Here is a 124,755-nt window from a genome sequence, read left to right on the forward strand (position 1 = left end):
ATATAGATTGTGTACACGGTTATTAGATCTGAACTATATAGATTGTGTACACGGTTATTAGATCTGAACTATATAGATTGTGTACACGGTTATTAGATCCGAACTATATAGATTGTGTACACGGTTATTAGATCCGAACTATATAGATTGTGTACACGGTTATTAGATCCGAACTATATAGATTGTGTACACGGTTATTAGATCCGAACTATATAGATTGTGTACACGGTTATTAGATCCGAACTATATAGATTGTGTACACGGTTATTAGATCCGAACTATATAGATTGTGTACACGGTTATTAGATCCGAACTATATAGATTGTGTACACGGTTATTAGATCCGAACTATATAGATTGTGTACACGGTTATTAGATCCGAACAATATAGATTGTGTACACGGTTATTAGATCCGAACTATATAGATTGTGTACACGGTTATTAGATCCGAACAATATAGATTGTGTACACGGTTATTAGATCCGAACTATATAGATTGTGTACACGGTTATTAGATCCGAACAATATAGATTGTGTACACGGTTATTAGATCCGAACTATATAGATTGTGTACACGGTTATTAGATCCGAACAATATAGATTGTGTACACGGTTATTAGATCCGAACAATATAGATTGTGTACACGGTTATTAGATCTGAACTATATAGATTGTGTACACGGTTATTAGATCCGAACTATATAGATTGTGTACACGGTTATTAGATCCGAACAATATAGATTGTGTACACGGTTATTAGATCCGAACTATATAGATTGTGTACACGGTTATTAGATCCGAACAATATAGATTGTGTACACGGTTATTAGATCCGAACTATATAGATTGTGTACACGGTTATTAGATCCGAACAATATAGATTGTGTACACGGTTATTAGATCCGAACAATATAGATTGTGTACACGGTTATTAGATCTGAACTATATAGATTGTGTACACGGTTATTAGATCTGAACTATATAGATTGTGTACACGGTTATTAGATCCGAACTATATAGATTGTGTACACGGTTATTAGATCCGAACTATATAGATTGTGTACACGGTTATTAGATCCGAACAATATAGATTGTGTACACGGTTATTAGATCCGAACTATATAGATTGTGTACACGGTTATTAGATCCGAACAATATAGATTGTGTACACGGTTATTAGATCCGAACTATATAGATTGTGTACACGGTTATTAGATCCGAACAATATAGATTGTGTACACGGTTATTAGATCCGAACAATATAGATTGTGTACACGGTTATTAGATCTGAACTATATAGATTGTGTACACGGTTATTAGATCTGAACTATATAGATTGTGTACACGGTTATTAGATCTGAACTATATAGATTGTGTACACGGTTATTAGATCTGAACTATATAGATTGTGTACACGGTTATTAGATCTGAACTATATAGATTGTGTACACGGTTATTAGATCCGAACAATATAGATTGTGTACACGGTTATTAGATCCGAACTATATAGATTGTGTACACGGTTATTAGATCCGAACTATATAGATTGTGTACACGGTTATTAGATCCGAACAATATTGACGAACGTTCTAAAAGCCGCATTTCCTCACATTTGTGAGATAGCCATTTATTTCATGTAGTGTTCCATATGCCTCTTGTCATTTTCCTAACTTGGAAATTAGGTTGCCAACAATCACTGAGAATATTTTGGTATTCAATTATTGTCTTCCTCTCGACTCCATATTGTTTTACCAGCCAGCGTTAAATCTGGTGGCTCATATCGCTAAAAATCGAGTTTCGATACCCACGACCCTCACAGCTCAGATTGTCCATTATGTAGCTTTGTGCTTAACGACAAAAAAAAAAAATCTTTCTTCGAGTTCTCTCTTTGGTTTCTTCTAGAACCATTTCCAGTTAGCAACTTTCTCAAGAAATCATGGTTCTTACTGACAGGTGCAATGCAATTTTTAACGGAGTATCCTTATCAAACCCATCCTGTTACTACTGTACTTGTTTCGTCAAACCTATTCAGATACATAGTCTAAACACGTGTTATTTTCCCAGTTTCAAGTTTCACCTCAGTACTCGAGTTTCACTTCCGCACGTTGGTTTCTCTCCACAGTTTCCTCTCATAGCAAATATACTAGAACGAAACATCATTCAGATCTGCACGTGCGCTTCAAATAAACATCAATATATTTTCTTACGAGTAACGATCCTCGTTTTAAATACATTTTCAAAATATTGGAACAATAAAAAAAATATACAAATGTTTCAGCAATGGAAGAAAAGACGAACCTTCAATAAAAATCACTCTATTGGCGCAGCAATATAAGACAAATAGAAACTATAATAAAAAATATTATACAACTGTTCCAGTAATTCAAGAATGGATAGAACCTTTAATAAAAGGGATACAGTTATTATTTATTATATCAATTCAATAAAAGATGGAACCTGGAAGATGGAAGACTGACTTTAGCGATCATTACTGATAATAATTAGGTTTTGAGTGTAAACTGCTCTGGCCCGGCATGGCCAAGCGCGTTAAGGCGTGCGACTTGTAATCCGAGAGTTGCGGGTTCGCATCCCCGTCGCGCCAAACATGCTCGCCCTTTCAGCCGTGGGGGCGTTATAATGTAACGGTCAGTCCCACTATTCGTTGGTAAAAGAGTAGCCCAAGAGTTGGCGGTGGGTGGTGATGACTAGTTGCCTTCCCTCTTGTCTCACACTGCAAAATTAGGGACGGCTAGCACAGATAGCCCTCGAGTAGCTTTGTGCAAAATTCAAAAACAAACAAACAAACAGTAAACTGCTCTATAAACTTAATTACGCGGGAATTTTTACGAATATCAATATTCCAAATATTGTTGTAATGTTCGGGTAATGGACAACACTGCTACGTACAGGCGAAGAGAAAAAACGTATCTTCTACCATTGTTAAAATGAATCTAATCCCCCCTTGTCAACAACTCATGCATGTGAGGGGTCCCTTCGACACCTTTCACAATTATTAAAATAAATACACTTTTTTTCCCTTTCCAACAAAAATCATGGGTATAGAAAAGTGTATCCAGAATAGGACGTCACTGCTTAACTCCAGTAGAAGCACGTGCGTAGAGGTGCAGTCCTATTGGTTATCTGATTGTTAGATGTGAGACCACAAACCAGATTTTGTCTTCTCCTAATTAATGCTTGTCTTATTCTAACTTTCGCTCTTCAAAGACACTGAGTTCACTGTACTTTCAGTACACTACTGTAACAATACAGCGAACACTTCTTTCGTTATATTTATGGAGTGTGTTTTTTTTCATAAAGTGCTCAGAGTTTGAACATTATTTCCTCTTGCCTTTTCATAACGAAGTTTGTTTAGATTCCTCTCTATGTGGCCCTAGCTCAAAATAGATATCTGAGTTAGTGTTAGACAAGGGTTTATTCTTCGTTCATAGTACCTTGAATTATTTCATCACAAATATGTTTATGCATCCAAAGAGTTGTTATATATGTAATCAGAGATCTAAAGAACCAGTTCTTCATCGAGTTATGTAAACATTAGATGTGGCTCCTACTCTGAATCTACACTTTACTGTCAAGGAAACAGGCATTAAATTACATATTGTAAGAAACTATAGACTCGTGTTGTCTCTTCACTCGCAAGACCTAAATAGTCACATTGTATTTATGGATATTAAACCTGCTAAACATACAAATTTATTTTCATTAGGAGCTTCCAAATGATAATAACCTATATACTATTCTCTCTAATATAATATTTCTAGGCCCAGCATGGCCAAGTGATTAGGCTTTCTCGACTCGTAAACTGAGAGTCGAGGTTTCGAAACCCCCTCACAGTAAATATGCTCGCCCTCTCATCCGTTGGGACGTTGTAACGTGACGACCAATACCACTATTCGTTGGTAAAAGAGAAGTACAACGGTTGGCGGTGGGTGGTGATGACTAGTTTGCTTTTCCTCTAGTGTCCTAGATTAGAAACGACTAGCGCAGGTAGCCCTCGTGTGGCTTTCCATGAAATTCAAAAAACAAACAAAAAATAACTATTCTACATAGAATAAGTTTGTTACATTTATTATAAGCTTATTCTACCAATTGGTGTAAACAGCAAAACTTTGTTTCCTCTCTAAAGTTAATTAAGATTACAAAGACACATATCAACGTTTCAAGTATTTGTCTCTAACGACTATGAACCACGTGTGTGTAATTTCATATCTAGACATATATAAACCACGTGTGTGTAATTTCATATCTAGACATATATGAACCACGTGTGTGTAATTTCATCACTAGACATGTATGAACCATGTGTCTGTAATTTCATCACTAGACATGTATGAACCATGTGTCTGTAATTTCATCACAGGACATATATTAACCAGGTGTCTGTAATTTCATCACTAGACATATATGAACCATGTGTCTGTAATTTCATCACAGGACATATATTAACCAGGTACTTGTAATTTCATCACTAAACATATATTAACCAGGTGCCTGTAATTTCATCACTAGACATATATGAACCATGTGTCTGTAATTTCATCAATAGACATATATTAACCAGGTACCTGTAATTTCATCAATAGACATATATGAAACATGTGTCCGTAATTTCATCACTGGGCATATATTAACCAGGTACCTGTAATTTCATCACTAGACATATATGAACCAGGTGTCTGTAATTTCACCACTAAACATATATTAACCAGGTGCCTGTAATTTCATCAAGAGACATATATTAACTACGTGCCTGTAATTTCATCAGCAGACATATATTAACCAGGTGTCTGTAATTTCATCAACAGACAAATATTAATCACGTGCATGTAATTTCTTGATGGTAAGGTCACTTTTCTCAGCTACAAGTTTTTATCTCGATATGTGATATTAACATATACCTGTTGTATACTAATTATAAAGATTTGTTTTTAATGTTGGGCCCAGAAAGCCTTAATTCAATCACAATATCAAGGTAATTATGTAATGAAAAACAACAACAGGTATCTCATGTTGCTAAAAAAACAAACACGTTTAAAATACAAAATTCGTGTTCTAAACAGAGCTCTTGGTTACATTTTATAATTCTATTTTGTTTGTTTTTTCTTTATTTACTTGGCAGAGATTGTTGCCAAAATGAGGACAGCGTCAAATTCGGTCTTCCTCGAATTTTACTTAGGTTTATTTTCTTCTGTCGTTTGGCAGACATCCCACACTTGTGGGTTAACACAATCTATTCTCCTAAGCGCATGCGCACTATTTAACAGGCGGCTCTTTTTCAATGGTGTTATAACTTATTATATACTAATTCTCTTCACAGTTGCAGGAGTTTATGTTGAGCGATAAATATATTACTATACTTTCAGATCAAATCATATCCGGTAGGCAAAATCTAAAATATACTAATGTCAAAGCGGAAGACCCCCCCCTTTCCCCAGATGTTACACAAAATTAGATTCAAACTTACTTATTATCAAGTGAGGGATCACCAGTGACTATCGCCCAGTGGGAACATGCTAAGCCTTAGGCTTCACGTAGCTGACAGGTGTTTTAAGAGGTTATCGAACAAATATGTAAGTTTTCATTTGTTAAGGTTAATCTGAATTTAAGTTATTAGTTATACTAAACAAATGACTCACTGTAATAGTTTAAGCCCGAAGAGTGATTTTCAAATATCACAGTACAACGTAATAGTAAACGCTTATTAAAGACACAAATAAGTCTGTTGTGTTAGGGTGGAAATTATCAAACTCCTTCTCTGTAAGATTAGCCCCCAACAACAGCACAGTCTGCGGACTTAAAATGCTAGAAACAGGTTTAGATACTCATGATGGGCGGAGCACAGATAGCCCATTGTGTAGATTTGTGTTTGACTTGAAACCAACTGTAAGGTTAATAAATTTCAATTTGATTTGTCCAGATATAGCTCATTGTTTAGCTTTGTGCTTGATTTTAAACCAGTTGTAAGGTTAATAATAAAAGATTAAAAACAATGTATACATTGTGAAACGTAAGGATTGTTAAACAAGTGTAGTTTGATTGGTCCCTTTCCAATAAGGGAGTGAAACACTCATCTTCTTTACATATGCAAAAACGGCTCGTTTGGGTTGAGAAAATATTTTACGTGGAGGAGCGAACAACGTTACGAACTTCTTCGGTCATCATCAGACTTGAAATTAAAAGAGTCTTTGATGAATGAGCTGGCTGATGTTACATATTTGGAGAATGCCCATGCTATGTATTTACCAAGATTGTAATTAAACGATTCATATGTGGACATTATTGGTCGTAATGGACAATCTGGTTTATGAGGTTTGGGGATGCCGTATATTTGCGGTGTGCGTGAGTCGGTTTTGCGTAGGTAGGAATAAAGTGTTTGTGAAATTCTGTTGGCTTTTTTCATTTTTAGTAGTAATTTGTTCAGTTGCGTCTCGTGTGTCTTTGTTGGATTTGTGTGTATTGGTTTAAATTTGTTCGTGTCTGATAGGATGTTCTTCATTTTTTGGATGTATTTATTCGTGTTCATTTTGACTATAGCGTTACCTTTATCTGCTTTTAGAATTTTTATGTTTTTGTTTTGTTTTAGGTTTTTAATGGAATTAATGTCTTTTTGTAAGATTGTTTTTTTAGCTTTCTGTTTTGTGAAATTATGTTGATGGTTTTGTAAGAAAATTCTTTGAAAAAATCGTTTAAGATATTGTTTTTAGGTGTTTATGGAAAATATAAATTTTTAATTTTACTTGGGAAGTTTGGCTGTTGGATGTCAATAAAATTATCTAAGTTGTCTTCTTTTTGTTGGTTGTTTTCTTGTTTTTGCTTTCTGTAGAAAGTATCACAAGTCTCCTGGCTAGATCTTCTAAACATGTTTTAATTTCTAAGGTTGGAATGTATCTAGGTGCTATTGCGAAGTTGAGTCCTTTGTTAAGTAGATGTATCTCGTCTGTGTTTAATTGTCGGTCGGATCTGTTAATTATGAGGTTTGTCAACGGTTTGTCGTGTTGGTGTCTTTTCTGTTGTTTGCACCTTAGTTTTTCTAGTTTTTTGTTGTGGCAGATCTTTTTGTCTCTGTCGTTCTTGGTATTGATTTGGTTTATGTTTCGTTGTATAATTCCGTAAATCTCTGGTTTGATGCAGCATGCCAGTTGATGGTCTAGGTTCATTTTTTTGTTTTTGTAAGTCATGTAAGACTGGTACAGATATGTAGATGACACGATTGTGGGATTCAGATCTACAGAACACATACTTAATTTTTTCAATCACATTAAATCTATACATCCCAACATTAACTTCACATGTGAACAGGAAGAAAGCAATCAAATATCATTTCTTAACCTCAAAATTATAAGAACCGACACACAATTTAAAACAGAAATCCACCGAAAAATCACCCATACTGGACTATACATTCCTTGGGACTCAGCCATGAAACAAAACAAAAACTCAACATACTAAGAAACCAAATAAACACAGCCATAAAACTATGCTCACCAGATAAAATTAACAACGAATTAGACAAAATAAAACAATACTTCATCAACATCAATAAGTGTCCTCCACAAACCGTGGAAAACATTGTACGCACACACCTAGACAGAAAGCAAAATCAACCAACAAAAGAAGTATATATCACGAATCAAAAAATCACGAAACCATATACTGCTGTATACCATATATTCTTGACATCAGCAGACAAATAACCAACACTTGGCAAAAACTAGTAACAAAACACAACATTCCAATAAATACCAAATTTATTCAAAAACCAGATACAAAACTAAAGTCCATACTATGTAGAAACTACACTGCCAAACACCACACCAACATTATTTATAAAATACGATGTGATAACTGCCACGACTTCTATATTGGAGAAACAAGTAAAAAAATGGAAACCAGATTTAAAGAACATAAAAAGTCACCTTCACACGTTTTCGAACACTGCAAGTCAAATAAACACAACATAACCATAGAAAACACTCAAATACTAAATAAAGAAACAAACATAAACAAACGCAAAATTAAAGAAGCCTTACTTATACAACAACTTACACCCAAAATAAACCAATATAAAGGAACGCCTTTATACCTATATTAATGTAATAAAATAAATAAAATTATATATTCAAACATCTAACACCGCCCTCTACATTCCGACACTCAGTTACACAACCCCTTCCAAACATGTGGTCAGCTTCCGATCAGTTACCTCTTTCTTTCTTTATGAACGTGACGATGACCGAAGAAGAGCGAACAACGTTTCGTAAAATATTTTCTCTGTCCAAACTAGCCAAAGTTTTTCATATATATTTCTCTAAAAGTGGATTTTCTCGACATCATTGACTTATCTTGTTTTTAACGTTCTAGGGAGTGCTGGTGAAGGATTCAGATGATTGTATTAAACGATGGGATATGGTTGCTATGGAGCGTTATATGTGTGATCGTGCAGATGAAAATTTAGCTTTAGGACTTCTGTCGTCTGACCAGGTTAGAACAATGCGCCGTAAACCGGAGCCCCTGCCGCCAGAGTGCAGTGATAACAGTATCACAGAATGTGAAGAAAGTCCTGAATGTGAAAGTAGTCCATCGTGGGCATCGGACAGTATGGGAAACACACCATCCTACAGCAGTTCCGGACTTGCCTTTGAATTTAAACAAAAATGTTTGGTGAGTTCTGAAAGCAGTCAAGTTAATGACGAAAATGTAGAAGGTCACAGAGGTCATCTTTTGGCGGGAAGAAAATTGCGAATTTCTGGTAGTCTCAGCACTGACCAACTGTCCAGTTACAGTGAGCGTGAGCCTAGCATGGATTTCCACCACGACTGGTCAAGAGAAATCCGTGACAAAAATCATAAATTATGGTACGGTAACAACAAACCGCTAGAGGGTGCCACTGGATCTATACCCTCATCCAAATCTACCGGAGGAAAAATCTCTCGATTGTTACGCAGAACCCACAGTGCCAGCTGTTCAAAAGAATCTATTGCCTATTCTTTGTTGCCACGAGAGAAAATGGTACGTATGTTTCTATGTATGTATGTGTTTCATTCTTCAAATCCTTATTTAATGGAACAAAGATGAAATCTCCCGTAAGGTTTTCAACTATATATCAGCACTCTTTCTTGACAAGAATGTCTCAGGGCTTGTAACGCTAAAAATCGCGTCTTGATACCAGCATACTTTGTTGTTTTGCGTTTAGCAACAGCAGAAAAACACATTTTCTTGTTTAAACACAACACATTGTAAGAAAGTTAAAGAGCTTATCCATTAAATAGTGGCTATTGTTGAGGGCTCACCGTGTGTGGTATGTTATTCTTAACGTGAAACTGTTGTATTTGTGTGAATTGATGACGGCTCACCATGTGTGAGAGGTGATTTTAAACCGTCAATTTGATGTATATGGGTGTATTGTTGAAGGCTTACAATGTGTGAGAGGTGATTTTAAACCGTCAGTTTGATGTATATGGGTGTATTGTTGAAGGCTTACAATGTGTGAGAGGTGATTTTAAACCGTCACTTTGATGTATATGGGTGTATTGTTGAAGGCTTACAATGTGTGAGAGGTGATTTTAAACCGTCAATTTGATGTATATGGGTGTATTGTTGAAGGCTTACAATGTGTGAGAGGTGATTTTAAACCGTCAATTTGATGTATATGGGTATATTGTTGAAAGCTTAGAATGTGTGAGAGATGATTTTAAACCGTCAATTTGATGTATATGGGTGTATTGTTGAAGGCTTACAATGTGTGAGAGGTGATTTTAAACCGTCAATTTGATGTATATGGGTGTATTGTTGAAAGCTTACAATGTGTGAGAGATGATTTTAAACCGTCAATTTGATGTATATGGGTGTATTGTTGAAGGCTTACAATGTGTGAAAGGTGATTTTAAACCGTCAATTTGATGTATATGGGTGTATTGTTGAAGGCTTACAATGTGTGAGAGGTGATTTTAAACCGTCAATTTGATGTATATGGGTGTATTGTTGAAAGCTTACAATGTGTGAGAGGTGATTTTAAACCGTCAATTTGATGTATATGGGTGTATTGTTGAAAGCTTACAATGTGTGAGAGGTGATTTTAAACCGTCAATTTGATGTATATGGGTGTATTGTTGAAGGCTTACAATGTGTGAGAGGTGATTTTAAACCGTCAATTTGATGTATATGGGTGTATTGTTGAAGGCTTACAATGTGTGAGATGTGACTTTAAACCGTCAATTTGATGTATATGGGTGTATTGTTGAAGGCTTACAATGTGTGAGAGGTGATTTTAAACCGTCAGTTTGATGTATATGGGTGTATTGTTGAAGGCTTACAATGTGTGAGAGGTGATTTTAAACCGTCAATTTGATGCATATGGGTGTATTGTTGAAGGCTTACAATGTGTGAGAGGTGATTTTAAACCGTCAATTTGATGTATATGGGTATATTGTTGAAAGCTTAGAATGTGTGAGAGATGATTTTAAACCGTCAATTTGATGTATATGGGTGTATTGTTGAAGGCTTACAATGTGTGAGAGGTGATTTTAAACCGTCAATTTGATGTATATGGGTGTATTGTTGAAAGCTTACAATGTGTGAGAGATGATTTTAAACCGTCAATTTGATGTATATGGGTGTATTGTTGAAAGCTTACAATGTGTGAGAGGTGATTTTAAACCGTCAATTTGATGTATATGGGTTATTGTTGAAGGTTTTCAATGTGTGAGAGGTGATTTTAAACCGTCAATTTGATGTATATGGGTGTATTGTTGAAAGCTTACAATGTGTGAGAGGTGATTTTAAACCGTCAATTTGATGTATATGGGTGTATTGTTGAAGGCTTACAATGTGTGAGAGGTGATTTTAAACCATCAATTTGATGTATATGGGTGTATTGTTGAAGGCTTACAATGTGTGAGAGGTGATTTTAAACCATCAATTTGATGTATATGGGTGTATTGTTGAAGGCTTACAATGTGTGAGAGGATATTTTTAAAACAGAACTATATGTGTGTATATTTTTGGCAAATGGCTTTAGTATATCCCGTTTTATTCCTACATGACAAAGTAATATTTAACAACCTGAGACACTATCTTTAGCAGAGATAACACTAGCTCTAATTTTAATGCTAAAACTCTTTTATTTTGATTAGTTTCGAAGTTTGTTTATTAAGTAACTTGATGTATTGGCACTGGTCACAACCATGTATACGTTTTACAGGCAGTCAGTACAGCTGCAAGTAAAAGTTGGTCTCAAACTTGGTGTTTTCTCAAACGTGCCATACCTAAACACGTGTATCTTTACACTGTCTTTATTTTGATCTGTTACAACAACCACCAAACGATATTACATAGGTTTTGGAATTGGTTAATTCTACAGTGATCATTAACAATATTGGTTAATTCTACAGTAATCATAACAATATTGGTTCATTCTACAGTAATCATAACAGTATTGATTAATTCTACAATAATCACAACAGTATTGGGTAATTCTACAGTAATCATTAACAGTATTGGGTAATTCTACAGTAATCATAACAGTATTGGGTAATTCTACAGTAATCCTAACAGTATTGGTTAATTCTACAGTAATCATAATAGTATTGGTTAATTCTACAGTAATCATAACAGTATTGGTTAATTCTACAGTAATCATAACAATATTGGTTCATTCTACAGTAATCATAACAATATTGGTTCATTCTACAGTAATCATAACAGAATTGGTTAATTCTACAGTAATCATAACAGTATTGGTTAATTCTACAGTAATCATAACAATATTGGTTCATTCTACAGTAATCATAACAGTATTGGGTAATTCTACAGTAATCATAACAGTATTGGTTAATTCTACAGTAATCATAACAGTATTGGTTAATTCTACAGTAATCATAACAATATTGGTTCATTCAACAGTAATCATAACAGTATTGGGTAATTCTACAGTAATCATAACAGTATTGGTTAATTCTACAGTAATCATAACAATATTGGTTCATTCTACAGTAATCATAACAGTATTGGGTAATTCTACAGTAATCATAACAGTATTGGATAATTCTACAGTAATCATAACAGTATTGGTTAATTCTACAGTAATCATAATAGTATTGGTTCATTCTACAGTAATCATAACAGAATTGGTTAATTCTACAGTAATCATAACAGTATTGGTTAATTCTACAGTAATCATAACAATATTGGTTCATTCTACAGTAATCATAACAGTATTGGGTAATTCTACAGTAATCATAACAGTATTGGTTAATTCTACAGTAATCATAACAGTATTGGTTAATTCTACAGTAATCATAACAATATTGGTTCATTCAACAGTAATCATAACAGTATTGGGTAATTCTACAGTAATCATAACAGTATTGGTTAATTCTACAGTAATCATAACAATATTGGTTCATTCTACAGTAATCATAACAGTATTGGGTAATTCTACAGTAATCATAACAGTATTGGATAATTCTACAGTAATCATAACAGTATTGGTTAATTCTACAGTAATCATAATAGTATTGGTTAATTCTACAGTAATCATAACAGTATTGGTTAATTCTACAGTAATCATAACAATATTGGTTCATTCTACAGTAATCATAACAGTATTGGGTAATTCTACAGTAATCATAACAGTATTAGGTAATTCTACAGTAATCATAACAGTATTGGTTAATTCTACAGTAATCATAATAGTATTGGTTAATTCTACAGTAATCATAACAGTATTGGTTAATTCTACAGTAATCATAACAATATTGGTTCATTCTACAGTAATCATTAAAAGTATTGGGTAATTCTACAGTAATCATAACAGTATTGGGTAATTCTACAGTAATCATAACAGTATTGGTTAATTCTACAGTAATCATAACAATATTGGTTCATTCTACAGTAATCATAACAGTATTGATTAATTCTACAATAATCATAACAGTATTGGGTAATTCTACAGTAATCATTAACAGTATTGGGTAATTCTACAGTAATCATAACAGTATTGGGTAATTCTACAGTATTCCTAACAGTATTGGTTAATTCTACAGTAATCATAATAGTATTGGTTAATTCTACAGTAATCATAACAGTATTGGTTAATTCTACAGTAATCATAACAATATTGGTTCATTCTACAGTAATCATAACAATATTGGTTCATTCTACAATAATCATAACAGTATTGGGTAATTCTACAGTAATCATAACAGTATTGGTTAATTCTACAGTAATCATAACAATATTGGTTCATTCTACAGTAATCATAACAGTATTGGGTAATTCTACAGTAATCATAACAGTATTGGATAATTCTACAGTAATCATAACAGTATTGGTTAATTCTACAGTAATCATAATAGTATTGGTTAATTCTACAGTAATCATAACAGTATTGGTTAATTCTACAGTAATCATAACAATATTGGTTCATTCTACAGTAATCATAACAGTATTGGGTAATTCTACAGTAATCATAACAGTATTAGGTAATTCTACAGTAATCATAACAGTATTGGTTAATTCTACAGTAATCATTAACAGTATTGGTTTATTCTACAGTAATCATAACAGTATTGGTTAATTCTACAGTAATCATAACAATATTGGTTCATTCTACAGTAATCATTAAAAGTATTGGGTAATTCTACAGTAATCATAACAGTATTGGGTAATTCTACAGTAATCATAACAGTATTGGTTAATTCTACAGTAATCATAATAGTATTGGTTAATTCTACAGTAATCATAACAGTATTGGTTAATTCTACAGTAATCATAATAATATTGGTTCATTCTACAGTAATCATAACAGTATTGGGTAATTTTACAGTAATCATAACAGTATTGGTTAATTCTACAGTAATCATAATAGTATTGGTTAATTCTACAGTAATCATAACAATATTGGTTAATTCTACAGTAATCATTGACAGTATTGGTTAATTCTACAGTAATCTTTAACAATATTGGTTAATTCTACAGTAATCATAACAATATTGGTTAATTCTACAGTAATCATAACAATATTGGTTAATTCTACAGTAATCTTTGACAGTATTGGTTAATTCTACAGTTATCATTGACAGTATTGGTTAATTCTACAGTAATCATAACAGTATTGGTTAATTCTACAGTAATCATTAACAGTATTGGTTAATTCTACAGTAATCATAACAGTATTGGTTAATTCTACAGTAATCGTAACAATATTGGTTCATTCTACAGTAATCATAACAATATTGGGTAATTCTACAGTAATCATAACAGTATTGGTTAATTCTGCAGCAATCATAACAATATTGGTTAATTCTACAGTAATAATTGACAGTATTGGTTAATTCTACAGTAATCATAACAATATTGGTTAATTCTACAGTAATCATTGACAGTATTGGTTCATTCTACAGTAATCATAACAATATTGGTTAATTCTACAGTGATCATTAACAATATTAATTAATTCTACAGTAATCATAACAGTATTGGTTAATTCTACAGTAATCATGACAGTATTGGTTAATTCTACAGTAATCATAACAATATTGGTTAATTTTACAGTAATCATTAACAGTATTGGTTCATTCTACAGTAATCATAACAATATTGGTTAATTCTACAGTGATCATTAACAATATTAATTAATTCTACAGTAATCATAACAGTATTGGGTGATTCTACAGTAATCATAACAGTATTGGATAATTCTACAGTAATCATAACAGTATTGGTTAATTCTAGAGTGTTCATTAACAATATTGATTAATTCTACAGTAATCATAACAGTATTGGTTAATTCTACAGTAATCATAACAGTATTGGTTAATTCTACAGTAATCATAACAATATTGGTTAATTCTACAGTAATCATTAACAGTATTGGTTCATTCTACAGTAATCATAACAATATTGATTAATTCTACAGTAATCATAACAATATTGGTTAATTCTACAGCAATCATTAACAATATTGATTAATTCTACAGTAATCATAACAGTATTGGTTAATTCTACAGTAATCATAACAATATTGGTTCATGCTACAGTAATCATAACAATATTGGTTAATTCTACAGTAATCATAACAGTATTGGTTAATTCTACAGTAATCATAACAATATTGGTTAATTCTACAGTAATCATTGACAGTATTGGTTAATTCTGCAGTAATCATACAATATTGGTTAATTCTACAGTAATCATTGACAGTATTGGTTAATTCTACAGTAATCATAACAATATTGGTTAATTCTACAGTAATCATTGACAGTATTGGTTAATTCTGCAGTAATCATAACAATATTGGTTAATTCTGCAGTAATCATAACAATATTGGTTAATTCTACAGTAATCATTGACAGTATTGGTTAATTCTACAGTAATCATAACAATATTGGTTAATTCTACAGTAATCATTGACAGTATTGGTTAATTCTACAGTAATCTTTAACAATATTGGTTAATTCTACAGTAATCATAACAATATTGGTTAATTCTACAGTAATCATAACAATATTGGTTAATTTTACAGTAATCATAACAGTATTGGTTCATTCTACAGTAATCATAACAATATTGGTTAATTCTACAGTGATCATTAACAATATTAATTAATTCTACAGTAATCATAACAGTATTGGTTAATTCTACAGTAATCATGACAGTTTTGGTTAATTCTACAGTGATCATTAACATTATTGATTAATTCTACAGTAATCATAACAGTATTGGTTAATTCTACAGTAATCATAACAGTATTGGTTAATTCTACAGTAATCATAACAGTATTAGTTAATTCTACAGTAATCATAACAATATTGGTTAATTCTACAGTAATCATTAACAGTATTGGTTCATTCTACAGTAATCATAACAATATTGATTAATTCTACAGTAATCATAACAGTACTGGTTAATTCTACAGTAATCATAACAATATTGGTTAATTCTACAGTAATCATTAACAGTATTGGGTAATTCTACAGTAATCATAACAGTATTGGTTAATTCTACAGTAATCATAACAATATTGGTTCATTCTACAGTAATCATAACAATATTGGTTAATTCTACAGTAATCATAACAGTATTGGTTAATTCTACAGTAATCATAACAATATTGGTTAATTCTACAGTAATCATTGACAGTATTGGTTAATTCTACAGTAATCTTTAACAATATTGGTTAATTCTACAGTAATCATAACAATATTGGTTAATTCTACAGTAATCATTGACAGTATTGGTTAATTCTACAGTTATCATTGACAGTATTGGTTAATTCTACAGTAATCATAACAGTATTGGTTAATTCTACAGTAATCATTAACAGTATTGGTTAATTCTACAGTAATCATAACAGTATTGGTTAATTCTACAGTAATTGTAACAATATTGGTTCATTCTACAGTAATCATAACAATATTGGGTAATTCTACAGTAATCATAACAGTATTGGTTAATTCTGCAGCAATCATAACAATATTGGTTAATTCTACAGTAATAATTGACAGTATTGGTTAATTCTACAGTAATCATAACAATATTGGTTAATTCTACAGTAATCATTGACAGTATTGGTTCATTCTACAGTAATCATAACAATATTGGTTAATTCTACAGTGATCATTAACAATATTAATTAATTCTACAGTAATCATAACAGTATTGGTTAATTCTACAGTAATCATGACAGTATTGGTTAATTCTACAGTAATCATAACAATATTGGTTAATTCTACAGTAATCATTAACAGTATTGGTTCATTCTACAGTAATCATAACAATATTGGTTAATTCTACAGTGATCATTAACAATATTAATTAATTCTACAGTAATCATAACAGTATTGGGTGATTCTACTGTAATCATAACAGTATTGGATAATTCTACAGTAATCATAACAGTATTGGTTAATTCTACAGTGATCATTAACAATATTGATTAATTCTACAGTAATCATAACAGTATTGGTTAATTCTACAGTAATCATAACAGTATTGGTTAATTCTACAGTAATCATAACAATATTGGTTAATTCTACAGTAATCATTAACAGTATTGGTTCATTCTACAGTAATCATAAGAATATTGGTTAATTCTACAGTAATCATAACAATATTGGTTAATTCTACAGTAATCATTAACAATATTGATTAATTCTACAGTAATCATAACAGTATTGGTTAATTCTACAGTAATCATAACAATATTGGTTCATTCTACAGTAATCATAACAATATTGGTTAATTCTACAGTAATCATAACAGTATTGGTTAATTCTACAGTAATCATAACAATATTGGTTAATTCTACAGTAATCATTGACAGTATAGGTTAATTCTGCAGTAATCATACAATATTGGTTAATTCTACAGTAATCATTGACAGTATTGGTTAATTCTACAGTAATCATAACAATATTGGTTAGTTCTACAGTAATCATTGACAGTATTGGTTAATTCTGCAGTAATCATACAATATTGGTTAATTCTACAGTAATCATTGACAGTATGGGTAATTCTACAGTAATCATAACAATATTGGTTAATTCTACAGTAATCATTGACAGTATTGGTTAATTCTGCAGTAATCATACAATATTGGTTAATTCTACAGTAATCATTGACAGTATTGGTTAATTCTACAGTAATCATAACAATATTGGTTAATTTTACAGTAATCATAACAGTATTGGTTCATTCTACAGTAATCATAACAATATTGGTTAATTCTACAGTGATCATTAACAATATTAATTAATTATACAGTAATCATAACAGTATTGGTTAATTCTACAGTGATCATTAACAATATTGATTAATTCTACAGTAATCATAACAGTATTGGTTAATTCTACAGTAATCATAACAGTATTGGTTAATTCTACAGTAATCATAACAGTATTGGTTAATTCTACAGTAATCATAACAATATTGGTTAATTCTACAGTAATCATTAACAGTATTGGTTCATTCTACAGTAATCATAACAATATTGATTAATTCTACAGTAATCATAACAGTACTGGTTAATTCTACAGTAATCATAACAATATTGGTTAATTCTACAGTAATCATTAACAGTATTGGTTCATTCTACAGTAATCATAACAATATTGATTAATTCTACAGTAATCATAACAGTGTTGGTTAATTCTACAGTAATCATAACAGTATTGGTTCATTCTACAGTAATCATAACAATATTGGTTAATTCTACAGTAATCATTAACAGTATTGGTTCATTCTACAGTAATCATAACAATATTGATTAATTCTACAGTAATCATAACAGTACTGGTTAATTCTACAGTAATCATAACAATATTGGTTAATTCTACAGTAATCATTAACAGTATTGGTTCATTCTACAGTAATCATAACAATATTGATTAATTCTACAGTAATCATAACAGTATTGGTTAATTCTACAGTAATCATAACAGTATTGGTTAATTCTACAGTAATCATAACAATATTGGTTAATTCTACAGTAATCATTAACAGTATTGGTTCATTCTACAGTAATCATAACAATATTGATTAATTCTACAGTAATCATAACAGTACTGGTTAATTCTACAGTAATCATAACAATACTGGTTAATTCTACAGTAATCATTAACAGTATTGGTTAATTCTACAGTAATCTTTAACAATATTGGTTAATTCTACAGTAATCATAACAATATTGGTTAATTCTACAGTAATCATAACAATATTGGTTAATTCTACAGTAATCATTAACAGTATTGGTTAATTCTACAGTAATCTTTAAGAATATTGGTTAATTCTACAGTAATCATAACAGTATTGGTTCATTCTACAGTAATCATGACAATATTGATTAATTCTACAGTAATCATAACAATATTGGTTCATTCTACAGTAATCATTGACAGTATTGGTTAATTCTACAGTAATCATTAACAGTATTGGTTAATTCTACAGTAATCATAACAGTATTGGTTAATTCTACAGTAATCATTAACAGTATTGGTTTATTCTACAGTAATCATAACAATATTGGTTAATTCTAAAGTAATCATAACAATATTGGTTAATTCTACAGTAATCATTAACAGTATTGGTTTATTCTACAGTAATCATAACAATATTGGTTAATTCTACAGTAATCATAACAATATTGGTTAATTCTACAGTAATCATTAACAGTATTGGTTAATTCTACAGTAATCATAACAATATTGGTTAATTCTACAGTAATCATTAACAGTATTGGTTAATTCTACAGTAATCATAACAATATTGGTTAATTCTACAGTAATCATTAACAGTATTGGTTAATTCTACAGTAATCATAACAATATTGGTTAATTCTACAGTAATCATTAACAGTATTGGTTAATTCTACAGTAATCATAACAATATTGGTTAATTCTACAGTAATCATAACAATATTGGTTAATTCTACAGTAATCATTAACAGTATTGGTTAATTCTACAGTTATCATAACAATATTGGTTAATTCTACAGTAATCATAACAATATTGGTTAATTCTTCAGTAATCATAACAATATTGGTTAATTCTACAGTAATCATAACAATATTGGTTAATTCTACAGTAATCATAACAATATTGGTTAATTCTACAGTAATCATTAACAGTATTGGTTTATTCTACAGTAATCATTAACAGTATTGGTTTATTTTACAGTAATCATAACAATATTGGTTAATTCTACAGTAATCATAACAATATTGGTTAATTCTACAGTAATCATTAACAGTATTGGTTTATTCTACAGTAATCATAACAATATTGGTTAATTCTACAGTAATCATAACAATATTGGTTAATTCTACAGTAATCATTAACAGTATTGGTTAATTCTACAGTAATCATAACAATATTGGTTAATTCTACAGTAATCATTAACAGTATTGGTTAATTCTACAGTAATCATAACAATATTGGTTAATTCTACAGTAATCATTAACAGTATTGGTTAATTCTACAGTAATCATAACAATATTGGTTAATTCTACAGTAATCATTAACAGTATTGGTTAATTCTACAGTAATCATAACAATATTGGTTAATTCTACAGTAATCATAACAATATTGGTTAATTCTACAGTAATCATTAACAGTATTGGTTAATTCTACAGTAATCATTAAAAGTATTGGGTAATTCTACAGTAATCATAACAGTATTGGGTAATTCTACAGTAATCATAACAGTATTGGTTAATTCTACAGTAATCATAATAGTATTGGTTAATTCTACAGTAATCATAACAGTATTGGTTAATTCTACAGTAATCATAATAATATTGGTTCATTCTACAGTAATCATAACAGTATTGGGTAATTTTACAGTAATCATAACAGTATTGGTTAATTCTACAGTAATCATAATAGTATTGGTTAATTCTACAGTAATCATAACAATATTGGTTAATTCTACAGTAATCATTGACAGTATTGGTTAATTCTACAGTAATCTTTAACAATATTGGTTAATTCTACAGTAATCATAACAATATTGGTTAATTCTACAGTAATCATAACAATATTGGTTAATTCTACAGTAATCTTTGACAGTATTGGTTAATTCTACAGTTATCATTGACAGTATTGGTTAATTCTACAGTAATCATAACAGTATTGGTTAATTCTACAGTAATCATTAACAGTATTGGTTAATTCTACAGTAATCATAACAGTATTGGTTAATTCTACAGTAATCGTAACAATATTGGTTCATTCTACAGTAATCATAACAATATTGGGTAATTCTACAGTAATCATAACAGTATTGGTTAATTCTGCACCAATCATAACAATATTGGTTAATTCTACAGTAATAATTGACAGTATTGGTTAATTCTACAGTAATCATAACAATATTGGTTAATTCTACAGTAATCATTGACAGTATTGGTTCATTCTACAGTAATCATAACAATATTGGTTAATTCTACAGTGATCATTAACAATATTAATTAATTCTACAGTAATCATAACAGTATTGGTTAATTCTACAGTAATCATGACAGTATTGGTTAATTCTACAGTAATCATAACAATATTGGTTAATTTTACAGTAATCATTAACAGTATTGGTTCATTCTACAGTAATCATAACAATATTGGTTAATTCTACAGTGATCATTAACAATATTAATTAATTCTACAGTAATCATAACAGTATTGGGTGATTCTACAGTAATCATAACAGTATTGGATAATTCTACAGTAATCATAACAATACTGGTTAATTCTACAGTAATCATTAACAGTATTGGTTAATTCTACAGTAATCTTTAACAATATTGGTTAATTCTACAGTAATCATAACAATATTGGTTAATTCTACAGTAATCATAACAATATTGGTTAATTCTACAGTAATCATTAACAGTATTGGTTAATTCTACAGTAATCTTTAACAATATTGGTTAATTCTACAGTAATCATAACAGTATTGGTTCATTCTACAGTAATCATAACAATATTGATTAATTCTACAGTAATCATAACAATATTGGTTCATTCTACAGTAATCATTGACAGTATTGGTTAATTCTACAGTAATCATTAACAGTATTGGTTAATTCTACAGTAATCATAACAGTATTGGTTAATTCTACAGTAATCATTAACAGTATTGGTTTATTCTACAGTAATCATAACAATATTGGTTAATTCTACAGTAATCATAACAATATTGGTTAATTTTACAGTAATCATTAACAGTATTGGTTTATTCTACAGTAATCATAACAATATTGGTTAATTCTACAGTAATCATAACAATATTGGTTAATTCTACAGTAATCATTAACAGTATTGGTTAATTCTACAGTAATCATAACAGTATTGGTTAATTCTACAGTAATCATAACAGTATTAGTTAATTCTACAGTAATCATTAACAGTATATGGTTAATTTTACAGTAATGATAACAATATTGGTTAATTTTAGAGTAATCATAACAGTATTGGTTAATTCTACAGTAATCATTAACAATATTTGTTAATTCTACAGTAACAAATTCTCCATTTGTCTTTTAGTTTTTAAAGATGATCTCAGCACCATCATTTGTCTTTTATTTTTAAAGAGGACCTGTTCACCAACATTTGTTTTTTACTTTTTAAAGAGGACATGTTCACCAACATTTGTCTTTTACTTTTTAAAGATGACCTCTGCACCAACATTTGTCTTTTACTTTTTAAAAAGGACCTCTGCACCAACATTTGTCTTTTACTTTTTAAAGAGGACCTGTTCCACAATTCTTGTCTTTTACTTTTAAAGAAGGCCTGTTCCCCAACACTTGTCTTTTATCTTTTAAAGAGAGTCTGTGCATAAAGACATGTCTTTTACTTTCAAAAAGACCTGTGCAAAAATGGCTGTATACAGCTTCGGTAATTTTTCCGTCCTTTGTCATTGTCAGCGTTAGAAGAATTGACATTTTACAGTCGTGGTATTAGATTTAGTTCGCTCGTGTGTATCTGCTCTGTGCCAACCACGGTTACCGAAACCCACTTTTTTGGCATTGTAAAACCTCAGACTTACCGCTGAGCCACTGGATGGTTGGTTCGAGTGGAATGTGTAACATCATCAAACCATTGATAGTATAAACCAGATGGATGTTGATTAGACTGTCTCACGCATGCTCCTTTGCCTATTCCATCTGGATCATTGGACTGTGATCAAATACCACGTTCCTTCTGAGTCGTTAGACTGTGACCAGATACCACGTTCCTTCTGAGTCGTTAGACTGTGACCAGATACCACGTTCCTTCTGAGTCGTTAGATTGTGACCAAATACCACGTTCCTTCTGAATCGTTAGATTGTGACCAAATACCATGTTCTTTCTGAGTCGTTAGATTGTGAACAAATACCATGTTCTTTCTGAGTCGTTAGACTGTGACCAGATACCACGTTCCTTCTGAGTCGTTAGACTGTGACCAGATACCACATTCCTTCTGAATCGTTAGATTGTGACCAAATACCATGTTCTTTCTGAGTCGTTAGATTGTGATCAAATACCATGTTCTTTCTGAGTCGTTAGATTGTGATCAAATACCATGTTTTAGCTAAACCCTTCGCAGTGTCTGTTACATGCGATTTTTATTAATAACTTTTCAAAAGCTTTCGGACCTGGAATTTCTGGTAGTTAAAGCGCTCGACAAGTAATCTAAGAGTCACCGACTATGCTCATCCTTTCAGCTATGGGAGCATTATAATGTGACAATTAATCACCCTATTCTTTGGTTAAAGAGTAGCCCAACAGTTGGGCGGTGAGTGGTGTTTTCTATCTGCTTTTTATCCTGTTTATCCTCACTAAATCATGGACTGGTAGAGGAGATAGCCCTATCCTGACTTTGTACGAAATTCAAAACAAATGAAACTGTCTTTTCTTATGGTTTCTTCTTTGGTAATTTTTGGAACAAATAAAAACGTATTCGATCATCCTTAGGTTCTTAGACTAAATCAAATATAGCGTTCTGTTTACTGCTGTTTTGTCACTGACAGATCATGCGCTTCTTGTTATAATTAAACATTCGATTAGAAACATGTTTTAGTGTACAAAAACTTTGTGTTACAAATCACTTTTAGTAAATATTTATGTTTTTCGTTCATGAATTATCTCACACACAAAAAAACAGAATAAAAAACAGAGCATTATTACTGACACCCAATCCCCATTTGGAGACTATATGGGTGATGTAGATTTTTTATGCCCCTCGCTGGTACATCGGTAAGTCTACTGACTAACAACGCTAAAATTAGGGGTTCGATTACCCTTGGTGGACTCAGCAGATAGCCCTTTGTGACTTTGCTATAAGAAAATACACAGAGATTTCTTTATTTTAAAATAAAGCCTCATTGATTAATTGTTCATTAATAGCATAGAATCGAACGCTGGATCTTGGTGTTGTAAGTCCGTAAACTTACTGCTTCCCCACCAGGGAGCAGACAGCAAAAGTACCAGAAGTTTACACAATGTTATCACTCCGCTCGTTTACGACAGTTTTTGTCGAAATGAAGTAATTCGTTTTACTTATGCGATGTCAGTATTTCTCAAAATTCTCAACATAGTTTTTAATCTTTGTCTAAAATATCATTAAGTTATTGTTCATATGCAAAAGTCTCTCTATTCCGCTCGTATTAAATGAGTGTTTGATTTTGGAATTAAGCACAAAGCTACGCAAAGGGATATAAGTGCTGTATCCACCACGTGTATCGAAAGCCGGATTCTAGCGATGTGCCAGTAGGAGATCGTATTAAATGAAAGACTACCTCTGGAGGAAAGTTAATATTTTATGAAACGTTATTAAACTAATAAAATACTTCATTACTTTGTCCTCTCTCTCTCTGTTTCATTTTTTTAGTTTTTAATAAGTTTTTCTTTTAACACTTTTTTCGATTCGCGGTGTTCACAATAAAACAGTCACTTTGTGGGTTATGAAACATTATGTTTTCCTGGTACTAGACGACTGCTGTTGTAAAATTTAATACCAGTTGTTAACGTGAGTGACTATAACCATCATCTACTGTGAGTTTTCTTCGTCCATATAGAAAATTTCCACAAATTTTCAGATTGGCGGTTGGCAGTTTTTCTCTGTCCAGTTCCAAAGTTCCAGCCCTGCACGGCCACACGGTTAAGGCACTGGATTCGTAATCCAAGGGTATCGAGTTCAAATCCTCGTCAGACCAAACATGCTCGCCCTTTCGGCCGTGTGGGCGTTATAATGTGACGGACAATCCCACTGTTCGTTGGTAAAATAATAGCCCAAGAGTTGGCGGAATCTGGTGGTGACTAGCTGCCTTCCCTCTAGTCTTACACTGCTAAATTAGGGACGGCTAGCACAGATAGTCCTCGTGTAGCTTCGCGCGAAATTCAAAACAAACAATCCGAAGTTCAAAGACTTTTACAGTATTAATGAGCAACATTAGTTGTGTTTTGTGTGTTATTAAAAGCTTAAGAAACAGTTTTACCAAAATATTTACTGACTGTCTATTTAATTTGGTGTAACATAACTTGAAACGAACAAAGAATTAAACTTAAATATGTTTCTATTTTATAAGGCTGAACTACTGTTTACTACGCCATATTAGAGAGTTTAAGACTCGAGTCGCGATGTGCCACTGAATAGACCTTACACTTGCAGTTGTGATGCTATTATAAACGTGATAGCCAGTCCTACTATTTGGTTCGGAACAAATGAGTAAGTAGTTCCAAACAGGAACGGCTGTGATTCAACTTGGGTTCTCTGGTCTGGTTGTTCAGCTCAGGTTCTCTGGCCTGGTTGTTCAGCTGAGGTTCTCTGGCCTGGTTGTTCAGCTCAGGTTCTCTGGTCTGGATGTTCAGCTCAAGTTCTCTGGGCTGTTTGTTCAGCTCAGGTTCTCTGGTCTGGTTGTTCAGCTCAGGTTATCTGGCCTGTTTGTTCAGCTCAGGTTCTCTGGTCTGGTTGTTCAGCTTAGGTTCTCTGGCCTGGATGTTCAGCTGAGGTTCTCTGGCCTGGTTGGTCAGCTGAGGTTCTCTGGCCTGGATGTTCAGCTGAGGTTCTCTGGCCTAGTTGTTCAGCTCAGGTTCTCTGGCCTGGTTGTTCAGCTCAGGTTCTCTGGCCTGTTTGTTCAGCTCAAGTTCTCTGGTCTGGTTGTTCAGTTCAGGTTCTCTAGTCTGGTTGTTCAGCTCAGGTTCTCTGGCCTGGATGTTCAGCTCAGGTTCTCTGGGCTGTTTGTTCAGCTCAGGTTCTCTGGTCTGGTTGTTCAGCTCAGGTTATCTGGCCTGTTTGTTCAGCTCAGGTTCTCTGGTCTGGTTGTTCAGCTTAGGTTCTCTGGCCTGGTTGTTTAGCTCAGGTTCTCTGGCCTAGTTGTTCAGCTCAGGTTCTCTGGCCTGGTTGTTCAGCTCAGGTTCTCTTGCCTGGTTGTTCAGCTCAGGTATTACATAAACAGGTTCTCTGCTGTACGTGGTGTAAAAAGTGAGACACAACTTATTTTCTCTATGAATATAAAGAATATGAATATATATAAGTGCACTCAGTAAATTGAATATCCAGCCTTGACAAAAGATAGATTTTGAACTTAATGTACCATTAAGATAAATATTTATTTTTTTCATTATTAACTCCTATGGTACTTTGTCCTCATAACTTAGTTGGATGAAATGGAAGTCTGCTTCATCTATAACTCAAAAACGTTGAAACAAATACTTTGTTCAAACTGTAAACGGACCATTACTCCTGACCACTGTAGTAACCAGTTATCATCTTTTGTTCTCGTTAAATATGGCGACAGTTTTTCGATAATTTATAGGTAAAGAGACCATAGAATTGAAAGGAACCGAGTCAAATAAAAAATAATTTAAACTGACAATAAACAAGCTTCCAAATCATAAAAAGAGAATAATTTCGTTTTTTTAATCTTTATAATTTGCACGTTTTTTGCACGTTACAGAGTTTCAGCCGCTAAATTGATTTGCTTGCTGTTAAGCACAAATGCGCAAAATGTGCTATCTTTGCTTTGCCTGCATTTCTCAGTTATAAACCCTCAGACGTGACGCTGTGCAACTGTGTGAGGGTTGTGGGGGAGTATCTTTATAAACCCTCAGATGTGACGCTGTGCAACTGTGTGAGGGTTGTGGGGGGTATCTTTGTAAACCCTCAGACGTGACGCTGTGCAACTGTTTGAGGGTTGTGGGGGACTATCTTTATAAACCCTCAGACGTGACGCTGTGCAACTGTGTGAGGGTTGTGGAGGGTATCTTTGTAAACCCTCAGACGTGACGCTTTGCAACTGTGTGAGGGTTGTTAGAGGGTATCTTAATAAACCCTCAGACGTGACGCTGTGCAACTGTGTGATGGTTGTGGAGGATATCTTTGTAAACCCTCAGACGTGACGCTGTGCAACTGTGTGAGGGTTGTGGAGGGTATCTTTATAAACCCTCAGACGTGACGCTGTGCAACTGTGTGAGGGTTGTGGAGGGTATCTTTATAAACCCTCAGACGTGACGCTGTGCAATTGTGTGAGGGTTGTGGGAGGGTATCTTAATAAACCCTCAGACGTGACGCTGTGCAACTGTGTGAGGGTTGTGGGAGGGTATCTTAATAAACCTTCAGACGTGACGCTGTGCAACTGTGTGAGGGTTGTGGGAGGGTATCTTAATAAACCCTCAGACGTGACGCTGTGCAATATGTGAGGGTTGTGGAGGATATCTTAATAAACCCTCAGACGTGACGCTGTGCAACATGTGAGGGTTGTGGAGGGTATCTTTGTGTACTGATGCTGTTCCAAGTTTCTACTTTGATGCTTAACACAAATGGTTCTAAGTGGGAGCTTTATTTACGTGTTCGGATTGTGAATAAGATGATTTATGGTTCGCGTCCTGTTGTATCAACACACGCTCCGCACTCTTAGACAGTGAGAAAGCAACGAGAGTGGCGGGAAAACCCGACTATCCGATCAGACAAGAGTTGACAATGGGAGTTATGGACTTGCTGACTTCGGTCTTGTTTCTAGTGGAAAGGACAAGGTGTATCGTGGGGGATTATAGGAAAATTTTGAGAAAATGTTAATGCTAAAGCTATTTTCTGCAAGAAACAATGGGAGCAAACTCACATATCAGACCAGAAGATCATTAGACTAGATTGACTACTAAACTATTCAGGTTTATTTAATTTGTGACAGGTTTAACACTTGTTTAAGTTCCACTGAATACTAACTGTAAAAATGTCAAAATTATCTATCAGAAAACAGTGTTAATTTAAAATAATCATAATTCAAGATGTCCCTAGCTGGCTTTGAGGGTCAGGACTAGACGAAAAATCTACGATGTAAAAAAATTGAGGGTGACTGCAGTCTAGTCTATCAGTTCAAAATCACTGACAACTATGCACAGACAGTTCTTGTGTAGCATTACATAAAATCTCACAGCGTGGGACTTAAAACTTTAAAATCCAACATTCGATTCCCAATGGCGGACTCAGCAAATAGTCCGATGTGAATTTGCTCCTGTAACAAATAACTTTTCAGAAAAAAAATAAATAAATAAACCTTCAAACCTAATTAATGATATAGAACAAAAGTATTACACCCGAAACTGTTAATGTTTATTTAATGGTAAATATAGAGTCTCACAGAAGACGGTACACTACAACACTTGGTAAATCAGTATGTGTTTAGTAAACCTAAAGAACAATAGTGTGTATTAGTTATACTAATTAAAGGAGACTTATTTTAATTAATTACTTTAGGTAAAGCTGTCGAATGTTGTGTTTGGTTTGATGTCCTGGCTTGGCGTTTTCTGTGCCCAGAACATTCGTTATTAGGATTATAAATCTCCCAGTTTGCCCGTGAAAAAGACAGTTTCACCTTTCGTAAGAGCTCGGGTTATAGTTTTTATTTATTTCTATCAAGCCGTATTTTTTTAACATCATGAACATTGTAATTCTGTAAGTGCATTACTGACCACCAGGGGACCAAACTGTTTCAACTTTGGCTAAAACAACAGCTTTGTGAAACTATTCATGACCGACCAATCGTAATGTTTTATTTATCGACAGTACAAGGACTGTTTAACATATCAAACTTGCTTTCTTAACAAATACTGTTTTATACTGCACTATTTAAATAGATGAATATATACAGGGTGGCCAGTAAGTCCCTATCCATCCATATATCTTATGTATCCAGTGTATCTGTGTGCTGTCACCAGTATTTTTGCGCTCATGTACCCACGTACTTGTCACAATAAGCTCTTCAAGTGTAAATGGGCTTACATCGGTCATATTTCTCTGAAAAAAGAAACAAATTTATAACACATGCGGAACTGAATATAACATAATAACATATGGATGGGTAGAGACTTATGGGCCACCCTGTACATTTGATTACTACATATCAACCTTAACTATTTAAACCTTAATTAGCTTTAAAAATGTCATTCGTTTCTCTACTACAGCTAATGGTCTTTGCTCACTAATTCAGTTTAAGCCCTATTGTTTTCAGAATCCCGGGAATTGTTTGGTAAAGGAAACAATAGTGTATTAAATGTTAAGGACATCGTTACATTAACCTCCCACGTTCCATGGAACTTTTACAATAGCAGCAAACAAACAAAAAACCTGTGTTATCCTTAAATTACAAATTTATTTTTAAAAATATGTGTTTTTTATTCTGAAAGCTAGAATATTATGTAGAAATGAATGCTATATATTTTGTAATGTTTAGTTCTTGTGGAATATGTTTGTTTTGTTGTTTTCTTTTGCACACGCTATTTGTATAAGTAAATTTTGAACAATTTTGAATATGTGAATGTAATGTCTTGCCGACGCATAGCCACCATATTCAGCATGCTTAGCATCCTCTGAATTTCCGACCAATAACACCAAAGGGAATCTACGTTGCACATCAGAAGGTTAAGGACAGCAACGGTCTGCCAAAGCAAATTCCAAACGAATATGAACCAGTTTCCTCAACTGCAAAGTTCAAGCTATAGTTACGAAACAGAACCTTTTAACCTCAAAGCCAATGAAATGAAATAGGGTATACCTGCGGGTGACATTACCGAGAAATAGACACGGATCACAAGGTACACAAAGCGGTAGTTCACAAGTTTCCGGATACATATAAAAATCTCTGATATTTTCATAAAGAAGGTGGCTGAGCAAATTAGTATCACGTAAATGTCACCAGAGCACACATCGGCAGTTTACGTAATACGTCGTTCATAGACTGTAATGCACTTTAAAAAGTATCTACTGTGATGTTTAACGTAATCATGTTGAGTAATAATTCAGAAACGGAGTTTTTTGTTTAATAAACAACGACCAACCTGCTGGATATAAATACATACACGTGGAGAAGTGCTTACTTATTCTATCACTAATAAATCTGGTTTTACAAACGTACTCAGAATACTGGTGAAAATTTAGATGTTTTTAACTGTAAACATGTTTTTAGTTCGTGAATGTCAAGGATAAAAATATTTTGTTTACGTGCACTCTGGTTTTGATGACGTGCCAATACTGAGTGAAATCGCATGACGTGATTGGCTAGAATTATTATATTCCAACTTTAACAGTCTTTCAGATGTTTAATTTAGTAAGTAGTTTACGTATGATACAATTTAAGTTTTCATTGCTTACCAATGCATGTTTAGGTACCAATGGCTGAGTTTCTTATTGTTGCCGCTAGTTTCAGAGTAAAATGGTTTTTCAAGAAGATTATTCTCAATAACATTCATATCTCAAACAGTTTTCATTTTCAGTGAATGTAAAAATAGGCGTATCTCCACTGACGTGTGATTATCCACTGACTGAGATTAGGGACTCCTTGGATGATCCGGGGATTATAGATAAACCTATTGTCTTAGTTTTGGTTTGAACGTTTTTTTCATTTGATAAGAAACGAGACGCACGTTCGTACGGCCCTGGCATGGCCTAACGCGTTAAGGCGTGCACTTCGTAATCTGAGGGTCGCGGGTTCGCACCCGAGTCGCGTCAAACATGCTCGCCCTCCCAGCCGCGGGGGCGTTATAATGTGACGGTCAATCCCACTATTCGTTGGTAAAAGAGTAGCCCAAGAGTTGGCGGTGGGTGGTGATGACTAGCTGCCTTCCCTCTAGTCTTACACTGCTAAATTAGGGACGGCTAGCACAGATAGCCCTCGAGTAGCTTTGTGCGAAATTCAAAAACAAACAAACAAACGTTCGTACGGGTCATATTTCTTAATGTTTTTGTTATTAAACATAAAAAAATACACCATGGGTTATCTGTATTGTGCCCATCAACGTATCGAACCCCAGACCTTAGCTGAGATTGGTGGTGACTATTTAAAACAAATATGAAACCAACATGAGTTGAAAATTAGGCTATCATGAAACAATATCACAAACAGTATGTTGATGTAAACAAAGCCCGTGCGTGCTTTAAATACACAAAATAAATAAATAAACATTGTGTTGAAACATAACATTAAAAAGTGTGAAAACTAAGCAGAGGTGTTTGTTTGTTTGTTTTCAATTTCGCGTAAAGCTACACGAGGGCTATCTGTGCTAGCCGTCCCTAATTTAGCAGTGTAAGACTAGAGGGAAGGCAGCTAGTCATCACCACCCACCGCCAACTCTTGGGCTACTCTTTTACCGACGAATAGTGGGATTGACCGTCACATTATAACGTCCCCACGGCTGAAAGGGCGAGCATGTTTGGCGCGACGGGGATGCGAACCCGCGACCCTCAGATTACGAGACGTAAGACTAGAGAGAAGGCAGCTTGTCATTTTCACCCACCGAGGCGAGTGTCATAACCACCTGGCTAGGCCGGGTCCCCAGAAGAAAGAAAAGGAATTTCCACACAATGTTTTTTCTGTTGGAGAAGCAAGTTTGAAGTTTAGTAGAATCAAATGTTAGCGTAAGACAATGGAATTTCTCTACTTAAGATCTTACTGTATGTGGAAAGTAATGCTCAAAATTTATTCATGAGTATTACGCCCCCTAGTGGCACAGTGGAAAGTGTGTGGACTTACAACGCTGGTAACCGTTTTTTTTTTGTTTTTTTTTCAATACCCATGGTGGGAACAGTGCATAGGGCTTAACTACAAACAAACAAACACGAATGTTGAAAATAGTTTATTGAATATCTAGTTCTGAAGAGATATATCGCCAGGATAGAATAAATTCAGTGTACAGTTTAGTATAGGAAAAGTTTCTAACGAAAACATGTGCTACTCAATATTATAGCTGTAGTCTTAAACAAAAATGCCTGGGTTATAAGATTTTTCCAAACTGTACGAACTGATAAGACGAATCGATAAATAAAATCTAAATGGTCTGTGAGTGAAACGCGCGAATGTCGTTTCTCTGTTTGCCGTTTTCTCTATTTTATTCGTTAAGAAATAAAATATTTATGTAATGACTTGTAACGTACTAGAAGGTGTCCAACCTTTTAAAATCGTCCCTGAAGGGTGGTGTCCAGAAACGCCCTCTATTAAATGTACATACACAAACACCCAACTGCTTAGGCCCCGTATGGCCAGGTAGTTGGGGCGGTGGGTGCATGCCTTAGAATCTGAGGGTCGCAGGTTCGACTCCCCCATCACACCAAGCATGCTCGCCCTTTCAGTCGTGGAGGTTATAATTAAACTAAAACAACAAGAGATTCCTTGAATAGTTTATCTATAAACTATATAATTAATAATTTAGAATATGAATGCACTTGTGAGATCTGTAGAGACAAAGGAAAGAGAAGTTGATATTATAATTTTTGTTCCTAAGTTTGGTGACGTTTCGCAGTTTGGTGCGTCAAACCCAAAACTACTTGAAAATTCTGGGCGGGAAATTCCACGAAAATAATATGTACGGTCATACTCTAAATCTATTTGTCTACAGAATACAATATGTACGGTCATACTCTAAATCTATTTGTCTACAGAATACAATATGTACGGTCATACACTAAATCTATTTGTCTACAGAATACAAGTAAGTGTAATTTCCTCACTAATAAATATTCGTACCCGTCAAATGAAATCGTCAAAAATCAAACTAAAATACATTCGTAAATTTTGCGTTTTCGTCGCAAACGTTAATGCTTATTATCAAATAAACGGAAATATTCAGTGCGGTGTAATTTTGGTTTTAGAAACACAATTAGGCCAAAAGCGCAACATTAAAAACATAATAGTTCTTAATAAAATAAAGGATCCGAATGTGGCCCAGTGGTCAGCGTGCTGGGCTACGTATCACAAGGTCTGATGTTTGAACTACAGTACTGTTTAATACGCTTTACACTTCCAGTAGCCATGAACGCGTTATAAAGGTAACAGCCAATCCAGCCGTCTTTCCAGCCTGTATTTAATTGTTCTAAATCGGGAGACTATTGGGAATGAAATATATAAAAGGAAAATAGATTGTGGCGCTCCAGTGACACAGTGGTATATGTGTCTTCAGTTTGACACCGCTAGCAACCGGGTTACGATACTCGTTAGTGACCAGAACACAGACAACCCATTGTGTAGCTTCATATTGATTCTAATGAATCAAACCCTATTTTGTAAAGTTATTTGTAAAATATTGGTCTTAACGACATATTTACTACTTAAATAAACAGTTGTAAGAGAATGGAAAACATAAGAATATTTTCGTTTCGTATTTCTTTGCAGAATATTAGATGCTGCATATGTAGAAGATACGTTTTAATAATAGAAAACTATTTATAGAAAACACTAGGAAGGGTTACCGAGTTATTTCTGAAGGCCGAATAGTTGTAGTGTTTTCTGTTGCCACATTTACGTCGAGATTATGGCGTCACAATGACGTCACTGTTCTTTAAAGCTGTATTTCTTGACCCTGACACCAAAGTTTATCACTCAAATTACGGTAGGTGTGTATTTTTAACGAAGCACGTGCTATGTTCAGTGCTAAGCAAAAGTGTCAGGACAAAGTCAAAAATTACATTTCAGGCTACTTTGAAAAAACAATGAAAGGAAAATCACAGGTCAAACATCAACGTTTTATCAGTTTTCATATTTAATACAACACAAGCTCAATTCTTGAGTTGAGTTGTCTCCTTTTTGTTATAACAACTGCAAACAGTCTTTCAGACATTGTTGCAACATATTTAATCAAAGTGTCTTTTGGGATTTTACTTCAAATGTCTCTAATACATTCCCATAAAGTTTATTTGGAAGTAACTTTTGATTTGTCAAATTTTTGATCTATCAAATTTCAGATCTGCTCAGTTGGGTTGAGATCGGGGCTCTGTGGGAGCCATTGTATCATTTGAATGATTCCAGCAACTTCTTTCTTAGTTAACCATAGGTTGGATGAGTGTTTGGGGTAATTGTCTTCTTGGTAGTAGAATCTTTTACCAATAATACCCAAACCACTGGGTGTACCATGATGAATCAGTATCTGATGGTACTTGTGCTGGTCTGTTATTCCATCTATTTAGCAAATATTTCCTATCACAACACCCTCACACTACCTCCCCCAAGCTTCATGGTGGAAGCTGTGCATTGAAGTAAGTATCTTTTACCTTTTTTCTGTCGGACGTACAACCTACACTTTGAACCAAATATTTCAAACTTGAACTCATCTGTCCACAACATCCTTTTCTAATCATCAGAAATCTAATTTTTGTACTTCTTCTTAGCAAATTTCAGTCTCTTGACAATATTGTAAGATTGAAGTAAGGGTTATTTAACTGCTACACAACCAAATATTCCATTCTGGTTGAGTTTTCTTGATAATGTAGATCTGGACAGTTTTCTGTTATTTGGTACATGGTTGTTTATCCATGCTTGAGATCAGTGGTAGTCTTCCTTATGTCTCAAAAGCTACATAAACAAAGATACTTAACATCAGTATCATTGAGTATAAGTGTTCTGTCTCTTACTTTACTATTTACAAATTTATCTGGTCTCATGATCTAGGGTGTACTTGATAAGTGTTTGGGGAGCATTTCAAGTCTGCAGCAATTTGTCAGAGAGCCCAACCAGAATCATGTGAAGCTTTCATGCAAATTCTCTGTTATACTGACAATTGTCTATGCTTTTTTGGGCTGTAGCATGACCATAAAACTTGATATGTGATAATAAACCTGTTTTTTTTCAAGGTTTATTTCTGGTATGCTATTAACTTTATTTCTTCTAGCATATATGGGTACCATATGACAGTTCATTGGTAGCTCCTTTCCATACATCTAAGACATTGCATGGGGTACCATAACAGTCATATCAGTTAGATTACCAGATTTTGTTTCATATAACAGTACTTTAGTTAGATTACCAGGTTTTGTTTGATATAACAGTACTTTAGTTAGATTACCAGGTTTTGTTTGATATAACAGTACTTTAGATAGATCACCAGGTTTTGTTTAATTTAACAGTACTTTAGTTAGACTACCAGGTTTTGTTTGATATAACAGTACTTTAGTTAGATTACCAGGTTTTGTTTGATACAACAGCACTTCAGTTAGATTACCAGGTTTTGTTTGATATAACAGTACTTTAGTTAGATTACCAGGTTTTGTTTGATATAACAGTACTTTAGTTAGATTACCAGGTTTTGTTTGATATAACAGTACTTTAGTTAGATTACCAGGTTTTGTTTGATATAACAGTACTTCAGTTAGATTACCAGGTTTTGTTTGATATAACAGTACTTTAGTTAGATTACCAGGTTTTGTTTGATATAACAGTACTTTAGTTAGACTACCAGGTTTTGTTTGATATAACAGTACTTTAGTTAGATTACCAGGTTTTGTTTGATATAACAGTACTTTAGTTAGATTACCAGGTTTTGTTTGATATAACAGTACTTTAGTTAGATTACCAGGTTTTGTTTGATATAACAGTACTTTAGTTAGATTACCAGGTTTTGTTTGATATAACAGTACTTTAGTTGGACTACCAGGTTTTGTTTGATATAACAGTACTTTAGTTGGACTACCAGGTTTTGTTTGATATAACAGTACTTTAGTTAGATTACCAGGTTTTGTTTGATATAACAGTACTTTAGTTAGATTACCAGGTTTTGTTTGATATAACAGTACTTTAGTTGGACTACCAGGTTTTGTTTGATATAACAGTACTTTAGTTGGACTACCAGGTTTTGTTTGATATAACAGTACTTTAGTTAGATTACCAGGTTTTGTTTGATATAACAGTACTTTAGTTAGATTACCAGGTTTTGTTTGATATAACAGTACTTTAGTTAGATTACCAGGTTTTGTTTGATATAACAGTACTTTAGTTAGATTACCAGGTTTTGTTTGATATAACAGTACTTTAGTTGGACTACCAGGTTTTGTTTGATATAACAGTACTTTAGTTGGACTACCAGGTTTTGTTTGATATAACAGTACTTTAGTTAGATTACCAGGTTTTGTTTGATATAACAGTACTTTAGTTAGATTACCAGGTTTTGTTTGATATAACAGTACTTTAGTTAGATTACCAGGTTTTGTTTGATATAACAGTACTTTAGTTAGATTACCAGGTTTTGTTTGATTTAACAGTACCTTAGTTAGATTACCAGGTTTTGTTTGATATAACAGTACTTTAGTTAGATTACCAGGTTTTGTTTGATATAACAGTACTTTAGTTAGATTACCAGGTTTTGTTTGATATAACAGTACTTTAGTTAGATTACCAGGTTTTGTTTGATATAACAGTACTTTAGTTAGATTACCAGGTTCTGTTTGATATAACAGTACTTTAGTTAGGTTACCAGGTTTTGTTTCATATAACTGTACTTTTGTTAGAATACCAGGTTTTGTGTAATATAACAGTACTTTTGTTAGATTACCAGGTTCTGTTTGATATAACAGTACTTTAGTTAGATTACCAGGTTTTGTTTGATATAACAGTACTTTAGTTAGATTACCAGGTTTGTTTGATATAACAGTACTTTAGTTAGATTACCAGGTTTTGTTTGATATAACAGCACTTTAGTTAGATTACCAGGTTTTGTTTGATATAACAGTACTTTAGTTAGATTACCAGGTTTTGTTTCATATAACAGTACTTTAGTTAGATTACCAGGTTTTGTTTGATATAACAGTACTTTAGTTAGATTACCAGGTTTTGTTTGATATAACAGTACTTTAGTTAGATTACCAGGTTTTGTTTGATATAACAGTACTTTAGTTAGACTACCAGGTTTTGTTTGATATAACAGTACTTTAGTTAGATTACCAGGTTTTGTTTGATATAACAGTACTTTAGTTAGGCTACCAGGTTTTGTTTGATATAACAGTACTTTAGTTAGACTACCAGGTTTTGTTTGATATAACAGTACTTTAGTTAGATTACCAGGTTCTGTTTGATATAACAGTACTTTAGTTAGATTACCAGGTTTTGTTTGATATAACAGTACTTTAGTTAGATTACCAGGTTTTGTTTGATATAACAGTACTTTAGTTAGATTACCAGGTTTTGTTTGATATAACAGTACTTTAGTTAGATTACCAGGTTCTGTTTGATATAACAGTACTTTAGTTAGGTTACCAGGTTTTGTTTCATATAACTGTACTTTTGTTAGAATACCAGGTTTTGTGTAATATAACAGTACTTTTGTTAGATTACCAGGTTCTGTTTGATATAACAGTACTTTAGTTAGATTACCAGGTTTTGTTTGATATAACAGTACTTTAGTTAGATTAACAGGTTTTGTTTCATATAACAGTACTTTAGTTAGATTACCAGGTTCTGTTTGATATAACAGTACTTTAGTTAGGTTACCAGGTTTTGTTTCATATAACTGTACTTTTGTTAGAATACCAGGTTTTGTGTAATATAACAGTACTTTAGTTAGATTACCAGGTTTTGTTTGATATAACAGTACTTTAGTTAGATTACCAGGTTTTGTGTAATATAACAGTACTTTAGTTAGATTACCAGGTTTTGTTTGATATAACAGTACTTTAGTTAGATTACCAGGTTTTGTTTGATATAACAGTACTTTAGTTAGATTACCAGGTTTTGTTTCATATAACAGTACTTTTAGTTAGATTACCAGGTTTTGTTTGATATAACAGTACTTTAGTTAGATTACCAGGTTTTGTTTGATATAACAGTACTTTAGTTAGATTACCAGGTTTTGTTTGATATAACAGTACTTTAGTTAGATTACCAGGTTTTGTTTGATATAACAGTACTTTAGTTAGATTACCAGGTTTTGTTTGATATAACAGTACTTTAGTTAGATTACCAGGTTTTGTTTGATATAACAGTACTTTAGTTAGATTACCAGGTTTTGTTTGATATAACAGTACTTTAGTTAGATTACCAGGTTTTGTTTGATATAACAGTACTTTAGTTAGATTACCAGGTTTTGTTTGATATAACAGTACTTTAGTTAGACTACCAGGTTTTGTTTGATATAACAGTACTTTAGTTAGATTACCAGGTTTTGTTTGATATAACAGTACTTTAGTTAGATTACCAGGTTTTGTTTGATATAACAGTACTTTAGTTAGATTACCAGGTTTTGTTTGATATAACAGTACTTTAGTTAGATTACCAGGTTTTGTTTGATATAACAGTACTTTAGTTAGATTACCAGGTTTTGTTTGATATAACAGTACTTTAGTTAGATTACCAGGTTTTGTTTGATTTAACAGCACTTCAGTTAGATTACCAGGTTTTGTTTGATATAACAGTACTTTAGTTAGATTACCAGGTTTTGTTTGATATAACAGTACTTTAGTTAGATTACCAGGTTTTGTTTGATATAACAGTACTTTAGTTAGATTACCAGGTTTTGTTTGATATAACAGTACTTTAGTTAGACTACCAGGTTTTGTTTGATATAACAGTACTTTAGTTAGATTACCAGGTTTTGTTTGATACAACAGCACTTCAGTTAGATTACCAGGTTTTGTTTGATATAACAGTACTTTAGTTAGATTACCAGGTTTTGTTTGATATAACAGTACTTTAGTTAGATTACCAGGTTTTGTTTGATATAACAGTACTTTAGTTAGATTACCAGGTTTTGTTTGATATAACAGTACTTTAGTTAGATTACCAGGTTTTGTTTGATATAACAGTACTTTAGTTAGATTACCAGGTTTTGTTTGATATAACAGTACTTTAGTTAGATTACCAGGTTTTGTTTGATTTAACAGTACTTTAGTTAGATTACCAGGTTTTGTTTGATATAACAGTACTTTAGTTAGATTACCAGGTTTTGTTTGATATAACAGTACTTTAGTTAGATTACCAGGTTTTGTTTGATATAACAGTTCATTAGTTAGATTACCAGGTTTTGTTTGATATAACAGTACTTTAGTTAGATTACCAGGTTTTGTTTGATATAACAGTACTTTAGTTAGATTACCAGGTTTTGTTTGATATAACAGTACTTTAGTTAGATTACCAGGTTTTGTTTGATATAACAGTACTTTAGTTAGATTACCAGGTTCTGTTTGATATAACAGTACTTTAGTTAGGTTACCAGGTTTTGTTTCATATAACTGTACTTTTGTTAGAATACCAGGTTTTGTGTAATATAACAGTACTTTTGTTAGATTACCAGGTTCTGTTTGATATAACAGTACTTTAGTTAGATTACCAGGTTTTGTTTGATATAACAGTACTTTAGTTAGATTACCAGGTTTTGTTTGATATAACAGTACTTTAGTTAGATTACCAGGTTTTGTTTGATATAACAGTACTTTAGTTAGATTACCAGGTTTTGTTTGATATAACAGTACTTTAGTTAGATTACCAGGTTTTGTTTGATATAACAGTACTTTAGTTAGATTACCAGGTTTTGTTTGATATAACAGTACTTCAGTTAGATTACCAGGTTTTGTTTGATATAACAGTACTTTAGTTAGATTACCAGGTTTTGTTTCATATAACTGTACTTTAGTTAGATTACCAGGTTTTGTTTGATATAACAGTACTTTAGTTAGATTACCAGGTTTTGTTTGATATAACAGTACTTTAGTTAGATTACCAGGTTTTGTTTGATATAACAGTACTTCAGTTAGATTACCAGGTTTTGTTTGATATAACAGTACTTTAGTTAGATTACCAGGTTTTGTTTGATATAACAGTACTTTAGTTAGATTACCAGGTTTTGTTTGATATAACAGTACTTTAGTTAGATTACCAGGTTTTGTTTGATATAACAGTACTTTAGTTAGATTACCAGGTTTTGTTTGATATAACAGTACTTTAGTTAGATTACCAGGTTTTGTTTGATATAACAGTACTTTAGTTAGATTACCAGGTTTTGTTTGATATAACAGTACTTTAGTTAGATTACCAGGTTTTGTTTGATATAACAGTACTTTAGTTAGATTACCAGGTTTTGTTTGATATAACAGTACTTTAGTAAGATTACCAGGTTTTGTTTGATATAACAGTACTTCAGTTAGATTACCAGGTTTTGTTTGATATAACAGTACTTTAGTTAGATTACCAGGTTTTGTTTGATATAACAGTACTTCAGTTAGATTACCAGGTTTTGTTTGATATAACAGTACTTTAGTTAGATTACCAGGTTTTGTTTGATATAACAGTACTTTAGTTAGATTACCAGGTTTTGTTTGATATAACAGTACTTTAGTTAGATTACCAGGTTCTGTTTGATATAACAGTACTTTAGTTAGGTTACCAGGTTTTGTTTCATATAACTGTACTTTTGTTAGAATACCAGGTTTTGTGTAATATAACAGTACTTTAGTTAGATTACCAGGTTTTGTTTGATATAACAGTACTTTAGTTAGATTACCAGGTTTTGTTTGATATAACAGTACTTTAGTTAGATTACCAGGTTCTGTTTGATATAACAGTACTTTAGTTAGGTTACCAGGTTTTGTTTCATATAACTGTACTTTTGTTAGAATACCAGGTTTTGTTTCATATAACAGTACTTTAGTTAGATTACCAGGTTTTGTTTGATATAACAGTACTTTAGTTAGATTACCAGGTTTTGTTTGATATAACAGTACTTCAGTTAGATTACCAGGTTTTGTTTGATATAACAGTACTTTAGTTAGATTACCAGGTTTTGTTTGATATAACAGTACTTTAGTTAGATTACCAGGTTTTGTTTGATATAACAGTACTTTAGTTAGATTACCAGGTTTTGTTTGATATAACAGTACTTTAGTTAGATTACCAGGTTTTGTTTGATATAACAGTACTTTAGTTAGATTACCAGGTTTTGTTTGATATAACAGTACTTTAGTTAGACTACCAGGTTTTGTTTGATATAACAGTACTTTAGTTAGATTACCAGGTTTTGTTTGATATAACAGTACTTTAGTTAGACTACCAGGTTTTGTTTGATATAACAGTACTTTTAGTTAGACTACCAGGTTTTGTTTGATATAACAGTACTTTAGTTAGATTACCAGGTTTTGTTTGATATAACAGTACTTTAGTTAGATTACCAGGTTTTGTTTGATATAACAGTACTTTAGTTAGATTACCAGGTTTTGTTTGATATAACAGTACTTTAGTTAGATTACCAGGTTTTGTTTGATATAACAGTACTTTAGTTAGATTACCAGGTTCTGTTTGATATAACAGTACTTTAGTTAGGTTACCAGGTTTTGTTTCATATAACTGTACTTTTGTTAGAATACCAGGTTTTGTGTAATATAACAGTACTTTTGTTAGATTACCAGGTTTTGTTTGATACAACAGTACTTTAGTTAGATTACCAGGTTTTGTTTGATATAACAGTACTTTAGTTAGATTACCAGGTTTTGTTTGATATAACAGTACTTTAGTTAGATTACCAGGTTTTGTTTGATACAACAGTACTTTAGTTAGATTACCAGGTTTTGTTTGATATAACAGTACTTTAGTTAGATTACCAGGTTTTGTTTCATATAACAGTACTTTAGTTAGATTACCAGGTTTTGTTTGATATAACAGTACTTTAGTTAGATTAACAGGTTTTGTTTCATATAACAGTACTTTAGTTAGATTACCAGGTTCTGTTTGATATAACAGTACTTTAGTTAGGTTACCAGGTTTTGTTTCATATAACTGTACTTTTGTTAGAATACCAGGTTTTGTGTAATATAACAGTACTTTAGTTAGATTACCAGGTTTTGTTTGATATAACAGTACTTTAGTTAGATTACCAGGTTTTGTGTAATATAACAGTACTTTAGTTAGGTTACCAGGTTTTGTTTGATATAACAGTACTTTAGTTAGATTACCAGGTTTTGTTTGATATAACAGTACTTTAGTTAGATTACCAGGTTTTGTTTGATACAACAGTACTTTAGTTAGATTACCAGGTTTTGTTTGATATAACAGTACTTTAGTTAGATTACCAGGTTTTGTTTGATATAACAGTACTTTAGTTAGATTACCAGGTTTTGTTTGATATAACAGTACTTTAGTTAGATTACCAGGTTTTGTTTGATATAACAGTACTTTAGTTAGATTACCAGGTTCTGTTTGATACAACAGTACTTTAGTTAGATTACCAGGTTTTGTTTGATACAACAGTACTTTAGTTAGATTACCAGGTTTTGTTTGATATAACAGGACTTTAGTTAGATTACCAGGTTCTGTTTGATATAACAGTACTTTAGTTAGGTTACCAGGTTTTGTTTCATATAACTGTACTTTTGTTAGAATACCAGGTTTTGTGTAATATAACAGTACTTTTGTTAGATTACCAGGTTCTGTTTGATATAACAGTACTTTAGTTAGATTACCAGGTTTTGTTTGATATAACAGTACTTTAGTTAGATTACCAGGTTTTGTTTGATATAACAGTACTTTAGTTAGATTACCAGGTTTTGTTTGATATAACAGTACTTTAGTTAGATTACCAGGTTTTGTTTGATATAACAGTACTTTAGTTAGATTACCAGGTTTTGTTTCATATAACAGTACTTTAGTTAGATTACCAGGTTCTGTTTGATACAACAGTACTTTAGTTAGATTACCAGGTTTTGTTTGATACAACAGTACTTTAGTTAGATTACCAGGTTCTGTTTGATATAACAGTACTTTAGTTAGATTACCAGGTTTTGTTTGATATAACAGTACTTTAGTTAGATTACCAGGTTTTGTTTGATATAACAGTACTTTAGTTAGATTACCAGGTTTTGTTTCATATAACAGTACTTTAGTTAGATTACCAGGTTTTGTTTGATATAACAGTACTTTAGTTAGATTACCAGGTTTTGTTTGATATAACAGTACTTTAGTTAGATTACCAGGTTCTGTTTGATACAACAGTACTTTAGTTAGATTACCAGGTTTTGTTTGATACAACAGTACTTTAGTTAGATTACCAGGTTTTGTTTGATATAACAGTACTTTAGTTAGATTACCAGGTTTTGTTTGATATAACAGTACTTTAGTTAGATTACCAGGTTTTGTTTGATATAACACTACTTTAGTTAGATTACCAGGTTTTGTTTGATTTAACAGTACTTTAGTTAGATTACCAGGTTTTGTTTGATATAACAGTACTTTAGTTAGATTACCAGGTTTTGTTTGATATAACAGTACTTTAGTTAGATTACCAGGTTTTGTTTGATATAACAGTTCATTAGTTAGATTACCAGGTTTTGTTTGATATAACAGTACTTTAGTTAGATTACCAGGTTTTGTTTGATATAACAGTACTTTAGTTAGATTACCAGGTTTTGTTTGATACAACAGTACTTTAGTTAGATTACCAGGTTTTGTTTGATATAACAGTACTTTAGTTAGGTTACCAGGTTTTGTGTAATATAACAGTACTTTTGTTAGATTACCAGGTTCTGTTTGATATAACAGTACTTTAGTTAGGTTACCAGGTTTTGTTTGATATAACAGTACTTTAGTTAGATTACCAGGTTTTGTTTGATATAACAGTTCATTAGTTAGATTACCAGGTTTTGTTTGATACAACAGTACTTTAGTTAGATTACCAGGTTTTGTTTGATATAACAGTACTTTAGTTAGATTACCAGGTTCTGTTTGATATAACAGTACTTTAGTTAGGTTACCAGGTTTTGTTTCATATAACAGTACTTTAGTTAGGTTACCAGGTTTTGTGTAATATAACAGTACTTTTGTTAGATTACCAGGTTCTGTTTGATATAACAGTACTTTAGTTAGGTTACCAGGTTTTGTTTGATATAACAGTACTTTAGTTAGATTACCAGGTTTTGTTTGATATAACAGTACTTTAGTTAGATTACCAGGTTTTGTTTGATACAACAGTACTTTAGTTAGATTACCAGGTTTTGTTTGATATAACAGTACTTTAGTTAGATTACCAGGTTTTGTTTGATTTAACAGTACTTTAGTTAGATTACCAGGTTTTGTTTGATAAAACAGTACTTTAGTTAGATTACCAGGTTTTGTTTGATATAACAGTACTTTAGTTAGATTACCAGGTTTTGTTTGATATAACAGTTCATTAGTTAGATTACCAGGTTTTGTTTGATATAACAGTACTTTAGTTAGATTACCAGGTTTTGTTTGATATAACAGTACTTTAGTTAGATTACCAGGTTTTGTTTGATATAACAGTACTTTAGTTAGATTACCAGGTTTTGTTTCATATAACTGTACTTTTGTTAGAATACCAGGTTTTGTTTGATATAACAGTACTTTAGTTAGGTTACCAGGTTCTGTTTGATATAACAGTACTTTAGTTAGATTACCAGGTTTTGTTTGATATAACAGTACTTTAGTTAGATTACCAGGTTTTGTTTGATTTAACAGTACTTTAGTTAGATTACCAGGTTTTGTTTGATATAACAGTACTTTAGTTAGATTACCAGGTTTTGTTTGATATAACAGTACTTTAGTTAGATTACCAGGTTTTGTTTGATATAACAGTTCATTAGTTAGATTACCAGGTTTTGTTTGATATAACAGTACTTTAGTTAGATTACCAGGTTTTGTTTGATATAACAGTACTTTAGTTGGACTACCAGGTTCTGTTTGATATAACAGTACTTTAGTTAGGTTACCAGGTTTTGTTTCATATAACTGTACTTTTGTTAGAATACCAGGTTTTGTGTAATATAACAGTACTTTTGTTAGATTACCAGGTTCTGTTTGAAAAAAACAGTACTTTAGTTAGATTACCAGGTTTTGTTTGATATAACAGTACTTTAGTTAGATTACCAGGTTTTGTTTGATATAACAGTACTTTAGTTAGATTACCAGGTTTTGTTTGATATAACAGTACTTTAGTTAGATTACCAGGTTTTGTTTGATATAACAGTACTTTAGTTAGATTACCAGGTTCTCTTTGATATAACAGTACTTTAGTTAGGTTACCAGGTTTTGTTTCATATAACTGTACTTTTGTTAGAATACCAGGTTTTGTGTAATATAACAGTACTTTTGTTAGATTACCAGGTTCTGTTTCATATAACAGTACTTTAGTTAGATTACCAGGTTTTGTTTGATATAACAGTACTTTAGTTAGATTACCAGGTTTTGTTTGATATAACAGTACTTTAGTTAGATTACCAGGTTTTGTTTGATATAACAGTACTTTAGTTAGATTACCAGGTTTTGTTTGATATAACAGTACTTTAGTTAGATTACCAGGTTTTGTTTGATATAACAGTACTTTAGTTAGATTACCAGGTTTTGTTTGATATAACAGTACTTCAGTTAGATTACCAGGTTTTGTTTGATATAACAGTACTTTAGTTAGATTACCAGGTTTTGTTTCATATAACTGTACTTTAGTTAGATTACCAGGTTTTGTTTGATATAACAGTACTTTAGTTAGATTACCAGGTTTTGTTTGATATAACAGTACTTTAGTTAGATTACCAGGTTTTGTTTGATATAACAGTACTTTAGTTAGATTACCAGGTTTTGTTTGATATAACAGTTCATTAGTTAGATTACCAGGTTTTGTTTGATATAACAGTACTTTAGTTAGATTACCAGGTTTTGTTTGATATAACAGTACTTTAGTTAGATTACCAGGTTCTGTTTGATATAACAGTACTTTAGTTAGGTTACCAGGTTTTGTTTCATATAACTGTACTTTTGTTAGAATACCAGGTTTTGTGTAATATAACAGTACTTTTGTTAGATTACCAGGTTCTGTTTGATATAACAGTACTTTAGTTAGATTACCAGGTTTTGTTTGATATAACAGTACTTTAGTTAGATTACCAGGTTTTGTTTGATATAACAGTACTTTAGTTAGATTACCAGGTTTTGTTTGATATAACAGTACTTTAGTTAGATTACCAGGTTTTGTTTGATATAACAGTACTTTAGTTAGATTACCAGGTTTTGTTTGATATAACAGTACTTTAGTTAGATTACCAGGTTTTGTTTGATATAACAGTACTTTAGTTAGATTACCAGGTTTTGTTTGATATAACAGTACTTTAGTTAGATTACCAGGTTTTGTTTCATATAACTGTACTTTAGTTAGATTACCAGGTTTTGTTTGATATAACAGTACTTTAGTTAGATTACCAGGTTTTGTTTGATATAACAGTACTTTAGTTAGATTACCAGGTTTTGTTTGATATAACAGTACTTCAGTTAGATTACCAGGTTTTGTTTGATATAACAGTACTTTAGTTAGATTACCAGGTTTTGTTTGATATAACAGTACTTTAGTTAGATTACCAGGTTTTGTTTGATATAACAGTACTTTAGTTAGATTACCAGGTTTTGTTTGATATAACAGTACTTTAGTTAGATTACCAGGTTTTGTTTGATATAACAGTACTTTAGTTAGATTACCAGGTTTTGTTTGATATAACAGTACTTTAGTTAGATTACCAGGTTTTGTTTGATATAACAGTACTTTAGTTAGATTACCAGGTTTTGTTTGATATAACAGTACTTTAGTTAGATTACCAGGTTTTGTTTGATATAACAGTACTTTAGTAAGATTACCAGGTTTTGTTTGATATAACAGTACTTCAGTTAGATTACCAGGTTTTGTTTGATATAACAGTACTTTAGTTAGATTACCAGGTTTTGTTTGATATAACAGTACTTCAGTTAGATTACCAGGTTTTGTTTGATATAACAGTACTTTAGTTAGATTACCAGGTTTTGTTTGATATAACAGTACTTTAGTTAGATTACCAGGTTTTGTTTGATATAACAGTACTTTAGTTAGATTACCAGGTTCTGTTTGATATAACAGTACTTTAGTTAGGTTACCAGGTTTTGTTTCATATAACTGTACTTTTGTTAGAATACCAGGTTTTGTGTAATATAACAGTACTTTAGTTAGATTACCAGGTTTTGTTTGATATAACAGTACTTTAGTTAGATTACCAGGTTTTGTTTCATATAACAGTACTTTAGTTAGATTACCAGGTTCTGTTTGATATAACAGTACTTTAGTTAGGTTACCAGGTTTTGTTTCATATAACTGTACTTTTGTTAGAATACCAGGTTTTGTTTCATATAACAGTACTTTAGTTAGATTACCAGGTTTTGTTTGATATAACAGTACTTTAGTTAGATTACCAGGTTTTGTTTGATATAACAGTACTTCAGTTAGATTACCAGGTTTTGTTTGATATAACAGTACTTTAGTTAGATTACCAGGTTTTGTTTGATATAACAGTACTTTAGTTAGATTACCAGGTTTTGTTTGATATAACAGTACTTTAGTTAGATTACCAGGTTTTGTTTGATATAACAGTACTTTAGTTAGATTACCAGGTTTTGTTTGATATAACAGTACTTTAGTTAGATTACCAGGTTTTGTTTGATATAACAGTAGTTTAGTTAGACTACCAGGTTTTGTTTGATATAACAGTACTTTAGTTAGATTACCAGGTTTTGTTTGATATAACAGTACTTTAGTTAGACTACCTGGTTTTGTTTGATATAACAGTACTTTAGTTAGACTACCAGGTTTTGTTTGATATAACAGTACTTTAGTTAGATTACCAGGTTTTGTTTGATATAACAGTACTTTAGTTAGATTACCAGGTTTTGTTTGATATAACAGTACTTTAGTTAGATTACCAGGTTTTGTTTGATATAACAGTACTTTAGTTAGATTACCAGGTTTTGTTTGATATAACAGTACTTTAGTTAGATTACCAGGTTCTGTTTGATATAACAGTACTTTAGTTAGGTTACCAGGTTTTGTTTCATATAACTGTACTTTTGTTAGAATACCAGGTTTTTGTGTAATATAACAGTTCTTTTGTTAGATTACCAGGTTTGTTTGATACAACAGTACTTTAGTTAGATTACCAGGTTTTGTTTGATATAACAGTACTTTAGTTAGATTACCAGGTTTTGTTTGATATAACAGTACTTTAGTTAGATTACCAGGTTTTGTTTGATACAACAGTACTTTAGTTAGATTACCAGGTTTTGTTTGATATAACAGTACTTTAGTTAGATTACCAGGTTTTGTTTCATATAACAGTACTTTAGTTAGATTACCAGGTTTTGTTTGATATAACAGTACTTAAGTTAGATTAACAGGTTTTGTTTCATATAACAGTACTTTAGTTAGATTACCAGGTTCTGTTTGATATAACAGTACTTTAGTTAGGTTACCAGGTTTTGTTTCATATAACTGTACTTTTGTTAGAATACCAGGTTTTGTGTAATATAACAGTACTTTAGTTAGATTACCAGGTTTTGTTTGATATAACAGTACTTTAGTTAGATTACCAGGTTTTGTTTGATATAACAGTACTTTAGTTAGATTACCAGGTTTTGTTTGATATAACAGTACTTTAGTTAGATTACCAGGTTTTGTTTGATATAACAGTACTTCAGTTAGATTACCAGGTTTTGTTTGATATAACAGTACTTCAGTTAGATTACCAGGTTTTGTTTGATATAACAGTACTTTAGTTAGATTACCAGGTTTTGTTTGATATAACAGTACTTTAGTTAGATTACCAGGTTTTGTTTGATATAACAGTACTTTAGTTAGATTACCAGGTTTTGTTTGATATAACAGTACTTTAGTTAGATTACCAGGTTTTGTTTGATATAACAGTACTTTAGTTAGATTACCAGGTTTTGTTTGATATAACAGTACTTTAGTTAGATTACCAGGTTTTGTTTGATATAACAGTACTTTAGTTAGATTACCAGGTTTTGTTTGATATAACAGTACTTTAGTAAGATTACCAGGTTTTGTTTGATATAACAGTACTTCAGTTAGATTACCAGGTTTTGTTTGATATAACAGTACTTTAGTTAGATTACCAGGTTTTGTTTGATATAACAGTACTTCAGTTAGATTACCAGGTTTTGTTTGATATAACAGTACTTTAGTTAGATTACCAGGTTTTGTTTGATATAACAGTACTTTAGTTAGATTACCAGGTTTTGTTTGATATAACAGTACTTTAGTTAGATTACCAGGTTCTGTTTGATATAACAGTACTTTAGTTAGGTTACCAGGTTTTGTTTCATATAACTGTACTTTTGTTAGAATACCAGGTTTTGTGTAATATAACAGTACTTTAGTTAGATTACCAGGTTTTGTTTGATATAACAGTACTTTAGTTAGATTACCAGGTTTTGTTTGATATAACAGTACTTTAGTTAGATTACCAGGTTCTGTTTGATATAACAGTACTTTAGTTAGGTTACCAGGTTTTGTTTCATATAACTGTACTTTTGTTAGAATACCAGGTTTTGTTTCATATAACAGTACTTTAGTTAGATTACCAGGTTTTGTTTGATATAACAGTACTTTAGTTAGATTACCAGGTTTTGTTTGATATAACAGTACTTCAGTTAGATTACCAGGTTTTGTTTGATATAACAGTACTTTAGTTAGATTACCAGGTTTTGTTTGATATAACAGTACTTTAGTTAGATTACCAGGTTTTGTTTGATATAACAGTACTTTAGTTAGATTACCAGGTTTTGTTTGATATAACAGTACTTTAGTTAGATTACCAGGTTTTGTTTGATATAACAGTACTTTAGTTAGATTACCAGGTTTTGTTTGATATAACAGTAGTTTAGTTAGACTACCAGGTTTTGTTTGATATAACAGTACTTTAGTTAGATTACCAGGTTTTGTTTGATATAACAGTACTTTAGTTAGACTACCAGGTTTTGTTTGATATAACAGTACTTTAGTTAGACTACCAGGTTTTGTTTGATATAACAGTACTTTAGTTAGATTACCAGGTTTTGTTTGATATAACAGTACTTTAGTTAGATTACCAGGTTTTCTTTGATATAACAGTACTTTAGTTAGATTACCAGGTTTTGTTTGATATAACAGTACTTTAGTTAGATTACCAGGTTTTGTTTGATATAACAGTACTTTAGTTAGATTACCAGGTTCTGTTTGATATAACAGTACTTTAGTTAGGTTACCAGGTTTTGTTTCATATAACTGTACTTTTGTTAGAATACCAGGTTTTGTGTAATATAACAGTTCTTTTGTTAGATTACCAGGTTTTGTTTGATACAACAGTACTTTAGTTAGATTACCAGGTTTTGTTTGATATAACAGTACTTTAGTTAGATTACCAGGTTTTGTTTGATATAACAGTACTTTAGTTAGATTACCAGGTTTTGTTTGATACAACAGTACTTTAGTTAGATTACCAGGTTTTGTTTGATATAACAGTACTTTAGTTAGATTACCAGGTTTTGTTTCATATAACAGTACTTTAGTTAGATTACCAGGTTTTGTTTGATATAACAGTACTTAAGTTAGATTAACAGGTTTTGTTTCATATAACAGTACTTTAGTTAGATTACCAGGTTCTGTTTGATATAACAGTACTTTAGTTAGGTTACCAGGTTTTGTTTCATATAACTGTACTTTTGTTAGAATACCAGGTTTTGTGTAATATAACAGTACTTTAGTTAGATTACCAGGTTTTGTTTGATATAACAGTACTTTAGTTTGATTACCAGGTTTTGTGTAATATAACAGTACTTTAGTTAGGTTACCAGGTTTTGTTTGATATAACAGTACTTTAGTTAGATTACCATGTTTTGTTTGATATAACAGTACTTTATTTAGATTACCAGGTTTTGTTTGATACAACAGTACTTTAGTTAGATTACCAGGTTTTGTTTGATATAACAGTACTTTAGTTAGATTACCAGGTTTTGTTTGATATAACAGTACTTTAGTTAGATTACCAGGTTTTGTTTGATATAACAGTACTTTAGTTAGATTACCAGGTTTTGTTTGATATAACAGTACTTTAGTTAGATTACCAGGTTTTGTTTGATACAACAGTACTTTAGTTAGATTACCAGGTTTTGTTTGATACAACAGTACTTTAGTTAGATTACCAGGTTTTGTTTGATATAACAGTACTTTAGTTAGATTACCAGGTTTTGTTTGATATAACACTACTTTAGTTAGATTACCAGGTTTTGTTTGATATAACACTACTTTAGTTAGATTACCAGGTTTTGTTTCATATAACAGTACTTTAGTTAGATTACCAGGTTTTGTTTGATACAACAGTACTTTAGTTAGATTACCAGGTTTTGTTTGATATAACAGTACTTTAGTTAGATTACCAGGTTTTGTTTGATATAACAGTACTTTAGTTAGGTTACCAGGTTTTGTTTGATATAACAGTACTTTAGTTAGATTACCAGGTTTTGTTTGATATAACAGTACTTTAGTTAGATTACCAGGTTTTGTTTGATACAACAGTACTTTAGTTAGATTACCAGGTTTTGTTTGATATAACAGTACTTTAGTTAGGTTACCAGGTTTTGTTTGATATAACAGTACTTTAGTTAGATTACCAGGTTTTGTTTGATATAACAGTACTTTAGTTAGATTACCAGGTTTTGTTTGATACAACAGTACTTTAGTTAGATTACCAGGTTTTGTTTGATATAACAGTACTTTAGTTAGATTACCAGGTTTTGTTTGATATAACAGTACTTTAGTTAGATTACCAGGTTTTGTTTGATATAACAGTACTTTAGTTAGATTACCAGGTTTTGTTTGATATAACAGTACTTTAGTTAGATTACCAGGTTTTGTTTGATATAACAGTACTTTAGTTAGATTACCAGGTTTTGTTTGATATAACAGTACTTTAGTTAGATTACCAGGTTTTGTTTGATACAACAGTACTTTAGTTAGATTACCAGGTTTTGTTTGATATAACAGTACTTTAGTTAGATTACCAGGTTTTGTTTGATACAACAGTACTTTAGTTAGATTACCAGGTTTTGTTTGATATAACAGTACTTTAGTTAGATTACCAGGTTTTGTTTGATATAACAGTACTTTAGTTAGATTACCAGGTTTTGTTTGATATAATACTTCATCAGAATAACACGTAATTTCTTTATTTGTTCGTGATATCACAAGAGTAGTAGAGGAGGTGCCAATAATGACTAGAATAAGTACGTCTTTTTGATGAAATTGCCCTCTGACCTTTCTCCACGATCACAGTATGTCAACTCGCAAAGTGTCAGTCGCGGTAAGACCTACAGAGGATCCTTTTCCTCAATCGGTTTTCCTAGCATCACACTTGTGGTTATTGAAACTTCTTCTACAAACCAATACGGAATGTTTAGATAAATTGTTCTTTCTTTAAATACAATTCTGGCGTATTTTATACACAAAGCAAGTAGAAACATCTCATCAGAAAGACGTTACAACGAGTGTATTATTCTACCAGACCTCAAAACGGTTGTAATGGATTTTTAACTTTCTTTGTAGTGCTGGAAAGCATTATTATTATTTGGTAATTTATTTTCCCTAACGTAGTTACATATGCATACAAAAAATAGACAACACACACACACACATATATACTGACAAGCAAATTATTTTAACACCTACTTGGATCACTGGTTACATATTAAAATTATAAAATATAATTATTGTGTGTTTTTAACAGTAGATGTTATTTACATATTACTAATGTCCCATTTTTCTTACCAATAACGTTTCCATATGTCTCGTTGGTAAGCTAAGGTCTTATAACGCTAAAATCCGGGGTACGATTCTTAAAACAAGAAGGAATCAACTTCCAGTTGTAGACAAACGTAGATAACTCACAAACAGTTAAATCGAAATATAACTTTACTGATAAAACTGATTTGTATAACAACAATCAATTATATGATCACTATTTCGATCTCTGTTTTTTTTTATCACTTCTGAAGATATTTTGTGCAGAACGTTTTGCAAAGACTTACACGTATACGTCTAGAGTGTGAACATAACAGTTAACACATAAACAAGGAAAGTCCTTTGTTTCAAGAAATTAGATTTCCTGAGAAATTAAAGCAGGATTTATAGAAGCTTATTCTTGTTCATGGTGTGTATATTACTGGTGTGTATGTTACTGGTGTGTTTGTTGTCGTTCATGGTGTGTATATTACTGGTGTGTTTGTTGTTGTTCATGGTGTGTATATTACTGGTGTGTTTGTTGTTGTTCATGGTGTGTATATTACTGGTGTGTTTGTTGTTGTTCATGGTGTGTATATTACTGGTGTGTTTGTTGTTTTTCATAGTGTGTATATTACTGGTGTGATTGTTGTTGTTCATGGTGTGTATATTACTGGTGTGTTTGTTGTCTTCTTGGTGTGTATATTACTGGTGTGTTTGTTGTTGTTCACGGTGTGTATATTACTGGTGTGTTTGTTGTTGTTCATGGTGTGTATATTACTGGTGTGTTTGTTGTCTTCTTGGTTGTATATTACTGGCGTGTTTGTTGTTGTTCTTGGTGTGTATATTACTGGTGTGTTTGTTGTTGTTCATGGTGTGTATATTACTGGTGTGTTTGTTGTCTTCTTGGTTGTATATTACTGGTGTGTTTGTTGTTGTTCATGGTGTGTATATTACTGGCGTGTTTGTTATTGTTCATGGTGTGTATATTACTGGCGTGTTTGTTGTTGTTCATGGTGTGTATATTACTGGTGTGTTTCTTGTTGTTTGTTGTTCATGGTGTGTATATTACTGGTGTGTTTGTTGTTGTTCTTGGTGTGTATATTACTGGTGTGTTTGTTGTTGTTCATGATGTGTATATTACTGGCGTGTTTGTTGTTGTTCACGGTGTGTATATTACTGATGTGTTTGTTGTTGTTCACGGTGTGTATATTACTGGTGTGTTTATTGTTGTTCACGGTGTGTATATTACTGATGTGTTTGTTGTTGTTCACGGTGTGTATATTACTGGTGTGTTTGTTGTTGTTCATTGTGTGTATATTACTAGTGTGTTTGTTGTTGTTCACGGTGTGTATATTACTGGTGTGTTTGTTGTTGTTCATTGTGTGTATATTACTGGTGTGTTTGTTGTTGTTCATGGTGTGTATATTACTGGCGTGTTTGTTGTTGTTCATGGTGTGTATATTACTGGTGTGTTTGTTGTTGTTCATGGTGTGTATATTACTGGCGTGTTTGTTGTTGTTCATGATGTGTATATTACTGGTGTGTTTGTTGTTGTTCATGGTGTGTATATTACTGGCGTGTTTGTTGTTGTTCATGATGTGTATATTACTGGTGTGTTTGTTGTTGTTCATGGTGTGTATATTACTGGTGTGTTTGTTGTTGTTCATGATGTGTATATTACTGGTGTGTTTCTTGTTGTTCACGATGTGTATATTACTGGTGTGTTTGTTGTTGTTCATGGTGTGTATATTACTGGTGTGTTTGTTGTCTTTTTGGTGTGTATATTACTGGTTGTGTTTGTTTCTTGTTCACGGTGTGTATATTACTGGTGTGTTTGTTGTCTTCTTGGTTGTATATTACTGGTGTGTTTGATGTTGTTCTTGGTGTGTATATTACTGGTGTGTTTGTTGTTGTTCATGATATGTATATTACTGGTGTGTTTGTTGTTGTTCGTGATGTGTATATTACTGGTGTGTTGTTGTTGTTCATTGCGTGTATATTACTGGTGTGTTTGTTGTCTTCTTGGTTGTATATTACTGGTGTGTTTGTTGTTGTTCATGGTGTGTATATTACTGGCGTGTTTGTTGTTGTTCATGGTGTGTATATTACTGGTGTGTTTGTTGTTGTTCATGGTGTGTATATTACTGGCGTGTTTGTTGTTGTTCATGATGTGTATATTACTGGTGTGTTTGTTGTTGTTCATGATGTGTATATTACTGGTGTGTTTGTTGTTGTTCATGGTGTGTATATTACTGGTGTGTTTGTTGTTGTTCATCATGTGTATATTACTGGTGTGTTTGTTGTTGTTCATGGTGTGTATATTACTGGCGTGTTTGTTGTTGTTCATCATGTGTATATTACTGGTGTGTTTGTTGTTGTTCATGGTGTGTATATTACTGGTGTGTTTGTTGTTGTTCATGATGTGTATATTACTGGCGTGTTTGTTGTTGTTCATGATGTGTATATTACTGGTGTGTTTCTTGTTGTTCATGGTGTGTATATTACTGGTTGTGTTTGTTGTTGTTCATGGTGTGTATATTACTGGTGTGTTTTTGTTGTTGTTCGTGATGTGTATATTACTGGTGTGTGTTTGTTGTTGTTCATTGTGTGTATATTACTGGTGTGTTTGTTGTTGTTCATGGTGTGTATATTACTGGTGTGTTTGTTGTTGTTGGTGAAGTGTATATTACTGGTGTGTTTGTTGTTGTTCATTGTGTGTATATTACTGGTGTGTTTGTTGTCTTCTTGGTTGTATATTACTGGTGTGTTTGTTGTTGTTCATGGTGTGTATATTACTGGCGTGTTTGTTGTTGTTCATGGTGTGTATATTACTGGCGTGTTTGTTGTTGTTCATGATGTGTATATTACTGGTGTGTTTGTTGTTGTTCACGGTGTGTATATTAATGATGTGTTTGTTGTTGTTCACGGTGTGTATATTACTGGTGTGTTTGTTGTTGTTCATTGTGTGTATATTACTGGTGTGTTTGTTGTTGTTCGTGATGTGTATATTACTGGTGTGTTTGTTGTTGTTCGTGATGTGTATATTACTGGTGTGTTTGTTGTTGTTCATGGTGTGTATATTACTGGTGTGTTTGTTGTCTTCTTGGTTGTATATTACTGGCGTGTTTGTTGTCTTCTTGGTTGTATATTACTGGTGTGTTTGTTGTCTTCTTGGTTGTATATTACTGGTGTGTTTGTTGTTGTTCATGGTGTGTATATTACTGGCGTGTTTGTTGTTGTTCATGGTGTGTATATTACTGGCGTGTTTGTTGTTGTTCATGGTGTGTATATTACTGGCGTGTTTGTTGTTGTTCACGGTGTGTATATTACTGGTGTGTTTGTTGTTGTTCATGGTGTGTATATTACTGGCGTGTTTGTTGTTGTTCATGATGTGTATATTACTGGTGTGTTTGTTGTTGTTCATGATGTGTATATTACTGGTGTGTTTGTTGTTGTTCATGGTGTGTATATTACTGGTGTGTTTGTTGTTGTTCATGGTGTGTATATTACTGGTGTGTTTGTTGTTTTTCATGGTGTGTATATTACTGGTGTGATTGTTGTTGTTCATGGTGTGTATATTACTGGTGTGTTTGTTGTCTTCTTGGTGTGTATATTACTGGTGTGTTTGTTGTTGTTCACGGTGTGTATATTACTGGTGTGTTTGTTGTTGTTCATGGTGTGTATATTACTGGTGTGTTTGTTGTCTTCTTGGTTGTATATTACTGGCGTGTTTGTTGTTGTTCTTGGTGTGTATATTACTGGTGTGTTTGTTGTTGTTCATGGTGTGTATATTACTGGTGTGTTTGTTGTCTTCTTGGTTGTATATTACTGGTGTGTTTGTTGTTGTTCATGGTGTGTATATTACTGGTGTGTTTGTTGTTGTTCATGGTGTGTATATTACTGGTGTGTTTGTTGTTGTTCATGGTGTGTATATTACTGGCGTGTTTGTTGTTGTTCATGATGTGTATATTACTGGTGTGTTTGTTGTTGTTCATGATGTGTATATTACTGGTGTGTTTGTTGTTGTTCATGGTGTGTATATTACTGGTGTGTTTGTTGTTGTTCATGATGTGTATATTACTGGTGTGTTTGTTGTTGTTCATGGTGTGTATATTACTGGCGTGTTTGTTGTTGTTCATGATGTGTATATTACTGGTATGTTTGTTGTTGTTCATGGTGTGTATATTACTGGTGTGTTTGTTGTTGTTCATGATGTGTATATTACTGGCGTGTTTGTTGTTGTTCATGATGTGTATATTACTGGTGTGTTTCTTGTTGTTCATGGTGTGTATATTACTGGTGTGTTTGTTGTTGTTCATGGTGTGTATATTACTGGTGTGTTTGTTGTTGTTCGTGATGTGTATATTACTGGTGTGTTTGTTGTTGTTCATTGTGTGTATATTACTGGTGTGTTTGTTGTTGTTCATGGTGTGTATATTACTGGTGTGTTTGTTGTTGTTCGTGATGTGTATATTACTGGTGTGTTTGTTGTTGTTCATTGTGTGTATATTACTGGTGTGTTTGTTGTCTTCTTGGTTGTATATTACTGGTGTGTTTGTTGTTGTTCATGGTGTGTATATTACTGGCGTGTTTGTTGTTGTTCATGGTGTGTATATTACTGGTGTGTTTGTTGTTTTTCATGGTGTGTATATTACTGGCGTGTTTGTTGTTGTTCATGATGTGTATATTACTGGTGTGTTTGTTGTTGTTCATGGTGTGTATATTACTGGTGTGTTTGTTGTTGTTCATTGTGTGTATATTACTGGTGTGTTTGTTGTTGTTCATGATGTGTATATTACTGGTGTGTTTGTTGTTGTTCACGGTGTGTATATTACTGATGTGTTTGTTGTTGTTCACGGTGTGTATATTACTGGTGTGTTTGTTGTTGTTCATTGTGTGTATATTACTGGTGTGTTTGTTGTTGTTCGTGATGTGTATATTACTGGTGTGTTTGTTGTTGTTCATGGTGTGTATATTACTGGTGTGTTTGTTGTCTTCTTGGTTGTATATTACTGGTGTGTTTGTTGTTGTTCATGGTGTGTATATTACTGGCGTGTTTGTTGTTGTTCATGGTGTGTATATTACTGGCGTGTTTGTTGTTGTTCATGGTGTGTATATTACTGGCGTGTTTGTTGTTGTTCACGGTGTGTATATTACTGGTGTGTTTGTTGTTGTTCATGATGTGTATATTACTGGCGTGTTTGTTGTTGTTCATGATGTGTATATTACTGGTGTGTTTGTTGTTGTTCATGGTGTGTATATTACTGGTGTGTTTGTTGTTGTTCATGGTGTGTATATTACTGGTGTGTTTGTTGTTGTTCGTGATGTGTATATTACTGGTGTGTTTGTTGTTGTTCATTGTGTGTATATTACTGGTGTGTTTGTTGTTGTTCATGGTGTGTATATTACTGGTGTGTTTGTTGTTGTTGGTGAAGTGTATATTACTGGTGTGTTTGTTGTTGTTCATTGTGTGTATATTACTGGTGTGTTTGTTGTCTTCTTGGTTGTATATTACTGGTGTGTTTGTTGTTGTTCATGGTGTGTATATTACTGGCGTGTTTGTTGTTGTTCATGGTGTGTATATTACTGGCGTGTTTGTTGTTGTTCATGATGTGTATATTACTGGTGTGTTTGTTGTTGTTCACGGTGTGTATATTAATGATGTGTTTGTTGTTGTTCACGGTGTGTATATTACTGATGTGTTTGTTGTTGTTCATGGTGTGTATATTACTGGTGTGTTTGTTGTCTTCTTGGTTGTATATTACTGGCGTGTTTGTTGTTGTTCTTGGTGTGTATATTACTGGTGTGTTTGTTGTTGTTCATGGTGTGTATATTACTGGTGTGTTTGTTGTCTTCTTGGTTGTATATTACTGGTGTGTTTGTTGTTGTTCATGGTGTGTATATTACTGGCGTGTTTGTTGTTGTTCATGGTGTGTATATTACTGGCGTGTTTGTTGTTGTTCATGGTGTGTATATTACTGGTGTGTTTGTTGTTGTTTGTTGTTCATGGTGTGTATATTACTGGTGTGTTTGTTGTTGTTCATGGTGTGTATATTACTGGCGTGTTTGTCGTTGTTCATGGTGTGTATATTACTGGTGTGTTTGTTGTTGTTTGTTGTTCATGGTGTGTATATTACTGGTGTGTTTGTTGTTGTTCTTGGTGTGTATATTACTGGTGTGTTTGTTGTTGTTCATGATGTGTATATTACTGGCGTGTTTGTTGTTGTTCACGATGTGTATATTACTGATGTGTTTGTTGTTGTTCACGGTGTGTATATTACTGGTGTGTTTGTTGTTGTTCACGGTGTGTATATTACTGATGTGTTTGTTGTTGTTCACGGTGTGTATATTACTGGTGTGTTTGTTGTTGTTCATTGTGTGTATATTACTAGTGTGTTTGTTGTTGTTCACGGTGTGTATATTACTGGTGTGTTTGTTGTTGTTCATTGTGTGTATATTACTGGTGTGGTTGTTGTTGTTCATGGTGTGTATATTACTGGCGTGTTTGTTGTTGTTCATGGTGTGTATATTACTGGTGTGTTTGTTGTTGTTCATAGTGTGTATATTACTGGCGTGTTTGTTGTTGTTCATGATGTGTATATTACTGGTGTGTTTGTTGTTGTTCATGGTGTGTATATTACTGGCGTGTTTGTTGTTGTTCATGATGTGTATATTACTGGTGTGTTTGTTGTTGTTCATGGTGTGTATATTACTGGTGTGTTTGTTGTTGTTCATGATGTGTATATTACTGGCGTGTTTGTTGTTGTTCACGATGTGTATATTACTGGTGTGTTTGTTGTTGTTCATGGTGTGTATATTACTGGTGTGTTTGTTGTCTTCTTGGTGTGTATATTACTGGTGTGTTTGTTGTTGTTCATGGTGTGTATATTACTGGTGTGTTTGTTGTTGTTCATGGTGTGTATATTACTGGCGTGTTTGTTGTTGTTCATGATGTGTATATTACTGGTGTGTTTGTTGTTGTTCATGGTGTGTATATTACTGGCGTGTTTGTTGTTGTTCATGATGTGTATATTACTGGTGTGTTTGTTGTTGTTCATGGTGTGTATATTACTGGTGTGTTTGTTGTTGTTCATGATGTGTATATTACTGGCGTGTTTGTTGTTGTTCATTATGTGTATATTACTGGTGTGTTTCTTGTTGTTCATGGTGTGTATATTACTGGTGTGTTTGTTGTTGTTCATGGTGTGTATATTACTGGTGTGTTTGTTGTTGTTCGTGATGTGTATATTACTGGTGTGTTTGTTGTTGTTCATTGTGTGTATATTACTGGTGTGTTTGTTGTCGTTTCTTGGTTGTATATTACTGGTGTGTTTGTTGTTGTTCATGGTGTGTATATTACTGGCGTGTTTGTTGTTGTTCATGGTGTGTATATTACTGGTGTGTTTGTTGTTGTTCATGGTGTGTATATTACTGGCGTGTTTGTTGTTGTTCATGATGTGTATATTACTGGTGTGTTTGTTGTTGTTCATGGTGTGTATATTACTGGTGTGTTTGTTGTTGTTCATGATGTGTATATTACTGGTATGTTTGTTGTTGTTCATTGTGTGTATATTACTGGTGTGTTTGTTGTTGTTCATGATGTGTATATTACTGGTGTGTTTGTTGTTGTTCACGGTGTGTATATTACTGATGTGTTTGTTGTTGTTCACGGTGTGTATATTACTGGTGTGTTTGTTGTTGTTCATTGTGTGTATATTACTGGTGTGTTTGTTGTTGTTCGTGATGTGTATATTACTGGTGTGTTTGTTGTTGTTCGTGATGTGTATATTACTGGTGTGTTTGTTGTTGTTCATGGTGTGTATATTACTGGTGTGTTTGTTGTCTTCTTGGTTGTATATTACTGGCGTGTTTGTTGTTGTTCTTGGTTGTATATTACTGGTGTGTTTGTTGTCTTCTTGGTTGTATATTACTGGTGTGTTTGTTGTTGTTCATGGTGTGTATATTACTGGCGTGTTTGTTGTTGTTCATGGTGTGTATATTACTGGCGTGTTTGTTGTTGTTCATGGTGTGTATATTACTGGCGTGTTTGTTGTTGTTCATGGTGTGTATATTACTGGGGTGTTTGTTGTTGTTCATGGTGTGTATATTACTGGCGTGTTTGTTGTTGTTCATGATGTGTATATTACTGGTGTGTTTGTTGTTGTTCGTGATGTGTATATTACTGGTGTGTTTGTTGTTGTTCGTGATGTGTATATTACTGGTGTGTTTGTTGTTGTTCATTGTGTGTATATTACTGGTGTGTTTGTTGTTGTTCATGGTGTGTATATTACTGGTGTGTTTGTTGTTGTTCGTGATGTGTATATTACTGGTGTGTTTGTTGTTGTTCATTGTGTGTATATTACTGGTGTGTTTGTTGTCTTCTTGGTTGTATATTACTGGTGTGTTTGTTGTTGTTCATGGTGTGTATATTACTGGCGTGTTTGTTGTTGTTCATGGTGTGTATATTACTGGTGTGTTTGTTGTTGTTCATGGTGTGTATATTACTGGCGTGTTTGTTGTTGTTCATGATGTGTATATTACTGGTGTGTTTGTTGTTGTTCATGGTGTGTATATTACTGGCGTGTTTGTTGTTGTTCATGATGTGTATATTACTGGTGTGTTTGTTGTTGTTCATGATGTGTATATTACTGGTGTGTTTGTTGTTGTTCATGGTGTGTATATTACTGGTGTGTTTGTTGTTGTTCATTGTGTGTATATTACTGGTGTGTTTGTTGTTGTTCATGATGTGTATATTACTGGTGTGTTTGTTGTTGTTCACGGTGTGTATATTACTGATGTGTTTGTTGTTGTTCACGGTGTGTATATTACTGGTGTGTTTGTTGTTGTTCATTGTGTGTATATTACTGGTGTGTTTGTTGTTGTTCGTGATGTGTATATTACTGGTGTGTTTGTTGTTGTTCATGATGTGTATATTACTGGTGTGTTTGTTGTTGTTCATGGTGTGTATATTACTGGTGTGTTTGTTGTCTTCTTGGTTGTATATTACTGGCGTGTTTGTTGTTGTCTTCTTGGTGTGTATATTACTGGTGTGTTTGTTGTCTTCTTGGTTTGTATATTACTGGTGTGTTTGTTGTTGTTCATGGTGTGTATATTACTGGCGTGTTTGTTGTTGTTCATGGTGTGTATATTACTGGCGTGTTTGTTGTTGTTCATGGTGTGTATATTACTGGCGTGTTTGTTGTTGTTCACGGTGTGTATATTACTGGTGTGTTTGTTGTTGTTCATGGTGTGTATATTACTGGCGTGTTTGTTGTTGTTCATGATGTGTATATTACTGGTGTGTTTGTTGTTGTTCATGATGTGTATATTACTGGTGTGTTTGTTGTTGTTCATGGTGTGTATATTACTGGTGTGTTTGTTGTTGTTCATGATGTGTATATTACTGGTGTGTTTGTTGTTGTTCATGATGTGTATATTACTGGTGTGTTTGTTGTCTTCTTGGTGTGTATATTACTGGTGTGTGTTTGTTGTTGTTCACGGTGTGTATATTACTGATGTGTTTGTTGTTGTTCACGGTGTGTATATTACTGGTGTGTTTGTTGTTGTTCATTGTGTGTATATTATTGGTGTGTTTGTTGTTGTTCGTGATGTGTATATTACTGGTGTGTTTGTTGTTGTTCATTGTGTGTATATTACTGGTGTGTTTGTTGTTGTTCATTGTGTGTATATTATTGGCATGTTTGTTGTTGTTCATGATGTGTATATTACTGGTGTGTTTGTTGTTGTTCGTGATGTGTATATTACTGGTGTGTTTGTTGTCTTCTTGGTGTGTATATTACCCTGGTGTTTGTTGTTGTTCATGGTGTGTATATTACTGATGTGTTTGTTGTTGTTCACGGTGTGTATTTTACTGGTGTGTTTGTTGTTGTTCATTGTGTGTATATTACTGGTGTGTTTGTTGTTGTTCTTGGTTGTATATTACTGGTGTGTTTGTTGTTGTTCATGGTGTGTATATTACTGGCGTGTTTGTTGTTGTTCATGGTGTGTATATTACTGGTGTGTTTGTTGTTGTTCATGGTGTGTATATTACTGGCGTGTTTGTTGTTGTTCATGATGTGTATATTACTGGTGTGTTTGTTGTTGTTCATGGTGTGTATATTACTGGTGTGTTTGTTGTTGTTCATGATGTGTATATTACTGGCGTGTTTGTTGTTGTTCATGATGTGTATATTACTGGTGTGTTTCTTGTTGTTCATGGTGTGTATATTACTGGTGTGTTTGTTGTTGTTCGTGATGTGTATATTACTGGTGTGTTTGTTGTTGTTCATTGTGTGTATATTACTGGTGTGTTTGTTGTTGTTCATGGTGTGTATATTACTGGTGTGTTTGTTGTTGTTCGTGATGTGTATATTACTGGTGTGTTTGTTGTTGTTCATTGTGTGTATATTACTGGTGTGTTTGTTGTCTTCTTGGTTGTATATTACTGGTGTGTTTGTTGTTGTTCATGGTGTGTATATTACTGGCGTGTTTGTTGTTGTTCATGGTGTGTATATTACTGGTGTGTTTGTTGTTTTTCATGGTGTGTATATTACTGGCGTGTTTGTTGTTGTTCATGATGTGTATATTACTGGTGTGTTTGTTGTTGTTCATGATGTGTATATTACTGGTGTGTTTGTTGTTGTTCATTGTGTGTATATTACTGGTGTGTTTGTTGTTGTTCATGATGTGTATATTACTGGTGTGTTTGTTGTTGTTCACGGTGTGTATATTACTGATGTGTTTGTTGTTGTTCACGGTGTGTATATTACTGGTGTGTTTGTTGTTGTTCATTGTGTGTATATTACTGGTGTGTTTGTTGTTGTTCGTGATGTGTATATTACTGGTGTGTTTGTTGTTGTTCGTGATGTGTATATTACTGGTGTGTTTGTTGTTGTTCATGGTGTGTATATTACTGGTGTGTTTGTTGTCTTCTTGGTTGTATATTACTGGTGTGTTTGTTGTCTTCTTGGTTGTATATTACTGGTGTGTTTGTTGTTGTTCATGGTGTGTATATTACTGGCGTGTTTGTTGTTGTTCATGGTGTGTATATTACTGGCGTGTTTGTTGTTGTTCATGGTGTGTATATTACTGGCGTGTTTGTTGTTGTTCACGGTGTGTATATTACTGGTGTGTTTGTTGTTGTTCATGGTGTGTATATTACTGGCGTGTTTGTTGTTGTTCATGATGTGTATATTACTGAATTGTGTTTGTTGTTGTTCATGATGTGTATATTACTGGTGTGTTTGTTGTTGTTCATGGTGTGTATATTACGGGTGTGTTTGTTGTTGTTCATGGTGTGTATATTACTGGTGTGTTTGTTGTCTTCTTGGTTGCATATTACTGGTGTGTTTGTTGTTGTTCATGGTGTGTATATTACTGGCGTGTTTGTTGTTGTTCATGGTGTGTATATTACTGGCGTGTTTGTTGTTGTTCATGGTGTGTATATTACTGGTGTGTTTGTTGTTGTTTGTTGTTCATGGTGTGTATATTACTGGTGTGTTTGTTGTTGTTCTTGGTGTGTATATTACTGGTGTGTTTGTTGTTGTTCATGATGTGTATATTACTGGCGTGTTTGTTGTTGTTCACACGTGTATATTACTGATGTGTTTGTTGTTGTTCACGGTGTGTATATTACTGGTGTGTTTGTTGTTGTTCACGGTGTGTATATTACTGATGTGTTTGTTGTTGTTCACGGTGTGTATATTACTGGTGTGTTTTTTGTTGTTCATTGTGAGTATATTACTAGTGTGTTTGTTGTTGTTCACGGTGTGTATATTAATGGTGTGTTTGTTGTTGTTCATTGTGTGTATATTACTGGTGTGTTTGTTGTTGTTCATGGTGTGTATATTACTGGCGTGTTTGTTGTTGTTCATGGTGTGTATATTACTGGTGTGTTTGTTGTTGTTCATGGTGTGTATATTACTGGCGTGTTTGTTGTTGTTCATGATGTGTATATTACTGGTGTGTTTGTTGTTGTTCATGGTGTGTATATTACTGGCGTGTTTGTTGTTGTTCATGATGTGTATATTACTGGTGTGTTTGTTGTTGTTCATGGTGTGTATATTACTGGTGTGTTTGTTGTTGTTCATGATGTGTATATTACTGGCGTGTTTCTTGTTGTTCACGATGTGTATATTACTGGTGTGTTTGTTGTTGTTCATGGTGTGTATATTACTGGTGTGTTTGTTGTCTTCTTGGTGTGTATATTACTGGTGTGTTTGTTCTTGTTCACGGTGTGTATATTACTGGTGTGTTTGTTGTCTTCTTGGTTGTATATTACTGGTGTGTTTGTTGTTGTTCTTGGTGTGTATATTACTGGTGTGTTTGTTGTTGTTCATGATATGTATATTACTGGTGTGTTTGTTGTTGTTCGTGATGTGTATATTACTGGTGTGTTGTTGTTGTTCATTGCGTGTATATTACTGGTGTGTTTGTTGTCTTCTTGGTTGTATATTACTGGTGTGTTTGTTGTTGTTCATGGTGTGTATATTACTGGCGTGTTTGTTGTTGTTCATGGTGTGTATATTACTGGTGTGTTTGTTGTTGTTCATGGTGTGTATATTACTGGCGTGTTTGTTGTTGTTCATGATGTGTATATTACTGGTGTGTTTGTTGTTGTTCATGATGTGTATATTACTGGTGTGTTTGTTGTTGTTCATGGTGTGTATATTACTGGTGTGTTTGTTGTTGTTCATGATGTGTATATTACTGGTGTGTTTGTTGTTGTTCATGGTGTGTATATTACTGGCGTGTTTGTTGTTGTTCATGATGTGTATATATTACTGGTGTGTTTGTTGTTGTTCATGGTGTGTGTATATTACTGGTGTGTTTGTTGTTGTTCATGATGTGTATATTACTGGCGTGTTTGTTGTTGTTCATGATGTGTATATTACTGGTGTGTTTGTTGTTGTTCATGGTGTGTATATTACTGGTGTGTTTGTTGTTGTTCATGGTGTGTATATTACTGGTGTGTTTGTTGTTGTTCGTGATGTGTATATTACTGGTGTGTTTGTTGTTGTTCATTGTGTGTATATTACTGGTGTGTTTGTTGTTTTCATGGTGTGTATATTACTGGTGTGTTTGTTGTTGTTCATGATGTGTATATTACTGGTGTGTTTGTTGTTGTTCATGGTGTGTATATTACTGGTGTGTTTGTTGTCTTCTTGGTTGTATATTACTGGTGTGTTTTTTGTTGTTCATGGTGTGTATATTACTGGCGTGTTTGTTGTTGTTCATGGTGTGTATATTACTGGTGTGTTTGTTGTTTTTCATGGTGTGTATATTACTGGCGTGTTTGTTGTTGTTCATGATGTGTATATTACTGGTGTGTTTGTTGTTGTTCATGGTGTGTATATTACTGGTGTGTTTGTTGTTGTTCATGATGTGTATATTACTGGTGTGTTTGTTGTTGTTCATTGTGTGTATATTACTGGTGTGTTTGTTGTTGTTCATGATGTGTATATTACTGGTGTGTTTGTTGTTGTTCACGGTGTGTATATTACTGATGTGTTTGTTGTTGTTCACGGTGTGTATATTACTGGTGTGTTTGTTGTTGTTCATTGTGTGTATATTACTGGTGTGTTTGTTGTTGTTCGTGATGTGTATATTACTGGTGTGTTTGTTGTTGTTCGTGATGTGTATATTACTGGTGTGTTTGTTGTTGTTCATGGTGTGTATATTACTGGTGTGTTTGTTGTCTTCTTGGTTGTATATTACTGGCGTGTTTGTTGTCTTCTTGGTTGTATATTACTGGTGTGTTTGTTGTCTTCTTGGTTGTATATTACTGGTGTGTTTGTTGTTGTTCATGGTGTGTATATTACTGGCGTGTTTGTTGTTGTTCATGGTGTGTATATTACTGGCGTGTTTGTTGTTGTTCATGGTGTGTATATTACTGGCGTGTTTGTTGTTGTTCACGGTGTGTATATTACTGGTGTGTTTGTTGTTGTTCATGGTGTGTATATTACTGGCGTGTTTGTTGTTGTTCATGATGTGTATATTACTGGTGTGTTTGTTGTTGTTCATGATGTGTATATTACTGGTGTGTTTGTTGTTGTTCATGGTGTGTATATTACTGGTGTGTTTGTTGTTGTTCATGATGTGTATATTACTGGTGTGTTTGTTGTTGTTCGTGATGTGTATATTACTGGTGTGTTTGTTGTCTTCTTGGTGTGTATATTACTGGTGTGTTTGTTGTTGTTCACGGTGTGTATATTACTGATGTGTTTGTTGTTGTTCACGGTGTGTATATTACTGGTGTGTTTGTTGATGTTCATTGTGTGTATATTATTGGTGTGTTTGTTGTTGTTCGTGATGTGTATATTACTGGTGTGTTTGTTGTTGTTCATTGTGTGTATATTACTGGTGTGTTTGTTGTTGTTCATTGTGTGTATATTATTGGCATGTTTGTTGTTGTTCATGATGTGTATATTACTTCTGTGTTTGTTGTTGTTCGTGATGTGTATATTACTGGTGTGTTTGTTGTCTTCTTGGTGTGTATATTACTGGTGTGTTTGTTGTTGTTCACGGTGTGTATATTACTGATGTTTTTGTTGTTGTTCACGGTGTGTATATTACTGATGTGTTTGTTGTTGTTCACGGTGTGTATATTACTGGTGTGTTTGTTGTTGTTCATTGTGTGTATATTACTGGTGTGTTTGTTGTTGTTCGTGATGTGTATATTACTGGTGTGTTTGTTGTTGTTCACGGTGTGTATATTACTGGTGTGTTTGTTGTTGTTCATTGTGTGTATATCACTGGTGTGTTTGTTGTTGTTCATGATGTGTATATTACTGGTGTGTTTGTTGTCTTCTTGGTTGTATATTACTGGTGTGTTTGTTGTTGTTCATGGTTGTATATTACTGGTGTGTTTGTTGTTGTTCATGGTGTGTATATTACTGGCGTGTTTGTTGTTGTTCATGGTGTGTATATTACTTGTGTGTTTGTTGTTGTTCATGATGTGTATATTACTGGTGTGTTTGTTGTTGTTCATGATGTGTATATTACTGGTGTGTTTGTTGTTGTTCATGGTGTTTATATTACTGGCGTGTCTACTCCTTGAAGTTTTACAGAGCTGGTGAGTTACTGGGAATAAGATCAGCTGAAAGTAGTAAAATAAACAAAGTAAAATAAATTTACTTTTATTAACTCTGTACACACCAATAGCAAGGTTGAGTTTAATTATCAGACTATTCAACACTGCATCATAAACGGCTTATATTACAATTTCTAATTGAAAGAACATTTATGTTTCTAGTGCATTTGTGTGCTACGTTTCGCCAGAGCATGCTAAATGACAATGTACCATACAGTCATACCAGAACATGCTAAATGACAATGTACCATACAGTCGTACCAAATGTTGTTAAATGACAATGTACCATACAGTCGTACCAAATGTTGTTAAATGACAATGTACCATACAGTCATACCAAATGTTGCTAAATGACAATGTACCATACAGTCATACCAAATGTTGTTAAATGACAATGTACCATACAGTCATACCAAATGTTGCTAAATGACAATGTACCATACAGTCATACCAAATGTTGTTAAATGACAATGTACCATACAGTCGTACCAAATGTTGTTAAATGACAATGTACCATACAGTCATACCAAATGTTGTTAAATGACAATGTACCATACAGTCATACCAAATGTTGCTAAATGAAAATGTACCATACAGTCATACCAAATGTTGTTAAATGACAATGTACCATACAGTCATACCAAATGTTGTTAAATGACAATGTACCATACAGTCATACCAAATGTTGCTAAATGAAAATGTACCATACAGTCATACCAAATGTTGTTAAATGACAATGTACCATACAGTCGTACCAAATGTTGTTAAATGACAATGTACCATACAGTCATACCAAATGTTGCTAAATGAAAATGTACCATACAGTCATACCAAATGTTGTTAAATGACAATGTACCATACAGTCGTACCAAATGTTGTTAAATGACAATGTACCATACAGTCATACCAAATGTTGTTAAATGACAATGTACCATACAGTCGTACCAAATGTTGTTAAAATGACAATGTACCATACAGTCATACCAAATGTTGTTAAATGACAATGTACCATACAGTCATACCAAATGTTGTTAAATGACAATGTACCATACAGTCGTACCAAATGTTGTTAAATGACAATGTACCATACAGTCGTACCAAATGTTGTTAAATGACAATGTACCATACAGTCATACCAAATGTTGTTAAATGACAATGTACCATACAGTCGTACCAAATGTTGTTAAATGACAATGTACCATACAGTCATACCAAATGTTGTTAAATGACAATGTACCATACAGTCATACCAAATGTTGTTAAATGACAATGTACCATACAGTCATACCAAATGTTGTTAAATGACAATGTACCATACAGTCGTACCAAATGTTGTTAAATGACAATGTACCATACAGTCATACCAAATGTTGCTAAATGAAAATGTACCATACAGTCATACCAAATGTTGTTAAATGTAATGTACCATACAGTCATACCAAATGTTGTTAAATGACAATGTACCATACAGTCATACCAAATGTTGTTAAATGTAATGTACCATACAGTCATACCAAATGTTGTTAAATGACAATGTACCATACAGTCATACCAAATGTTGTTAAATGACAATGTACCATACAGTCATACCAAATGACAATGTACCATACAGTCATACCAAATGTTGTTAAATGTAATGTACCATACAGTCATACCAAATGTTGTTAAATGACAATGTACCATACAGTCATACCAAATGTTGTTAAATGACAATGTACCATACAGTCATACCAAATGTTGTTAAATGACAATGTACCATACAGTCATACCAAATGTTGTTAAATGACAATGTACCATACAGTCATACCAAATGTTGTTAAATGACAATGTACCATACAGTCATGACAATGTACCATACAGTCATGACAATGTACCATACAGTCATGACAATGTACCATACAGTTATGACAATGTACCATACAGTCATACCAAATGTTGTTTTTTAAGCTCTGGTAAATTAGGTTCAGTCTGTGTCCAAGTTCAGTGTTGTAGTTGTCCCATTTCTCGCCAGATGGCACATTACAATAGCTTATCGAGTGCTTACAAAAAATAGTGTCCACAGCCAGCTCAGCCCGGAACACTGGTATCTCTTTGGTCATTCGGTTTTCCAGATGTGATATAAAGTCGTATATAGATCTCATGAAAGACACTTGTTACCGTAGTCTGAGCTTGGTTGATCAGAGGTGAAATAACTGAGAACTGAATCACAGTGACAACATTCCCGTTTTGACAGAATAAAGACAAAAGTCTTGACTGGTATGTAAAATAGTCTTTGTAATTTTACATTAGAGAAGACTTTCTGAGGACTGGAACAAAGAAGTAAAAAGTGCCAAACAATTACAGACTGATTTTTATGCGCAGTGAGAAACAAAGATCATTTCCAGAACTACTTTAAATCGGTAATGTTAATACGTTCTTTGAGCATTTTGTATAAGCAACGCACCAAAGATAAAAGAATCATAAAACAAGATAAACCGGGTGCATATCCTTTTGACGTTTATCTCGAAAACATTTTTAGTTTTATATTACTGGCGTGTCTACTCCTTGAAGTTTTAGCAGAACTGGCGAGTTACTGGGAATAAGAATAAACATTAAAATAAGATAAACCGGGTATATATCCTTTTGACGTTTATCTCGAAAACATTTTTAGACGCAAAACGCAAAATGTTCTCTACTTGGGATATCGTGTTTTAAAGTGTAGAAGCAATGCCGATTTTTTGTAAACTAAAATATCATGTAGGTGTAGCCAACATTTTTCAAAGCATTCAAAAAAATAACAATGATTTGTTTCATGTTGTATTTGTGCGCCTCCTCCAGTGGCACAGCCGTGTGTCTGTAGGTTTACAATACGTTCCTCTTTCGATCTTTGTTCTCAAACAAATAATTACTTACTTCAGTTTTGTTTTTTTGTCTCGCTTCATTAAGCAATAGTTTATATCCAGAAAATATTTTGGTACTGTTTTCAGTTTGCTTCATTAAACTGGTTTATTCATAGAAATATCATAAAAGAACTCTAGATTATTTGATTACATCTGGATTATATCAAAAGGGTACTGTGATTTTTCTTTCTCTGTTCAAATCCAACTAGCTTTATTCTTGGCAAAAATACAGTCATCTTTGTTCAACAATTTTTGTAACGTTTCCAGCGAAGGTTTTGTTGCCCACCTGTTGTTTATATTATATACATACGTTTCAATATGCGTTCAAACCTATTTTGTTTCTGTGTCATTATTTGGTTTATCAGTTTTTGCTGAAGATAAGCGATCATTGAATAATACACTTTAACGTCGTTGTTAACAATTTGTTTGTTTTTTAATTGTAAGAGAGCCGCACTGCTAAACGTTAACAGTTATATGGATCACAACACAATTATTGATGTTATTACGTTCTGAATACAGTTTCAAAGATTCTTAGTTACTGTGTTTTATATGAAGAGGAAACATATATATATATGGTATTCATATTATTCCGTATGAAATTCTTGTGTACTTCCAAGTACAGTAGCTTACGCAATGCTGAAAGCCTCCAGTGGCACAGCCTATATATCTGCGGACTTTATCGCTAGAAACCGGGTATCAGTACACGTGATGATCAGAGAACGGATAGCTTATTATGTAACCTTGTACTTAACTTCAAACAAACAAACAGTATTGAAAATTAAAACAAAAACTACCAAAGTTGAAGAATCCGTAGGCGATTTCTGTCTATTCAGAACAACACGGATCTTTAAGGGATCCCAAGTTTCTTCCCTCCTCCCTCCATTGGCTCAGCTGAAATTCTACAAGCTTAATACGCGAAAGACCGGGTTTTGATACCCGTGGTGGGTAACGCACAGATCTCTCATTGTGAAGTTTTGGGTTTAATGATAAACAACCAACAGCGTTCAATCCTCTGGTAACTTTCATACAGTCTCGTGATACAAAACTTATTATATATCAAAACGTTAGAAGGAGTGGGTTTACCTGTTCAGTTACTGGATAATGTTTAAATTATTATTAGTAAATAAAACGTTTTTTAAAAAATTAAAGAGAACGTGTATTAAATTAAAACAGTAAACATTCGTTGATATCAGGCTAATTGTGCTCTGCCAATCACGTATAATCGAACAGCGGGTATTATACCGAAAATATAAACGTCCACAATTTATTGCCTGTGTTGCGCAGCTTGACCACTCATTCTGACGTCACAACCTGATTTCCTCTTGGTTAGTTTTGAACAGTCCATCAAATTTCATTGTAACGTATTTGGTGGTTAAGACACTCGACTCACAATCCGAGGGTCCTGGGTTCAAGTCCCTATCACCGAATATACTCGCTCTCTCAGTTGTAGAGCGTTATAATGTTTCGGTTAACTCTATTATTGGTTATTAAAAAGAGTAGCCTAGAGTTGGCGGTTGGTGGTGTCGACTAGCTGCCTTCCCTCTAGCCTACCACGGATAAATTATGAACAGCTGACGAAGATAGCCCTCGTGTAACTTCGCGCAAAATTCACGACAAACAAAACCAGTCATTGTTAGGGGCCCTCAACTTTGCGAGATCTTTCAATCCTCTATCTCTCAGCGATAAGCTTCAGCAATTATGAGGCTAAAATTGCTGGTTCAATTCCTTCAGTAGGCATAGTGTACTTTGCTTATTTGTATAATTATGTATTGAAATAAACAAGTTAATTTAAATCAAAATATCTAAGAAAAAACATCCCAGGAGCAGTTCTAATGCTGTTCTGAGAGAAAAAGAAGGCGTTACGTTTTGTGTCCGTGTTAAATTTGTTATTTTTTATGAAGTTTTTAGCGCATAATAAAAACAAAAATGAAACAGAGACATCTGTCGTTGATTTCCTCTGGGATTAAAAGGCAAATGACTCGCTTATTCGTTCTTTTTAATGACGTGTAAACGGATAGTTTAATTATTTACTTAATGGACGATACTTCAAGTAAAATAAATAAACTGTTAATGTCAATAATAAACAATATTAAAAATAAAATAAGAATTTCGGTGTCAGCAAAAATAATAAACATAATTTTGATGTGTAATGACTGATATAATATTGATAAAAAATACGATTCACCATCGTGTCTTGTCTACACTGAAATATTTATTATCTGAGCAGTTGATGATATAAATATCGTCTCTCCTAGTATTATGTCTGTCGAGTTCCAGCTGGTTTGATTATATAAATAGCGTCTCCACTTGTATTATGTCCGTTGAGTTCCAGCTGGCTTGATGAGTCCTGGTATTGGGCGAATGGCCTCTACGGCACGGGATGTGGCGGACACAGAGCTACTGACTTGTTATTTTATTTGTATTCACTCATGCGTTCTCGGTCGTTCCTACTGAAAATGTTTTTTGTAGGGAAAACAAGTGTCGATACGAAACGTTCTCATGTGGGAAAAAATGGATTGTTGTGAAACACATTTCAAAACATTTAGAGACAAAAAACATTCTAATGGATCTAGTAGCTCGTTCGACCAGTAGGTGACTTGTAGAGGTTATAGTTCACCACTCTGCAATTTATGATGAAAAATATAATATTAATCTCACGCTTGTGACGATGAAAGATGACTATATCTTCCATAACCACACCGTAAAGTGTAAAAAACTTGGACGTATCTGGAAGCTGGAGACAGTTTGTGCAGGTATTTTATTGGATCATAGAAAGTCCAGCTTCAGAACTTAATATCTGCGATATAGAATGTTATTATTTGCTTTGTTTTTGAATTTTGCGCAAAGCTACACAAGGGTTATCTGCGCTAGCCGTCCCTAATTTAGCAGTGTAAGACTAGAAGGAAGGCAGCCAGTCATCGCCAACCATCGCCAACTCTTGGACTACTTTTTTTACCAACGAATAGTGGGGTTGATCGTCACGTTATAACACCCCCACGGCTGAAAGGGCGAGCATGTTCGGTGCGGCGGGGATTCGAACCCACGACCCTCGGATTACGAGTCGAGCGCCTTAACCACCTGGCCATGCCGGGCCTTATTTAGAACAATAGTTATAATTTATTTATCACATAAGTTTGCAAAAATATAATCATAGTATGATCTTAATGTTACGAGATGAAAACAAAGTTTCCTGTATTTAACGCGTTTCATCCATTTTGGAGTTAGAAACTTGTAATGGAAATATGCGAGTTCTCTCGGATAAGTTTGATATACTCATCACTTGTAAATCCTAAACTTTGTGCAAGTTCGCGAGCATAGCACGCTTATCGTGATTGGCTGAGAGATGCCGTTAGCCCCCTACAAGAAAATAAGTGATTAAACTTCCAAGTAAAAGATCCTTCCACTCGGATACAAATCAGCTCTCCAGGCTTGTGTTGACATAAACTAATTGGTGAAAACTGCAATGGTATCACGTGCTCTAAACAGAACGAAACAGTTTCTACCAGGTCCAATTACAGAGAAACCAAAGAGTTCTGAGGAAGCTTTGTCTCATTCCATCACGATATCTCAGTATCTAATTATTGTGAGTAACAGTATTAGATTAATTATGGTTTTATCATTTTATTGTCAAAAAACGACTATTCAAAACAGAACATATTTCTACTTGTTGCAAGGTATGGTTATCTTGGTATATATGTTTATTGTTGTGAGGATATAACGAGAGTCTGATGCAACAGTCATATAGAATTAAACGTGCAAATAAACCTCTATACGTGTGTATAAGTTTTGTTTTGTAACAGTTGTTTAACAATTGTATTAACAGTTCAAATACAGAATTGTGAAAAATAGCACATGTGTAACACAGAACTCCCACGTGTTAAAAAACAACAATTGTGGTTTTATTGAGTGTTGGCTGCTCATTATGGACTTAATTTTTGTTTTATCTATATGTATAAATTGGGGTTCATAAATTCTTGACTTAAAAGCAACACACATAAGGGTAAGTAGTTGAGAAAAAATACTGATAAAGACAGATTTACTTTTAAAAATAAATAATTACATATCAACACGGTATGATTCAACGTAAAATAGTTTCTTTGTTTGTTTGTTTTTGAATTTCGCACAAAGCTACTCGAGGGCTATCTGTGCTAGCCGTCCCTAATTTAGCAGTGTAAGACTAGAGGGAAGGCAGCTAGTCATCACCACCCACCGCCAACTCTTGGGCTACTCTTTTACCAACGAATAGTGAGATTGACCGTCACATTATAACGCCCCCACGGCTGGGAGGGCAAGCATGTTTGGCGCGACAGAGATGCGAATCCGCGACCCTCATATTACGAGTCGCACGTAAAATAGAGAAAGCTAAACAATGTTTGGTATTTTCAGCTTGAATTACGCCTTATGCGAAACACGAGCTACATGGCAGGATCATAACAGCTAAGAATCATGTGTAACCAATAACGGAATAATTGGGTTGACTGCTACACTTTTAACGCCCCCGTAAACAAAAAGTGTGGCCTGTGTTTAGCAGCATACTTACTGTGGCCCGAATCTAACCTTGGAACTACCGCTCCGCAGCCAGTTACGCTAGCTATGAAAATGTGGATAGATCGTGTACAATATGTTGCTGAACGTAACAGCTGTTGCTTAACTAAACCAGGAAACTGTAAGCCTAAATATGTGCTTTGTAGAATTGATTAGAGTAAAAGTATGCGTTATACAGGAGTTTTGACTCCAAATGGATACAGTATTATATTTCCTATTTCTTGTTTCCGACAACGATAACCCTAATGCTCATGGAGTGCAAGACTACTAACTGTGAACGTAGCACGTAGGAAAATTAACTTCAAATGCATGCATCGTACAGACACGTTTAATTTGAAACATACATGATAAACTGGGGTTTTTAGTTCTTAACGTATATAGCGTAAAGTCAGTTTAAATCCATTAGTCTATAGTGCACTTAACTAGAAATTACTAGAAAGTCAAGTGAGGTGCGTTCAATAGCTTAAAATATTGAGTCTGGATTTAGATAGAATTTGGGAGTAGATGTAATTATGAGAAAATACAGTGTTTGATGAGTGTTATGATTTAATATGTGCAGTATCTGATCCGGTTTTAAAGTGGGTGTACGTTTCATATTTAGTGTTTGCAAGAAGATATAATGTTGTACTTAGGTTCTATTTGCTTGGATACATAAGCTAGAATTCATGTAGTATTTGAAATACGTTAGTCTGAACGGGTGTGCTGTTTTACAAAACATTTCATTTATAACACTTGTACTGTTTGATAGACGTCAGTATGAACACGTGTACTGCTTGAGAGATGTCAGTATGAACACGTGTACTGCTTGATAGATGTCAGTGTGAACACGTGTACTGTATGATAGATGTCAATATGAACACGTGTACTGTTTGATAGATGTCAGTGTGAACACGTGTATTGTTTGATAGACGTCAGTATGAACACGTATACTGTTTGATAGATGTCAATGTGAACACGTGTACTGTTTGATAGATGTCAATATGAACACGTGTACTGTTTGATAGATGTCAGTGTGAACACGTGTACTGTTTGATAGATGTCAGTGTGAACACGTGTACTGCTTGATAGATGTCAGTGTGAACACGTATACTGTTTGATAGACGTCAGTGTGAACACGTGTATTGTTTGATAGACGTCAGTATGAACACGTATACTGTTTGATAGATGTCAATGTGAACACGTGTACTGTTTGATAGATGTCAATATGAACACGTGTACTGTTTGATAGATGTCAGTGTGAACACGTGTACTGCTTGATAGATGTCAGTGTGAACACGTGTACTGTATGTCAGTATGAAGGATACCAGCATTAATGGTTAGTGGGCCAATAACCATTTTGTTGTATTTAATTTATAGGTGAAAAAAATTCTTTCCTTCAGTTTGTCAGTGAAGAACTCTCTTCAAAATTCCATTTTAATGGGATCTTGGCAATAAAAAATATAAAGATTACATTCAGAACATATTGTTGTCAAATATAAAAATAAAAAGGGTTGAAGAAACAGAGCCCCCACCTGCTACTACTGTAATATATATGTTTAGTATTTTCTGTTTAATAGGTGAAACCAACTTTGTTTTGAAAACCTAGGTCAAAATGTTCAGTCAACTGTATCCAGAGAAGATGGTATAAAGTACCATTGTGGATAAGATGTGGGTAAAAGACCAATTACTTTGGTTTTAAAGATACGTAATTCCTGAAGCTTCTAGAAAACTATAATTTGTGTAGAACATTTACATTCAAAACAATCACTGATGCATCCTAAGTAGATGGAAGATAAAGTAAATTAATCTATTAACTAGAAAAAAACATGTCAAGAAAAACTTAATATGGTTATGAAATAACAGTTTGAGATTACTCTGACCTTTCCAACGTGTGTTTATAAACAAGGTATAGCTAGGAAATACGTAAGACCTTTCAGTCTTAATTCAGTGTGACGTAGAAGCCACGAGCGAAGGACAGCTAGACGGATTCCTACGAACAATTTACAGTTAATTCTACGGCTGATAGCTAGCTCTATTTCGAGCTGTTGGTTGTGCATCAACTCATGCAGTTTTGTAACGTGAACTAGTGACTTTAATTAACTAGCTTCTTCTGGTGTTTACAACTGTAGATACAATGAGAAGACCCAAAATGAATATCAAATATAACGTTCTGGATAAATCATTTGGTCGAGACAATGGTTATCACTCCACTGGTAAGGAAACTCCTTATTCCAAGCCCTGTTCGCTAACTTTATGAATTTTAATGAGGCTGATTTCCTTAGCAAAGTATAAAGAAAATAACTGGTTCTCAATAGGAATACATCTACTGTAAATCTACTAACGACATCTGTGAGGTAGCATTGTCACTTAACATTTATATATATAAATACGCGCCTGTGTGTGTGTGTACGTGCATTGTTTGTGGCGTGCGTATTTTTGCCCGGAATGTTATTTGTTGGAGCTAAAAATATCTACTCAATAAATGCGGGGCTTCATATGGAGTGTTATGTAGCTATTTATAAGAACGCCAGTCTCAGTCGGCATTCTTTGTCTGAACTCTTCTGGAGCAGACGTTTTTTTGTTCTGGAAGTTTCCTCACAACAAATCCAAAATAGTTTTACTTTATTGAATTTTACAAATTTTTTGTAGCAAAGAAAAAGAAAAACAGAGATAGACAGAAGAAGAAGAGACGATATATATATATATTTTTTTTTAATTTCGCGCAAAGCCACACGAGGGCTATCTGCGCTAGTCGTCCCTAATTCAGCAGTTTAAGACTAGAGGGAAGGCAGCTAGTCATTGCCACCCACCGCCAACTCTTGGGCTACTCCTTTACCAACGAATAGTGGAATTGACCGTACATTCAAACCCGCGACCCTCAGATTACGAGTCGAACGCATTAACCCACACGGCCATGCCGGGGCCTGAAACGAAAGAGACTGGTATTTTTGGAATTTCCTAAAATTACTTCACCATCTTAGTTAAAACTTTCGTGACGTCAACGTTTTTTGTTTGCGTTGAGTTCGAAAATAAACTTTCAATGAGTTACATAATTTACAGGATTTAAATGTTATTTACTTTAAAGATAAAAGAAAAAGATCAAACGGGAAAATGGAGTAACATATATATGTTTTGGATGTTGAATGTTGTGATAAAATACAGAATTTAAAGGTCCCTTCGCTGATACAGAGGTAAGTCTACGGATTTACAACGTTAAAATCAGGGATTCGATTCTCCTCGGTGGACTCAGCAGATAGCCCGATATGTCTTTGCTATAAGATAACACCCACACAACTTTTAAAGAAAGGAAGATGACGGTTAGGCCTCGCGTTTATTCTCTAAAATTGTCTTATAATTAGTTAATAAGTTCTGCTTATTTAAACCATTATTTGTTGCTTTTAAATATGTAATATTTTCCAATTCTTTTTTATCTCATAATTACATCTTACGTGTTTGTTGTTCTTTTTTAATATTAATTTCATTTTGATATGTATTTTTAGCCATTTACGTGTTTTGTAGACGGTCTGTAGTCGAATTTTAAAACACTTTCGTTTCTGTATACCGTATTATAAATTTTAATCGAGGTGAGGTCTTTTCCGCAGTTTTATCACTTGGGTTGCATTGAAAGTACAACAAATCGATACTATGAAGAGTCGAGGACTTTGCATAAAAGCGAATGATGTGTGTTTCGAATTTCCCGCAAAGCTACACGAGTGCTATATGCGCTAGCTGTCCTAATTTAGTGTAAGACTGGATGGAAATCAGCTAGTCAACATCCACTCCAACTCTTGGACTACTCTTTTGCCAATGAACCAATGAACAGCGGAATTAACCGTCACATTATAACACTCCCACAGCTGAAAGGGCAACATGTTTTGGGCCCGGCATGGCCAGGTAGTTAAGGCACTCGACTCGTAATCCAAGGGTCGCGAGTTCGAATCCTCGTCATATCAAAAAATGCTTGCCCTTTCAGCCGTGGGAACGTTATAATGATATGGCCAATCCCACGATTAGTTGGTAAAGAGTAGTCCAAGAGTTGGCGGTGGATGGTGATGACTAGCTGCCTTCCCTCTAGTCTTACAATGCTAAATCATTAGGGACGACTAGCGCAGATAGCTCTTGTGTAGCTTTGCGCGAAATTCAAACCAAACCAAACCAAGCAACATGTTTGGCGGAATGGTGACTGAAATCCGCGATCTTCAAATTAAGAGTCGGGCGCTCTAACCACCTGGCCATGCTGGAGCCCGTAAAATAAGTAACAGTGTCTTGTATTTTTCAGGTGATTATTAAATTGATTTCTTTCATTGCGTCGTGGATATTTTATCGACGTTTCTTGTTAAAACCGTGGTTGTTGTTGTTCTGAATTAAGCACAAAGCTACACAATCTGTGCTCTGCCCAACAGTATCGAAACCCGGGGAACTATCTATATATTGCAGTAGTACTTGATGTCCCTCATTAGGGCAGTAGTAAGTCTACGGGCTTATAACGCTAAAATCCATGGCTCGATTCCCCGAGTGGACACAGTAGATAGTCCTATGTGGCTTTTCTTTGTAACAAACAAGTAATATTTAATATTTGTGAATACTGTACTAATGTAAGAACTGACGAGAAGAGGTTTCGTTGTTGTTTTCTTAGTGCAAAGCTAAACAATGGGATAACTGCACAGTGTCTACATAGGAGTGCAAAGCTAAACAATGGGATAACTGCACAGTGTCTACAGAGGAGTGCAAAGCTAAACATTGGGATAACTGCACAGTGTCTACAGAGGAGTGCAAAGCTAAACAATGGGATAACTGCACAGTGTCTACAGAGGAGTGCAAAGCTAAACAATGGGATAACTGCACAGTGTCTACAGAGGAGTGCAAAGCTAAACAATGGGATAACTGCACAGTGTCTACAGAGGAGTGCAAAGCTAAACAATGGGATAACTGTACAGTGTCTACAGAGGAGTGCAAAGCTAAACAATGGGATAACTGCACAGTGTCTACAGAGGAGTGCAAAGCTAAACAATGGGATAACTGCACAGTGTCTACAGAGGAGTGCAAAGCTAAACAATGGGATAACTGCACAGTGTCTACAGAGCAGTGCAAAGCTAAACAATGGGATAACTGCACAGTGTCTACAGAGGAGTGCAAAGCTAAACATTGGGATAACTGCACAGTGTCTACAGAGGAGTGCAAAGCTAAACAATGGGATAACTGCACAGTGTCTACAGAGGAGTGCAAAGCTAAACAATGGGATAACTGCACAGTGTCTACAGAGGAGTGCAAAGCTAAACAATGGGATAACTGTACAGTGTCTACAGAGGAGTGCAAAGCTAAACAATGGGATAACTGCACAGTGTCTACAGAGGAGTGCAAAGCTAAACAATGGGATAACTGCACAGTGTCTACAGAGGAGTGCAAAGCTAAACAATGGGATAACTGCACAGTGTCTACAGAGCAGTGCAAAGCTAAACAATGGGATAACTGCACAGTGTCTACAGAGGAGTGGGATCGAACGTTGGATCTCAGAGTTATGAGTCCATAAATTAACGGTTCACTCATGAGGAGGGGGGTACCAAGAAGGGGAGATAAATTGATCTCATGCTGGGTACATTTCGTTCTGAAATGTGATTGAAAAGCCGTAATAAAAACGTATTCGTGGAAAATACTCAAGTTTTTGCAACTTTGCAGAATTTGTGATTTTATTTCATTACACGAGCGGAGTTATTACTAAACATTTTTTTTTGTGTGATGGGACAGTATTTCTTCAAATTAGTAAATATACATATATAACGGAATATTTATGTTTTGGTATAATTTGTTTATACCGAGCATAGCCTAGCATTTTGTCTAAATAGGTGTAGTTTATAACATGATTTCGACTAGTGCTAGCTGGTGTAAGTTGAACACATTACTGTAAGGATTGTGAAACAATAAGTGCCTGCTCGTGTTTATGCGTAGAATATTAACTTTCAATATCAGTTTATGTTTGGTCTAAACTTATATAAATTTGAATCTACTTATGTGCTTGATTTAATAAATCAGATGCAGCGTGGAATACCGCAGAAATAGGAAAGAAAACAAAAATAAGATCACCCTTCTAATGGCCTTGTTCCTTTCTGACCGTGCCAGTTTCTCTCACGCATTTGAGTTTTGAATGTATCTGGGTTGAGAGAGTCGCTTCTAATTTATAAACATTAAAGTTGAGATAAGTCAACAACTAAAGTTAAGCCTAGGTGACCTTGGGCTGTCTATGTTTTGGGTAAACTAGTCAGGGCAGATCACCTTCTGACTCCCTGGAGAGCGTGGCCTACTTTATTTTCCATCACTCTGTATCAGGTGACGTGTCATACAGAGTATTATAGCGACAAGTCAATAGTTGTAAAAATTCTGCTTTGTGTTTGATACGATACTGCTTGCTTCACATGTTGTTTTTATTTTCATGCGATGTGTATTAACTGTCATGGAGTGTCGGAAATCTATTTTCTTTTTTTTTCCGTTGGCTTATTAACATTTAGTTGGTTGTCAACCTGTTCTTCGATACCAGACCAACAACAATTTATTAGGTTGTTGTTTTTTTTAGAGTTAAGCACAAAGCCATGCTCTGCCTACTACGTGTATCGAAACCCAGTTTCTAACGGTGTGAGTCCACAGACATTCCGCTGTACCACGGGAGGAGGGGGCGGTTTATTATAGTATAATACCACTAATTGTTAATCAGAGGTAGGAGAATTAGTTGTTACCATGTTACATTAGGAGTATCTAATCAGTTGTTAAAATATAACCCTTAAACTGTGCCTCGAAATAGCTATTTCTCATGAATGTTCATGAACTCGTGGTTGGTGATTAGACTGTCTTAACCTCTCCAAGTTATTAACTCCTTCACTATCACATTTATAGACAGTCAACCCTTCAGTATCAAATATATACTTTTATCTTTGGATACAAGGCTACACAATCAAGGAAGACACTATTTAAATATCTATTTATCACATGAGACTTGGAGGAAGACTCACATATCTCCATGGCAATGTAAGACTTAAAATTCTTTTTAAAGATCAAATGAACAGTTGAGAGTAGATAGGCGGAAAGTGGGGACTGTAAAGTGATGAAGTGAACCTCTCAACGGGCTCCAACAAGGAAATGTATAGTTTGACTTGTACATCTTCGAAATATCCAACATGTGGCTCCACTGATGCTAGGTATCATAATAACCAAATTATATGCCAACATCCCATAAAAGATCCAGTTCAGAACTCTGCCTTGATTTGCTCAAGCGGTTTGAAAATGATGACATATCCATTTTATCCCATCCGCTCCTAAAGGGGGTGCCAGTCCATCGCAAGTTAACACCTAGACAACAGCTGAAATAACTGGGGGTAAAGTACCCTTTTTGCTCAATTACGCAACAGAAACCATGGACTACGAGTCCAAAGCTCAGTAACGCTGCGGGTTCGCATCCCCGTCGCGCCAAACATGCTCGCTCTTTCAGCTGTGGGGGCGTTATAATGTTACGGTCAATCCCACTATTCGTTGGTAAAAGAGTAGCTCAAGAGTTGGCGATGGGTAGTGATGACTAGCTGCCTTCCCTCTAGTCTTACTCTGCTAAATTAGAGACGGCTAGCACAGATAGCCCTCGAGTAGCTTTGTGCGAAATTCAAAAAACAAACAAACAGTAACGCTGCCTCCAATAATTCCATGTAACAGTTAACTGAGGTAATTGTAGTTTGATTTAATACCAATGTGTTTGTTATTTTGTTTAGAATGAGATATGCCCGGCATGGCCATGTAGCTAGGGTGTTCGACTCGTAATCTGAAGAAAGCGGATTTGAAACCCCGTACCACCAAACGCGTTTGCCATTTTAGTCGTGAGGACGTTATAATGTAACGGTCAATCTCACTATTCATTGGTAAAAGAGTAACCTAAGAGTTGGCGGGGACGGTAATGGGTAGCTGCCTTCTCTCTAGCCTTACACTGCTAAATTAACAACGGTTAGCTTAGATAGCCCTCGTGTAGCTTTGCGCGAATTTCAACAAACTAGAATAAGACAATGCTCCGGTAACCTGTCTCTCTGTGATTAGTTTTACTAGAAACCCGTGATAAAGAATAAGTTGTTATATAGGGAACGTCTGTGCAGTTTGTCATGTGCTTTTCTGTTGTTTTTACGAAACTAATTTTTAACAGGCTTCAAATAATCAACAACGTGTTATTATAATATATATCAATGTGTTACACATAATAGAGCAAAAGCTACGCAGCACATCCTGTTTCTGCAGAAGCAACAATACCATACTGCTTGCACATTCTGTTTCTACAGAAGCAACAATACCATACTGCTTGCACATCCTGTTTCTACAGAAGCAACAATACCATACTGCTTGCACATCCTGTTTCTACAGAAGCAACAATACCATACTGCTTGCACATTCTGTTTCTACAGAAGCAACAATACCATACTGCTTGCACATCCTGTTTCTACAGAAGCAACAATACCATACTGCTTTGCACATCCTGTTTCTACAGAAGCAACAATACCATACTGCTTGCACATCCTGTTTCTACAGAAGCAACAATACCATACTGCTTGCACATCCTGTTTCTACAGAAGCAACAATACCATACTGCTTGCACATCCTGTTTCTACAGAAGCAACAATACCATACTGCTTGCACATCCTGTTTCTACAGAAGCAACAATACCATACTGCTTGCATATCCTGTTTCTACAGAAGCAACAATACCATACTGCTTGCACATCCTGTTTCTACAGAAGCAACAATACCATACTGCTTGCACATTCTGTTTCTACAGAAGCAACAATACCATACTGCTTGCACATCCTGTTTCTACAGAAGCAACAATACCATACTGCTTGCACATCCTGTTTCTACAGAAGCAACAATACCATACTGCTTGCATATCCTGTTTCTACAGAAGCAACAATACCATACTGCTTGCACATTCTGTTTCTACAGAAGCAACAATACCATACTGCTTGCACATTCTGTTTCTACAGAAGCAACAATACCATACTGCTTGCACATCCTGTTCCTACAGAAGCAACAATACCATACTGCTTGCATATCCTGTTTCTACAGAAGCAACAATACCATACTGCTTGCACATCCTGTTTCTACAGAAGCAACAATGCCACAACAGGATCGGTTCTTAAAAGGGTGATGACATCCCGATAAGTGATTTTAATGAAATAAGAAGAAACAGTTAATGAAACATAAAATTAACTTGATAGAGTGAGGGCGGGTGTCATGGTGATGCCCTGCGTTTGCCCCTGAACCTGTGAAGTCTAGCCGAATTTTTAACGTAACAGTACCCTGTCAAGGCAATGGTAAGTTTAAACAGATTCCATGAATATAAGATAAACAAGTGTTTTGTGGATATGTAACTGCTCTAAATGTATCGTCTGGCAACATTCCCTTATTTTTGCGTGAAGAAGTTCTAGCTTTACAAGTTGAACATCTGCAGTAGAAAGTTTGCTACAAATAATAGGAAACAAGTTAATGTTTGTTCTCTAAATTTACAGTTTAACAATCGACCAACAACAGCGGCTCTGTACTGTTATGGAGTGCCAAGTGTTATGCTCAAATAGCTTAACCTATCTTTAGAGCTCACATTTTTCGTGTTGTTGTTCTTGTTTCGATTGGGGGGTTAGTGGCTTTAAAAAGAAACACTAAAAAATTGTGACTGTTATGTTAATGGAAATCATTCACCTTTGATATCCCGTTTCATTCGTGACTGTTATTATACTTCAATAAGCTTCGCTGTAAATACGGAAGAATAACAAAAAATCGTGCACTTTGACCTTCAGAAACAAGAGCTGTGTTCGTTCGAAGCTAGAAGTGCACTTTAACCTTTAGAAGCTACAGCTGTGCTAGTTCGGAGATAGAAGTGCGCTTTGACCTTTAGAAGCAACAGCTGTGCTCGTTCAAAGCTAGAAACAGGTCCTATTTTTCGGTCTCGTCAAGGCGAGGACTGTTTTAGAACATAGTGAATCGTCCTTGGTGAGAAGACGAATACAAAAACAGTTGTAACTGAGACAACTAGCTTAACGTTTTGAAGTATATACAATTATTTTTCGTTTGATAAACCTTTTAAATTTAGAAAAGAAATAGCCCGTGCGTCTGGAGCTCCGTATAGTAAAGAATTCTAATAATTTAGGGTGATGAAATATGCAACGCTTGTTCCTCTTACAACCTAATTTAAATCGATTTCGAATATTTTACTCATGGATTATTGGCGTTTTTTCAGGCCTTGTTGTTAGCGTGTCGGACTGAAAACCCGAGAGAGCGTGTACAGGTCCACGACCAGTTACCGTAAAGTCCTTCATGAGACCGTGTGTATGTTAAAATGTGACAATCAGAGCCCACTTCGGTAAGAGTAGCCCAAGATTTGACGGTGGGTACTGACAACTAGCTTCCTTTCTTTCAGTCTATTAGTCGAAAGTTAGGAATGGCTAGCGTAGATAACCATGTGTCGCTTCAAGAAAGACTAGCTGTGGTTCTCGTTCACTGTCCAGGTTATTAATTTAAAAAAAGTGTGAATGGATGGTGTGATAAATAACACATTCTTTCACACAATGTGTTTATAACATAACATATAATTACAGTATTCATTATTATATCGTTTAAAGTTGTGTAAATGGTTTGAAAACTCAGTACGGAATACACTAGGTAATTTTCAGATAACCTTGTATAAAGAGGTAGAGAACTCGGTAGTAACGGCAGACGTGTTTTATGTTACACGCCTTCAACACCCAGCAAAAAAACCGACCCTGGAAAGTCACCCAAATATAACGCAGAGTATGAAGCCGATTTTGGAATAATATTTTGTGTTCTTGGTTCTCCTAGGGAGTTTGGGAGCTCCATGTTTCAAAATGTGTGAGCACTCCCACTCAGAAATAAACTTGATACACGAACTCAGCTACCATAGCCAGATGTTCTATTACGATTTCTTTAATTTGATAAGGACCCGTCTTGGGATGGATATAGAAGTAACTGAAGATAATGGAGGAGTTTGTTCGATATTTTGGAGTCTCTGTGATTATTATTGGGGCTTTTGATCTTACAGCTGGTTTTATATGCTAGTTATGACGAATAGTGCAATGTATGTTGTATTTTTTGGTTTCTTTTGCATTACTATGTAGTTACGTTCTTTAGACGAAAGTTACGCTGGCGTGATTTCACGTCAATGACTAGAATATATTTGATAGTGAAGTGTAAATAAAAAAAAAAACAGTAATATATCACGAAATTATGTTTGTTTGTCTATAAATAGAAATTTTGCTGGGAAAATGTTTAAAAATATTTTTATTATAATTGTATAAAATGAAAAAAATCCTTTGATTCTGACTAAACTAAAGAAAAACAGCATAAATTCGATGTTTTTGTCCTTGTGGAATGCTGTTGTAATGAAACCTTAAAAATTCTTTTTAAAAAAACAGAAACCTTTTTAACAGATAGCCTTGTCTATTTAGAACATGCTCAGCTTTACAAATTCTCTATCATAAATGATAATCGGAGCTTAACAATAACAAACGTCCAGGTTCGTTTCACGTGAAGAGAAACCACTGTCCTTCAATGTGATCGTTTCTCAAACTTTCTTTTTCATCCGTGTCATTCATGACTACACTACATCTGAAACAGGAAAACATTCTAATAGGCTTAAAGCAGTTACAGGTTTAAATACAGTTACCCTGTAATATCTGCTTGTTGGTGCTGTTTTTCGGTCAATATGATAGCTAAAATGTCAGGACGTTGGGTCATGGAAAGGTAAAAAAATCACGCAACATTCTTATAATGTCCTTGGAAAACAATAAATAAAGTTCTTTTGAAATTCCGTAGAAGTTGTTTCTTCTTTTTCTTGTTGTTGGCATCATTATGACATCTGTGATGACATTAAATTTAGATGACATTCCACACCCATCTTTCCTTTTCTATACAGCCTGTTACGAAGACTAAGTCCATGGAATCAACGGCGTATGACGTAGATGAAAAGCAGAAGAAAGAAAGGAAAACCTTGTGAGTGTTACTTGTTCTGTTAAAAACTTGAACTAAGATTTGTGCAAGATCCTGATGTAGAATTGTCAGAGAGGGAACGCATGAACTTCTTGTTAAAATACTTGTTATTAAGTTTTATAGAGACAAAATCAAATCACCTCATGATAGTTGATTGAATTTGGAAAGAACCACATTCCGCTTTGTTTATAACATGGGATTATCCTAAAAGAACAATAACCTGTGGCTTTGGCTAGGATAAACAAAAATATAAGGAAGTTCCTTACTCTCAGAAAACGGACTGTAGCAATCAGGTAGTCGCTAATTACCAGTTAGTTTTATCCTACGCGCCAGCTGCTGATTCTGCTAATGTTTGCAAGAGAATTCTGATCTTTTGTAGGTATAGTGACATCTGGAGTTGGGATTCCAATGTGTCTTTTTGTTGTTGTTGTTTGTTATTATTAAAAAAAAAGGCAGGTGTGTCATCTACTCGTTCGGATTCTTACCGGTAATTAATAATTAATGAAGACTAAAATAGTAATTAATTAATAATTCAGTTAAATATTTTAAGACTAGGCTACTAGTCATGACAAAAAATCGTGTAGTTATTTTAAGACTAGGCTACTAGTCATGACAAAAAATCGTGTAGTTATTTTAAGACTAGGCTACTAGTCATGACAAAAATCGTGTAGTTATTTTAAGACTAGGCTACTAGTCATGACAAAAAATCGTGTAGTTATTTTAAGACTAGGCTACTAGTCATGACAAAAAATCGTGTAGTTATTTTAAGACTAGGCTACTAGTCATGACAAAAAATCGTGTAGTTATTTTAAGACTAGGCTACTAGTCATGACAAAAAATCGTGTAGTTATTTTAAGACTAGGCTACTAGTCATGACAAAAAATCGTGTAGTTATTTGACTTAAACTTATCATTCCTAAACGAAAGTACAAACAATTGGAATATCAACAAATGAAGCGGCTGGTATTGATGACATATTCATATTGCCATATATGGAAAGAGCTCTTATTAATGACGTATTCATATTGCCATATATGGCAAGATCTCTTATTGATGACGTATTCATATTGCCATATATGGAAAGAGCTCTTATTAATGACGTATTCATATTGCCATATATGGCAAGATATCTTATTGACGACGCATTCATATTGCCATATATGGCAAGAGCTCTTATTAACAGTAATTTGGTTTACTCTTACCTTTCAACAGGTTGAGGGGTTGTCGACCACACCAAAGAACGTGCGTTAAAAGGAAAAAAAAAACTCGAATTTTTATCCGTTAAATGGCACACAAAAAGAGAAAATGGAGGGAATGTGGGAAGAGACAACGACTTAAGATGTCGTTGTTTTTTTGTTTTTGTTTTTGCATTTCAACAACAGACGCCAAGTGCATTCTTTATTAATTGACGTAAACATTAAACTTGCCAGTCCAATGAGACTGACGCAGTAAAAATAAAACAAACAAAAACTCGGAGTGATGAAGTATGCCTTGTTCTAAGCTCGTCACATTATCACAGACACCCATACCGTCTTCACTTCACTAGTCATGTAAGCTGTTTCTGATCTTGAACAGAATAGGCTTAGCTTAAAAGTGAGTTGTTGTCTTCATTTAAACCTTTTACATGGATTTTGATGAATTAAATTTTTGGCATTAAGTTTTAGATTAATATAAATTATAGGGATAATCTGTTTTTGTTTATTTTTATACCAAGTTTCCCATGTATATATTTCACATTAAAGTTGTTAATCACAAAAACACCAAAATAATGTTATGAATTTTTTTTCAAAGTAAAATGGATGTTGGCTTTGTAAAGCATGATAAATTAATTTATTTATTGTCACACTTTAGGGCTCAGGATATGAAGATGAGGCTGAATCTTCTACGGAGAAGACAGGTGGACGCATCACTCCAGCAATCTGTCCGACCGCCACGAGAAGTAGTTCAGAAGTGGGCGGAGTCTTTCCAGGAGTTAATGTCCAATAAATGTACGTCACGTGAATTGTGATTTCAGTGCCTTAAGTGAAAAGTTATTTTTTTCCTTTGTTTGTTTAAAGGTTTGGTTTGAATTTCGCGCAAAGCTACACGAGGGTTATCTGTGCTAGCCGTCCCCAATTTAGCAGTGTGAGACTAGAGGGAAAGAAGCTAGTCATCACCACCCACCGCCAACTTTTGGGCTACCAACAACTTGCCCCACAGTGGTATGTCCACGCAATTAAAAGTATACTAGCTCTTAATAAAATAAGGGATCTGGATGTAGCCTAGCGGTTAGCGTGCTGGGCTGCGTGTCAAGAGGACAGATGCTCGAGCTGCGATACTATTGAATACGCTTTACATTTCCAGCAGCTATGAACGCGTTAAAGGTAACAGCCAATCCAGCTGTCTCTTCAGCCTGTGTTTAGTTGGTCTCAAGTGGGGGTCTGTTGGGAATGAATAGAATGTAAACATTCCATATTTGTTTTGTCCTTCAGTGGCACAGCAGTATGACTGCGGGCTCACACCGCTAGAAAAGGGGTTTCGATACCCGTGGTAGGCAAAGCACAGCCATCCCACCGCAGGTACTGAGCCCCCATTTTAGCGTTATAAGCCCACCGGGTCAACGTTGAGCCACTAGAATGTGTTCGTTTCCAGACAGTGAATACGGAAGATAATTGAATATGCTGTTACGTTACAACAAACAAGGCAACAGGGACTATTTGAATACGTTGTTTGATAAACATCGAAATAAGTCGTCTTTTAACTCACGCGTTGGACAAAAAAATCTGAGTTTATCACTAAAGATTGCAGAGGAATTATAAGTAAAGAGAAAAAAAAGAATTTCCAAAAAGGTTTGGTTTGTTTTGATTATTCAATAATCGCCTGAAAAATACAATACATTGTTACTTATTTTACGGGCTCCAGCATGGCCAGGTGGTTAGAGCACCCGACTCTTAATTTGAAGGTCTCGGGTTCGAGTCAACATTCCACCAAACATGTTGCTTGGTTTGGTTTGTTTTGAATTTCGGGCAAAGCTACACAAGGGCTATCTGCACCAGTCATCCCTAATTTATCAGTGTAAGACTAGAGGGAAGGCAGCTAGTCATCACCACCCACCGCCAACTCTTGGGCTACTCTTCTACCAACGAATAGTGAGATTGACCGTCACATTAGAACATCCTTCCGTCTGAAAGGGCGAGAATGTATGGTGTGACGGTGGTTCAAATACGCGACTCTCAGATGACAAGATGAGTGCCTTACTCACCTGGCCATGCCGGAGCCTTTCAAAAAGACAGAATGATAAATATTAACTAAAAGGATATGCACTCGGAAGTAGTTAGAACTTTAGAAAGAGGCCATTTGGGTTTTAACAACAATCGCTATAAGAATAACTCATGCATTTAAGTGTAACAACCCATTAGCTTCGACAAACTGGCACCGAGGAACGAGGGCACAAGGATAAGAGCCCTTATTGTTAGTCTTGTTTTTAATACTAATCTGTATAATATAGAAACTCTTTTACATTTCGCCCCCTCGCCCAGTAGCACAACGGTATGTCATGGGACTCACATTGCTAGAAACCGAGTTTCGATACTCGTGGTGGGCAGAGCACACATTGCCCGTTATGTAGCTTTGTCCAGATGATCATTTCCTTTTATAGTTTCATTGTTTTTGTTTCTTCTGCAGACGGTCAGATGTTCTTTCGAGCGTTCTTGTCAAAGGAGTTCAGCGAGGAAAATATTGAATTCTGGTTGGCCTGCGAAGACTATAAACAATCACGTGTCAATAAGCTTCCTTCTAAAGCCAGAAAGATTTATCATGATTACATTGCTGTTCAGGCGCCGAGAGAGGTGAGAAAACCATGTCTTTCCATTCGCTTCTCTTTCATGTAGCTTCTTCAATCGCTCTTTGTCTGGTGAAGAAATATATTCTTATGTATAAAGACAGTATTTTGTATAATATCCACGGATAAGTCCTCACCCAGATATGTAGCAACTGCAGTCCCTAACACTGGACCCGAATATACGTTTGCTTAACAGACACATAAAATGCGTTGGAGAAGGCGTTTTGTGCTCGGTCACGTGTAATAATTTAAATGCGTTGTCACCTAAAGCCACACGCTTTTATCTAGATGATGACTCTCACGTAACGTTACGTGTCCACGATTATGAGAAACCCACTTGAAGTTAAAATGTATTCTCAAAATGACTGGCATGTGTATTACCACTTTAATTAAAATACAGTATAGAACAACGTTTCAACTTCTTAGGTCATCTTCAGGTTAATGAAGACAGTTTAAGACTGATCGTTGCCGGGCATGTGTTAGGTTTGAGAGTATAAAAGGATATAAAATTGTAGGAGGCGTTGCATTGTTTGTTTGTTTGTTTTGAAATTTCGCACAAAGCTACTCCAGGGCTATCTGTGCTAGCCGTCTCTAATTTAGCAGTGTAAGACTAGAGGGAAGGCAACTAGTCATCACCACCCACCGCCAACTCTTGGGCTACTCTTTTACCAACGAATTTTGGGATTGACCGTCACATTATAACGCCCCCACGGCTGGGAGGGCGAGCATGTTTGGCGCGACGCGGATGCGAACCCGCGACCCTCAGATTACGAGTCGCTCGCCTTAACGCGCTTGACCATGCCGGGCCAGAGGAGGCGTTACAATTAGATGTCAGGTTATTGATTAATAACCTAATAAACCAATGAAACAAAACTTTACCAACGTAAGCAAATTTCTTTAACAACTGTTGTAAAATTATGCACACACACTTAGACCAACAACACAGTTAACAACAAACAAACAATAAATTCAAAGAAATAACAAACCACAAAACCATATACTGTTGCATACCGTATGTTTCCGACATCAGCAAATAACAACTAACATTTGGAAAAACTTATAACAAAACACAACATTCCAGTAAACACCAAATTTATTCACAAACCAGGTACAGAATTAAGTCCATACTATATGAAACCTACACTGACAAACACAACACCAACATAATTTATAAAATACAATGCAACAACTGCTATGGCTTCTATATTTGGAGAAACAAGTAGAAAAATGGAAACTGGATTCAAAGAACACAAAAAAACGCCTTCACACGTTTTTGAAAACAAATAGACACAACATAACCACAAAAAAACACCCAGATATCAGTAGAGAAAAAATACAAGCAAGCGTAAAATCAAAAACTCTACTAAAACAAGAACTCAAAACAAAATTAAGCCAATATAAAGGAACACCTTTATACCTATTTTAATTAATATCCTAACATCTAATTGCAACGCCCTCTACAATATTGTACCTTTGATAGATTGTTTAAGCAAAGTATACATGATGGAACTTTGTAGAATGGACGACAACTGCCTGTTGTGGAGACACAAGTATAGAAGACGAGAGGCGGAAGACTTTCGAAACGTCGTCCTCTACACCTGTGTCTCCACAACAGGCAGTTGTCGTCCATTCTACAAAGTTTTAATCTCGTATCCATTTATACTCTTGAACCTAAGACGTACCCAGCAATGGTCAGTTACAAACAGTCTTTGTTAACCTGCAGATGACGTAAGAAGGTCGAAACGTTGTTCTGTACTTTACTTTAATTAAAGTTTTAATACCCATACAAAATAAAAGTTACATGTGTTAATTGAAATGTGTTATCACCTAAAGTTACATGTGTTAATCTAAATATGTTCTTACCTAAAGTTACCTGTGTTAATCTAAATGTGTTATCACCTAAAGTTACATGTGTTAATCTAAATGTGTTCTTACCTAAAGTTACATGTGTTAATTTAAATGTGTTCTTACCTAAAGTTACATGTGTTAATCTAAATGTGTTCTTACCTAAAGTTACATGTATTAATCTAAATGTGTTATCACCTAAAGTTACATGTGTTAATCTAAATGTGTTCTTACCTAAAGTTACATGTGTTAATCTAAATGTGTTCTTACCTAAAGTTACATGTGTTAATCTAAATGTGTTCTTACCTAAAGTTACATGTGTTAATCTAAATGTGTTCTTACCTAAAGTTACATGTGTTAATCTAAATGTGTTCTTACCTAAAGTTACATGTGTTAATTTAAATGTGTTCTTACCTAAAGTTACATGTGTTAATCTAAATGTGTTCTACCTAAAGTTACATGTTACATGTGTTAATCTAAATGTGTTCTTACCTAAAGTTACATGTGTTAATCTAAATGTGTTCTTCACCTAAAGTTACATGTGTTAATCTAAATGTGTTCTTACCTAAAGTTACATGTGTTAATCTAAATGTGTTCTTACCTAAAGTTACATGTGTTAATCTAAATGTGTTCTTACCTAAAGTTACATGTGTTAATCTAAATTTGTTCTTACCTAAAGTTACATGTGTTAATCTAAATGTGTTCTTACCTAAAGTTACATGTGTTAATCTAAATGTGTTCTTACCTATAGTTACATGTGTTAATCTAAATGTGTTCTTACCTAAAGTTACATGTGTTAATCTAAATGTGTTATTATCCTAAAGTTACATGTGTTAATCTAAATGTGTTCTTACCTAAAGTTACATGTGTTAATCTAAATGTGTTCTTACCTAAAGTTACATGTGTTAATCTAAATGTGTTCTTACCTAAAGTTACATGTGTTAATCTAAATGTGTTCTTACCTAAAGTTACATGTGTTCAATCTAAATGTGTTCTTACCTAAAGTTACATGTGTTAATCTAAATGTGTTCTTACCTAAAGTTACATGTGTTAATCTAAATGTGTTCTTACCTAAAGTTACATGTGTTAATCTAAATGTGTTCTTACCTAAAGTTACATGTGTTAATCTAAATGTGTTCTTACCTAAAGTTACATGTGTTAATCTAAATGTGTTCTTACCTAAAGTTACATGTGTTAATTTAAATGTGTTCTTACCTAAAGTTACATGTGTTAATCTAAATGTGTTCTTACCTAAAGTTAAATGTATTAATCTAAATGTGTTATCACCTAAAGTTACATGTGTTAAATCTAAATGTTACATGTTTAATCTTACCTAAAGTTACATGTGTTAATCTAAATGTGTTACATGTGTTAATCTAAATGTCTTACCTAAAGTTACATGTGTTAATCTAAATGTGTTCTTACCTAAAGTTACATGTATTAATCTAAATGTGTTATCACCTAAAGTTACATGTGTTAATCTAAATGTGTTCTTACCTAAAGTTACATGTGTTAATCTAAATGTGTTCTTACCTAAAGTTACATGTGTTAATTTATATGTGTTCTTACCTAAAGTTACATGTGTTAATCTAAATGTGTTCTTACCTATAGTTACATGTGTTAATCTAAATGTGTTCTTACCTATAGTTACATGTGTTAATCTAAATGTGTTATCATCTAAAGTTACATGTGTTAATCGAAATGTGTTCTTATCATCTAAAGTTACATGTGTTAATCTAAATGTGTTCTTACCTAAAGTTAGTTTAATCTAAATGTGTTCTTACCTAAAGTTACATGTGTTAATCTAAATGTGTTCTTACCTAAAGTTACATGTGTTAATCTAAATGTGTTCTTACCTAAAGTTACATGTGTTAATCTAAATGTGTTCTTACCTAAAGTTACATGTGTTAATCTAAATGTGTTCTTACCTAAAGTTAAAGTTACACCTAAAGTTACATGTGTTAATCTAAATGTGTTCTTACCTAAAGTTACATGTGTTAATCTAAATGTGTTCTTACCTAAAGTTACATGTGTTAATCTAAATGTGTTCTTACCTAAAGTTACATGTGTTAATCTAAATGTGTTCTTACCTAAAGTTACATGTGTTAATCTAAATGTGTTCTTACCTAAAGTTACATGTGTTAATCTAAATGTGTTCTTACCTAAAGTTACATGTGTTAAATCTAAATGTGTTCTAAATACCTATAGTTACATGTGTTAATCTAAATGTGTTCTTACCTAAAGTTACATGTGTTAATCTAAATGTGTTCTTCCTAAAGTTACATGTGTTAATCTAAATGTGTACACCTAAAGTTACATGTGTTAATCTAAATGTGTTATCACCTAAAGTTACATGTGTTAATCTAAATGTGTTCTTACCTAAAGTTACATGTGTTAATCTAAATGTGTTCTTACCTAAAGTTACATGTGTTAATCTAAATGTGTTCTTACCTAAAGTTACATGTGTTAATCTAAATGTGTTCTTACCTAAAGTTACATGTGTCAATCTAAATGTGTTCTTACTTAAAGTTACCTGTGTTAATCTAAATATGTTCTTACCTAAAGTTACATGTGTTAATCTAAATGTGTTCTTACCTAAAGTTACATGTGTTAATCTAAATATGTTCTTACCTAAACTTACATGTGTTAATCTAAATGTGTTCTTACCTAAAGTTACATGTGTCAATCTAAATGTGTTCTTACCTAAAGTTACATGTGTTAATTTAAATGTGTTCTTACCTAAAGTTACATGTGTTAATCTAAATGTGTTCTTACCTAAAGTTAAATGTATTAATCTAAATGTGTTATCACCTAAAGTTACATGTGTTAATCTAAATGTGTTCTTACCTAAAGTTACATGTGTTAATTTAAATGTGTTCTTACCTAAAGTTACATGTGTTAATCTAAATGTGTTCTTACCTAAAGTTACATGTATTAATCTAAATGTGTTATCACCTAAAGTTACATGTGTTAATCTAAATGTGTTCTTACCTAAAGTTACATGTGTTAATCTAAATGTGTTCTTACCTAAAGTTACATGTGTTAATTTATATGTGTTCTTACCTAAAGTTACATGTGTTAATCTAAATGTGTTTTTACCTATAGTTACATGTGTTAATCTAAATGTGTTCTTACCTATAGTTACATGTGTTAATCTAAATGTGTTATCATCTAAAGTTACATGTGTTAATCGAAATGTGTTATCATCTAAAGTTACATGTGTTAATCGAAATGTGTTCTTACCTATAGTTACATGTGTTAATCTAAATGTGTTCTTACCTAAAGTTACATGTGTTAATCTAAATGTGTTCTTACCTAAAGTTACATGTGTTAATCTAAATGTGTTCTTACCTAAAGTTACATGTGTTAATCTAAATGTGTTCTTACTTAAAGTTACACGTGTTAATCTAAATGTGTTCTTACCTAAAGTTACATGTGTTAATCTAAATGTGTTCTTACCTAAAGTTACATGTGTTAATCTAAATGTGTTATCACCTAAAGTTACATGTGTTCATCTGAATGTGTTATCACCTAAAGTTACATGTGTTAATCTAAATGTGTTATCACCTAAAGTTATATGTGTTAATCTAAATGTGTTATCACCTAAAGTTACATGTGTTAATCTAAATATATCATTAAAATCTAATAAACTAATGTGTTTAATTACATCGTCTCTTATATAAACAATTATATTGAGACGTTATTCGTTAATCGTACCTAATTAATTTAAGAATTATAGTTAATGAAATAAAGACATGTTATTGATTTACAAGCGATGTAAGAACACGTGCCAGATTTATACGATTTTATAAACAGTTTGAAATTAACAACTAATGTTTGTTAACTTTACTAGACATAGCACGAATTCAGGGAAATCTTATGATGGGAACAATAAGAGAAATTTTACCCTTTTCTCGTCCAGTTAAGTACCAGTTTTGACATGTGCGTTCTATAACATTACATACATACCAATACCACGACATGTATTATTGAACTTTCACTTTAGCAAACTCTCCCGTAAGAGTTAAACCCCTCCCCCATTCCAATTAAATTTCAAATGACGTTGTTGGAATAGAGTTTGGCAATTTAGAAAATTCGAATTGGACAGACAGACGTCACTTAACGAATGTTTCTTTTGACTTTCCGTTAATAATATTTCAAATGATTTGTCTTAAATAGGTTTGAGTAGTTGAAATTCTAAGTGGTTAAGACGATACCATTACACTTCGTATACCACATACATTACAATCATCTTAGACTTTATGTATTATTGATTGAGTTAGTTGACACTGTTACGGTCATGTTTTTTTGTTTTGTTTTTATATCCACTAGATACTTTATAGGAGATAAGGAGACGTGTTCACGTGTTACACTTTTTAAATAAACATAGTTACAGTTGAATAACAATTCCTTATTCTAACTAATCTTTGGTAGGCTTTAAAATGCTCATCCTTTGTCATGTTATGTGTTTTGTACTACTGCAATAAATCACTTATTGAATACTTTAGAAAATGTGTTTCTGTATATGTATGTATATCTCAACGATACAGTTTTATTAGTCTAAGTTAAATTATACTGGATTTTCTTCACAGGTTTTTAAATCGCTATTAATTCAGGAGTAAAATCTTTAATGTAGTTTCTATATACTACAGTTATATTAGGTTTTTCTCAGTATTCAAAAAGTTATGTTTATAATAACACCACTGAGAGTTTCTGTTGACTCCTTCATTTAGGTCAATCTGACTCCACAACGAAAAAACACAATTTTCAACAGTCTTTCCAACCCTGACCATCACTCCTTTGACCAAGCCCAGAAGCGAATTCAGGGATTAATGGAACGAGATACATATCTCCGGTTTCTCCAGTCGGATCTGTACCTGGCGCTTTTGTAGCGAAGTGGTTCCGCATGAGATCGTTTGGGAACGCTTTTTTATAACTTTTGATTTGATAATAGCTCTGAAGATTCGTGAGAGAAACAAAGAAAGAAAATATCATAAGTATTGAAAACAGAAACTTGAAAATGCGACATGTACTTCCACGGTTCTTTGGAATAAACTATTTAATACTTTATGAAAAAATATATACATGGTTGTTCGCAACCGACTTTAGTAACAAGAAATTTGCGAAGAGGCCAGCTACAAATAAAAATCAAAACCTCTAGGAACCTACCCCTTCTTTTAGCGATAACTAATTCAACTCGTTACCAAACAAATATTTGAATAAAGATTTCACGATAAAAGAACGTGGAAATAAGGAAATATCAGGTAGACTGTGGGAACGTTTCCTATATATTGCGCCATCTGGTGACATTCTTCATGCAAGATAATAAACAGTTGGAGTTTTTTAGAGTGATGAAGTCAGTGATAATTGTATGCTAAGATTTAGAACGACACGACAATGTTGATCTGTCGGCTATTGTTTACATTTTATCATCATTTTTAGATTAACAATAATTTACACTAGGTGGCGTAATGTAAATATAGTTTGATGTTAATGTGAACTTTTTTCGTCCTCGCTAAAATTAGTAGCTTCAGACTTTCGTAGACTTTGTATTTTCTTTGCTTATGTTACACAGATTAATGAAGAAATGAAAACTCACAATTAATTCAGAAGTAGTCCGATAAGCAGTTATGAGTAATTAATTATGACAGGATAATTGCACATTATTAAAATACCTACAATATTTTTGGCTATTAGTGAGGGTGAAATGACTGCAATCAATCCTGCAAAATAGTGAACTTGGTTTGTCATAATCAATCTAAGATTAATCACTAGATGGTGCCACTTTAGATATTGCTTGTCAGTCAGCCAGACGTAAACATTCCATTATTGACTCTTTCAAACTCCCCAGCTACAGCTATATAAGCTATTCAATTTGATGTAAGAAATTTGAAATATTCTAATAATCTAAAGGGAGTTATCAAAAATACGTTTATTGGTCAATTAACTAATTAATTAACGAAGATGATTCGTAATGAAACTTTGTAGAATGGACGGCAACTGCCTATTGTGGAGACACAAGTGTAAAAGACAACGTATTGAAAGTCTTCCGCCTTTCGTCTTCAGGTTTCATGATGAATACTGTGCCTAAACAATCCATCAAAGATGATTCGAAGTTCGTACACTCATAATTCGTTTATTGTAATCGCGATAATTAATTTGAAACGTAAAGCAGTTGAAAACACAAACTCAAGTCGCTACCACACTTCTTGTTTTCTCTTATCTACATGTTGAACACAACATGTTTTCTCTTATCTACATGTTGAACACAACATGTTTTCTCTTATCTACATGTTGAACACTACTTGTTTTCTCTTATCTACATGTTGAACACTACTTGTTTTCTCTTATCTACATGTTGAACACTACTTGTTTTCTCTTATCTACATGTTGAACACAACATGTTTTCTCTTATCTACATGTTGAACACTACTTGTTTTCTCTTGTCTACATGTTGAACACTACTTGTTTTCTCTTGTCTACTTGTTGAATACTACTTGTTTTCTCTTGTCTACATGTTCAACACTACTTCTTTTCTCTTGTCTACATGTTCAACACTACTTGTTTTCTGTTATCTACATGTTGAACACTACTTGTTTTCTGTTATCTACATGTTGAACACTACTTGTTTTCTCTTATCTACATGTTGAACACTACTTGTTTTCTCTTGTCTACATGTTCAACACTACTTCTTTTCTCTTGTCTACATGTTCAACACTACTTGTTTTCTGTTATCTACATGTTGAACACTACTTGTTTTCTCTTATCTACATGTTGAACACAACATGTTTTCTCTTATCTACATGTTGAACACTACTTGTTTTCTCTTATCTACATGTTGAACACAACATGTTTTCTCTTATCTACATGTTGAACACTACTTGTTTTCTCTTGTCTACATGTTGAACACTACTTGTTTTCTCTTGTCTACTTGTTGAATACTACTTGTTTTCTCTTGTCTACATGTTCAACACTACTTCTTTTCTCTTGTCTACATGTTCAACACTACTTGTTTTCTGTTATCTACATGTTGAACACTACTTGTTTTCTCTTGTCTACATGTTCAACACTACTTGTTTTCTCTTATCTACATGTTGAACACAACATGTTTTCTCTTATCTACATGTTGAACACTACTTGTTTTCTCTTGTCTACATGTTGAACACTACTTGTTTTCTCTTGTCTACATGTTCAACACTACTTCTTTTCTCTTGTCTACATGTTCAACACTACTTGTTTTCTGTTATCTACATGTTGAACACTACTTATTTTCTGTTATCTACATGTTGAACACTACTTGTTTTCTGTTATCTACATGTTGAACACTACTTGTTTTCTGTTATCTACTTGTTGAATACTACTTGTTTTCTCTTGTCTACATGTTCAACACTACTTCTTTTCTCTTGTCTACATGTTCAACACTACTTGTTTTCTGTTATCTACATGTTCAACACTACTTGTTTTCTGTTATCTACATGTTGAACACAACATGTTTTCTCTTATCTACATGTTGAACACTACTTGTTTTCTCTTATCTACATGTTGAACACTACTTGTTTTCTCTTATCTACATGTTGAACACAACATGTTTTCTCTTATCTACATGTTGAACACTACTTGTTTTCTCTTGTCTACATGTTGAACACTACTTGTTTTCTCTTGTCTACTTGTTGAACACTACTTGTTTTCTCTTGTCTACATGTTCAACACTACTTCTTTTCTCTTGTCTACATGTTCAACACTTCTTGTTTTCTCTTATCTACATGTTGAACACAACATGTTTTCTCTTATCTACATGTTGAACACTACTTGTTTTCTCTTGTCTACATGTTGAACACTACTTGTTTTCTCTTGTCTACTTGTTGAACACTACTTGTTTTCTCTTGTCTACATGTTGAACACTACTTGTTTTCTCTTGTCTACATGTTCAACACTACTTCTTTTCTCTTGTCTACATGTTCAACACTTCTTGTTTTCTCTTATCTACATGTTGAACACAACATGTTTTCTCTTATCTACATGTTAAACACTACTTGTTTTCTCTTATCTACATGTTGAACACTACTTGTTTTCTCTTGTCTACATGTTGAACACTACTTGTTTTCTCTTGTCTACTTGTTGAACACTACTTGTTTTATCTTGTCTACATGTTCAACACTACTTCTTTTCTCTTGTCTACATGTTCAACACTTCTTGTTTTCTCTTATCTACATGTTGAACACTACTTGTTTTCTCTTATCTACATGTTGAACACTACTTGTTTTCTCTTGTCTACATGTTGAACACTTCTTGTTTTCTCTTATCTACATGTTGAACACAACATGTTTTCTCTTATCTACATGTTGAACACTACTTGTTTTCTCTTGTCTACATGTTGAACACTACTTGTTTTCTCTTGTCTACATGTTGAACACTACTTGTTTTCTCTTGTCTACTTGTTGAATACTACTTGTTTTCTCTTGTCTACATGTTCAACACTACTTCTTTTCTCTTGTCTACATGTTCAACACTACTTGTTTTCTGTTATCTACATGTTGAACACTACTTGTTTTCTGTTATCTACATGTTGAACACTACTTGTTTTCTCTTATCTACATGTTGAACACTACTTGTTTTCTCTTATCTACATGTTGAACACTACTTGTTTTCTCTTGTCTACATGTTCAACACTACTTCTTTTCTCTTGTCTACATGTTCAACACTACTTGTTTTCTGTTATCTACATGTTGAACACTACTTGTTTTCTCTTATCTACATGTTGAACACAACATGTTTTCTCTTATCTACATGTTGAACACTACTTGTTTTCTCTTATCTACATGTTGAACACTACTTGTTTTCTCTTATCTACATGTTGAACACAACATGTTTTCTCTTATCTACATGTTGAACACTACTTGTTTTCTCTTGTCTACATGTTGAACACTACTTGTTTTCTCTTGTCTACTTGTTGAATACTACTTGTTTTCTCTTGTCTACATGTTCAACACTACTTCTTTTCTCTTGTCTACATGTTCAACACTACTTGTTTTCTGTTATCTACATGTTGAACACTACTTGTTTTCTGTCATCTACATGTTGAACACTACTTGTTTTCTCTTATCTACATGTTGAACACTACTTGTTTTCTCTTGTCTACATGTTGAACACTACTTGTTTTCTCTTATCTACATGTTGAACACTACTTGTTTTCTCTTGTCTACATGTTCAACACTACTTGTTTTCTCTTATCTACATGTTGAACACAACATGTTTTCTCTTATCTACATGTTGAACACTACTTGTTTTCTCTTGTCTCCATGTTGAACACTACTTGTTTTCTCTTGTCTACATGTTCAACACTACTTCTTTTCTCTTGTCTACATGTTCAACACTACTTGTTTTCTGTTATCTACATGTTGAACACTACTTGTTTTCTGTTATCTACATGTTGAACACTACTTGTTTTCTGTTATCTACATGTTGAACACTACTTGTTTTCTGTTATCTACATGTTGAACACTACTTGTTTTCTGTTATCTACTTGTTGAATACTACTTGTTTTCTCTTGTCTACATGTTCAACACTACTTCTTTTCTCTTTGTCTACATGTTCAACACTACTTGTTTTCTGTTATCTACATGTTGAACACTACTTGTTTTCTGCTATCTACATGTTGAACACAACATGTTTTCTCTTATCTACATGTTGAACACTACTTGTTTTCTCTTATCTACATGTTGAACACTACTTGTTTTCTCTTATCTACATGTTGAACACAACATGTTTTCTCTTATCTACATGTTGAACACTACTTGTTTTCTCTTGTCTACATGTTGAACACTACTTGTTTTCTCTTGTCTACATGTTGAACACTACTTGTTTTCTCTTGTCTACTTGTTGAACACTACTTGTTTTCTCTTGTCTACATGTTCAACACTACTTCTTTTCTCTTGTCTACATGTTCAACACTTCTTGTTTTCTCTTATCTACATGTTGAACACAACATGTTTTCTCTTATCTACATGTTGAACACTACTTGTTTTCTCTTGTCTACATGTTGAACACTACTTGTTTTCTCTTGTCTACTTGTTGAACACTACTTGTTTTCTCTTGTCTACATGTTCAACACTACTTCTTTTCTCTTGTCTACATGTTCAACACTTCTTGTTTTCTCTTATCTACATGTTGAACACAACATGTTTTCTCTTATCTACATGTTGAACACTACTTGTTTTCTCTTATCTACATGTTGAACACTACTTGTTTTCTCTTATCTACATGTTGAACACAACATGTTTTCTCTTATCTACATGTTGAACACTACTTGTTTTCTCTTGTCTACATGTTGAACACTACTTGTTTTCTCTTGTCTACTTGTTGAATACTACTTGTTTTCTCTTGTCTACATGTTCAACACTACTTCTTTTTTTTCTCTTGTCTACATGTTCAACACTACTTGTTTTCTGTTATCTACATGTTGAACACTACTTGTTTTCTGTCATCTACATGTTGAACACTACTTGTTTTCTCTTATCTACATGTTGAACACTACTTGTTTTCTCTTGTCTACAAGTTCAACACTACTTGTTTTCTCTTATCTACATGTTGAACACAACATGTTTTCTCTTATCTACATGTTGAACACTACTTGTTTTCTCTTGTCTACATGTTGAACACTACTTGTTTTCTCTTGTGTCTACATGTTCAACACTACTTTCTTTTCTCTTTGTCTACATGTTCAACACTACTTGTTTTCTCTGTTATCTACATGTTGAACACTACTTGTTTTCTGTTATCTACATGTTGAACACTACTTGTTTTCTGTTATCTACATGTTGAACACTACTTGTTTTCTGTTATCTACATGTTGAACACTACTTGTTTTCTGTTATCTACTTGTTGAATACTACTTGTTTTCTCTTGTCTACATGTTCAACACTACTTGTTTTCTCTTGTCTACATGTTCAACACTACTTCTTTTCTCTTGTCTACATGTTCAACACTACTTGTTTTCTGTTATCTACATGTTGAACGCTACTTGTTTTCTCTATCTACATGTTGAACACAACATGTTTTCTCTTATCTACATGTTGAACACTACTTGTTTTCTCTTATCTACATGTTGAACACTACTTGTTTTCTCTTATCTACATGTTGAACACAACATGTTTTCTCTTATCTACATGTTGAACACTACTTGTTTTCTCTTGCCTACATGTTGAACACTACTTGTTTTCTCTTGTCTACATGTTGAACACTACTTGTTTTCTCTTGTCTACTTGTTGAACACTACTTGTTTTCTCTTGTCTACATGTTCAACACTACTTCTTTTCTCTTGTCTACATGTTCAACACTTCTTGTTTTCTCTTATCTACATGTTGAACACAACATGTTTTCTCTTATCTACATGTTGAACACTACTTGTTTTCTCTTGTCTACATGTTGAACACTACTTGTTTTCTCTTGTCTACTTGTTGAACACTACTTGTTTTCTCTTGTCTACATGTTCAACACTACTTCTTTTCTCTTGTCTACATGTTCAACACTTCTTGTTTTCTCTTATCTACATGTTGAACACAACATGTTTTCTCTTATCTACATGTTGAACACTACTTGTTTTCTCTTATCTACATGTTGAACACTACTTGTTTTCTCTTGTCTACATGTTGAACACTACTTGTTTTCTCTTGTCTACTTGTTGAACACTACTTGTTTTCTCTTGTCTACATGTTCAACACTACTTTTTTCTCTTGTCTACATGTTCAACACTTCTTGTTTTCTCTTATCTACATGTTGAACACAACATGTTTTCTCTTATCTACATGTTGAACACTACTTGTTTTCTCTTGTCTACATGTTGAACACTACTTGTTTTCTCTTGTCTACATGTTCAACACTACTTCTTTTCTCTTGTCTACATGTTCAACACTACTTGTTTTCTCTGTTATCTACATGTTGAACACTACTTATTTTCTGTTATCTACGTGTTGAACACTACTTGTTTTCTGTTATCTACATGTTGAACACTACTTGTTTTCTGTTATCTACTTGTTGAATACTACTTGTTTTCTCTTGTCTACATGTTCAACACTACTTCTTTTCTCTTGTCTACATGTTCAACACTACTTGTTTTCTGTTATCTACATGTTCAACACTACTTGTTTTCTGTTATCTACATGTTGAACACAACATGTTTTCTCTTATCTACATGTTGAACACTACTTGTTTTCTCTTATCTACATGTTGAACACTACTTGTTTTCTCTTATCTACATGTTGAACACAACATGTTTTCTCTTATCTACATGTTGAACACTACTTGTTTTCTCTTGTCTACATGTTGAACACTACTTGTTTTCTCTTGTCTACTTGTTGAACACTACTTGTTTTCTCTTGTCTACATGTTGAACACTACTTCTTTTCTCTTGTCTACATGTTCAACACTTCTTGTTTTCTCTTATCTACATGTTGAACACAACATGTTTTCTCTTATCTACATGTTGAACACTACTTGTTTTCTCTTGTCTACATGTTGAACACTACTTGTTTTCTCTTGTCTACTTGTTGAACACTACTTGTTTTCTCTTGTCTACATGTTGAACACTACTTGTTTTCTCTTGTCTACATGTTCAACACTACTTCTTTTCTCTTGTCTACATGTTCAACACTTCTTGTTTTCTCTTATCTACATGTTGAACACAACATGTTTTCTCTTATCTACATGTTAAACACTACTTGTTTTCTCTTATCTACATGTTGAACACTACTTGTTTTCTCTTGTCTACATGTTGAACACTACTTGTTTTCTCTTGTCTACTTGTTGAACACTACTTCTTTTCTCTTGTCTACATGTTCAACACTTCTTGTTTTCTCTTATCTACATGTTGAACACTACTTGTTTTCTCTTATCTACATGTTGAACACTACTTGTTTTCTCTTGTCTACATGTTGAACACTTCTTGTTTTCTCTTATCTACATGTTGAACACAACATGTTTTCTCTTATCTACATGTTGAACACTACTTGTTTTCTCTTGTCTACATGTTGAACACTACTTGTTTTCTCTTGTCTACATGTTGAACACTACTTGTTTTCTCTTGTCTACTTGTTGAATACTACTTGTTTTCTCTTGTCTACATGTTCAACACTACTTCTTTTCTCTTGTCTACATGTTCAACACTACTTGTTTTCTGTTATCTACATGTTGAACACTACTTGTTTTCTCTTATCTACATGTTGAACACTACTTGTTTTCTCTTATCTACATGTTGAACACTACTTGTTTTCTCTTATCTACATGTTGAACACTACTTGTTTTCTCTTGTCTACATGTTCAACACTACTTCTTTTCTCTTGTCTACATGTTCAACACTACTTGTTTTCTGTTATCTACATGTTGAACACTACTTGTTTTCTCTTATCTACATGTTGAACACAACATGTTTTCTCTTATCTACATGTTGAACACTACTTGTTTTCTCTTATCTACATGTTGAACACTACTTGTTTTCTCTTATCTACATGTTGAACACAACATGTTTTCTCTTATCTACATGTTGAACACTACTTGTTTTCTCTTGTCTACATGTTGAACACTACTTGTTTTCTCTTGTCTACTTGTTGAATACTACTTGTTTTCTCTTGTCTACATGTTCAACACTACTTCTTTTCTCTTGTCTACATGTTCAACACTACTTGTTTTCTGTTATCTACATGTTGAACACTACTTGTTTTCTGTCATCTACATGTTGAACACTACTTGTTTTCTCTTATCTACATGTTGAACACTACTTGTTTTCTCTTGTCTACATGTTGAACACTACTTGTTTTCTCTTATCTACATGTTGAACACTACTTGTTTTCTCTTGTCTACATGTTCAACACTACTTGTTTTCTCTTATCTACATGTTGAACACAACATGTTTTCTCTTATCTACATGTTGAACACTACTTGTTTTCTCTTGTCTCCATGTTGAACACTACTTGTTTTCTCTTGTCTACATGTTCAACACTACTTCTTTTCTCTTGTCTACATGTTCAACACTACTTGTTTTCTGTTATCTACATGTTGAACACTACTTGTTTTCTGTTATCTACATGTTGAACACTACTTGTTTTCTGTTATCTACATGTTGAACACTACTTGTTTTCTGTTATCTACATGTTGAACACTACTTGTTTTCTGTTATCTACTTGTTGAATACTACTTGTTTTCTCTTGTCTACATGTTCAACACTACTTCTTTTCTCTTGTCTACATGTTCAACACTACTTGTTTTCTGTTATCTACATGTTGAACACTACTTGTTTTCTGCTATCTACATGTTGAACACAACATGTTTTCTCTTATCTACATGTTGAACACTACTTGTTTTCTCTTATCTACATGTTGAACACTACTTGTTTTCTCTTATCTACATGTTGAACACAACATGTTTTCTCTTATCTACATGTTGAACACTACTTGTTTTCTCTTGCCTACATGTTGAACACTACTTGTTTTCTCTTGTCTACATGTTGAACACTACTTGTTTTCTCTTGTCTACTTGTTGAACACTACTTGTTTTCTCTTGTCTACATGTTCAACACTACTTCTTTTCTCTTGTCTACATGTTCAACACTTCTTGTTTTCTCTTATCTACATGTTGAACACAACATGTTTTCTCTTATCTACATGTTGAACACTACTTGTTTTCTCTTGTCTACATGTTGAACACTACTTGTTTTCTCTTGTCTACTTGTTGAACACTACTTGTTTTCTCTTGTCTACATGTTCAACACTACTTCTTTTCTCTTGTCTACATGTTCAACACTTCTTGTTTTCTCTTATCTACATGTTGAACACAACATGTTTTCTCTTATCTACATGTTGAACACTACTTGTTTTCTCTTATCTACATGTTGAACACTACTTGTTTTCTCTTATCTACATGTTGAACACAACATGTTTTCTCTTATCTACATGTTGAACACTACTTGTTTTCTCTTGTCTACATGTTGAACACTACTTGTTTTCTCTTGTCTACTTGTTGAATACTACTTGTTTTCTCTTGTCTACATGTTCAACACTACTTCTTTTCTCTTGTCTACATGTTCAACACTACTTGTTTTCTGTTATCTACATGTTGAACACTACTTGTTTTCTGTCATCTACATGTTGAACACTACTTGTTTTCTCTTATCTACATGTTGAACACTACTTGTTTTCTCTTGTCTACATGTTCAACACTACTTGTTTTCTCTTATCTACATGTTGAACACAACATGTTTTCTCTTATCTACATGTTGAACACTACTTGTTTTCTCTTGTCTACATGTTGAACACTACTTGTTTTCTCTTGTCTACATGTTCAACACTACTTCTTTTCTCTTGTCTACATGTTCAACACTACTTGTTTTCTGTTATCTACATGTTGAACACTACTTGTTTTCTGTTATCTACATGTTGAACACTACTTGTTTTCTGTTATCTACATGTTGAACACTACTTGTTTTCTGTTATCTACATGTTGAACACTACTTGTTTTCTGTTATCTACTTGTTGAATACTACTTGTTTTCTCTTGTCTACATGTTCAACACTACTTCTTTTTTCTCTTGTCTACATGTTCAACACTACTTGTTTTCTGTTATCTACATGTTGAACACTACTTGTTTTCTGCTATCTACATGTTGAACACAACATGTTTTCTCTTATCTACATGTTGAACACTACTTGTTTTCTCTTATCTACATGTTGAACACTACTTGTTTTCTCTTATCTAGATGTTGAACACAACATGTTTTCTCTTATCTACATGTTGAACACTACTTGTTTTCTCTTGCCTACATGTTGAACACTACTTGTTTTCTCTTGTCTACATGTTGAACACTACTTGTTTTCTCTTGTCTACTTGTTGAACACTACTTGTTTTCTCTTGTCTACATGTTCAACACTACTTCTTTTCTCTTGTCTACATGTTCAACACTTCTTGTTTTCTCTTATCTACATGTTGAACACAACATGTTTTCTCTTATCTACATGTTGAACACTACTTGTTTTCTCTTGTCTACATGTTGAACACTACTTGTTTTCTCTTGTCTACTTGTTGAACACTACTTGTTTTCTCTTGTCTACATGTTCAACACTACTTCTTTTCTCTTGTCTACATGTTCAACACTTCTTGTTTTCTCTTATCTACATGTTGAACACAACATGTTTTCTCTTATCTACATGTTGAACACTACTTGTTTTCTCTTATCTACATGTTGAACACTACTTGTTTTCTCTTGTCTACATGTTGAACACTACTTGTTTTCTCTTGTCTACTTGTTGAACACTACTTGTTTTCTCTTGTCTACATGTTCAACACTACTTCTTTTCTCTTGTCTACATGTTCAACACTTCTTGTTTTCTCTTATCTACATGTTGAACACAACATGTTTTCTCTTGTCTACATGTTGAACACTACTTGTTTTCTCTTGTCTACTTGTTGAACACTACTTGTTTTCTCTTGTCTACATGTTGAACACTACTTGTTTTCTCTTATCTACATGTTCAACACTACTTGTTTTCTGTTATCTACATGTTGAACACTACTTATTTTCTGTTATCTACATGTTGAACACTACTTGTTTTCTGTTATCTACATGTTGAACACTACTTGTTTTCTGTTATCTACTTGTTGAATACTACTTGTTTTCTCTTGTCTACATGTTCAACACTACTTCTTTTCTCTTGTCTACATGTTCAACACTACTTGTTTTCTGCTATCTACATGTTGAACACTACATGTTTTCTCTTATCTACATGTTGAACACTACTTGTTTTCTCTTATCTACATGTTGAACACTACTTGTTTTCTCTTATCTACATGTTGAACACAACATGTTTTCTCTTATCTACATGTTGAACACTACTTGTTTTCTCTTATCTACATGTTGAACACTATTTGTTTTCTCTTATCTACATGTTGAACACAACATGTTTTCTCTTATCTACATGTTGAACACTACTTGTTTTCTCTTGTCTACATGTTGAACACTACTTGTTTTCTCTTGTCTACTTGTTGAACACTACTTGTTTTCTCTTATCTACATGTTGAACACTACTTGTTTTCTCTTATCTACATGTTGAACACTACTTGTTTTCTCTTATCTACATGTTCAACACTACTTGTTTTCTGTTATCTACATGTTGAACACTACTTGTTTTCTCTTATCTACATGTTGAACACAACATGTTTTCTCTTATCTACATGTTGAACACTACTTGTTTTCTCTTATCTACATGTTGAACACTACTTGTTTTCTCTTATCTACATGTTGAACACAACATGTTTTCTCTTATCTACATGTTGAACACTACTTGTTTTCTCTTGTCTACATGTTGAACACTACTTGTTTTCTCTTGTCTACTTGTTGAATACTACTTGTTTTCTCTTGTCTACATGTTCAACACTACTTCTTTTCTCTTGTCTACATGTTCAACACTACTTGTTTTCTGTTATCTACATGTTGAACACTACTTGTTTTCTGTCATCTACATGTTGAACACTACTTGTTTTCTCTTATCTACATGTTGAACACTACTTGTTTTCTCTTGTCTACATGTTGAACACTACTTGTTTTCTCTTATCTACATGTTGAACACTACTTGTTTTCTCTTGTCTACATGTTCAACACTACTTGTTTTCTCTTATCTACATGTTGAACACAACATGTTTTCTCTTATCTACATGTTGAACACTACTTGTTTTCTCTTGTCTACCATGTTGAACACTACTTGTTTTCTCTTGTCTACATGTTCAACACTACTTCTTTTCTCTTGTCTACATGTTCAACACTACTTGTTTTCTCTTATCTACATGTTGAACACTACTTGTTTTCTGTTATCTACATGTTGAACACTACTTGTTTTCTGTTATCTACATGTTGAACACTACTTGTTTTCTGTTATCTACATGTTGAACACTACTTGTTTTCTGTTATCTACTTGTTGAATACTACTTGTTTTCTCTTGTCTACATGTTCAACACTACTTCTTTTCTCTTGTCTACATGTTCAACACTACTTGTTTTCTGTTATCTACATGTTGAACACTACTTGTTTTCTGCTATCTACATGTTGAACACAACATGTTTTCTCTTATCTACATGTTGAACACTACTTGTTTTCTCTTATCTACATGTTGAACACTACTTGTTTTCTCTTATCTACATGTTGAACACAACATGTTTTCTCTTATCTACATGTTGAACACTACTTGTTTTCTCTTGCCTACATGTTGAACACTACTTGTTTTCTCTTGTCTACATGTTGAACACTACTTGTTTTCTCTTGTCTACTTGTTGAACACTACTTGTTTTCTCTTGTCTACATGTTCAACACTACTTCTTTTCTCTTGTCTACATGTTCAACACTTCTTGTTTTCTCTTATCTACATGTTGAACACAACATGTTTTCTCTTATCTACATGTTGAACACTACTTGTTTTCTCTTGTCTACATGTTGAACACTACTTGTTTTCTCTTGTCTACTTGTTGAACACTACTTGTTTTCTCTTGTCTACATGTTCAACACTACTTCTTTTCTCTTGTCTACATGTTCAACACTTCTTGTTTTCTCTTATCTACATGTTGAACACAACATGTTTTCTCTTATCTACATGTTGAACACTACTTGTTTTCTCTTATCTACATGTTGAACACTACTTGTTTTCTCTTATCTACATGTTGAACACAACATGTTTTCTCTTATCTACATGTTGAACACTACTTGTTTTCTCTTGTCTACATGTTGAACACTACTTGTTTTCTCTTGTCTACTTGTTGAATACTACTTGTTTTCTCTTGTCTACATGTTCAACACTACTTCTTTTCTCTTGTCTACATGTTCAACACTACTTGTTTTCTGTTATCTACATGTTGAACACTACTTGTTTTCTGTCATCTACATGTTGAACACTACTTGTTTTCTCTTATCTACATGTTGAACACTACTTGTTTTCTCTTGTCTACATGTTCAACACTACTTGTTTTCTCTTATCTACATGTTGAACACAACATGTTTTCTCTTATCTACATGTTGAACACTACTTGTTTTCTCTTGTCTACATGTTGAACACTACTTGTTTTCTCTTGTCTACATGTTCAACACTACTTCTTTTCTCTTGTCTACATGTTCAACACTACTTGTTTTCTTTTATCTACATGTTGAACACTACTTGTTTTCTGTTATCTACATGTTGAACACTACTTGTTTTCTGTTATCTACATGTTGAACACTACTTGTTTTCTGTTATCTACATGTTGAACACTACTTGTTTTCTGTTATCTACTTGTTGAATACTACTTGTTTTCTCTTGTCTACATGTTCAACACTACTTCTTTTCTCTTGTCTACATGTTCAACACTACTTGTTTTCTGTTATCTACATGTTGAACACTACTTGTTTTCTGCTATCTACATGTTGAACACAACATGTTTTCTCTTATCTACATGTTGAACACTACTTGTTTTCTCTTATCTACATGTTGAACACTACTTGTTTTCTCTTATCTACATGTTGAACACAACATGTTTTCTCTTATCTACATGTTGAACACTACTTGTTTTCTCTTGCCTACATGTTGAACACTACTTGTTTTCTCTTGTCTACATGTTGAACACTACTTGTTTTCTCTTGTCTACTTGTTGAACACTACTTGTTTTCTCTTGTCTACATGTTCAACACTACTTCTTTTCTCTTGTCTACATGTTCAACACTTCTTGTTTTCTCTTATCTACATGTTGAACACAACATGTTTTCTCTTATCTACATGTTGAACACTACTTGTTTTCTCTTGTCTACATGTTGAACACTACTTGTTTTCTCTTGTCTACTTGTTGAACACTACTTGTTTTCTCTTGTCTACATGTTCAACACTACTTCTTTTCTCTTGTCTACATGTTCAACACTTCTTGTTTTCTCTTATCTACATGTTGAACACAACATGTTTTCTCTTATCTACATGTTGAACACTACTTGTTTTCTCTTATCTACATGTTGAACACTACTTGTTTTCTCTTGTCTACATGTTGAACACTACTTGTTTTCTCTTGTCTACTTGTTGAACACTACTTGTTTTCTCTTGTCTACATGTTCAACACTACTTCTTTTCTCTTGTCTACATGTTCAACACTTCTTGTTTTCTCTTATCTACATGTTGAACACAACATGTTTTCTCTTATCTACATGTTGAACACTACTTGTTTTCTCTTGTCTACATGTTGAACACTACTTGTTTTCTCTTGTCTACATGTTCAACACTACTTCTTTTCTCTTGTCTACATGTTCAACACTACTTGTTTTCTGTTATCTACATGTTGAACACTACTTATTTTCTGTTATCTACGTGTTGAACACTACTTGTTTTCTGTTATCTACATGTTGAACACTACTTGTTTTCTGTTATCTACTTGTTGAATACTACTTGTTTTCTCTTGTCTACATGTTCAACACTACTTCTTTTCTCTTGTCTACATGTTCAACACTACTTGTTTTCTGTTATCTACATGTTCAACACTACTTGTTTTCTGTTATCTACATGTTGAACACAACATGTTTTCTCTTATCTACATGTTGAACACTACTTGTTTTCTCTTATCTACATGTTGAACACTACTTGTTTTCTCTTATCTACATGTTGAACACAACATGTTTTCTCTTATCTACATGTTGAACACTACTTGTTTTCTCTTGTCTACATGTTGAACACTACTTGTTTTCTCTTGTCTACTTGTTGAACACTACTTGTTTTCTCTTGTCTACATGTTGAACACTACTTCTTTTCTCTTGTCTACATGTTCAACACTTCTTGTTTTCTCTTATCTACATGTTGAACACAACATGTTTTCTCTTATCTACATGTTGAACACTACTTGTTTTCTCTTGTCTACATGTTGAACACTACTTGTTTTCTCTTGTCTACTTGTTGAACACTACTTGTTTTCTCTTGTCTACATGTTGAACACTACTTGTTTTCTCTTGTCTACATGTTCAACACTACTTCTTTTCTCTTGTCTACATGTTCAACACTTCTTGTTTTCTCTTATCTACATGTTGAACACAACATGTTTTCTCTTATCTACATGTTAAACACTACTTGTTTTCTCTTATCTACATGTTGAACACTACTTGTTTTCTCTTGTCTACATGTTGAACACTACTTGTTTTCTCTTGTCTACTTGTTGAACACTACTTCTTTTCTTTTGTCTACATGTTCAACACTTCTTGTTTTCTCTTATCTACATGTTGAACACTACTTGTTTTCTCTTATCTACATGTTGAACACTACTTGTTTTCTCTTGTCTACATGTTGAACACTTCTTGTTTTCTCTTATCTACATGTTGAACACAACATGTTTTCTCTTATCTACATGTTGAACACTACTTGTTTTCTCTTGTCTACATGTTGAACACTACTTGTTTTCTCTTGTCTACTTGTTGAACACTACTTGTTTTCTCTTGTCTACATGTTCAACACTACTTCTTTTCTCTTGTCTACATGTTCAACACTTCTTGTTTTCTCTTATCTACATGTTGAACACAACATGTTTTCTCTTATCTACATGTTGAACACTACTTGTTTTCTCTTATCTACATGTTGAACACTACTTGTTTTCTCTTATCTACATGTTGAACACAACATGTTTTCTCTTATCTACATGTTGAACACTACTTGTTTTCTCTTGTCTACATGTTGAACACTACTTGTTTTCTCTTGTCTACTTGTTGAATACTACTTGTTTTCTCTTGTCTACATGTTCAACACTACTTCTTTTCTCTTGTCTACATGTTCAACACTACTTGTTTTCTGTTATCTACATGTTGAACACTACTTGTTTTCTGTCATCTACATGTTGAACACTACTTGTTTTCTCTTATCTACATGTTGAACACTACTTGTTTTCTCTTGTCTACATGTTCAACACTACTTGTTTTCTCTTATCTACATGTTGAACACAACATGTTTTCTCTTATCTACATGTTGAACACTACTTGTTTTCTCTTGTCTACATGTTGAACACTACTTGTTTTCTCTTGTCTACATGTTCAACACTACTTCTTTTCTCTTGTCTACATGTTCAACACTACTTGTTTTCTGTTATCTACATGTTGAACACTACTTGTTTTCTGTTATCTACATGTTGAACACTACTTGTTTTCTGTTATCTACATGTTGAACACTACTTGTTTTCTGTTATCTACATGTTGAACACTACTTGTTTTCTGTTATCTACTTGTTGAATACTACTTGTTTTCTCTTGTCTACATGTTCAACACTACTTCTTTTCTCTTGTCTACATGTTCAACACTACTTGTTTTCTGTTATCTACATGTTGAACGCTACTTGTTTTCTGCTATCTACATGTTGAACACAACATGTTTTCTCTTATCTACATGTTGAACACTACTTGTTTTCTCTTATCTACATGTTGAACACTACTTGTTTTCTCTTATCTACATGTTGAACACAACATGTTTTCTCTTATCTACATGTTGAACACTACTTGTTTTCTCTTGCCTACATGTTGAACACTACTTGTTTTCTCTTGTCTACATGTTGAACACTACTTGTTTTCTCTTGTCTACTTGTTGAACACTACTTGTTTTCTCTTGTCTACATGTTCAACACTACTTCTTTTCTCTTGTCTACATGTTCAACACTTCTTGTTTTCTCTTATCTACATGTTGAACACAACATGTTTTCTCTTATCTACATGTTGAACACTACTTGTTTTCTCTTGTCTACATGTTGAACACTACTTGTTTTCTCTTGTCTACTTGTTGAACACTACTTGTTTTCTCTTGTCTACATGTTCAACACTACTTCTTTTCTCTTGTCTACATGTTCAACACTTCTTGTTTTCTCTTATCTACATGTTGAACACAACATGTTTTCTCTTATCTACATGTTGAACACTACTTGTTTTCTCTTATCTACATGTTGAACACTACTTGTTTTCTCTTGTCTACATGTTGAACACTACTTGTTTTCTCTTGTCTACTTGTTGAACACTACTTGTTTTCTCTTGTCTACATGTTCAACACTACTTCTTTTCTCTTGTCTACATGTTCAACACTTCTTGTTTTCTCTTATCTACATGTTGAACACAACATGTTTTCTCTTATCTACATGTTGAACACTACTTGTTTTCTCTTGTCTACATGTTGAACACTACTTGTTTTCTCTTGTCTACATGTTCAACACTACTTCTTTTCTCTTGTCTACATGTTCAACACTACTTGTTTTCTGTTATCTACATGTTGAACACTACTTATTTTCTGTTATCTACGTGTTGAACACTACTTGTTTTCTGTTATCTACATGTTGAACACTACTTGTTTTCTGTTATCTACTTGTTGAATACTACTTGTTTTCTCTTGTCTACATGTTCAACACTACTTCTTTTCTCTTGTCTACATGTTCAACACTACTTGTTTTCTGTTATCTACATGTTCAACACTACTTGTTTTCTGTTATCTACATGTTGAACACAACATGTTTTCTCTTATCTACATGTTGAACACTACTTGTTTTCTCTTATCTACATGTTGAACACTACTTGTTTTCTCTTATCTACATGTTGAACACAACATGTTTTCTCTTATCTACATGTTGAACACTACTTGTTTTCTCTTGTCTACATGTTGAACACTACTTGTTTTCTCTTGTCTACTTGTTGAACACTACTTGTTTTCTCTTGTCTACATGTTGAACACTACTTCTTTTCTCTTGTCTACATGTTCAACACTTCTTGTTTTCTCTTATCTACATGTTGAACACAACATGTTTTCTCTTATCTACATGTTGAACACTACTTGTTTTCTCTTGTCTACATGTTGAACACTACTTGTTTTCTCTTGTCTACTTGTTGAACACTACTTGTTTTCTCTTGTCTACATGTTGAACACTACTTGTTTTCTCTTGTCTACATGTTCAACACTACTTCTTTTCTCTTGTCTACATGTTCAACACTTCTTGTTTTCTCTTATCTACATGTTGAACACAACATGTTTTCTCTTATCTACATGTTAAACACTACTTGTTTTCTCTTATCTACATGTTGAACACTACTTGTTTTCTCTTGTCTACATGTTGAACACTACTTGTTTTCTCTTGTCTACTTGTTGAACACTACTTCTTTTCTCTTGTCTACATGTTCAACACTTCTTGTTTTCTCTTATCTACATGTTGAACACTACTTGTTTTCTCTTATCTACATGTTGAACACTACTTGTTTTCTCTTGTCTACATGTTGAACACTTCTTGTTTTCTCTTATCTACATGTTGAACACAACATGTTTTCTCTTATCTACATGTTGAACACTACTTGTTTTCTCTTGTCTACATGTTGAACACTACTTGTTTTCTCTTGTCTACATGTTGAACACTACTTGTTTTCTCTTGTCTACTTGTTGAATACTACTTGTTTTCTCTTGTCTACATGTTCAACACTACTTCTTTTCTCTTGTCTACATGTTCAACACTACTTGTTTTCTGTTATCTACATGTTGAACACTACTTGTTTTCTCTTATCTACATGTTGAACACTACTTGTTTTCTCTTATCTACATGTTGAACACTACTTGTTTTCTCTTATCTACATGTTGAACACTACTTGTTTTCTCTTGTCTACATGTTCAACACTACTTCTTTTCTCTTGTCTACATGTTCAACACTACTTGTTTTCTGTTATCTACATGTTGAACACTACTTGTTTTCTCTTATCTACATGTTGAACACAACATGTTTTCTCTTATCTACATGTTGAACACTACTTGTTTTCTCTTATCTACATGTTGAACACTACTTGTTTTCTCTTATCTACATGTTGAACACAACATGTTTTCTCTTATCTACATGTTGAACACTACTTGTTTTCTCTTGTCTACATGTTGAACACTACTTGTTTTCTCTTGTCTACTTGTTGAATACTACTTGTTTTCTCTTGTCTACATGTTCAACACTACTTCTTTTCTCTTGTCTACATGTTCAACACTACTTGTTTTCTGTTATCTACATGTTGAACACTACTTGTTTTCTGTCATCTACATGTTGAACACTACTTGTTTTCTCTTATCTACATGTTGAACACTACTTGTTTTCTCTTGTCTACATGTTGAACACTACTTGTTTTCTCTTATCTACATGTTGAACACTACTTGTTTTCTCTTGTCTACATGTTCAACACTACTTGTTTTCTCTTATCTACATGTTGAACACAACATGTTTTCTCTTATCTACATGTTGAACACTACTTGTTTTCTCTTGTCTCCATGTTGAACACTACTTGTTTTCTCTTGTCTACATGTTCAACACTACTTCTTTTCTCTTGTCTACATGTTCAACACTACTTGTTTTCTGTTATCTACATGTTGAACACTACTTGTTTTCTGTTATCTACATGTTGAACACTACTTGTTTTCTGTTATCTACATGTTGAACACTACTTGTTTTCTGTTATCTACATGTTGAACACTACTTGTTTTCTGTTATCTACTTGTTGAATACTACTTGTTTTCTCTTGTCTACATGTTCAACACTACTTCTTTTCTCTTGTCTACATGTTCAACACTACTTGTTTTCTGTTATCTACATGTTGAACACTACTTGTTTTCTGCTATCTACATGTTGAACACAACATGTTTTCTCTTATCTACATGTTGAACACTACTTGTTTTCTCTTATCTACATGTTGAACACTACTTGTTTTCTCTTATCTACATGTTGAACACAACATGTTTTCTCTTATCTACATGTTGAACACTACTTGTTTTCTCTTGCCTACATGTTGAACACTACTTGTTTTCTCTTGTCTACATGTTGAACACTACTTGTTTTCTCTTGTCTACTTGTTGAACACTACTTGTTTTCTCTTGTCTACATGTTCAACACTACTTCTTTTCTCTTGTCTACATGTTCAACACTTCTTGTTTTCTCTTATCTACATGTTGAACACAACATGTTTTCTCTTATCTACATGTTGAACACTACTTGTTTTCTCTTGTCTACATGTTGAACACTACTTGTTTTCTCTTGTCTACTTGTTGAACACTACTTGTTTTCTCTTGTCTACATGTTCAACACTACTTCTTTTCTCTTGTCTACATGTTCAACACTTCTTGTTTTCTCTTATCTACATGTTGAACACAACATGTTTTCTCTTATCTACATGTTGAACACTACTTGTTTTCTCTTATCTACATGTTGAACACTACTTGTTTTCTCTTATCTACATGTTGAACACAACATGTTTTCTCTTATCTACATGTTGAACACTACTTGTTTTCTCTTGTCTACATGTTGAACACTACTTGTTTTCTCTTGTCTACTTGTTGAATACTACTTGTTTTCTCTTGTCTACATGTTCAACACTACTTCTTTTCTCTTGTCTACATGTTCAACACTACTTGTTTTCTGTTATCTGCATGTTGAACACTACTTGTTTTCTGTCATCTACATGTTGAACACTACTTGTTTTCTCTTATCTACATGTTGAACACTACTTGTTTTCTCTTGTCTACATGTTCAACACTACTTGTTTTCTCTTATCTACATGTTGAACACAACATGTTTTCTCTTATCTACATGTTGAACACTACTTGTTTTCTCTTGTCTACATGTTGAACACTACTTGTTTTCTCTTGTCTACATGTTCAACACTACTTCTTTTCTCTTGTCTACATGTTCAACACTACTTGTTTTCTGTTATCTACATGTTGAACACTACTTGTTTTCTGTTATCTACATGTTGAACACTACTTGTTTTCTGTTATCTACATGTTGAACACTACTTGTTTTCTGTTATCTACATGTTGAACACTACTTGTTTTCTGTTATCTACTTGTTGAATACTACTTGTTTTCTCTTGTCTACATGTTCAACACTACTTCTTTTCTCTTGTCTACATGTTCAACACTACTTGTTTTCTGTTATCTACATGTTGAACACTACTTGTTTTCTGCTATCTACATGTTGAACACAACATGTTTTCTCTTATCTACATGTTGAACACTACTTGTTTTCTCTTATCTACATGTTGAACACTACTTGTTTTCTCTTATCTAGATGTTGAACACAACATGTTTTCTCTTATCTACATGTTGAACACTACTTGTTTTCTCTTGCCTACATGTTGAACACTACTTGTTTTCTCTTGTCTACATGTTGAACACTACTTGTTTTCTCTTGTCTACTTGTTGAACACTACTTGTTTTCTCTTGTCTACATGTTCAACACTACTTCTTTTCTCTTGTCTACATGTTCAACACTTCTTGTTTTCTCTTATCTACATGTTGAACACAACATGTTTTCTCTTATCTACATGTTGAACACTACTTGTTTTCTCTTGTCTACATGTTGAACACTACTTGTTTTCTCTTGTCTACTTGTTGAACACTACTTGTTTTCTCTTGTCTACATGTTCAACACTACTTCTTTTCTCTTGTCTACATGTTCAACACTTCTTGTTTTCTCTTATCTACATGTTGAACACAACATGTTTTCTCTTATCTACATGTTGAACACTACTTGTTTTCTCTTATCTACATGTTGAACACTACTTGTTTTCTCTTGTCTACATGTTGAACACTACTTGTTTTCTCTTGTCTACTTGTTGAACACTACTTGTTTTCTCTTGTCTACATGTTCAACACTACTTCTTTTCTCTTGTCTACATGTTCAACACTTCTTGTTTTCTCTTATCTACATGTTGAACACAACATGTTTTCTCTTGTCTACATGTTGAACACTACTTGTTTTCTCTTGTCTACTTGTTGAACACTACTTGTTTTCTCTTGTCTACATGTTGAACACTACTTGTTTTCTCTTATCTACATGTTCAACACTACTTGTTTTCTGTTATCTACATGTTGAACACTACTTATTTTCTGTTATCTACATGTTGAACACTACTTGTTTTCTGTTATCTACATGTTGAACACTACTTGTTTTCTGTTATCTACTTGTTGAATACTACTTGTTTTCTCTTGTCTACATGTTCAACACTACTTCTTTTCTCTTGTCTACATGTTCAACACTACTTGTTTTCTGCTATCTACATGTTGAACACAACATGTTTTCTCTTATCTACATGTTGAACACTACTTGTTTTCTCTTATCTACATGTTGAACACTACTTGTTTTCTCTTATCTACATGTTGAACACAACATGTTTTCTCTTATCTACATGTTGAACACTACTTGTTTTCTCTTATCTACATGTTGAACACTATTTGTTTTCTCTTATCTACATGTTGAACACAACATGTTTTCTCTTATCTACATGTTGAACACTACTTGTTTTCTCTTGTCTACATGTTGAACACTACTTGTTTTCTCTTGTCTACTTGTTGAACACTACTTGTTTTCTCTTATCTACATGTTGAACACTACTTGTTTTCTCTTATCTACATGTTGAACACTACTTGTTTTCTCTTATCTACATGTTCAACACTACTTGTTTTCTCTTATCTACATGTTCAACACTACTACTTTTCTCTTATCTACATGTTGAACACTACTTGTTTTCTCTTATCTACATGTTGAACACTACTTGTTTTCTCTTATCTACATGTTCAACACTACTTCTTTTCTCTTATCTACATGTTGAACACTACTTGTTTTCTCTTGTCTACATGTTGAACACTACTTGTTTTCTCTTGTCTACATGTTGAACACTACTTGTTTTCTCTTGTCTACTTGTTGAATACTACTTGTTTTCTCTTGTCTACATGTTCAACACTACTTCTTTTCTGTTATCTACATGTTGAACACTACTTGTTTTCTCTTGTCTACATGTTGAACACTACTTGTTTTCTCTTGTCTACTTGTTGAACACTACATGTTTTCTCTTGTCTACATGTTCAACACTACTTCTTTTCTCTTGTCTACATGTTGAATACTACTTGTTTTCTCTTGTCTACATGTTCAACACTACTTGTTTTCTCTTGTCTACATGTTCAACACTACTTGTTTTCTGTTATCTACATGTTGAACACTACTTGTTTTCTGTTATCTACATGTTGAACACTACTTGTTTTCTCTTGTCTACATGTTGCACACTACTTGTTTTCTCTTGTCTACTTGTTGAATACTACTTGTTTTCTCTTGTCTACATGTTGAACACTACTTGTTTTCTCTTGTCTACATGTTGAATACTACTTGTTTTCTCTTGTCTACATGTTCAACACTACTTGTTTTCTGTTATCTACATGTTGTACACTACTTCTTTTCTGTTATCTACATGTTGAACACTACTTGTTTTCTCTTATCTACATGTTGTACACTACTTCTTTTCTGTTATCTACATGTTGAACACTACTTGTTTTCTCTTATCTACATGTTGAATGTTTCTTATCAATTATCTTTCTCGGATTATGGTTGTTGAACAAAGATAGTGTGTTCAACTGGTATTTTATTGTTCAAATTATTAGTTATGAAACTGGCAACTTTGCACAATTAATCTCAAACCACATTTTTAGCCATTCACGTGTTTGGATGTTGTGAAATAGGTAAATCGTTTACGGGAGTTCAGTTGTTTTTGTTTTTTTTCTGTGTGTTGTCCTTGTTAAGGATATCTAACTACCACTTCTCAAGATCGGAGTGGATAACATGATAATAGTAGTCCACTTCATTTTAAGAGCGATCAATCTTACTTCTGTAAAAATCGACTTGTATTTTGTTCTTCAGTTATTCATGTGTAGGCCATTTGGAGTAGTGAGAAAATTCTTCAGATAGGTAACGAGATACATAGGTGAACATAGGAACGACGAACTAGAAGATATTACTAACTCGCTATTTAACAAAACTTGTTCGTACTTCTGAGTGAACGTAAGTGCCATGTTTACGATTCTCTCTAAATCTAACTCACTATTTAACAAAACTTGTTCTTACCCCTGAGTGAACGTAAGTGCCGTGTTTGCGATTTTCTCTAAAGCTTGTATTTCTTTCTACTTTTCAACATTTAATTAAATAAAATCCAGAATTTCCAAGACATGAATTTAAAGTACTTTTCAGAAACGTGTAACAGTTTATAAAAACAGCTCTCATGGTAACAGTCAGCCAACAAACCTCGGTGGAATGTAGCCAGACTAACTCAATCTATTTAATGATCGGCAGTGTGGTTGTGAGTATAGGATTGTGGGTGGAGTGAAAGTGGATTCCACACTGACAAACTTGTTTGTTGATGTGATAAAATTCATGCACGTGTTATGTTGTCAAATCAATCGTTCGACTGTTCTGTAAGGAACGTTTAGGGTACATTAAGTTAATAATCGTTATTTATATAAACAAACAGCTAAGCCCTCTAGCTTTATAGCAAAATATCGAGCTAGGTTAGCACGTAAGTTTATTCATAAAAGGTCACATTATTTTTAGTTTACGTGTAATGGTTGCTTTACGATTCTATGAGATACGAGATCATTAGACATCTCGTGATGGTTTGATGGAAAGAAAGGTTAACATTTTCTGTATTGTTCCAAAAGAACGTTGTCGATAGAAAGAGTTATTCTACATATATTCATATTGACTTCTTTCAATTGAACATTTTGCCTTTAATTAGAATTTCACTTTTTCATGTTGTTTTTGAAGATTCGTTAACTGTTGTTCTTAATATGGTGATTGTTCTTGCATCTCAGAACAGCTGATATGGAAGGTCGAAACGTTGTTCTCTGCTTTGTTAACACCCACTCCAGCTGTTCTGAGATACAGTTTTATTTCTGGTGGATTTATCGTTGTTAAGATACAAGCTCAACGTGTTTTATATATATATATCAGCCTGTGGAACTTTATATATATATATATATCAGCCCGTGGAACTTGAACATTATCGAAAGTACAAGACTCTCTGTGACGTAAGTTTAAAGTTCGTGTAAATACAATACTTAAATATTATTTGTGTACTCAAATTACTTCGTAATAATTGTGTGAAAATCCTGTTCATGTGAGCGTTTTTATTTATTCTGAATCATTAATAAAAATTAATACAAGTTTTGAGGGAACAAACGAGTGTTTCTCTTCATTTCTAACACATAAGTAATACAACAGTTTCTGTTGACTTTTAACATATAGATAATACAACAGTTTATCTTCACTTGTAACTCATAGGTAATACAATAGTTTCTATTGACTTGTAACACTTAGGTAATTCAATAGTTTCTCATGATTTGTAACACATAGGTAAACAATAGTTTCTTATAGCTTGTAACACATAGGTAAACAATAGTTTCTTATGACTTGTAACACATAGGTAAACAGTAGTTTCTTATGACTTGTAACACATACGTAACACAATAGTTTCTCATGACTTGTATCACATAGGTAAACAATAGTTTCTTATGACTTGTAACACATACGTAACACAATAGTTTTTCATGAATTGTAACACATAGGTAAACAATAGTTTCTCGTGATTTGTAACACATAGGTAAACAATAGTTTTTCATGACTTGTAACACATAGGTAAACAATAGTTTCTTATCACTTGTAACACATAGGTAAACAATAGTTTCTCGTGATTTGTAACACATAGGTAAACAATAGTTTTTCATGAGTTGTAACACATAGGTAAACAATAGTTTCTTATTACTTGTAACACATACGTAACACAATAGTTTCTCATGACTTGTAACACATAGGTAAACAATAGTTTCTCGTGATTTGTAACACATAGGTAAACAATAGTTTTTCATGACTTGATTTATTTGTTTATTTAGAATTAAGTACAAAGCTACATAATAGTACATCGGTGCTGTGCTCTGCTCGCCACGGGTATCGAAACCCAGTTTCTAGCGTGATGAGTCTGCAGACATACTGCTGTACCACTAAGGGGCATCTTGACTTGGAGAAACAGGTTACGTAGTTGGTGTTTTGGTTATTTTATCTGTTGAAGAACATAAACTTAATACCGTGTATAGTGTGTTAAGTGTATTTCTTGATCGATTACTGACACCTAATACTGTATTGTTGAAAACACAAATACACAAATACAATTATTTTTTATTTCTCGAAGCAACACCGCATGTATCGAAACCCGGATTCTAGCGTTATAAGTCCGCAGACATACCGCTGTGTCACGGGAGGGGATAGAAAGTGAATATTATATTGTTAAAAATATAAATACCATTGACTGTGTATTTGGTTTTCTATCGGGGACACACAGTTAATGCAATATTCGAAATGGTAGAACAGAGGAAAAACCATCTTCTCCCAACTCATGAGTTACTATAAATAACTAGTGGGAATGACAGTCACCCTTATAACGAAC

At 33.5% G+C, this 124,755-nt stretch overlaps 1 protein-coding gene across 1 annotated transcript; it reads left to right on the forward strand.

Moving 5' to 3' along the window:
* The first annotated feature begins 5,285 nt into the window (after positions 1-5,285).
* Positions 5,286-97,565, forward strand: LOC143245628 (uncharacterized). Its single transcript, XM_076491980.1, has 7 exons — positions 5,286-5,589; positions 8,381-9,028; positions 86,748-86,824; positions 88,672-88,808; positions 90,484-90,685; positions 96,994-97,012; positions 97,219-97,565. Exons 1-7 carry the CDS (start codon positions 5,530-5,532, stop codon positions 97,375-97,377), a joined length of 1,302 nt encoding a protein of 433 aa, XP_076348095.1. The 5' UTR covers positions 5,286-5,529; the 3' UTR covers positions 97,378-97,565.
* Positions 97,566-124,755: the final 27,190 nt, after the last annotated feature.

Source organism: Tachypleus tridentatus, chromosome 2 (assembly GCF_004210375.1).
Source record: "Tachypleus tridentatus isolate NWPU-2018 chromosome 2, ASM421037v1, whole genome shotgun sequence".
Lineage (NCBI taxonomy): Eukaryota > Metazoa > Arthropoda > Merostomata > Xiphosura > Limulidae > Tachypleus > Tachypleus tridentatus.

Excerpts from the sequence above, each read along its gene's own strand:
- LOC143245628 (XM_076491980.1), top strand. The coding sequence starts at position 5,530 with ATGCTAAGCCTTAGGCTTCACGTAGCTGACAGGTGTTTTAAGAGGTTA. Across the intron at positions 5,590-8,380 it reads AGAGGTTATCGAACAAATAT|GGAGTGCTGGTGAAGGATTC; the intron begins GTAAGTTTTCAT and ends TTAACGTTCTAG. Across the intron at positions 9,029-86,747 it reads TGTTGCCACGAGAGAAAATG|CCTGTTACGAAGACTAAGTC; the intron begins GTACGTATGTTT and ends TTTTCTATACAG.